This window comes from Tubulanus polymorphus, chromosome 1 (genome assembly GCF_964204645.1).
Source record: "Tubulanus polymorphus chromosome 1, tnTubPoly1.2, whole genome shotgun sequence".
NCBI lineage: Eukaryota > Metazoa > Nemertea > Palaeonemertea > Tubulaniformes > Tubulanidae > Tubulanus > Tubulanus polymorphus.
Genome location: NC_134025.1, coordinates 2,197,156 through 2,311,588, shown reverse-complemented (window position 1 = coordinate 2,311,588; position 114,433 = coordinate 2,197,156). Strand labels below are relative to the sequence as shown.

At 37.4% G+C, this 114,433-nt stretch overlaps 11 protein-coding genes and 1 long non-coding RNA gene across 15 annotated transcripts; 6 read left to right on the top strand and 6 right to left on the bottom strand.

Moving 5' to 3' along the window:
* The first annotated feature begins 32,139 nt into the window (after positions 1-32,139).
* Positions 32,140-33,837, top strand: LOC141900978 (uncharacterized). Its single transcript, XR_012618800.1, has 3 exons — positions 32,140-32,464; positions 32,543-32,651; positions 33,002-33,837. It is a non-coding gene; the product is annotated as an uncharacterized LOC141900978 (long non-coding RNA).
* A 3,025-nt stretch (positions 33,838-36,862) lies between these two features.
* On the top strand, positions 36,863-39,174 carry LOC141900901 (CDK-activating kinase assembly factor MAT1-like). 2 transcript variants are annotated; one of them, XM_074787969.1, is made up of 9 exons: positions 36,863-36,929; positions 37,072-37,189; positions 37,269-37,421; positions 37,489-37,562; positions 37,648-37,751; positions 37,830-37,967; positions 38,345-38,455; positions 38,536-38,660; positions 38,746-39,174. In XM_074787969.1, exons 2-9 carry the CDS (start codon positions 37,101-37,103, stop codon positions 38,954-38,956), a joined length of 1,005 nt encoding a protein of 334 aa, XP_074644070.1. In that variant the 5' UTR covers positions 36,863-36,929; positions 37,072-37,100; the 3' UTR covers positions 38,957-39,174. The 2 variants fall into 2 exon arrangements, with proteins under 2 accessions (XP_074644070.1, XP_074644079.1); XM_074787978.1 differs by having other exon boundaries at positions 36,872-36,929; positions 37,093-37,189.
* Positions 39,175-39,339: 165 nt separating this feature from the next.
* On the bottom strand, positions 39,340-42,063 carry LOC141900846 (tRNA (guanine(37)-N(1))-methyltransferase-like). The gene is made up of 4 exons (XM_074787897.1): positions 41,302-42,063; positions 40,733-40,921; positions 39,771-40,373; positions 39,340-39,433 (listed from the first exon to the last, which is right to left on the bottom strand). Exons 1-4 carry the CDS (start codon positions 42,041-42,043, stop codon positions 39,375-39,377), a joined length of 1,593 nt encoding a protein of 530 aa, XP_074643998.1. The 5' UTR covers positions 42,044-42,063; the 3' UTR covers positions 39,340-39,374.
* An 8,166-nt stretch (positions 42,064-50,229) lies between these two features.
* Positions 50,230-51,547, bottom strand: LOC141900970 (EF-hand calcium-binding domain-containing protein 11-like). The gene is made up of 6 exons (XM_074788011.1): positions 51,397-51,547; positions 51,188-51,283; positions 51,050-51,107; positions 50,873-50,974; positions 50,700-50,790; positions 50,230-50,560 (listed from the first exon to the last, which is right to left on the bottom strand). The coding sequence occupies exons 1-6, from the start codon at positions 51,487-51,489 to the stop codon at positions 50,488-50,490; spliced, it is 513 nt and encodes a 170-aa protein (XP_074644112.1). The 5' UTR covers positions 51,490-51,547; the 3' UTR covers positions 50,230-50,487.
* A 142-nt stretch (positions 51,548-51,689) lies between these two features.
* Positions 51,690-64,288, top strand: LOC141900809 (F-box only protein 11-like). Its single transcript, XM_074787860.1, has 18 exons — positions 51,690-51,863; positions 54,464-54,625; positions 55,057-55,201; positions 55,733-55,862; positions 56,115-56,183; positions 56,277-56,412; positions 56,492-56,598; positions 56,775-56,886; positions 57,178-57,422; positions 57,813-58,030; positions 58,363-58,448; positions 58,545-58,639; positions 58,959-59,167; positions 59,374-59,594; positions 60,173-60,391; positions 60,478-60,589; positions 61,070-61,168; positions 61,456-64,288. Exons 1-18 carry the CDS (start codon positions 51,767-51,769, stop codon positions 61,583-61,585), a joined length of 2,592 nt encoding a protein of 863 aa, XP_074643961.1. The 5' UTR covers positions 51,690-51,766; the 3' UTR covers positions 61,586-64,288.
* LOC141900911 (uncharacterized) lies at positions 64,086-66,377 on the bottom strand. The gene is made up of 6 exons (XM_074787982.1): positions 66,030-66,377; positions 65,623-65,779; positions 65,258-65,431; positions 65,045-65,163; positions 64,847-64,967; positions 64,086-64,756 (listed from the first exon to the last, which is right to left on the bottom strand). Exons 1-6 carry the CDS (start codon positions 66,278-66,280, stop codon positions 64,664-64,666), a joined length of 915 nt encoding a protein of 304 aa, XP_074644083.1. The 5' UTR covers positions 66,281-66,377; the 3' UTR covers positions 64,086-64,663.
* A 1,294-nt stretch (positions 66,378-67,671) lies between these two features.
* On the top strand, positions 67,672-76,128 carry LOC141915350 (lysosome-associated membrane glycoprotein 5-like). The gene is made up of 7 exons (XM_074806843.1): positions 67,672-67,778; positions 72,629-72,700; positions 73,277-73,404; positions 73,485-73,652; positions 75,207-75,315; positions 75,407-75,604; positions 75,795-76,128. The coding sequence occupies exons 1-7, from the start codon at positions 67,730-67,732 to the stop codon at positions 75,941-75,943; spliced, it is 873 nt and encodes a 290-aa protein (XP_074662944.1). The 5' UTR covers positions 67,672-67,729; the 3' UTR covers positions 75,944-76,128.
* A 3,688-nt stretch (positions 76,129-79,816) lies between these two features.
* LOC141900816 (serine/threonine-protein kinase PAK mbt-like) lies at positions 79,817-86,778 on the bottom strand. Its single transcript, XM_074787869.1, has 10 exons — positions 86,632-86,778; positions 85,839-86,057; positions 84,854-85,651; positions 83,434-83,577; positions 82,439-82,627; positions 81,688-81,821; positions 80,881-81,007; positions 80,553-80,678; positions 80,340-80,474; positions 79,817-80,045 (listed from the first exon to the last, which is right to left on the bottom strand). The coding sequence occupies exons 2-10, from the start codon at positions 86,052-86,054 to the stop codon at positions 79,884-79,886; spliced, it is 2,031 nt and encodes a 676-aa protein (XP_074643970.1). The 5' UTR covers positions 86,055-86,057; positions 86,632-86,778; the 3' UTR covers positions 79,817-79,883.
* A 233-nt stretch (positions 86,779-87,011) lies between these two features.
* LOC141900827 (protein O-linked-mannose beta-1,4-N-acetylglucosaminyltransferase 2-like) lies at positions 87,012-89,448 on the bottom strand. The gene is made up of 2 exons (XM_074787879.1): positions 89,318-89,448; positions 87,012-89,013 (listed from the first exon to the last, which is right to left on the bottom strand). Exon 2 carries the CDS (start codon positions 88,984-88,986, stop codon positions 87,037-87,039), a length of 1,950 nt encoding a protein of 649 aa, XP_074643980.1. The 5' UTR covers positions 88,987-89,013; positions 89,318-89,448; the 3' UTR covers positions 87,012-87,036.
* Positions 89,449-89,532: 84 nt separating this feature from the next.
* LOC141900928 (macro domain-containing protein RSc0334-like) lies at positions 89,533-92,108 on the top strand. Of its 2 annotated transcripts, none has more exons than XM_074787984.1 (10): positions 89,533-89,592; positions 90,142-90,424; positions 90,502-90,625; positions 90,716-90,840; positions 90,929-91,024; positions 91,286-91,306; positions 91,406-91,509; positions 91,587-91,617; positions 91,747-91,820; positions 91,901-92,108. In XM_074787984.1, exons 2-10 carry the CDS (start codon positions 90,319-90,321, stop codon positions 91,994-91,996), a joined length of 777 nt encoding a protein of 258 aa, XP_074644085.1. In that variant the 5' UTR covers positions 89,533-89,592; positions 90,142-90,318; the 3' UTR covers positions 91,997-92,108. The 2 variants fall into 2 exon arrangements, with proteins under 2 accessions (XP_074644085.1, XP_074644084.1); XM_074787983.1 differs by having other exon boundaries at positions 90,502-90,621; positions 90,703-90,840; positions 91,901-92,099.
* Positions 92,109-97,723: 5,615 nt separating this feature from the next.
* On the top strand, positions 97,724-104,920 carry LOC141915348 (homeobox protein SIX6-like). Its single transcript, XM_074806842.1, has 2 exons — positions 97,724-98,439; positions 104,659-104,920. The coding sequence occupies exons 1-2, from the start codon at positions 97,724-97,726 to the stop codon at positions 104,918-104,920; spliced, it is 978 nt and encodes a 325-aa protein (XP_074662943.1).
* A 3,574-nt stretch (positions 104,921-108,494) lies between these two features.
* On the bottom strand, positions 108,495-113,108 carry LOC141900887 (zinc finger protein-like 1 homolog). 2 transcript variants are annotated; one of them, XM_074787955.1, is made up of 7 exons: positions 112,962-113,108; positions 112,501-112,618; positions 111,508-111,704; positions 111,133-111,412; positions 109,647-109,767; positions 109,359-109,425; positions 109,122-109,257 (listed from the first exon to the last, which is right to left on the bottom strand). In XM_074787955.1, the coding sequence occupies exons 1-6, from the start codon at positions 113,061-113,063 to the stop codon at positions 109,371-109,373; spliced, it is 873 nt and encodes a 290-aa protein (XP_074644056.1). In that variant the 5' UTR covers positions 113,064-113,108; the 3' UTR covers positions 109,122-109,257; positions 109,359-109,370. The 2 variants fall into 2 exon arrangements, with proteins under 2 accessions (XP_074644048.1, XP_074644056.1); XM_074787947.1 differs by lacking the exon at positions 109,359-109,425 and having other exon boundaries at positions 108,495-109,257.
* Between the last annotated feature and the right edge of the window lie 1,325 nt (positions 113,109-114,433).

Genomic DNA, 114,433 nt, shown 5'->3' with positions numbered 1-114,433 from the left:
AATCTCACAACGTTTTTGCAATAGAATCGATACTGCTTGTTGGGTTACACGCCTTCAGCAGGATATCTGCAATATCAAACAAAAATATCGCTTTCGAAAAACTACCATCATTATTCTCTTCTTCCATATAAATAAAACCCCAATAAAACAATTTCACTGGTACAGCTAGAGCTATGGAGTTGTCGCTGTTCTAAATCTGGATATTTTATTGCGGCTGAACGCGTTGAGAGAACTACAAATAAAATTATCCGCACATCGACGATTATCTTCGAATATTTAATGATAGCTGTAATAACTGAATGACGCGTTTACTGGGGATGGATTTCTGTTTTATATGAAGACACATTAAATCGATGTTAACCACTGGGTTATTACGTCTAAATGCTGTATAAATCTGTGCGGTGACAAAAATACGCCGCAATCACAGAAGTAAAGATTTTTTTTTCAGACCGCGTTCAGTTCGTCGTCTCGAGTTACGTTATCCATCATGTGATAAGGTTGTTGGATGAAACATTACTAAAAAACGACTACGTAACTAAATATTTTGATGGCTAATTTTTGTCGTGAAACATGAAATGCACAGCAGCAAAGCAAAGTACATATCGTGACCATCGAGAAGCCGGTATATTCAACCTTTGTTTGTCATGAAACTGAATTCAAATCGGAATATTTGAGACGATTTCAAAAGTTTAACGAAGTCAAAAATACGGTATAGCGTTTCATCGAAGTGATTAGAAAAAGTTTCAGCTGCTGTTCCTGATGAAAAGATCATGGATACTCGATAGTTTTTTGTTTTTTTTTTACGAGCGAAATAAGTTAATTGGGGGAAATATATCATAGTGAAGTAGAAAACCTGGTAAACACTCAAAAACCAGAACATGCAAGCAAATTAACTGTCCTAAATATAATGATAAAACCTAGTAATTAGTAATAACTGTACATGGACGAATATGATTTTCTCGCATGCAACTCCCACAATTATAAAGTTGCAAACAATTAATATCATTTTGTGTTTTTGTGCAGTTGATCGCATAATTACACCTTATTAGGAGTCGTCTGCAATGAGCTACAAACAGGCAAAAAAGTGATTCTTTTGTTAGAACAAGCGGCGAATCTCGGTCGTACACAATACCTAATTAAACACAATACAATAACTGAATGCAACTACACTTTCCAAATGACATATAGGATTCGGTTTTTATGAGGGTTTTTAGTTTTTTGTCTGTGACTATCAATCATCGGAATAATTGGAACAAACAACACAAAAGCTTCTTTTAAGGTCAACCATTGATATAAAAAATATCGAATTAATGTCCACACTTATTTAAAACTATATCTCAATTGTTCGTGTATTTCATTCGAGAATTTCTCATCGACGTCTTTTTTTTTTGTTCGAAACTTATTCGCGAAGTTCGCACGAATCGTACTTACACCTGACGTCATTGTGATTTCGTGGCGGATCGAAAACTCGAGGACGTGACTATTAATAACATTTTACAATTAAAACAGTTACCGCTGAAAGATGCAGTAGTAATGAATACCGAAAAAAAAACCAGAGTATGAATCGAGGATGAGGTTGTGATGACTGTGTGTGTTGTGTATGGGCAAACATTCTCCAGTAACTCATTCGACTGTAAAACTAGACCTGTATAAATGCATCATTAAATGATTTTGCATGATCTCATTTTGTTAAAGGTATAAGACTCGGTACGTGATGGCCGCGCGCTTTATTGCCCCCCGTATAAAGATGCGAGTGTTGTAGAGCTCTTTTTTTATGTAAACGTCAACCGTGTATTATTTTACGACAATAAAGTGCGGATGAAGTCGTTAATGCTTTGTGCCGCGAGGATAGCTCGAGTTGATTCGGCGGCGAAAACGAATTTCGATAATGAGAACCGAGACCAAGTCAAGTGCAGCTTATTCAATCGCAATTATCTTTTTCTGGCTGCAATTCCAATTTATCCTTCCAATTAAACACTATCTTGATATTATTCCTGACTGCGTTCTCAACTCGTCGAATACTGTTTGATTCTACACTTAGTCACGATCGTCGAGTTCAGGTATGAATGGATTGGGGCACTTTGCAATTTCTTGTGAAATAATTACAAATAAAGAAGACAAAAGTAGCGTAGGTTTGAACACAGACGTTTTTCTGGTTGTAATTGTTCCTTAGAGCGAATTTCCCATCCAGAAAGTGTCTGAGAGCGAACTATTTATCAGTGCAAGAAAACTTTTTGATCTACTTGTCACGGTCGCATATAGCTTTGCATTTCTGATCTACATTCTTAATACATTTCTTTAGTGTTCAGCGAATATCAAGAAAATTATGATATCGATCTAATGATGAGATGCTGTGGTGTGTATGTGGTGTGGTGAGCGTATGTGTCATGTTTTACGTGGGATAATCACCGATGATTCAGTCATAAATGTAATGGAATCTGAGTGGAAATACGAATGCAGAAAAACGACACGAAAACATATAATTATCGGAACAATTAACTGGTTGGGAAAGGCATTGTTTCTGTAGACAAAATGATAGAATTTACTGTCATCACAAATTAAATGATCAGTTTACTGTGATTTGGCCGTAAGCGATCATTCCGTCGTCGTTTCATCTTCGATATACCCAACTCTACTGGCGATGATGTGGGTTATGAAGAGCAACGCCTCGGTTGAACAATATGGGTCGCAGAATGCACCTTCCTGATAGAATACACCGGGCTATTGATCGATGTTATGAGATATAGCGACTCAGAACTCTTGAATATCAGGGCCCAGTTTCACAGTCGTGAATTGGAATGGACTCTCTAAAACGAAGAAATCGTTTATAGAGTGCATGATAGAGCTTGTGCATTTAATAAGAATGAGTCAATGAGTCAATGATTAACTGACAACTGTAGAACTGGGTCTACAACTGTGGAACTGGGTTCTGATACACTGGAACAGGGTCTACAACTGTGGATCTGGGTCTAGAACTGTGGAACAGGGTTCTGATATTGTGGAACTGGGTCTAGAACTGTGGAACTGGGTCTAGAACTGTGGAACAGGGTTCTGATATTGTGTAACTGGGTCTAGAACTGTGGAACAGGGATCTTATACTGTGGAACTGGGTCTAGAACTGTGAAACAGGGATCTGATACTGTGGAACTGGTCCAGAACTGTGGAACAGGGTTCTGATACTGTGGAACTGGTCCAGAACTGTGGAGCAGGGATCTGATACTGTGGAACTGGTCCAGAACTGTGGAACAGGGTTCTGATACTGTGGAACTGGGTCTAGAACTGTTGGAACAGGGTTCTGATACTGTGGAACTGGGTCTAGAACTGTTGGAACAGGGTTCTGATACTGTGGAACTAGGTCTAGAACTGTGGAACAGGGTTCTGATACTGTGGAACTGGTCCAGAACTGTGGAACTGGGTTCTGAAACTGTGGAACTAGTCCAGAACTGTGGAACTGGGTTCTGATACTGTGGAACTGGGTCTAGAACTGTGAAACAGGGATCTGATACTGTGGAACTGGTCCAGAACTGTGGAACAGGGTTCTGATACTGTGGAACTGGGTCTAGAACCGTGGAACTGGGTTCTGATACTGTGGAACTGGGTTCTGATACTGTCGAACTGGGTCCAGTCGGGGAGGCAGACACTGTACTGACATGAGTTTATCGGCACTCCGCTTATAGCATTCGCAAATACGAAAATCTTTATCGATATCTAGTGCTTCAAAAATGAGTCAAAGACAAAGAATAAACGCTTACGGCTAGTGCCAGGGAGGGGTGTGGACGCGTAGCGAGCAATTGAGTAAAATTTGCGAATGCTCGTCAGCAACGACGAAAAGGTGTTCCGATGACAAAAGCCACCTGTGTGTCACGCGTCATAAGACAGGGATTAAACTCGACGACTTTACGAGCACCAGAAATATCGTTTATCATAGATAACGAAATGGCAAATAACCACCCGTGTCTCATTGTTAAGTATTTCATTAGAAAGAATTGTAAAATAATTGCATTCGAACATATGTAGCCGGTCAAAGCTATTTATTGAATCGTGGGCGCAGTTTTAGTTCGCGTCTCAAATTTCTGAAACTTTTGTTATTTTTATGGAACGTCCATGAATGAACTAAGGTGAAACAACTCAATAGAAATAATTCATAGTTAAACAACGAATAATCTGTTGACCAATACGGGGCTTGTTATAGTCATTGACAAGGGTGGATCTAGGGAAATTGGAACACAGGGGTCCAGTAGAAGAGAAGGCAGCCTCCTCGAAGACCACAAGTGGGGTTCCCCTCGGTGGTAGAGATATATGAAAAAATACATTCGAAAATATGCAATATTTGCAGGTACTAATGATGCGTTGGCAAAGGACAATCTCAGCGGCGTTTGGACCCCGAATAATGTGTCCATGATCCTAGCCTGTCATTGGTTTTTCGTTGTATTACGGATACGTGATGGTATCCACAGAGAGTGTTAAAAAAGTACGAATTCCATACGCGAAAAAAACTGCAAAATACAATTACTGTGTAACTAGCAGTACTAGTTAATTATGTGAGTAATTATACATATCAGCCGTTGATTTCACGTGATTATTCATCTCTGTAATTACACGTGGTTATTATTCTCGCAGTTAATTACCTATTGTGCAACAGTGATTTATACAAATAACTTCGAAAGCAACAAAAGAATGACTTGACGACAACTATTCAGTATAGAGGCCACAACAAGGCATGATTACTACAGCGAAATGTTCACAAACATATATAGCGACGTTAATATACTATTACAGGACAGCTCTTGATGGTTTTTTGTTGGTTAATTGCAATATACGTACTTATATATCTAGTACAAGTAAAAATGTCTAGACCAATTTGACGTACGTGACGATGAAACTTACTCCTTTTACATATGAAAATTCTATTTTCAAAATGAAGAGAACTTTGTTACCACAAATGTTATCTTCTTACGTAGATAAATAAGGTAACCGAAAATCCATAAAAGTGATTACGATATCAATTTCATTTTCTAGTGAATATAAAACAGTTTATTAACACGAAGGTTTTCGGGATCTTCTCCTCTTCACATATTATCCTCTTTTTAAACTTAAGACAAATAATACACGACGCTTTTTTCGTGCGTGTTTGAGAATGGTTTTTTTATCCGGTACTAGAGGCTTTTTGTGTTATCTGATGGAGAAATAATCAGTCGGTAAGACAATACAGTCGAGGACAGGATATTTTATTATCAACCAGTTTTGATTTCCGTCAGTTTATTTTACATCCGACCACTCTGTTGTTGCCAATTTGCTTCCAGCTTCCGCTAATTACGGTTCGAATTGCGGAGATGGCAAGAATCTGGATTTAATTATGTTTTAAAGATCACCTGATACGACGAGTGGCTTTAGGGGAGAAAAGAGAAACCCGTGTATCCGTGACGCCGAAACGACTTGGCCAACTGAATCAAACATGAAATTAGCAACTGAAACGACCGCAAAATATAGCGACAAGTCGCATTACATTCAGCACATCTAATGTATTAAAAGTTAACCAACTTTTAAGTTTATTAACGTCTTGAAAAATGACACATATATTGCTTACTTTTGTCGACAATGAACGATATAATATGAATGATATGATCTTATAAGGATAATTGAAGTGATTTTGAATCGGAGTGTATCCACAATTGCATTGAATTGACCGGCAACCAGTCTAGCCTCAGCATTGATGACTTGTAGTGCACATTAAGTTAGCGATGTATAGAAATATTTAGTATCAGTTTTACACCTATACGATTATAAATTGGTTTACGCGTGAATATTTGAATATTAGTTATATTTATTTATGAAACAGTGTATCGTCAGACAGAATCTCATTAATTCAGCCCGTCTCTATACTAACAATAACCTCCACATCTTACATCCTGTGTCAAAAACTGAATGCGGGTTATGAATTTAAAACAATCGTAATTTAGCTGATAAACAGTGTTACGGCATCGGGTCGATTTTCGTCGCTATTATGCCGTTCTCGGAAATCATCTTTTATACTTTTTGTCGCTTACACCCGTTTGTCTATTCGCATCACGATTAAAATCAAATGATTTGTCCGTAAAACGAGATACATCTAGAATTGATAGGTGCCGTTGACAATGAAACGTTTTTGATGACATTAATCATCCGTAGTTTTATGACATGAGCCGACGAGTTCGAATTGACAGACGCCATTTTTCATTTTTTGACATTTTCGGCCACTGTACACCGTTAAAGCACACGTTACACATGTTGCTATTCTCCCGGAACGGACAGCGTTATTTCGAAGAAGACGTGGACGACTTTTCAAACAACACCGCCATTATGATGCGAACCTTTGTAACTGTTGTGAATAATATTTTTTCTTCTTCAAGATCAAAGGATGTTTCGAAAATTCAATTAATTGTTTCCAGCGTCGATATAGAATACGAAGATAAGCTCCATAAAGCGATATATAAAGCTTCGATGCATCAATGGTTTCTATTATGGATAAATCCCTTAAATCCTTTCTCGTATTATCCACGATAAATCCGCCGAGATAATTAATCAAAATTGCGCCGCGAGAGGATTTTATCATTATTTACAAAATAATTTCCGACCATTGAGTTGTATTTATTAAATGAAGGATCGATATTATAATGAATAAAGACGGTTTGCTGATCCGAGTTGACTCCTGTAATAAATCAAATACGCAGAATACGGGGTTTAACCGCCACAATCAGTATCAGACACGATAAAGTCTGCGAACGCACATGTGAAAATAGACGGATTAACAAAAGAATGCGGTTTCTAGCTATTTTTTCATAGAGATGCAGGTTTTATAACAATAACTCTTCCCATAAGCAACAAGTAATAAAACACTGTAATAAAAAAAATGATACTACACACAAGAAAATATTAGACAGCACAATGAGAACCTGTCCAATAAACCACTCGGGAGGTAAATTAATTTAGTTTTGAAAGCGTTGATCGAACTTAAAAAAACCTTTCCGTATTTGTGTATGGATTAAGCAACGGAATCAAATTTCCAGCCGCGCTTTGTTTCTTTCCATCATTTGGTGAAATTCAGGAAATTTTACGACGAGTAATTTTTTTCACCATTGTTCGATGAAATCGATGGTCGCCGAGAGATTTCGCGTATACAATGAAACTTGTCTGATTGATCGCTCGCTTGGTTTATCTCATCATCAACAGGTTTCTAATGCGTGTTTGCTTTCCTTTTTGTCATTATTTCTATAAGGCTTTTAGTATAGGTTCAGTAATAGACTAGCTAGTAATAGACTGAGTCCTATCCTATCGCCGAAAACGTCATATACTGAAATTGAGATGCACATTTTTCAGTGATTTCACTTTCTAGAAAAGTTTTCGAAGTTTTACTCTTTGGATAATCAATCTTATTTTTACTTCAAAGGGCGAGGGCGAAATTTTGCGATGGCAGAAAAATTAGCAGAGCAACATCACGACCGCGTCCAGTCACGTGTAAGCGACGCATGCGCTATTCGATAATTGCACGAGCACGTAACAGCCGTCTGTAAGCGGGTCACGTGACGGGGAAGTTTCTGTTTGCAGGTGTGGACAGAAGAAAAGAAACAGCGAGCTTTTTACAAACAACGTCATATTCACTTAAGGCAAAACATGTGACCATGTCATGAAAAATTCATTCGTCTTTGATTACTGATGATGTACGGCGATCGCGAACCCAAATTATTCAATTTCTCTTAGAAAAAGTAGGACGAATCATCTATCAGAAGCCCATGAAACGCCCAGGCGCATTGCCTTGATGTCGATATTTCGCATTTTCGGAAGAAAAATAACGCCGATAATGATGGGGGTTGTTAAACCGTCGAAAACAGAAACACAAAAAGGAAAAATCTCAGATCCTGGTGCTAGCTTTCAACATTCATTTTTCATTTGATATCATTGAAATGAAAAAAGAAGAAGTTTTGCAACACACATGATATTCAAACTGTATTATCCTTATTTATCCATTACACAAACATGTTTGAAATAAACGAGACAATGAAACAATCTCTCAATACCGAGGGATTCTACTGCGTACGTACGTACATCATTTCCGGTTGAGCTATTTAACACACAAAAAGATGCACGTCCGAACGACACAAAATAATTACGATGCCCTTAAGCTGATATTACCATGTAGGAAATTACAAGTAACTTATAGCTACAGTTGACAATCATCATCTTGTCAAATATGATCGTTAAGATCTTTAATCTAACGACGAATTGATTTCCGAATATCCTACGTCTCGTAAAATATTACAACTGATGGATGTTATTTAACAAAAGTTAAAATTAAGTTAAAAAGCGACATCCAGTTAAAATTTAAAATTTCACTTAAGTTAAAATTTCACTAAAACATATCATCCTCAAGATTCGATCTCGGACTCCGGGTCTCGGAAGCGATCGTATAACCAGTTCGGCCACGGGTAAAGGCATTTAATCTGACTTAAAAACTCATAGTTATGACAATTTATGGTGACGTCATACTGGCGGAACTAAAGCTTATTCAGTCGATCTATTACGGACGATGCCCTAGCATTATAACCAAGTGGCCATGGATTCATAGTTCAAAATGTAGCCCACTTCCCGATTTTTAGTTGCCAAGTACGAATAACGAAATCGGATTCTTGCAACCAGTGTCTCCTATTCCATACCATTGACCAGTGCTGTATCATTCGCTTCACGGATCACGGGTTTCCGGTGAATTCCCAGATCCAGTAGATATTTCTTTTTCTAAAGGGTATAAAGCATCATTCCTGGAAACGCATTACTTCATATAGTTAAGACTTAGTCACATTGTTCACACGTTGCCCATTTCCGAGTTTGGGATACGAATTTTCAAAATTTCTTTTTTCTACGTCTAACGACAGAGAATCCGATTATAGCTGCCAGTAAGGAGAGTTAATGCCCGGTAATCCGTTACTTGAAGTGGCCCTCGTAACGGTTTAATGAGGCCAGCTTCGCCATGTTTTTCTAGCACCCTTGTCTCTAAAATAATGGTTGCTGAGGTTGACGTTGACCGAAATGGAAAATTTGCGAGGCTTGAGACAAGCTCATTTATATCTGCAGGGGAGCGACGTCCAGTTTTAAATGATAGAAGGTCCGTATTAAACTGCACATCAATTAGGTGGGACGCTACCTCAGGTGGATATTCATCAGCTGTGTTGGAAAAGGGAAATTTTATGTTTTATGTTTTAATAGGCGACAAAGGAGAGTGTGCTCCGCAGCCGATGGGGTTGGAATAAGTAATAAATTAGCTGCGACACATACGTGAAGTTAAATTCCGCATGACTTGTTTCACTCAATCGGTCATAGCTACCGGCCACAAGAAAGTCTTTACCGAATGCTTCAGTTTTTTTTTCTTCATTCCCACCCATCCAATTTCTAATGAGGCGTGAAATGAAATCTTAGCGAAAATTATGGCTTTCTCGGGGATTGTTACTAGTTGCCGGGTAAATCACAGGCCGGTTGATATACGGGATCGGATTTGAAAGAAATCGTCTCAATATTAATTAAGCTTTCACACTTAGACGTATAACTGCGATTCTTTTTAGCATTAATTTGGTGTCAATTTCAATCAGATTTGATCGTTAGATTTCCCCCAAGATACGTAGCCATGGACTTAGTGCGCGTCTCCCTAATCACATTTTCCAAGGCCGAAATTTGTTGAAGAATATTCTATTACCAATTATGAAATTACGAATGATATTTGCTTCAGCAATTCACGCGAATTTCGCATCAAAGCATTTCACCCGGAAAATCACAATTTAAGCTTTTTAATGCATATGTTTGAATCAACAATGTTCCATCAATGTAGCGTTTTTATCCGACCCGTTATATCAATGCACCAACTAAACAAAATCGATGTACGGATTTGAATTAGTATTCATTATTGTAACAAAAAAAATTGTTCTTTTTAACGTTTCTGTCCCAATAGAGACAAAGAAAACCCACGATTCATAAGCTTGACGCACTGAGTGTTAATAATATGTCTTTAGGAGATACGCGCAGTTTGTATGAAAAACATTTGTCTTGCGTAAACTGACGATGATAACGGAACACTCGTCTCATTGAAATTCGAGAGGCAAATATTATATTTCGCGCGAGGGTGTTACATGTTTCAGTAATGACACCGGATGACCGCCACACGATTTAACAACTAGATTCCGCCTAATTCCCGTCTCATTAAGATTGCTTTAAATAACGATTCCATATTATCTATTGTTTTCGAACTAAGCACGGCAATATTTAGCCAATGCGGAGATTGTATTGTTCCTATTGTTTTGCAATATTTTAATGAACGTAAGAAGCTAGGTTGCCCGACTGTAACACGAGTTGCCGGCAACGTTTCAAACCGGTCACGAACAATGTTTGTCGAGTTTGGTTCGGTAGAGACGTGAGCCCGACTACCAATTTGACACGCGCTCACAGCGGGTTACTATACGTAAAGGGCTTCGTCGTACCGTTTTCTGTTACTGGTTGCGCGGAGTTATCCTTACTTCATCAGGCTCTGATTTTATAATATCAGAGGTCCCGGTTAAAAACACGTAAAAGTTGAGAGAAACTGCTAAAAACATGAGAAGACTCTTCGACAATCCAAGTCGATTCATCTTAATCGACTGTAAGCCACGTTCATACGACCGTTCTAAGATTAGATGAATTTAGAACGGACCAAGCGTTCGCACTAGTGAAAAGTCTGTTCTAAAGTGGGACGACTGCTTCATCGCCACGTTCTTGCATTTCCTTTCGTGTATTTCATTTTTCGAAGATTTCCTCGTTTTTTCAGCTTAGTAATTTTCAGGCTGCACAGCATTTCAATTAATCAAAGACATTGTATTCACGTTGTAATTATGATTATCTTCAAAAGACCACTAACACGTGTGAGAGACATTGACAGTCTACAGTTTAGGCGATGGATATTGTTCACTTTGTAAAAAAACACCGTCTTTAATCGCATGTCTTTAACAGTCGATTACAATATGATCTACAGTTACATCACAGTATGCGGCCGCTTTTGATGGTAGTTTAATTCAGTTCAAACACAATCGAAACTTTATTACAGTAACATCAGTTCCGACCAATTTTTGAGTCAAATTTCATCATTGGATCTTAACCTCGCGGCTACATCAAATATCTTATATATAGAAGGTCACTCAATATCGCAATCAGCAGAATAGATATTTTCCGTATATTTTTCGCTTATGAAAAAATACTTTAAAAGTAGGAATCACTTGAAATCACCATCTGTGATGCAGTAATAAATCGTAAAAATCCCACAGATTGTTTCTGAACTAAAAAATTTATTAAAAAATAGAAATATACATTCTGATGAACCTTTTGGTTTTTTAGTCAATTTGCGAATGTGGGATTCGTTTTTTCTTTTCAACTTTCAACTTAGTTTTAATCTCATAGATTCTATTGACAATACGAGATCGAATCTCTGAAATAGCGGACAACAAGCGGCTAATTCTTTTATCAATGTCATCATCTATCATTTTGTTCTATCAGTGACGAGAAATCGAATATGTCTTGTATTTCTTGACGTGAAAATCACCGTAACAAAAGCGACGCGAATAACATGAAATAGCGCGTGGACAGTTAGACGAGGTCACGAGTCTTAAATAATTCACACTTCCGCTCGCGATTACTAACAAGCTCCCAAATGAGAACATCATTTCCTTCTACACAGCGGACACCGGACTTTACCGAATCTAAGACGGAAAAACGGAAAGGCACCTGCGCTTGGAACATCGAACCACCCGTTGACCATAAAATCTAACAATAGAATAGACGACACACAAGGAATATGAGATTTTTATGAATGAATAGAAAATTGGTGAATGTGATAAAATCGAATAAATCGAATTAGAAAAACTGAAAAACTCATATCATTTTATACGCGAATCATTTAAATCGATATTGGAGTCATTTCCGTTTCCGAAATTAATAGTTATCATCACACTATCGATACAAGACGCGTCGAGAGGTGTTCACACGATAAAACTGGCCCAGATCAGACTACAGTCAAATTTGGCCCGCGCTTAACTAGAAAGCGCGTTCACACGTAAATCACTCACTCTTTACTAAAATACTATTAAAATGCTGCTATAGCAAACGAGTTGAGTCATTTCCAGAACCAGTTATCCCAAGAATAATACGGCCGTGCTAAATATTCGGGCCTGGCCCGCGTTTTCGATAGGACCAAATATTTGGCCAGTGCCAAACAGATACAGACCCATTCGGCTCAACCAAAAACGCCGGGCCCAAATTTTAGCACGGGTCAAATTATTTGGCCCGGGTTGAAAACCCTCGTGTGGTCGCTGGTAAACTAATTCGATGTATAGATTGAGGATGGACGGTCATTCTTCCAGGATTCGCTCGCGGGTAAAAACTTCTCGAAGATAAAGACGTGTCCCGGTTGCGCTTGTCGGGCGTTGATTAGTGGTGAAATTAGCTAACGAGTGGACTTTCAGCATCGCGTCAAGTCTTTTGTCCGGTGTCTAATGCCGATATGCAGTCACCAGAGGCTACGTCGTCGAATTCGAGGGGATCCCAGCAGCTAAAAAACAATACCGACCATTCAGTGAAGTGTGTTGATCGGGTACTGATGAGCTGCTTCACGGTGACCTATTGGTCGCTTAATCACCGTTTCGTCTAGATTGTTTTTGGCCGCACGACGCACGCGCCGCGGGATCTTCAATAAACCGGAGAACTGCTGCTGCTGCTGCTGGTCGAAACTCGTAAAGTGCTCGATGTATTTTTGGTTCGAGAAAACAATGGGAAATACGTATATTTTATGTATATAGCCTACATTAGCACCTGATGATGATAAGTCAAGGCTTTAATGTTGATTATCAGACTGATCTCCAATTAAACTCTGCATTCTTTATACCGACAGACATCAGAGGCCAAACCCGCGTCTTGTATTGTCTGATTCAGTCGCATTTAAATCAAAAAGAATCATTTTGAGTTCTGATAGCCGGCTATTGTTTGCGTATATTATTGAGTTTATCAGATGCGGACGACGACACAAAAAGAAAAAGAAATGAGAATACGAGACGGTAACTCGATACGCGCAGTCGCAAAGTTTCCTTTCATCCGATCTATTTCAAAACATGTATCTTAAAGATCGCGTAAAGTTGCGTGACAACAAAGTTATCATCAAAGCATTTCATTCGACAAAAAAACATCGATTTAGAATCATATGGGTAAGTCTCTAGTTTTATTAACGGATAATATTCAGTTCGGGTTACTTCGAATTGATTGATTCCGTGCTTTCGACAATGATACACGTGAAAACGTTGCTTTTAGAAAAAAGGAGGTTGAAGTTTGGTGCAGTTACGATGATATATTTGGTCCTTACGCAACCCTATTAGTTCCAGTTTCTGTTTATTGTTCCATTTAAGTTATATATACATGTACATTACACAATGCAAAAAGTACAGTAAATCGGAATGGTTTTTACAAAGTTAGACTAATAATAGAATAAATGCTCGGTAGCAAAAAAAGTCGATGAAAACGATTGATTTAATAACAGCACGTCTCATTCGAATTCGAAGTATGATGTAAGATTTACGCATCGCCAGATTGTGCAAGATTTTACCTTTCGAACAGAAACAATTCTCTAGATTATCATTATCGGAATGTCACCAGGTGTCTATAGGTGAGGTGTCTAGGTATGTATTTGCTTCTAAAAGAAGGTTGCACTAAAAGAAAATAAATATCTATAATTGCGTTGTAATCATTAAAGTAGGTTTTATTTTCAGTATAATTGATGATAGATATAACTTGATTTCGACTTTGTCCAATAACAATAAAGAGATACGTAAAAATAGTTGAACGACATATTCAGTAGACAGAGTCCATTATCACGCCTTAAAACAAATCAGAACATGTCTATATACTTAAAACAGCCGGCAGCGATGGCGCGATTTTTATGAAGACAAAAGTGAATGTTATTTCGACTCGATTTAGAAACACAAAACTATATTTATCAACAATAAACACCACATCAGATAAATAAACAAAAAGCGGTTTTTAGAAAATAGCACCACCAACAATCGATAGGAATCTGGAAATAGTCTGTTTGGTTATGTTTTCATCTTCATCGCATCTAAAGAATAAAATATTGCAGATGAAAAACAGCCCACGTTTAATACGTACATACATCTATACTGCATTGATTTTTTACGAGAGTAAAATGCAACTTACAAAAAAGTACATAGTAAATCATAGTTTCCATTGACAAGTGAATGATATCAATAAACTTACAAAAATCCACAATAAGATGAAAAAACTAGGTAAGAATCTGCCGTTTCGACTGAAATCTATGAACCATTTGCAAAATCTGATTTTGGAAATGGCTTATAGACTCGAGTCAAAACGTCAGATTATCCCCTAGTTGTTTCATCTTATTGTGGGGTTTTCGCTGTATAGAGTTAATTACGTTCTTATAAGCACTAAGGGATTTTTTTTGTAGACCTATAGTATGGCTGAGCGTGTGTGTGTGTGTTAGCGTACTGTTACAAAGTAAATTGTCGTTAATCAAAGCCCGTTGATAACGAAGCTACTACGAGATTCGTGCATCATTAACAGTAAAAAATGACACACTGTGACCAACAAGATTCGCTTTCATTTGTATTTTGCACCTACCCAATGGCCGAGAAAGATAAAATTAGCGGAAGGAAAATTAGCTAAATCAAGTAAATCGAGTCTAATAGTGTACTTTGTGTTTGTTAGATGTACGCAAACAGCTTGTCATTATCAGGGTTCTAAGGTATTCCACAAGAAAATATTTTCTGTAATTCGCAATCATGTTTGCCTTCAAAGGACGCACACACGCCTGCGGCTATTTCGATCCGATGTTGTCGTCCTCTTACTGGCGATGGCGGCGATGTCGAGAAAAAAGCGACACATCTGGAAAAATTCAACAGAAATCTGGCAGTACCTGTCTTGTACCTCAAAAAAGTTTCCTGGATTAAAGAAATTGAAAGTTTTACTTTTTCTGTCCTACACATGATTGTGGAAATAATTTCATTTCGCGTTTATTGCAAAATCGGAAATAATCTAGCGTGGAATAAAAGATAACAGCTAACAATCAGTAGCACTCGATTTCGACTGTTCATTTTAATGTCGTCTCAACTTTTCAATTTGAACGTTAACCTTTTCCATAACGACTGTCAAATACCCAAAATTATAGCCCTAATCAGTGCCACCATATATTTCTCTTGTCGCCAATTATATCGGTTTCATTAGATAAATAGAATCGGTGTTTGAAAATTTCCTGCCCGTTTCAAGTGTAATTTGCTAACATTTCCGTTGCGAACATCCGGGAACCTGCGACATCGATTCGTATTTATGGCTCCCGTGTGGAAATCGTCTGCGACAAAAGAGCCTCGTTTTAATGCAAACTCATTGTTATAAACTGAGAAATTCAGTAATAAAACTTGATTTATAGCCGTTATAAACAATACATGTACGTTCATCTCTGTAACTGGAACTTGTAGCACGATTTGTAACTTAGAAATAACCGTCCATTATAATTTGAATATGACCGGTTCGTTTCTTCCTCACACGTTCTGAACGTGACATATACGGGTTCTGTAACCTTTTCGATTTTCAGATGATATTATTGTTCTCGAACCCCATAAAAGATAAGATTAGATTGAAATGGACATCCCACCCTACGGCATCATTTATATCTATTCATATCGGTGCTTTCCTGTTTTTTCACAAGCTTTACACAAACGTTCACTATTTGAATAATCAACTATAATCCTACGAAATGTTTAGATTTTATGAATATTTGACGAGGCTATTGCGATAAAATCGGTCGTTAAATTCATATCATTCGGCGACAATTTGAAAAATATTGAGACAGAATTTGTGCAGTGTTTCGTACAGCTGTTTTTGTGATTACTACTAAAACCGTCCTCAACTATTACAGTAAACATCATTTATTATTGCGTTATTAATACCGAATTTCAGATGGCGCTATATCAGAAAACTAATAACATCATCAACGGACTTAATTACAAGTTCAAAGCTGTCATATTAGCGCTAAATTGATGACATTTTTAATTCCTGTCTCATTGTACCTCGCTAACAAATTTTCTCCGTCTTAAGACTTATTTGCCTAATGATTACTGTAACTGTAATATAATTGATTAATGAGCCAGGTGCCGATCTGTGGCAACTGCGAAAATTGGTGCTCAGAAAACGATAAAAAATATCCATTTGTTCGAATGTATCGAACTCCATAAACCAACGCTTTAACAACATCCCCGGCTGAAAGATAGGTCTATCGCTTGCCGATTCAGGCTGGATGGATGAAACGAAAATCCCAAACTAACTATGCTGTGAACAAAAAATCCCGACCGAAATTTCAAAATCAAACTGTTTCGTTCCCGGAAGGGGTGGCGTGTTAGTATGGGATACTGAATAAGCATCCAATCAAATCAGATCAATCAGTCAATCAAATAGATAAAAGGGAAAATCAGCCCTATTTCAAAATGAAAAATTCAGTGGTCTATGCATACATGTTTAAGGAAGACTTGTTGGTGTAAGATGTGTCGATAAGCACGCGAAAAATCGAACATACTACATTAACTTTATCATATGGATGAACGGTCGATAATCATAGTGTAATTTCTCCTGAATACCCATCACTACACCACCCCCGAATATTGATAATTCGTAAAACAACAAATATTAATGATTCATCATATTTTCTAAGTATCAGTTAAGTTGTTTCATTTATCTATAATTATTCTGGGTAGCTTGACACGTAACCGACAATTTCGCACAACATTCTCTATTGAATTAGAAACTATTAATTAGTAAGTGAGTTGGAGGGACACACCTAGCAGACGAGCGAGCGATCAAGGTATATCTAGAAGTTTCGTTGGCAGAATGGTCGCTCAGATAGCGAAGTGTTTTAATCGCGACTAAAGAAACGACTGTGAAACTTATGACAGTAAATGCCGACCAAAACGCGGTCAATGATGTCAAGTTAGATGGCAGCAGTAACTCATATTGAAGCGACAAATGATTTGTATTCAGATGGCGGTGCCGAGGTAGTTGTCAACTAAGTTGGATGACGTCAGTCGATGAAAAGCTGAGTATTGAGTCTGTTTAAAGCAGTTACTCATTTAGATGCTGTTACTGCTAATATACTGGGATAGATATTCACAGATCAGACTGACGTGAATAGCCGCTTCCACCCTTCGTTATTTAGAGCGTTCTTAAATGAGTTCGTTTCAATTTAGAACGGACCAGGTGTTCACACAAGCGAGAAGCCGTTCTAAATTCGTCCGTTCCGTTTCTGTACGTGTGAAGCTGCTAAGCCCGTTCTTATTTGACCGGGAGCTTGAACTAATCGGTCTGATTACTCTAGCCCAAACCTGAAATGGACCAAATTAATGCTGTCGTTCCCCTACATCTTTAAATCATCTGTTACCACTGGTCCGGCTAGACGCACTACTAGTCAATTTACTACTAAGAGATGCTGAGATACCTCAGAATCAAGAGCTATTTGGTTTTGGTTCCGCACTAAACTTTTGGCTTTCCCAACCCTCTGTTATCACTGGTCGAACTAGACGCAATACTGGGACTGGCAATTAAAAAGCGAAATTTCTATTCACACACGGAGAAATGATTTATTCTGAAATTGAATAGTTGAATGTAATGGCAACTTTTGTTGTTCGTAATTATCGTAAATATTCGTTTGCAAAATTCTTTTCACAAAACGACAGACGCAAAAAAATTCAAAATAGCGAAAGGCAACAATCTTCTGAGTCAACCGTAGATATAGAAAAATAGAATATAGATTTTCTTTCTTAACATTTTATTTGTTGACGCTACGAGCAATAACCTGTACCAGATCACTATGAGTAAAAATATACGTAACATTAGTTGATGACATCTAACGCATTGGTGACGTCACTTATCATCGGTTCGATACCGATTGGTTATTTATAGAACGTTTATACCAAATTTAACACATATAACAAAAAGTTCCACACGATGGCTTTAGTAAGCATTTTTTTAATCGATATAGCCCTTCTTGACATCGTATGGGTAGATCACATATCCATAAAAAAGAATCCAGTTCGTGGAATGTATGTACTCAAGCGTTAATGTGTCACATCTTCGGGCGTCATTTCTCGGTCACATGGACAAAAATAAGGGTAAACATAGTCTGTACTTGTATATGGCAATGGACAGCCATTAGGGAAGCCGTTTGATAAATCTGTTTATTGTGTATTTCCTATTGATGCAAGAAGGCAAATGATGAATGTGAGGATTACTATTAGATGAACGTATAGATTAGAAATGTCGGAAGATTAACGAAGAAAAGAAAACCGAAGTCTAGCCTCATAGTCGCTATAGCTCGGAGATAAACAAAAACATGTCGTCCCAGCCTTTGAAAATGATCTAATTCCCCACAGCTTTAGGTTGTGAATAAGAAAATATCAACATTTTCGACCTTAGTAGTCTAACTCCTAGACATCAACATGATGAGTTTGGAGACTATCTCCACTCGAACTGTCTCTACACGAGGATGATAGTCGATAACGTCTGATGACGCCACTCCTGCTCGAGATGCGCGTAGGAAAATCTAGTAGGCCTATCGTTCAGCGCACCGAACTCAGACAAACATGAACGAATACTTCATCTGAGCACCCAAACAGTTCAACGAATACTGTTTCACCTCGAAAAACAACTAAGGAGCTTAATTTCATATCAACCATGCCAACCGACACCTTCGTTCGATATTCAGTTCTTTTCTGTACAGTTGACAATCAGGTGAACGAATCCGAAATGATGCCCCAAGCAAGCAACGTGTTGACAATATCGAGATTAAAATATCAGACGTTTGATCCCCGTATTTAAACCACCTCGAACTTTAACTGCGACCAAAGGCATTTGGAATACATTTGAAAATGTTACTCATCACATGATGGTACATGAACTTTTGGTAGTGTCTGCAACACTGTAATATCTTCCCACCAAAAGAGCATTTCGAAACGAAGTCCTGTTTTTGTTTTCAAAATGTTTCGGAACAAAGTATCATATGTTTTAATGAAAGTCCAGCATTATTGCAATGTGAGTAGGTGTTCGTCATTTCTACATGATATAACAAGAAATATTTTGCGATGGTTTTTAATCGCTCTAGACCAAACAGTTCTGTGTATCAGAGTTGTTTGTTCGGTAAAGACACGAGCGCTGTCTCGAGTATCAATCAAAACTTATTCATCCGAAACGATACAGGTTTAGATTGAATTCTGCTGAAATATTGCCATCTTAGAAATTTTGATAATCTGCCCGAGAAAATTTGCCGCAATTAAAAAGAAGTTTCTGAATGAACGGCAACGCGGAAGGCTTATCGTAATTGTAGTTATCCTGGAATTTTCCAAAAATATGAAATCCTCGGTTTGATGGTAAATATAAATTTCTCGTATTTCTGCATTGATTCTTTTCCTCACAGTAACTATTTTAGAACGAAGGTAGGCGGTTCTCGGGAAACGATTGTCAGTCGGGCTCTGATTGGCTGCCGTTGTGTCGTCTGTTGGATTTATTCTACGATGGCTGTTGCTTTAAACGTCAATACATGTTCGTAACTTCATTCGTTCGTATCGTACGGAAACACCCGACGTAAAACTACGTGTATAGAGAGGAGTACTTCTGATTGAAGATGGTTAGAATAATGAAATCGCCTCAGTCGTCAGTCAGTGAAAACATTGTTCATCAGATGCACGGATTTAACGATACAGCGAACGAACATCAACAACAATTTGCAGAACTTGAAACTACAAGAACTGTCGTTCAGATCAATGACATTGCAATAAATACTAGCGGAGCAGTACCGATATTAGATTCGAATAAGGAAAATTCATTTTTGTGCGCTCGATCGGGGAGCATGGATTCGGCAGTGATCACCGACGATGAATCGCGAGATTCGGCGATCAACGTTGTTCGTGAAAGTAGCGCTGCTCCGTCAGCGGCGGAGAAACCCAGCCAACAACAGCAGCAGCAGCAGCCGCCGCAGCAGAAAGACCAGAAACCACCGTTCAGTTATAACGCGATGATAATGATGGCGATTCGTACTTCACCGGAAAAGAAACTCACGTTGAACGGAATTTACGAATACATAGTGAAAAACTTTCCGTACTATCGGGATAAGAAACAAGGTTGGCAAAATTCCATCCGTCATAATCTGAGCTTGAATAAATGTTTCGTGAAGGTTCCTCGACGTTACGATGATCCGGGTAAAGGTAACTATTGGATGCTTGACCGATGCGCTGAAGATGTTTTTATCGGCGGAGCTACCGGTAAATTGCGACGTAAATCTAGCATCGCGAGGAAATTTAGGCAGCCTATAATTGACTCTGGATTCGATACGACCTATCATCAGCACCAACAGGCAACTTTCAACTCAGCACCTATGACCAATTCAACGTATTCTGTATTCACTCAGCCTTATCAACCTCAAGTTCCGTACACAAATGGAACCGTTTTTCCAGCCTATCCTTGCGTGCCAAGATCGGATTTTTCAGTCGATCGATTAGTCGGTACTATCGATGGTACGCCTCCGCCATCACCATCAGACGCTACATCGGTATGGTCAATGTACTCGGACACTACGACTCCTTATTACTATCCGTACGAATGCAACACAGTCATGAACACAAATGCCATGAACTTTTATTCGAACCAGATGATGCATAAGGTACAGACGCCGTACGAAACAGCAGGACTGCCCATGTACAGCTCGGACGAAGCGTTCCAACCGATCATGTGAAAAAGACTATTTAAAACCAAAAACACTATCTCGTGTACCGGTGCTTTACAATCGAAGACTTTGTGTCCATTTATTTGCGAAAGCACAAAACAATAGAGTATAGATAGCTATAGGTAATATTACAGTTGAAATTGTTGTTTTGTTTTGTGAATATATTTTGATGTTAAATACTCGAGTGATATGTATATATTGTGATTGATCATTGTTAAATGATGTTTAATGAATATTTCACCGGTGCTTTTATTTCTTTCAATATAAATATAATTGAAAAATGTTTTCTTAATTATTATGAATTTTCAAAAGTTGTATTTCTATAAACATTGAATATACGTAAATGAATATTGTTAAATTGATGATGTATTTTGCATATTGAAAATCATGTCGTTCTTTCAGATTATTTTCATATTAAATTGTTTGCCTGTACATTTTACTATGTTTGCCTATTGATTTCTTTTGCTGGAGGTTATTTTTTTTTTATCAAAGGGTTTCGTTTCACGACGTCTATCTCTTTCGCTGTCTGTGTGTGTGTGTGTGTCATCGATTATCAACTGACGCACGAACATAATCTGCATCTGCATTTACTGCTGCATCTACTGCTGCATCTACTGCACCTATCGCTCGATGGAGATATTGAATATTTCGAGGTGGTGCATCGTCATTCCTTGCGTCATTTTCATGAGGGTGAATTTATCTATACGCCGTAATCGTCCATTTTAGGATCTGAAAAGTCGGAACAGTGTGAGGGAACCACATGGAGAAACTTAATCATCAGCTTCCCAATTTTGCGGATCACTTCTCCCCATTATCTAGATTGCAATATAACGAATCTGTATAAACACACAAAACAATTGATAACACAATGTACAAATAGATTCACTTACTCATCTAGTTAATGGTTTACAGGTTAAACATGTTGTCGTGTTTGACCGAATCAAGGATTTCACAATGATGATTATCTGTTGATTTTTTTTCACGGGAAGTAAGGATGATCAAAAAGGGCAATTAAGAGACAATAAACTGGAATACTCTTCTTCGAGATGATTTCACGGTCGATCTAAGACGCAAGTTTGTTACCTAGGTGATGAGCTATATTTTCCCGGCAGGAGCTTCTTTGATAAAAGCGTCATATTTTGCCTTGGGAAGATTCATGTTGCTCCCTCCGTCTTCATACCTGCTTAGATTTTCTCGCAACAAAACCCGACGAACGCCGGATTATGACGTAGATTCCGCATCAATCGCGCCCGGCTTACACGAACGACGTGGATTTCAAAATTTCCAAGTACGCTAAAAATACTTTGCGATATTCATTCGTCGCTGAATTTAGGCATGACATTTCCTGATGGTAAAAATTTAACTTACATTTGAGTCATCGTTCTAAATCTTCGTTTAGAAACTGATAATAACCTACAATAAGCATCGTTTAACGGAAAAAACGAATGTATATGATGACGAAATTAGTGAATCAGATGATACTAATAGACAACATGAAATCCACTAATAGACAACTTATTATCTAAAAGTACAGTGAATGCCATCACACCATATTTCAAAAATAAGTTACACCATACGAAATCATTTCACGATTTTCGCACTATCGCTGTCTAGACCGTTCATTGATTCTAAAACGAGGACTTCCTTTTAGCATCTATGGTCCATTCTAATTTGGCCCTGAACGGACCAAGCCGTATGTTCGCGATCATTTCAGATCTGTTACAGCTAGTCCAGCAAGACACAACGATGTGATTAACAGGCAATAAAGGCAAAGTTTCTATCCACTTAGACGAATGATCTAAAATTTAGTACAAACCTGGTCGGTCTATATTCGTCCGTTTTAAAATAGAACGAACTGGCTTTTCGCTAGTGTGAACGTTTGGTCCATTCTAAATTGGAACGGGCTGAATTTAGGACGTTCTTAATAACGAAGTGTGAACGCGGTTATACATACACTAATGAAGTACCGGGTTCCATTTGGAGTTTAACGCGTTGCAAGAAAGATTCAAGATTCGATTTTTAACTAGAAAGAATGCATTTCACAGACTAGACGATTAAGCAAGTATGAACCGTCTACTGCCAAAATCCAATCTTGCGTAATTATTCAATGCACCATATTACCATTATACAAAAACGGTTCGTTACTTTGAACTGATTTTTTGATGAACATGAAAATAGGATCAGAGCTGCGAAGGCATTTTCAACTCATAAACTAATCATACGTAAGTAACGGGAAAAGATTTTCTACCTAACCCCATACCCCATCAAAACCACTTTGAAATTCAAGGAACCACCGGCGCTCAAGTCGAGCGTGCTAACAACTACACCCCTTGTTTCGCTCCCGGCCGGTGTGGTGGGTCTGTAAGGGACACTCAATCGAAAAAATCAAACAAAATTTACCAGCCAAATAAATAACGGGGACAATCCATATGATAAGATCACAAAATCTAGTCTCAAGTGCTGGAAAGTCGACATGTTAGGTGATGTGGTAACTAGTCGTCGATGGTGGTGACCAAAATGTGAATTTATAGTCTTTATTTCGTCTCCCGTTTTCTCTTTACTGCCAGAACGAATTATGTTTTAGACAAAGTTTCCCGTTTATCATTATTTCGCATATTAGGTATCAATCAAGTGCATCATCTTTTCATTTAACGACATGTTAAGATCACACATGATAGATAAACAGGAATGAGACAGCTATTTAGACTAGAACATAATCATCAACCGAAAACTCCGTTCGTGCCCTGGAGAAATATTACTGAATTCGACAATATCATAGTAAAATACACCGAACTAGTAATTAAGCTGCTTCCACGAAATTTGTGAAGGATGAGAAAGCACCTGACTGATTGTCTCCTCACATAACAACGAACATTTGGTATTTTCCAGGAGTTGCGGTGCAATATGCCCATGTTTGTAGATGAACGTTGATATTTCCAGAAAATCTATCACTTTTGTCCATTTTAGTTAATGGGGTGTTAACTTACAATGCGATTCCTGCAATTCTATTTCGAGAAAAACTAGGAAATACCTGGCCTTAGAAATCCCACATTCCGTTACTAAAAATAGGTCTAGAACATGATGTCATTATGTGGTATCCTGGTGACGATGGGCGTTGTATATCTGTTTCCCAGGCAACGGTTTATGATGGTGATGATGCACAAAGTTGAGTGCGTTTTTCATCTTCAGTATTGATTTCTTTTATGAAATCCAATACAGCTCGCAGGAGCTTCTGTTGTAAAGGTTACAAAGTGCCTGTATGACAATCAAAAAGCTACGACATGTGATGTCATCATTGACGTCATCAAATCCAGACCACCTTCTGAGAAATGTTTAAATAGCATAGAAAAGTAAATATATTCATAGGATTAAGCTTAGTATTTTTTTAAAAAGAAGTCGGAAATAGTACGAATGACACATTTCTCCGAAATTTCTGACCCACCTTGTATTGTATCAATTTCATTTATTTTATTTTCAATGATGATGTTATTGTGGTGACTCATTGAAGAATTTCTGTATCCTGTATTTTCCCTGGCTCGAGATAAGAAATGAATGAATCTTAACGCAGTTGGCGACGAATTTCACGTTCTTTTTACGTTATCCCCATTTTTCTAACACAACAGAAACATAGCCTACAACACCCGTATATCTCATTGGCAACACGCAAGCGAATTCAGATATTTAGAAAAACCCATGTTTGAAAACTGATTCATTCTTGATGTTCGAAGATCATTAGGATTTTGTGTATTAATGGAAATCACTTTCTTTCTTTCTTTTTCAAGAATATTTGTCGGGAAGTATGTGTCACTTGCCATTGTTATATCTATTAACTTTTTGTTTTGTTTTTTCACTTCCTTCATATTAAATTGTATAAATCTAGTGATGATACGGCAATGAAGCAGTATATTTTAGAGGTGGGATTTATTACAAAAACATATTGTACTCTCTTCACCCAGAAGTAAATGGGTACCTGGTCTGATATATGACTCTTGAGCGCCTAGCAGCTGCTCGGATGTTACTTCTCTCCAGGCAGAAATGACAGACAAATGGTTAGAGTTATAGGCTGGGGGTAATAAAATCAATTTAATGGAAAGCGCCGTTGATCATTATATCACAGTAAAAAGGCTGCTATAGAATTTAAATTACTACTTGATACTAATATTACTATTACTATCATAGTTTTTCACTTTTTTGTGAACGTTGTTATGAACATTCTGAGAATTTACGTTCACGAGTTCGGAATTTACTACGACGTTTAAGAAACACACATTTCCCGGAACAGAAAATCAAGATCAAAGTAGATATTTCGGATGAAGGAAGATCTATCACCAGCAAAAGCGGCTTTATTTAAATCGAACATGATCTAAGAATTCTTCTACAGAGGAGTGACGGGAAATGTGTCTTTGATAAAACTGTGAAATCAAGCAAAGAAATCGCTGATCCAAGGCTCGGTTCTCAAATTAACAGATACAAACTCAAAATCAAAACATCTAAAAATCGAGAAATTATTCAACAGTTTTACCTAGACGTAGAGCAGTTAGTTTCTAGTGGTGCAGTTTATTCAATTTCGTATTGTATGCAGATGATGATGTAACAAGTCACGAAAGTAATTTGCAAGATGTGATTACGGGGCCAGTGCAGCGGGCTGTTCATGAACATCAAGGCGCTGGGTCCCGTTTGTCATCTGTCAGAGTTTTCATAGTTCTCGATGATGATAGTTTTTCGGGTAGGCCTGCCTAATGTAGCAGGTTTAACTGACTGGAGTTCACTCGTTCCCGCAATTCACCACAGTTCATATATTGATTCCGCGGACGTCAAAGATAGCTGTCGTTCGATCGAATTGACCCTAGACATTTAAATGATATTTTATAAACACACGATCAGTTGAAATAGGGCATCAAATAAAAATTCCCAATCGATCGAGTTTATTTTCGTGTATATCTATAACTATTAATAACTACTGTCTATTTTTATTCAACAGAAATAGGATTTCATTGGTTTAAATCGTATTTACGTTACTAAATATAACCCGATGACAAACGAAAAGGTTCCTATTTTCGATCTGTGACATTTGTCAGTTATATGCACTTTATTTACATAGGTTTTGGAAGCTGTTTCTATTTATAAACATTTTCTATTTGTAATTCATGTTTGGGAGATTGATTTTCGATGCACCTGGGAAGTATTGCGACGATTTTTGGGTAGTATTTACACCTGAAACTGGCGTACACCCGTCAGGCACATAACACTTACACTCGTGTGACATTGAATAAACGTCTATAAATAGTACATTTAAAAAGTATGTTACTATTTATACAGTACATTTTTATGAGAACATTTTGCTGACTAATGCTGGTATCGCGCCAGGCGCGTACCGGTGTGGGTGTCATGCCGCAGGTGAACTTGGCTGCTGAATTTCGGTGATTGAAATATTGGACGAAGGATAAGGCTTGGTAGGATAAAATTTGACCAAGGTCCAGGACCAGTTACCTGTTCGTAGTTTAATTTTACAATCGGATAATTTCACCGCGGCACCAGCAACGCGTCCTGTCCTTTTCCGTCAGCTCCAACTAAATTAAAAATGCCTCATATATCTCCCCTCAATTGAATCGAGGAGTTTTTTTTAATGAAAATCTGTCTATTGACGGGATTCTGTGATAACAGTATGAATGATGAATAATCGTGAATGCATGATATTAGTGGGTTTTCCCCCAATGACTCAAATAGACCGCTTTCCTCGTGCATGTGAGGTAGTTATCTCGGGGTGCATGAATTGTCCGTGACTAATAAACTAATTTCATTAGTAAATGTTTACGCGGTTTCTATGATAGGAAGACCTGTGTTGGTGTGAATCTGAACTGGAAGTGCTATCGGTCGGTATAATTTATAAATCATTCTAGAATTTAAGGACAAAAAAAACAGGCGGATGCTTATAAATTCGGAAGTAGCTGTTGGGAATCAAGTAATTTATTTCATGGCCTTATTAAAGTTCCTCCACTATATTGTTCAGCTGACTACTGGCGCGTATTCACCCCGGCGGTGGAACCTCATAATGTAAATCCATTCAACAATAAAGACACAATTGCGGGTTTTCAGAGTTGTTGATATCATTCTGACACGCGCTATTGAATACGTCACCGACTGACCACGGTGTGCACAAGCATAGACCATTCACCTCAGCTTACTCACACTGTGAACATGCTACCGTGGATTCTCCTCCTGGCGATTTTCGCTGCGCTCCCGCTCCTGCTCCTGTTCCTGCTTCCTGAGGAACGACGTCTTTATGTTTTATGTGTTACTGTTTGTCTCTGTGCTGTCCTGTACTGTTCCGTGTTAATTAATCCGTTCTATTTTTCAGCAATTAACCCGTTTTATTTTTCAGGGCCGATTTCTCTGTCGAATTTCAACGTTTGCTGGAACAAAACTAATGTCCGAAAGCGTCAGCTCTCCTTCGCCGGTCACGTGTCGAGGATGTCAGACAAAGAGTCGGTCAGGAAATTCTGCCCTCTATTCGCCCTCATACGGAACATGAAAACCAGGATGACGAGGCCTCACTGCCCCCACCTATCTACAAAGTGTGCTGAGTGATGTCAATGACGGGCATATCTGCGGCATTGCACGGGATACAAATGGAGCGGTTATACTGGATTGTCACGCTACTAGCATTCATTGTGTCCTTGTGACCGCCCGGATGAGGGATGATTCTACTGTCACGCTCTTTGTTTCTGGTATTCTGAGTCGGCTGAGGGATGATTCTGCTGTCACGCTCTTTGATTTCTAGTTTGAGTGCTAGTTTTCATTGTGTCCTTGTGATAACCCCGGTCAGTGGATGAAGTCTCTCGTCGGCTTGTGAGTGCTAGTTTCATTGTGTCCTTGTGACAACCTCGGTCAGTGGATGAAGTCTCTTGTCACGCTTTTGGGTGCTAGTTGAGATCCTGAATCTCAACCCGGTCAAGCTGGTTGTACTGCGCTATTTGTGTTTCGTGCAATTTTACAGGTGTGTCAGTTACTGACGTCGCCCAGTACATCCTGCAGTTAGATGGGGAATGTGAGGCGTCGTCATCCTGGTTTTCGCGTTCTGTGTGAGGGCGTGTAGGGGGCAGTATATTCCTGGCTGGCTCTTTGTCTGGTGTTTTGGGCATGTGACCGGCAACGGAGAGCTGTAAAGCTTTCGAACATTAGTTTTGTTCCGTACCAGGTTTTCATCGCTCTTCTCTTTTTTTTCATTTCATGACTCCCAAGATGAAGAAGAAGATGCTGAAGGCGACTACAGAAGATGGCGAAAAAAGAACACTGAACTCAGCAATATTGAAAGTTAAGTTGATACACATGTAAATTACGATGTATGATACAGAAAGGATTGTGTAACTACAGAATATCGTTCTTTTACTCATTTCAGGTTAATCCAGAAAGGCCCATTTAAAATCTGCCCACCAGAAGTGCCCACAAAAGACTCCACGTTGAATGAACCAAACACCGAAAGTCCTGCCGCAACCGAACCTGGCAGTCTCATCCTGCATGGCAAAAGGAATGCATACATACATAAAGCTAAGTTGATTTTTCATATCTGGGGTAGAATGCATAGGCACTGGTGAGGATACAGACGCTGGTCAAGCTCACCATCTCCGCACTACTTTATTGAAGCTCTATGGCCGGTATATTGTTAAAAGTAAATTGAAATATAGCAAGGGCAATGATTGCTTGAATATTTACAAGGCGAAACGATTGAGTGAGGTCCCTTGAATATTCTTTGGTCTGATAATTAAAATGTAGATTGGTCAGTTATTGATTAAAAGATTTTTTAAGTATGTACAATTAAGGTAAATTCAATATCTTATGAAATTTTCTGAATGTACCGTAGATATTTCAGGCCTCATATGACTATTGTTTAACTGACAATCAAGATATAGATAAGACAATTTACTAATTAACCAATCGCTTAGATATTAGCAATCATTCAATATCTTATAATGTTTGACGAGAAACTCTTCTGGTGTAGATATTTTAGGGCCCCGTATACATTTAGGCTGGCTTTACTTGTAAAGATATATATCAATCAAATTTATCGTCAGTTAATAGTTTTTTTTACAAATAGTATATTGATACATTTATAATCATTCAGGCACTTTACAGTATATATTATATGCTGCTTTACCCATTGCGTTAATGAATTTCTGGGGGAAAGATGTATAAAATAGTGTCTAGGGCTCTATCAAGATCTGGTGTAATATATATACATGGGGAAATCTATGGACTGCGGGTTTTTCAGAAACCTTGATTAGGTCTCACCACTTTGATAAATCTAGAATCAAGCAAAGCTTTAATTGGTTCAAAACATTCCACAGAGCCATACTTGTGCCTTGTTTTGCGCTATGATTATTATTTAACTGAAAATTATCATGTATGTATAGCTAGGACAAATTGCTCATTAACCAATGGCTTAGATATCCACAATTAAGTTGAATTTAATATTTCATGTAAGATCAAAAACTATTTATATGTAATACAGGTCCATAATATAAATGTTGTTAAACTGAAAATTTAAATATAGCTGATATATGTATGAGCCCATCTGAATCAGTCTCATCGACTGATCAGTATTTACATCTCCAACTGCTGTGCTTACGGCGACTGGTCTTGGTCTTCAATATTGCCAAAATTTACCAAAACTTAACTGATTCATCTAAAAGCCATACTGTGTGTCAAGTTACGCATAATAGATATTGCTTAACTGACAATAAGAATCAAAGGTGAATAACTCATTAATGTATTACTATAAGATATCTATGATTAAGGTAAATTCAATATGTTATTTGAAATAGTTTTTAATTCAGGTCCATGTACATTTAAAGCACATTTATTTATCTGTATCTAAGTATTGTGTCTTCATACAGCTGTATTAGTTTTGATACATATTGCCAAAATCATTTCACGCTGATTTACTTCCGATCGAAGGGAGATAAAACAAATCTGTAAGTGCACAAATACATTCCTGAATTTGGAAGGGAGAATATTTCAATTTCACTGTGTATGTCAGATTGAGAGCCTTATTCTGACAGGATATCCTAAACTTAGGTCTTATTCCTCTTGCTAATAGCTCTCTTTTACTAACCCCCCTCCTTCAAACTATTTTCTAGCATCATGACTCGCACCGCACCAGGGAGGTCCAGTCATAACAAGGTCTTTCGGTCCTTATACACAGTGTACTATATAAGGGAAATAAAGATTAAATAGCCATTCGGCTAAGGGAATTTCTAATTTACCACTAAAAATATGCTTTTTTATCTTTAATTTCTGATGAATTCAAATAGTGACGAATTCACCACATCTGAAATTCTACTCACTTAGATTTTCAGGCTCCATATAAATATTGTTCAACTGACAATTAAAATATAGCTAGTATGATTACTAATTGATGGTTCGCTTAGATACCTAGAATATAATTAAAATTAATTCAATGTAATGAATATAACTGAAACTTATTCAAAATTGCACAGTGGATGAGACGACTGTATCGCGCAATGTCATCTGCGTCTAACTGGGCCACATGTGTGTGTGGGATCTGTTGAATCAGTTAGGTTTTGGGGGATTCTGGGTTAGTTAAGCTAGGTATCAAAAGCTCTGATGCAAAATTAGCAGTTCAAATAGTGATTAATTCAAATTCGTACCGGATCTGAGATTCTTCTCGTGTAGAAATTTTTAGCCCCATATAAAAAAATATTGTCCGAGACAATTTCAATTATAGCTAGGACATTATCAATTAACTTATAGATTAGGTATCTAATTCAGCATCTTCATATAAGGTAAAAGTGCTCAAATCTAAACCATAGGGGTTGATAAGTATAATTCAATATTGGTTGATATATAAAGAATACTGGGTATGTTTTAACTCTGTCTCTTGTGCGTGGGATTTATTGAATCTTTAAGGCTTTGCAGAATTCTGGATTTGTCGAGTTGTGGGAATGATTCGAGGTTTCTTAAATCTGTAGAACCATGTTACTTATAGGATCAGTGTGCTCAATGCTGGCAGCGCACTCACTCTTCAGTTAGTTATATTATCATAATTACAAAATCATTGTATATATTAGGAGCAATATTTAGAATTAATGAAATGGATTAGAATACCATTCACTGGGTACAGATGTCGCCATCTGTGGGTAGAAAACATCTCTTAAGTGTATTAACTGACGATGAAGTAAATTTGATAATACGAACATGGTTTAGCTGACAATCGAAATATATATAGGCCAATATTACTAGCAGGTTTGCACTGTATGATGGGCCTGGGTTTCAATAAAAGACACATCAAGAATTTCAAGAAGATAGAAGAGAAAACAGTTCAAAAACGATTTGATAAGATTGATTATGCATTACTAAATTTGTTGTAACTCTGGTATTCCTAGAGATGACTATAGATGCTTTAGTTGAATTGTTGTTAAACTATAATAATCAACCATTGCTTAGATATTTAGAATATAGATGAATTACTATATGAGTTGAATTTCATGAATATCATTTAAGACTATTATTAAAATCTACGTATCGATCCACGTTGCTGATCTTATATATGAATTGACATGATAATTATGATCAGTGATATTCCAAAGGATTTTCTGCTCAAAAGGTTCTGCTCTTTTCTTCAGCTTGCCGTTTCAGACTGATTGGAAGATAGTTTGAATGAACCAGAATCGAATTTCCCAATTATGTACTTCGATTTCAGACATACTCGAGAAAAACTACAATAAACTTTAAAAAATTAGACAAATTTAAACGGTGAAAATGACAAAAAAATTAAAGTTAGACAAAATTCTCCCACCTTGTAAACTTTCGGACTAGTTACATGAAAAAAAGACCAAATATTGTAAAATATAGTTATTTCCAAAGTCTCGATGTATTAAATTAGGCAGAAAAAAAATAGATAAAATTATTCAACCTTGTAAACTTTCGGACTAGTTACATGAAAAAAAGACCAAATATTGTAAAATATAGTTATTTCCTGAATCTCGATGTATTAAATTAGGCAGAAAAAAATAGATAAAATTATTCAACCTTGTAAACTTTCGGACTAGTTACATGAAAACAAAACCAAATATTGTAATATATAGTTATTTCCAAAATCTCGATGTATTAAATTAGGCAGAAAAAAGTAAACCCCAATCAGTCACTTAATATGTGCTTCGACTATTTAAACGGTGAAAACGACCAAAAAAATTGAAGTTAGACAAAATTATTAAACATTGTAAACTTTCGGACTAGTTACATTAAAAAAAGACCAAATATTGTAAAATTATCTTCAACAATATAGTTATTTCCAAAATCAGAATTAGGCAGAATAAAAGATTGTTTGAATGAACCAGAACCGAATTACCAATTATGTTCTTGGACTTAAAAAAAAAAGATCTGTAAAAACGACCGCCGATCACGCAACTATATCTGTACTTCGATTTCCGATTTTGAAAAAAACCGCCGTATCGCTCCCGCCAGGTGTGGTTTGTAAGGGACACCAACTCGAAAAGTCAAACGAGAGCTTGAGGTCAACAACTCATCAAAAATCTGCCAATTAGAGAAAACAGTGCACAGAAATCAACCGACTTAGGAGATCCTCGTCGATGATGAAACCAGCAATCATAAAAGGTAACTTGATATACATGGAGTTATTACGATGATTTCTAAATGTTGTGATTACAGGATATATTTATTTACTCATTGCAGCTAAGTTTCAACTATAAGAAAGAGACCAGCTTAAAATCAACTACTCATCTGAAATCTACGGATTTGAACAACCCACAGAAGAATCAAACTCATTAGATGGAAATTACCGGTATATAGAAATTTCAGGCCTCATATGAATATCATTTGATAAGTGATTATCATCGAAATCTATTTACCTGTCCACATGGATGATCTTAGAACTTTTATCTTTACTAGTCTTGCACCTTGGAGTAATAAATTTTTCAAATGATTACTCCAAGCTTAAACATTAATGAACTAGTCCTACTACTGCAATTATTTATTGGGGTTTAAATCGGCAATTGACGTCAATGAACCTAATTCTGGTTTTGGAAATAACTATATTAACTAAGTGAAAAACACGGTGGCTTGTAATTTGAAATGACATGTAAGTTATGATAAATCTCTCTAAAATGTTTTGCTTTCTTCACTTTGTTTCAGTCAAACTACATCCCGGAAATAATGGCCTGAAGAAGACACAAGTAGACAAATACCCATTGACCCATTTGCTGATGAAAACTGTAGAAACCCAGATGAGAAGTTCAGGAGCCAGCGACGGATTAATCACTCAACAATGGAATCTTCTACAATCGGTGGTTGATTTCTATAAAACATTTTATCAGGAGCAGCAGAGATGATAGTGTATCTTATAAACACTGATTCGCGCAGCAAAGACAATGGATTATCTTATAAAATCTGATTCAGGATAAACACCGAAGCAGCAAAGACAATGGTTTATCTCATGAACACTGAGATCAAGCAGCGGCAAAGACCTCTGTAGTAAAGTATTGATTTTTTTACTAATATCACCCTTTTTCAGACCAGTCTGATAGGTAACATAGTTTAAAAAATTTACCTGATTGCGTGGAATGGAGTATGAAAATAGTTGTTGAGTCGAATATTGAAAATAGTTAGATAATTAGTGAGATAATTAGGTTCCTTTGGCCTGAGAAAGGAACTCTACGTTAGAATATTTCAATATAGAGAAATCTATTTTATAATGAGTTTGTAAAAAGATGTGTCATGTGTTTTGCAATGTGACAGAAATATCCTTCTTAGGGTCTAATAAAAGCTGAGCTCCATTAATTCACGATATTGGTCTTTGATCTTAGGTTGATAGATAAGTCGAGTTGGTTAGTCACTAGGAGTAAATGGTCGCGTCGAGCGCCTAGTTTTGAGTCGTAGGTCTGTTGAGTTAACGCCTAAACTGAGATATAGTTTCAACATGATGTTGTAAGTTTTATTGTGCTTACCATAGTTAAACAGAGTCAACACAGTGGCTTTGCCCTGTAGATATCACATGGTTAGGAAACATAGAACATTACGTTCTATGTACAAATAATAAGTATTTGCAGAATTGTAGATGTACTAATCTGACGGCATTGATATTTTCGAAGGCCCGTGTAACCAATTTGAGAAATGAATCATATATGTCGATTTTCACATGGAGTTTTAACTTTGAGCCTCCATCAATCTGTTCGATGCTACGTATTTGAAAGCAAAAGCTTTATCTAAAAGGAGACCATTATTTACATTTGATAGGTAAAGCTAAAGTTATAGCTAGGACTAATTTTGAACGTTTTAACATTGTTTATAGCTGTTTGAACTTCTTTTATTGTAATGGTTTTATCGAACAACCTTCCCTAAGTATAGCGAAAACCAGATATCTTTTCTGTTGTTGTTTTTAGCATTCTATCAACTCAGTTATTGTAATAAACAAAACAAATAACTATAAACCTGAAATATCTGCACGAGAAGCACCTCAAAAAATTATTGAATCTAACTTAATTGTAGATATCTAAGCAATAAGTTATTACATGTAGTAATTGACCTAGCTGTGTTAAAATTGACAGTTGAACAATATTTATATACTCGATTTATCTTGCTGAATGCATAGAAGAGAATGCCTCCAAAATACTTTGCATTAAATGTAACATTTGAGAAAATAACCAATTTGATCATGTCTGAAAATCTCTTAAAGACAAGGCAAAGGTGGCAAAACTGTAGTTATCTTTTAAAATAATGTTATTGAAAATTAAATCAAAGACTGTTAAAAATCAAAAACGAAATGTTTATGTCAATTGTTCTTCAAACGCTGAATTAAGGTCGTATCGATTCTAGTTGAGCTTTTTCTTGATAATTAAATGTCATTTGAAAAGTTGACACGGTAGATTCATACTTCATGAAATATAACAAAGTGTCGGTTATATTGACCTCATGAATTGTCAAATTCATAATCTTAGACTTTCAGACTAGTCCAATTTTCTGTGTTTTATGGATAAAAGTTTATAATTCTTTGTGTATTTTTGTTATTTTCCTATTGATGCAAATTGTATAAAATCAGTAGTAGTGGAGATGTATTGTATATTAAAACTTCGAAATACTTTACATGTTACTTTTGTGGTTTAGAGTTATTACAATTTCATTCATAGTAATAGAAATAAAATTACTATTAAAATTTGAGAAAATAAGCTAAAAGTTAATAATATGATATGTGAAAATAAAATGTAGAAATGTAAATCAGATTGATTACTTAATCCTACGCTTTCCAGAGTATTTGGCCAGGTTTATCTCTGGTTTTAGTGCGGGGAGCCATGGACTCGAGAGTCCATGGTTGTAGGCCATAGACGTTTCTGTTTTAGAGTCTATGGTTGGACCATGGATGTATAAACTCTAGTTTATAGTTTATACATCCATGGTTGGACTGTTTTTGAAATACAGTCCACGTGTTTGAGGAGCTTACGTTATAATTCCTCGAGCACAAACCTGGCATTTTGTATGATTGTTGTACACTGTATGAGAATAAATATGATTGAAATTCTTTATCTGTTTAGCTACTCTGTCTGAACTTTGTTAGTTCACCAGTCAGTGGTTTTTTGTTATTTTGCAATCCACCTCTTGTTTCAAACCAATATTTCCACCAACATTGTGCGGAGACGAGGATGTCCGGAAAACATGATAATCGAATATTGGCAATACAGCTTACCTTCAACCCGGACACACTAACACTTGTTGACTGGTTAGAAGCGAGTGTTGAGCTGCCGAAAAGTAATTACGAAATTAGCAATCTTTTTGATTGTCACTAAAGCCATCAGGGGCGGATCCAGACCGTATTGCCCAATACATTGTTCGTACGGTCTAAAATTTAAGTGCCCTTCGGCAATATTTTGTGACGGCATATATATTTCACCACCCGCTAATTTGATATTTCCACTGATGATCGGTTTGATTTTTATATACAGAAGCAGAGTCCTGAATAGTTAACTTTGCCTTTAAAAGTGGCACCCAGTATCCTTCTTTTGGTGTTAACATTACATGATTAATTACATGAGATTTGTGTTTCTCTTGTAAAAATCATTGTTTTTATTTTCTTCATGCTTTCGGTAAATGTAGCCGATGACCTCCTGATCGTCTCTAAGGTTCGAACCCAGTAATTACTGATACTGGTTCAGAGTGGTCCTGATGCTGAATAGAGGATGCACAGGGGTGTCCCGGGTTCGAATCCAATAATTACTGATGCTGATTCAGAGTGGTTCTGATGCTGAATAGAGGATGTACGGGGGTGTCCCGGGTTCAAACCCAGTAATTACTGATACTGATTCAGAGTGGTTCTGATGCTGAATAGATGATGTACAGGGGTATCCCGGGTCCAAACCCATCAATTGCTGTGATTCAGAGTGGTCGTGATGGATAAAGGATGAACAGGGGTGTCCCAGGTTCGAACACAGTAATAAATGATACTGGTTCAGAGTGGTCCTAATGCTGAATAGAGGATGTACAGGGGTGTCCTGGGTTCAAACCCAGTAATTACTGATACTGATTCAGAGTTGTCCTGATGTTGAATAAAGGATGTACAGGGGTGTCCAGACCGTACAGTGCTGCCGCTATGCTCATCGTTAGCGGGATTTTCATACACTAACTAAAGTCAACTCTGGCAATCGACGTGCTGTCCAGTTATACTCCGTGACCTTAGCTTGCCAGAGTTGACTAACGTTAGTGTATAAAAATCCCGCTAACGATGAGCGTAGAGACAGCACCGTACGGTAAAATGTTGATATCTTAACAAAAGTAATTACTGATAACTGATTCAGGACACTCAGTGATTCCGTAGTGGGCGAGAAACATGTGTGGAACATAAAAATTTACATCAAACATCATCCTGATCGTCTCTTGTGACATGGACGGTGTCCAGCATTTCCAATTATCTATTGGGACAAATTCGTATTCGTATTTCGTGTCGCAGCCCGAAATCTGACCGCCGAAAAATAAACCGTTCGCTGCTGCCACCTACATTCAACATGGCTGCGCCCATGGATTTTCTGCGACTCGAGAAACTTTGAAGTATTTTCTGAAGTTTAATTGCCCAAAGGTGAGTGGTCGCAAGAAAAGTAAATGTTGATAGATCCGTCAAAAAGCCCTTTTTCATCAGTTCATTTTCATATGCTGGGTGTCCAATTTTAACAGGCTTGTGGCCTGAAGTTTTAATATCTATCCTTCTTACACGATGACAGATTCTACCTCTACTAGACGAGACGTCAACATGGAAGATCAATCTTGTCCTCGCTGCAAAACAACCAAATATCGCAATCCTAATTTGAAATTGATGGTGAACGTATGCGGACATTCTTTGTAAGTAAACTACGTTTCACTCAATTACTAGATACAAAAATGAACCAGAGATAATAGTTTTACGTTTTATTATTATAAGGTGTGAGAATTGTGTGGAACTATTATTTGTAAGAGGTTCCGGGGCGTGTCCTCAGTGTAATGTTCCACTCAGGAGGACAAATTTTAGACTTCAACTGTTTGAAGATGCCTACGTTGAAAAAGAAGTCGATATCAGAAAGAGAATATTGAAAGAGTAAGTATTTGATAGCGCGCAATCTTGTGGAAAGTTTTCGCTTTAATAGAGTTTGATTTCATTTCAGTTATAACAAGAAGGAAGAAGATTTCAACAGTTTACGTGAATATAACGATTATTTAGAGGAAATTGAAACAATCGGTAATAAAAGATTTCCGATTGATTTTGATATTCTTGGTGAACATTTCCATATCTTATTTCATAATTATTAGCGGTGAATTTTCAGTTTTCAATTTGGCGAATGGAATCGACATTGATGAAACTAAACAAAGAATAGAACAATACAAGAAAGAAAACCGAGATTTTATCAAGAAAAACAAAGTGAAGATAGTGAGTATTTCCCCGGCGAGTGAAGTATGTCGCTGTGAAGAGTTGAACATATTTTGATATTGTGTTTGTATTCTGTAGAGTAAAGATGAAGAATATCTCGATTCATTGATCGAACAAGAAAAATTGACGAGTCAAAATCGAAGGTTACAAATACTGGAAGAGGAACGATTATTGAAAAATAAGAAAATGAAAAAAGAAGCATTGATTGATGAATTGGTAATTGACCTTATGCACTTAAATATGATATTATAAGAATTTTATTTTATAAACAATTAATTTGTTGAATTCTGCTTTAGTTTGATATTATGAGCAATATAAATGCCCAGTCAAACCTGCTTAATACAGAGCAGTGTTATCCGGATTTTGATGTTTTTTTGGGGATTTTTTCTTATGGTCCACCTATACATGAATGAATGCACGTACAGTATGATGTCTACTTTGGATTTCTCAAAAACTGGATTAATTTAATCAGTCCCAGATGATCAAAATAAAGCGGGTTTTGACAGTAATAATGCTGTTTTACACACTATTGATGTAAATACGAATCTTTTTGAAATCTTTATAGAATCTGCTAGAAATTTGTTCTTTTGTAGATGTTCTCAGATTTGCCGGCTGAGAGTATTTTAGCGACGCATAAAGCAGCAGCTATCGACAGTAAAGATTCCATACCTGTTCATACTGAATTCAGTACCGGGATCAAAGTGGTACGCTTTTAAATTCTCTCACATTTACACCGAGTCATAACTATGTTGCTCAACTGAAATATTGTATCATCTATTTACAGGGTCAAAGTAATATTTTCAAACCGATTCCAAAACCGGGAGTGATTCCTCTATATTCTTACGAACCGCAATTACTGGAAAACTGTGGACCCGTTCTTCCATCACTGGACGATATGGACGACAAGGGGTCGGTTTCTTTCAGTTTCTTATTCAATTCTTCTCAACATTGAAAATCACTTGTCTTTACTATCGTTAATGACTTTCAATTGTAGATATTCGACTGCGATGAGCGCGAAAGAAGAAACTATTCAAATATACAAAGCAGGCGGATTCCAAATGAAATCGGCTTGTCATCGCGCTTTACAAGAAGCTCTTTGTGGTTTATTTTTTAACTGTGATCTATCGAATCCATCACCAGCTCCGAGTGGTTGCAGTAGTTCTGGTAATAACAGTGAATTTGCTGATAATATGGACATATCTTGATGTGGGATTTCATTTAGAATGTTATGCAGTAGACTGCTCCTCCTTGTCTCAGATCTGACGGGACCGATAAATTCTCTTATCTCTAACAAATGTAATATATTGTCCTGAACGCGCGATAATCAAAGGCAACTCCACGGGAGTTTAGTGTACTACAAATTGTAAATCCCAGTTGTCAATGCACCAGTTGTCTGCTGTTGGAGGACATGTTGTGATAAAATGTTGCATTTATATATAAACTTTAATCTATTGAATAAAGTCTTATTTGATTAAATTATGCGTAATTACTGATTGTGGATCTTTGGAATCTGTTATGTAAAATCAAGAGCTGCGATTTTCATAACGAAGACACGAGCAAGAATAAAATGGAATACGTAAAACTTTATTCAGATGTAATATCCCTACACACGTAATATCAAATTTAGAAATCGGACACCTTTGCTTTCTTCATAACGGGCTCATCCTCTGAGGTATAATTGGCTAAAAAGAAATAATGAAGAAATTGTCTTACAGTTGTCTCAATCCTAAAATCTGTTTTTAATGAACAAAACCCAAAATTGATGATTTAACAGACAACTGTCAGAATAAATTGTTAAATTATTAACAATAACTGTGGGTTTTGTTCAGTCTACCAGTCAGTCTTGTATTTCTCGCCAGAGACAGGTGGCACAAGGAACCTCGCAAGAAGAAACTGCACCAAACTGAGAATATCTTAAGTATCGGGAAATTTTTTTTCTATGGTTGGGAAATATTAGGGAATTTTTGTTTCTATGATCTGTAATAACAGTAAAATAGATTTGTGGGTTCATTTTCTTACCAGCAGTATTTGTTTGATTCAATCCGAGTAAAACTTCCACAGGCATCTTAAAGCTACAACACATCATATCTTTACTCGGTGCCACATTGCGGACAAAACGAACAGTCGTATCGGAATCTGGCAGTCGGCGCATTAACACTGTTTCAATACGAGTTTTAATATCATCTTCAGCATTGTCGGCTTTTGTAAATCCGTAACAATGCACTTGAATATGTATCTTATTCGCGCACAGTGCATTATCGGCGAACAATCCAACAAACGCGTCTAAAAACTCGATCGCCAGTGCTGGCAAATTCATTAGAAAACAGAACCTAGAGTTCGAATGCAGTTCATCGGATTCTGAATATTTAACTATACTCGTTTTAGCGACACTTCGTATGAATTCTCTTCCATCCTGATTATAGACGTGAATCGGCACTTTGATCTTATTCTTCTTTTCAACGTTATGTTTGAGCCATTTAAACGATTCCGGATTCAGATCATTCGCGTAAACTTCGCAGAGTTTTTTAGCGGCCGGAATCGCGAATGGACCGACACCGGCGAATACATCGTAGACTACGTCACTCGCTGATAACTGATCTATAACTCTCTGATGTTCGGTTCCTATGAATATACATAAAATCAATATCAAATTGATTCTTATGAAAGTTATGAAGGTCTTATGGAAGTCTCATAACACCTGCTTGGTACAGTCAATCCTTTATATACTGCCCACATCAGTGATTTAAGACTTGGCCATATTGTACCCACCTTCTGTAAGACCTCCTAAACTTCAAGCGATCGACAATTTCATGCCAAAAATGGCACGATTCTGTCATATAAATACATAGTGAGTAACCTGTCTGTGGTTTAGTTTCACAATCGGATATTTTCACAAACCACTCATCCGATTATAAAAAGCTTACCACCAACGATTAGGTAACTAACTAATAAATACAAAACCCTTATTATTTCGTTCTTACCCAGTCTTGGATTCCAGTAAACTTTAGAAAAGTCAAATTCATAATGGCAACCGTTTTCCTTTGTACTGGCGAACATATTATCATCACCAGCCAGTAATTCCATTTGAAAGTTCCTATACGTGTTATCAATGGTTTTTGTTTTATTCACCACAGTTTTGATACTGTGCAATTTGTCCAGTATAATTTCACCTGAAAAACAGAAAGACATTCATTTCATGATTTTTGAGTGATATCAGTAAGGACTCCGAGCTGTGCACAAGTTATCTCACCAAGTCGTGTGCAGAACAGTAGGACAACTCAATGAAAATTGAGTTCATTTTAAATTCATTTTCATTAATATCTTAAGCCCCCATCATCAAAATTATCTAAATCATGTCTTTTATTAACTCTAATCACTGATTCACTGGTGATCTAAAGGATTCACGATTCATGTAATGACTTATCTGAGAATTTTGAGATTTCAGTTGAATCTGAAATTGTTGCAATGCACTGTCGCCACCTAGTGAATACTCACTTAACACAGTCCTCATTTACAGACACTGTAATCACTTTTTAAAACATTTTCTTACCGATTATGTTCTTGAATTCGAGATGAGCATCTTTCAGATTTAAATGAGCAATATGTCCTATTGTACTGAATCCTGCAACGCTTTCCGCATCAGATGTTAAAATAGCTTTCAGAATTTCAGCGATTGTCCAGTTGTCGTAGGTCAGATTGATTTTAAAGGTATCGAATGAGCTGCCAGTTACGCCTGATTTCTCCAGCGTATTTTTCATTTCGTCGCTGAAACTATCAAAATGTGAATGCTTTCCAGGATCGAGGAGAATGATCTTATGAGTTTTACGATCCTGGTTTTCCCCGCTGATCTCCACGACAGGTTTCACTCGAACAATTTTCAATACAGATTTTTTCATATATTTAACCACAGCGCCGACATTATTGACTGGAACTTTCAGAGCGGGAACAACAATAGTCTGATCGAAAGCGGATCTATCCAAAATCTTCATTCCGCGCACATTTTCTGGTGGTTTTAGTTCCATGATAGTTTTCAAGACAAAATTACTCAAATGAGGGGTAAGAGATATCTTTTTTAAAGTACTGATGGATATAGATATCCTGCCATCTTCAAATCTTGATACCGGTATCAATTTTTTGGAGACAGATGAATTTTGTGATGTGGTTTTGACTGTATAAAATGTTGGGCAGTCGCTCTGAACTAAAACATCAGCATGATGGACTTTATTTCTATATGTGTCTAAAATTGCTTGTCGAAAACGTCTGTAAATATGTGCAAATCTTAGTTTGAGCATCTCACATTACAAAGACTCCTCTCGAGTCATATCAAACTGCAGAGTGCGCACGGGGCCGTGCGCAGGAGGCCGCGCGCAGGGGGCCGCTTTAATAAAGTGAAAACCACACGATATTATTTACGAAACGGCAATACATATACATAGTAGTATGCGATATGAAACTACTCCTACTTCTACCAATAAATCAAATGCATAACCACCATCAACCAGTTTATGATTTTACCATCGAGATGCGCATAAAATGGTACACTAAGAACAGTATACAGAGTATATATTATTTATCAAAATACTCCGCCGAATCTACGAATTTTTATCTATCTGCTGCTGCTGCTGGAGAGGCGCGCAGGGGGCCGCGTGAATTTTTATCTATCTGCTGCTGCTGCTGCTGCTGCTGCTGCTGCTGCTGCTGCTGCTGCTGCTGCTGCTGCTGCTACATGGAGCATAAAATATAAAACTGCGTTATTGACTCCAAGGGTTTTTCAAAAAGCTTGTTTCTAATAGATTACTTTGCATTTCTGTTAAACCTACTTGATACGGTACATAATTTACTTTTTGATCTACTGTTTCATTGTTAAGTTGTTGATTAATTGCCCCGCTATATTTCTATTTGATTCTTAACTATTGTATTACGCCCTAGTTTGCTCTCATCATTAAGATTTGTTAAGTTTGTAACTGTCTTCATGCTGTATATTAGTGTGCATCACATCTTAATCACAGCTTAATTAATCTCTTTGTTTTATACTGTGTAACAGTGTATTAACCCTAGTTTGTACCCCTAATTCCATGTGACGTTAGTTTCTTAGATAAAGAATTGCGAAGTTTCAGTACGATGATGGAAAATGACATGGTTTAATAGTTTTACTAAGTTTTACTTGTCTTCTGCTGGATAGGTGCGCAGGGGGCCGCGGTTTAATAGTTTTACTAAGTTTTACTTGTCTTCTGCTGGATAGGTGCGCAGGGGGCCGCGGTTTAATAGTTTTACTAAGTTTTACTTGTCTTCTGCTGGATAGGTGCGCAGGGGGCCGCGGTTTAATAGTTTTACTAAGTTTTACTTGTCTTCTGCTGGATAGGTGCGCAGGGGGCCGCGGTTTAATAGTTTTACTAAGTTTTACTTGTCTACTGCTGGATATGTGCGCAAGGGGCCGCGGTTTAATAGTTTTACTAAGTTTTACTTGTCTTCTGCTGGATAGGTGCGCAGGGGGCCGCGGTTTAATAGTTTTACTAAGTTTTACTTGTCTACTGCTGGATATGTGCGCAAGGGGCCGCGGTTTAATAGTTTTACTAAGTTTTACTTGTCTACTGCTGGATATGTGCGCAAGGGGCCGCGGTTTAATAGTTTTACTAAATTTTACTTGTCTTCTGCTGGATATGTGCGCAAGGGGCCGCGGTTTAATAGTTTTACTAAGTTTTACTTGTCTTCTGCTGGATAAGTGCGCAGGGGGCCGCGTTTTAAAAGTTTTAATAGTTTTACTTGTCTTCTGCTGGATAGGTGCGCAGGGGGCCGCGGTTTAATAGTGTAAATAGTTTTACTTGTCTTCTGCTGGATGGGTGCGCAGGGGGCCGCGTTTTAAAAGTTTTAATAGTTTTACTTGTCTTCTGCTGGATAGGTGCGCAGGGGGCCGCGGTTTAATAGTGTAAATAGTTTTACTTGTCTTCTGCTGGATGGGTGCGCAGGGGGCCGCGTTTTAAAAGTTTTAATAGTTTTACTTGTCTTCTGCTGGATAGGTGCGCAGGGGGCCGCGGTTTAATAGTTTTAATAGTTTTACTTGTCTTCTGCTGGATGGGTGCGCAGGGGGCCGCGTTTTAAAAGTTTTAATAGTTTTACTTGTCTTCTGCTGGATAGGTGCGCAGGGGGCCGCGTTTTAAAAGTTTTAATAGTTTTACTTGTCTTCTGCTGGATTGGTGCGCAGGGGGCCGCGGTTTAATAGTTTTACCATAGTTTTACTTGTCTACTGCTGGATATGTGCGCAGGGGGCCGCGTTTTAAAAGTTTTAATAGTTTTACTTGTCTTCTGCTGGATAGGTGCGCAGGGGGCCGCGTTTTAAAAGTTTTAATAGTTTTACTTGTCTTCTGCTGGATAGGTGCGCAGGGGGCCGCGTTTTAATAGTGTAAATAGTTTTACTTGTCTGCTGCTGGATAAGTGCGCAGGGGGCCGCGTTTTAATAGTGTAAATAGTTTTACTTGTCTTCTGCTGGATTGGTGCGCAGGGGGCCGCGTTTTAAAAGTTTTAATAGTTTTACTTGTCTTCTGCTGGATAGGTGCGCAGGGGGCCGCGTTTTAAAAGTTTTAATAGTTTTACTTGTCTTCTGCTGGATAGGTGCGCAGGGGGCCGCGTTTTAAAAGTTTTAATAGTTTTACTTGTCTTCTGCTGGATTGGTGCGCAGGGGGCCGCGTTTTAAAAGTTTTAATAGTTTTACTTGTCTTCTGCTGGATAGGTGCGCAGGGGGCCGCGGTTTAATAGTTTTAATAGTTTTACTTGTCTTCTGCTGGATGGGTGCGCAGGGGGCCGCGTTTTAAAAGTTTTAATAGTTTTACTTGTCTTCTGCTGGATAGGTGCGCAGGGGGCCGCGTTTTAAAAGTTTTAATAGTTTTACTTGTCTTCTGCTGGATGGGTGCGCAGGGGGCCGCGTTTTAAAAGTTTTAATAGTTTTACTTGTCTTCTGCTGGATAGGTGCGCAGGGGGCCGCGTTTTAAAAGTTTTAATAGTTTTACTTGTCTTCTGCTGGATAGGTGCGCAGGGGGCCGCGGTTTAATAGTTTTAATAGTTTTACTTGTCTTCTGCTGGATGGGTGCGCAGGGGGCCGCGTTTTAAAAGTTTTAATAGTTTTACTTGTCTTCTGCTGGATAGGTGCGCAGGGGGCCGCGTTTTAAAAGTTTTAATAGTTTTACTTGTCTTCTGCTGGATTGGTGCGCAGGGGGCCGCGGTTTAATAGTTTTACCATAGTTTTACTTGTCTTCTGCTGGATAGGTGCGCAGGGGGCCGCGTTTTAAAAGTTTTAATAGTTTTACTTGTCTTCTGCTGGATAGGTGCGCAGGGGGCCGCGTTTTAATAGTGTAAATAGTTTTACTTGTCTGCTGCTGGATAAGTGCGCAGGGGGCCGCGTTTTAATAGTGTAAATAGTTTTACTTGTCTTCTGCTGGATTGGTGCGCAGGGGGCCGCGTTTTAAAAGTTTTAATAGTTTTACTTGTCTTCTGCTGGATTGGTGCGCAGGGGGCCGCGTTTTAAAAGTTTTAATAGTTTTACTTTTTTTTTTTTTTTTTTTTTTTTTTTTTTTATTTATATCTTACTTTATTATCTAATGGAAAGCTCCATTACATCTACATCGCACCCACTGGAGTCATGTGGGGGACTGAATAATTGTTACATGATTGTAGCGAGAATATGCAGTTTAAAAAGAAAAAAAATCACCTCTAGCTCCGTGTATTAGGTGTAAGAACACCTTACGACCGAGAGGGAAAGTTCTTAAATAACTGTTATCTCTTTTCATTTTAGGTTGTTCTACTCTTTCCAAATAGGATATAAAAAATTTTCGTTCTTTTTTAACATTTTTTTCCTTTTTTTCAGTATTTTTTATCTTTTTTTTATATTGCTTTTGTTTTTTTTCTTAAAATTTTGAAAAATTATATACAGTTATCGGTACAGAATCCTATTTACATACTAGACATCGTTATCAAATAGTCTATCATTCTTCAATATATACACATTTACAGAATTAACAAGTCTATATACATATATATATATATATATACATACATATACACATATATATATATATATATACATACATATATATACATATATATATATATATATATATATATATACATATACACATATATATATATACATATATATACATATATATATATATCAATAATACATTATTCATGTCGGAAAATACACAAACATACTATACATAGTATTTAATAATATACGTAGTACATAGTATACAAAGCTTACAGTATATCATAAATTGTATCGAGTAGTATTTCATTTATTACCAATTCCATTTCAGTTATTTTAATTAGGGATTCATTTTGGGTCCACAAATGTATGTTCTTTTTGTGTGCAATCTCTTGTTTTAATCTATTTACAATATAATTCCTAGCATAGTTTTTTAGATCTATTTGCTGTTCCCCGTCACATGATTTACGGTGATTTTTGTACAGTGTCCATTTTAGAACTGTTATTACATAATTACATATATGTCTATTTTTTGAATTTCTAATTATCTGTCTAGGCAAGCCGAAATATATTACTCGTTTATCTAAGTTAGTTGGCTGTTCCGCTATTTGGTCAATTATAGTTTGGAATCGAGAAAAAAGTTCAATTGCTGCCGGGCATTCAATTATTACATGTCTATTTGTGGCCGCTCGACCGCATACCTTACAGGTTGGATCATTTGAAACTTGCCATGTTACTAGTTTGTTTGCTGTTGCTAACGAATCATGTAGGAAACGCCATTGCATATCGCTCAATTTTTTGTCTATAATCGGGTGATAGCTATCTTCCCAAATTTGGGCCCAGTCGATATCGTTTGCATTGAGGAAATCTTCGATTTTCCTTCGTCCTATCGGGACAATGTGCCCGAATTTCTTATGTATAATGAAACTATATAACTCCCTCATTGTTAAACTAATGAAAAGTCTTTGTTTATTGTGGAATTTTACCGTAAAAGCTGATTTTTTAGTGTCGGCTAAGCTTTCGTCACCAAGGATGACGCGCCATTCTCTGGGAATCGCCTCGTATATCCTTTTATGTTTTCTAGCGTTTTCGAGAATTGGTGTAAAATTTTCTAGTTCCAAGTAATTTCCGTATTCATCGAATAAATTTTTGACATTTGTTAGTCCTATTTCTGAATACTCTGGGTAGTTTAAAGTTTTGCCGTTAAAAGTTATTGAAGGGTTATTGAATAATAAATTGTTTTTTATATCGTGCTTTGATAATTGTGGTTCGGTAAGAGTTATCACATATTTCCATGCAGATAGTAGGTTTTTATAATACAAGTTATTAGTTACTTTATTTACGAAATTTACGTTGATCAAGGAATGTAATGACCAGCCAGGTCCGAGTATTTTTTCGAGATAGAAATTGAGCAAAGGTCTCCATTTCGTTTCTTTCCTTATTTCAGATAGAATTGTTCGCACTCTCTGGGCTATTATCCTACAGTTTATATTGTTAATTGCTAGGCCACCCTGTCGTAAAGGTTTATAAATAACCTCTGCCCTAACATGGTGTTTTCCATATGACCAAAGAAAATTATTAATTTGGTTCTGAATCCTTTCCATGTAGGTATTAGGTATTGGATATATCTCTGATATATACCATAATATAGGAAGAATAAATGAATTTATGACTACGCGTTTTCCTTTGTAGGATAGTTTTGTCTGACGCCATTGATTTAATATGTTCGATACTGTGCTGACTTTTCGTTCCCAGTTCAACTTAGCTATGTCATCATGTCCAAAATACATGCCGTATATTTTTATATGTTTGTTCGACCATTTAAGATTGTAAGGTGTATCAGTTCTATTTTTGGAGGCGCCTATCCATAAACATTCCGTTTTTTGGCGGTTCACTTTAGCACCGGAAGCTTTTCCGAAATCAGATAAAACATTGAATAATTCCTCAATTGATTTGGTGCTGGTTAAAGTTAAGGTATTGTCATCAGCAAACTGTTTCGTTTTACAAATGCTGCCATCAGGCAACTTAATTCCTTTAATCTCATCGTTACGCCTGATTTTTATTGATAAAGTTTCAGCGATGATGACGTATAGCAACGCGCTCATCGGGCATCCCTGTCTAACTCCCCGTTCGAGGGAAAAAGGGACTGTTAAAAATCCATTACTTTTTATCAACGATTTAGGGTCAACATAACACATTTTAATGTACTTGATCATATTTTTACTTGTCTTCTGCTGGATAGGTGCGCAGGGGGCCGCGTTTTAAAAGTTTTAATAGTTTTACTTGTCTTCTGCTGGATAGGTGCGCAGGGGGCCGCGTTTTAATAGTGTAAATAGTTTTACTTGTCTGCTGCTGGATAAGTGCGCAGGGGGCCGCGTTTTAATAGTGTAAATAGTTTTACTTGTCTTCTGCTAGATAGGTGCGCAGGGGGCCGCTATATTTCTATTTGATTCTGAACTAATAGTTTTACTAAGTTTTACTTCTTCTACTGGATAGGTGCGCAGGGGGCCGCGTTTTAATAGTGTAAATAGTTTTACTTGTCTTCTGCTGGATAGGTGCGCAGGGGGCCGCGTTTTAAAAGTTTTAATAGTTTTACTTGTCTTCTGCTAGATAGGTGCGCAGGGGGCCGCGTTTTAATAGTGTAAATAGTTTTACTTGTCTTCTGCTAGATATGCGCGCAGGGGGCCGCGTTTTAGTAGTGTAAATAGTTTTACTTGTCTTCTGCTAGATAGGTGCGCAGGGGGCCGCGTTTTAATAGTGTAAATAGTTTTACTTGTCTTCTGCTAGATATGCGCGCAGGGGGCCGCGTTTTAATAGCGTAAATAGTTATACTTGTCTTCTGCTAGATAGGTGCGCAGGGTTAGGGTTAAATTTAATTTCCTGATGATTCATTTCAGCTTATCCAGTTATTATTCGAATGACGTTTTACACAAGGAAGCTCTCGTCTACATCGTTAGCATTTACAATGGACTACCTTATGAAAACAGTGACGCAATATGCCGACGGACTGAAGCAAAGTCGTTAGTTGACGTATATAATCTATTTCGAAAATATTACGGTACAGATTAAGAATATTGAAATCGGAAATCAAGCGATCTATAATATCCATATGTATAAATATTTTATTAAGTCAGAGAAATGTATGTATTATCATTATCATGTTATCGCCAATTATCGAAAGTATTATGATACAAATTAAAGATATCGAGATTAGAAATCAAGCGATCTATAATATCCATGTGTATAAATATTTTATTAAGTCTGTGATCTATAAAATCAAGCGATCTATAAAATCCAGTACAACAAGATACGTAAGCTTCAATTTACATGTATTACCAATTATCCAGCCGCCTCTGATACTTATGATGTTTAAGTGTCAATCGAATATGTATGTCAAATAAATAAATGAACAGTGAAACTCGCATTTTCTCAGCTTTCATCTTATTTTTGACGACTATTTTTTGCTGTTGAAAAACGACGACATGGTGAATGGGAAATTCAGGAGTTTAAAAAACCGAGTTATGTACGTAGAGGACGGCCCCCGGCGCGATTGACCTTAATTTTCATAGTAACAATATCAATCCTATATCTACGATTTTGAATTACATGATTAAGCATATATAAAAGTTCTAGCTCAAAAATCAAAATTAAATCAGCTTAATTGTTTTTCTATTTAAAAAAGCGAGTTAAAATAAATTTCTGCATTATTGCTAAAAAATCATCGTTTCGTCTAGCATCACATACCAGTTCTCACTTTACAATACCCGGCCCCCTGCGCACCCATTGAGCGCAGGGGGCCGCAGCGGCCCCCTGCGCACTCTGCAGACAGACCCCACTCAACGACTCAATAAATCGGCATGATGTAAATAATATACCAGAGCACCACCTGGAAGCTGGGTGGTGGCAACAACCTCACGTGCCAGTGCAGGTGTCAGCTCTACAGTAGACTGGTTGCCGTTCTCTATCGCTTTTGAGACTTCGCTGTTGGGCAGTCCTCAAAAAAATTGATTTCTAATGCAAATCTCTATATTCATCTCACTCATCAAGATATTTTCTTCTGTCAGTTTTGACCACATCTAGTTTGACTTATGCAGGGGCAGATCGAGGGGTTGAAGAGGGTCCGAGTCCGGCTCTTGGCCCAGTTGCCATTTTTCATCGAAAAAAAGAAGTTAAAACGTGAATAGTAAAATCCCACAACAAATGATAAAATGTCTAAAAAGTTTATTAGAAATATTTCGGTAGGTTACTACTACCCTTCATCAGTCTAAAACGACTTTGCCAAATAGATACACAGTCATGTCGACACACGTAACTCGGATGATATTCACACACATCTCTCATACAGCTCAATGAAGTGCTACAGTCAGTATACCATTTTTTTCAAGTTAAGGATCATATTATCAGCCTGGAGGATCATATTATTCCCTAGTTAGTTAGCTAATCGTTGGTGGTAAGCTTTTTATAATCAGATGGGCTGATACCCTGTGGTTTGTGAAATATCCGATCGTGAAACGAAACCACAGACAGGTTACTGACTAATTAGTCCCGAGACACTAACCATCTTGAACGTGAACATTTCTAGTAGCCAAGATCAAAGTTTCACTGATTGACCCCTGTTTTATTGGGCAAGAGAAAGGAAACAAACTAGGCTGATATATATATAACATAATGTTTATTACCGAGACAGACCAGCTATCAGGAAAACACAGATTATTATTGAGATAGGAACCCGCTATCAGGAATAAACCATAAATATTTTCAGCTATCATACTTCATCATGTATTCAAAATCTTTAAAACTGATTCTTCCATCACCATCGCGATCTACTTCCCTGTAATAAGAAAATGAAAATGAGATCCCAGAATCAATTAGAAGACATTTCTTTATTTCTTACTAATGAATTACGGTAAGAATGAATTTTCCCTTTGATGCAGGGTTTGAAGCTGAGATAACAAGTTATTGATACAAACCTAAATGCAGTTTCCAGTGTATGTAAAGATAAGTGTGGAGCAATAAAACTAGACGCCTTCTTAAAATCATCCATGGTTAGAAATCCTCGACCTATAAGAAAAAACACATTATCAATGATATTTTGAGGTTGGTCTGGTGGTACTCAGAAGTTTAAGTGAACTACTGTACTTACATTGATAATCAAACGCTAAGAAAGTTTGTCGAATTTCATCATCTGAATCGATTGCTTTTAATTTAATACTCATCACATCGATGAAGTGTTCAAGTGGCATCCCTAAAATAACAACAAACCAACAGTTAAACTGTCAACCTTTTCAACATTAGAATGCAGAGAAGTCGAAATCTTTACCGATTTGTTGTTGACCGTATCTCTTCTGGGTACCATTTATCAATTCATTTAACTCATACTGTTAGGGAAATAAAAACAGTTTTATTACGCTTACTTGTTCTTCTAGTCACTACGTCAGACTAGCTATAAATGTCCTACCTTAGAAGGTTTATAACCAAATAGAATAATGATGGCAACTTTCAAGTCTTCAGGATGGAGCAAACTAGTGTTTTTATGACACAGTTCGTGGAATACCTACAAAAACAATCATCAAATTGAGTAAAGCAGTAAGTAACTAAGACTATAAGCGGTTTATGCCCAGACTACCTGTCCCCAACATGTATCTTTATCGTCTAATTGAAACTTACACGAGAAAGTTTAGATAATTGTGAATGATCTTGAGTTTTAATCGATTCATTGCGCCTTTGTTCGATACAGTTTGACATTTCGAATGATGACATTCAACCGAAAAGAAGCAGTGTTAAGAAAAAATTTGCACAATTTATCATTGTTTACGATTCACGACGCCATTTTGGAATTCCGTACGGATTCCCCGACGGGATTCCACAGGATTCCCCGATTTCCGGTGTTCTGATTGGCTCGGCGGAAATTAGTTCAGCGTTGATTGGTCGAATGAGAACGAGTCTGAGTAGGAAGGCAATATGGCTGTTTTCTGATGGAATTATCATATTAAATTCAACACTAAACCCCCAAATATTTACGTTTACAGCTGCAAATATGTCGAGTCCGTCGGGTAGAACTACTCGACTGAGTATGCGTAAAACAAGAAAGAGACCCAGGCGACGATCTATTTCACCGTTACGAGCTGCTACAGGTAAGAATTTATGGCCATTGTCATTGTGTTTGGCGAGTGAAGGCCTACCGTCATTTCAACGACGAAACAATAATAAGATCTTTCTGACACATTTTGATGTTTTATCGCGTTCACGAAGCATCGAGCACTATATTTTCGATGATTTGACTTGTTACGATATCTTGCACACCATGTATGCATGACAAGAATAATGCCTGAGTGTTTTATCAGGTGGTTATATGCCAGTGGTAGGCCTCGCTAGGTGAAAGATTCTAGAGGAACTGAGGAGTTAGCCCAGGACTAGAAGGGATAGGCAAGGTGCTCTGTTCTGTTGTTGGCAGTTTCTCAATCATCTCCCGTTTATCTGAATGTTTCCTATCCGTGCCACGAGTTCCAGAACAAGATCACCTTAACAATCCGCTCCAGTGGGTGAATATCATCTCAGTTGGAAAATGTAGGAATCATGCGATTCAGTGTAGCAGCTGTAGTTCTGACTTTGTTTAAGCCATTTATTATGGAAGACTCGGTGAAATGAAAAAATCAAAGTGCGTTCGATTTAGTTCCAACATGTCATGGTCATCGATAAACCACTTAAATTTGTGCGACATCACTTTCTCGGCTATTCTAAATTAGAATGAGTATTAGTGCATTTGATTATTTTAAGATACTTGAGAAAGAAAAATTGGTTTCATTAGCTGTAATTTATTTCTTGACTTGATCTTATTCGAGCGTCTAAATCAATTCATCATTAGGCTATGTCATACTAATGCTGAACTTTGAATGCCTAACTGTCTTCCAATTCCATAAGGTATCAATAAAGGTACTGATTAGTGAATGAATGTTGGTGGTAGGAGAGTTAAGGGGCTCCATTAGTGACGTTAGAATGAAATCAAACATCTGAAAAAGTATAAGCCTAAGCCTTCGGGAGATGTATTTTGAGGTAGGCCTATTCTATCGATAGATGAGAAGTTTGAGTTTCGTATTTCAGTAGTTTCGTATTACTGACATGTTTAATTCTCCTAATTAATTTTTTTCAATGAATATTCATAGCATTAGGCAACATACGTCAGAAGTTTAGAGGTGCTCCGATCGTTCTCCGGCGTTTAACATTGTGGCATTTGAAGAAGCAAAGCTTTTTGTTTCCGCAAAAATATTTAGAATTAAGCTTGATTTCAGCGCTATCTGCTGTTATTCCATATCAAATCACTACTTTACGAAGCAATAACTGTTGTAAACATTGACATCAACTTAATCTTAGGTTGAGAGGCAGTAGATATTCTAGTGGCTGTTTTTCTTGGGTGTATGTAAAAGTAAAAGAGGTGTCCGCGCCATTTCACAGAAAGGCCTATTTCTCGGAGAATGCTGATCTATAAAAAAAACGTGTTGGAATTCAGAACGTCGTCTCATCATCTTACTGAATATTGTTAATATCTCTATAGTAACTGTGTCGGTATCCGTTAACACAATTTCTGACATTCATTTTAAATGTCAACGGAAAGGTTGAAATTCGTCTTAAAAACGAACGCAATTTTCCAATGACTTGCGATTCTCGGAAAAATGATTATTGATAAAAAATTTATAGGCCAATCTCGTATTGATGCGTGACAATTATTAGAGCTCGATTCAACGTTAGAAAAAATATTCACGGCTACGTTACCATGGAAACGTAGTTTCTCATTTGTATACAGCGAACGCGGTACTAGGAAACGGCCTGTTTTCTCTCTCCATCTCTCTCCTCGTATATTTATTTACCGCACAGACATTTCAAACAATAATCACTCTTTGAGGCGTTTTGGACAGTAATAGAACCACTCAAATTAAGACTTGCCGCTTGTACATGCGAAATATCAAAAATACATCTCTTCATGTATTTTTGGAAATATTGATTATTATGTACTCAGAATCCGTCAATTTTTAGAACGATAACAGATACATATTTAGACCCGGTCATAAAGGTCACATAATTCTGATTATTTTTTTGAAAGACAGGATATTTATTGTTTTATCGTCTTTTTGTTGGTACACGGAACCGAATTTCTGGTCAAGGATCGCGGAGATATCGGGGAATTTCTGATTCCCGAAACAACCTCGTTTATCTATGTCAGCGATGAAAACATTCAATGTATATGCGGAAAGTTGTGGCACCAACGACAATTGATTGATAAATATTGTAACAACTGTGAATGTTGAGAGTTTGTGGCTGTTTGACATTATCTGTTAATCCGATACTGGTGAAATATCGATCTGTTTGTCATAAAAATCAACCTTACAAACACAAATACACCTTCTCAATTATTAGCGCAAACCTATCTGACACTTTTTATATCCAGGGTTTTATGCTCCCACGCACAACACTGTTCTGTGAAATACTGAGACACTATTTTATGGAATCCTAATGGATCAATTGACCTTTTTCCTCTCTAGGAATGAGATTTATCTGAAACTCCTTGAGAAAGCTCCTGAATGCCGAATCCCGATTCTTACCACGCGTCCGTGATCTCTTGTATTTTATGTCACATTTGCAATTTCTCTGAAATATCGAGACACTATCGAATCATTTGACCTTTTCCCTCTGAGGGGTTTCACGCAAACTCACGAGTTCATAATGTTACGTTTTTCAGCTGCAGCAGCGCCATCTATAAGTTGTATAGAAGGTGAACGGAAGAAAACGCATTCATATCAGTTACGACGTAAAACGACTCAACAAAGCATACAGTCAGCCGGTGCCAGTAATAATCCACCTAAACGAGCGAAAAGATTAAAAACAGCTGATGATTTAAAAGGTAAAAAATGTTATATTCAAATATTAGGGGCTGAAGTTGACTTTCTGTTTAGATTTTTCGAATAACCCTTTACATTTGACGTACATGTTTTATCACAGCGAACTATTGCCAGTGTCCTAGAATGGACCGAACTAGATCTGTGCATTAACACATGCTTTTGAGTCGAGTGTTATCGACAACACCGTGATCGCGGGGCAAATAAATCCGAGTTTTTATTCACATAGAGATGAAATGTCCCTTATAAAATATGAAACAGACCTGGATAAGTCATTTCGGTCTGTCGAAGTTCTTTATTGGAACGGATCAATTTAGAACAAACATTTCGCTAGAATGAATGCGTATAAATTTGAGCGTACTAGATTTTTAACATTGTAAACAACAGTGTCTAGTGCGAATGTGGCTCATGATTAAACGATGTAATATAATTTCAGGAGCAGCAGGAGCGCATTACTTACAACATGAATTACCCGATGAAGTATTACTCAGTATATTTTCGTATTTACTCGAGTATGATTTGTGTAATGTTGCGCAAGTCTGCAAGCGTTTTAATACAATCAGTAACGATACTGAACTATGGTAAGCGTTTTCAGGTCATCGGAGTAAAATTCAACGCTTACTTTCATCAGGGTCCCTACAACTCCTTGAATCCTTGAAAACTCATTGATTTTTGAATATATTTTTCAAGGTCCTTGAAAATCCTTTAATTTTGAGAAATATCCATAAACTCCTTGAAACTCCTTAGATTCTGGGAAAGTCCTATTAACAATTTTCATAAGGTCCTTTTCAGAAGACAGTGTATTTATTCTATTATTCTTCATTGTGTGACTTGTGAGTGAAAGTTGTTTCACTTTGAGGTTTAAAACATTTAAACATGTAAAACCAAAACGGCACACACAACAACTGAACAAAATTTGAGAAAAACATGGATTTTGTTTTTGAATTTTCGACTTTTTTTCCTTATATATGGCCGCGAAAACCTCCTTGAATTTTGAAAATTACTCCTTGAAAATTCCTTGAAAAGTCCTTGAATTCTGGATACCAGGAATTGTAGGAACCTTGTTCATTGACGGTTTTTCTGTACAATCGCCTTTTGTTTTATTCTTTTAGGAAAAACCTTTATCAGAGTGTTTACGAGTATGACCTGCCGTTTTTCAATCCTAGTCCAAAAGTTTTCGAATTTGTACAGCCTCATGAGTCGGAACATACTAATCCTTGGAAAGAGAGCTTTAAACAACTGGTTAGTCATCACTGCTACTTACTATTTGACATTCTATTAAAGACTTCAACTACTCCCAAAACATCAAAATACTCTCAAAATCAAGAATAATTTCAATGAAGCAACTATTTTTGATGTCAAATTACTTGATTTTTTGAAAACTTCTGCAATTAGAAATATCAGGTAGTTTGGTAGCATAAGTCATTTCAGTGAAATATAAATATCTGCGCCTTTGAATTGTATGAATATGTAAAGATGTTGTTTTAATTGCAGTATCATGGTTTACATGTGCGTCCGGGCTACTTTCGAGAATATGAAGGAAATATTGGCAGAAATTTACTGGTGAGGAAAGAACTGATATCGAATTCTAGTTTGATATAGATAATCAGTAAACCTGAGGAAACGGTGTGAAAAATGAATGTTTGTTTATTGCAGTGCTTCGATACGATTGAACAAGCGTATAATTATGCAGATTCCGAAGAAATGGATAATGCTTTAATATTCATTCATTCCAATGTCTACCAAGGAGAATTCCTAGTCATTGACAATAATGTCAGTCTGATTGGCGCTGGTATGTACCGGTATTCACTGATACTCAATGCAGGATCTTGATTTGAATCTTCGATTACGTGGCTTGTTTTTTTTTACAGCTCCCGGGAATGTGACCGATCATGTAATTATAGAGCGTTTCAGTGAATCTACGATTATGTTTATACAAGGTGCTCGTGAATCATATTTAGGATATGTTACTCTAAAGGTATTTCATTCCCATTCAACCATAATATTATTATTATTAAATCCCACAAAATAGAGTCTGAAATGTTTCCTTGGGCTTGTACTTTATTTTGAGGGATTTTATTCGATCCATTGACGAGAATTTCGTGTTGAAAACTTCTTGATGTATATTTTAAAACTTCTCGATTTGTTTTGTAGTTCTCGCCGGATGTGACGTCGTCAGTTCCCCACCATAAGCATTACGCACTAGAAGTGCAAGAACATTGTTCACCCATCATTGATAATTGCGTCATTCGTAGCTCATCTGTCGGTAAGTTAAACACCGTGAAAACCTTCCAACTCGGGGTATCGCCACTCGAGTCCGACGACAAATTTTGTCCTTTCCCCAAAAGATATGACTCGAGCGGTGGTTACTGGTGGTTAAAATAAATGTAGAATTCTCTCAGAGTCAAGACTTTTAGGATTTAAGATTTAAGGCCAATCTAAGGCCATCTTGGCTCTTTAGCAAATCTTACAACGTAAGACCAGTCATACGATTGACACTGTTCAAACAGGCCCTGGATATGGAACTAAAACCAATTGCTTATTTGTTATTTAACAGTTGGTGCTGCTGTGTGTGTATCTGGTCCAAGTGCTGAACCAAATATAAAAAACTGTGACATTAGTGACTGCGAAAATGTCGGATTATATATAACAGACTTTGCGCAAGGCACGTACGAGGATAACGAGATCAGTCGTAACGCGTTGGCCGGAGTCTGGGTTAAAAATCACGCTAATCCTATAATGCGTAGGAATCATATACATCATGGACGAGATGTAGGAATATTTACGTTCGATAACGGTCTCGTAAGTATTTCATCTATCATTTCACACAAACTACAATTCCTTGAGAACTCCTTCTAAATAGAAAATCCTTTTTTGAGAAATAGGCAATTAGAAATTTTTGTCTAGTTTGTAGTTCTACAGTAAACTACCCCTAAATTGATAGTTTGGACGGTTGGGACCTGGATTTTTTTATCCAATTAGGCAGTTCCCGAATTAAAAACAGTTTAGATGTGTTAAGGACAAAAATTTGCTTACAAAACTATGGAATTAATGGTTTGCTGAGATAAACAGTATCGATTTAGGAGGATTGGGATTGATGCAGATGCTTCATCGAAATTCAAAATTCTGTCGGAATGACTGATCTGTAAGGACTCTGTTATTGCATGTATTTAGTGTATAATCGATTTTCAGGGATATTTCGAGGAAAACGACATTCACAATAACCGAATCGCTGGATTTGAAGTGAAAGCCGGAGCGAATCCGACTGTCGTACGTTGCGAGGTGCATCACGGTCAAACCGGTGGTATATACGTACATGAAAACGGCCGAGGTCAATTCATCGAAAATAGAATCCATTCGAATAATTTCGCCGGTGTTTGGGTCACCGCGAATAGCGATCCTACTATCAGGTTTGTTGTTTTACTTTCCTCAGTTATACATACCGGTAGTAAAACAGTACGATGAACATGTTTGGTTCTGGGCTGTGGAGAGGGTTTGAACTATTGGTATTATGCCACCTTTTGGTCACTCAAGTCGTCATTAATTAGCCAAATTTTCATTAAATCAAATGTTCATTTGGCACCAGAAAAAAGGTTCATTGTAGAGAGGTTTTCTTACTTGAAATAAGCTAGAAAACCTTTGTTCGATTGCAAGTTTTCATTATCGGTTGGAGGTTTTTCTATGATATTAGTTTTGCTGGGAAAACCCTTGTGCTTAATAGAATTTTATGAACATTTTTCAGAAAAAATGAGATATACAACGGTCATCAGGGCGGTGTTTATATATTCGGTGAAGGGCGCGGTTTGATAGAAGGCAATAATATCTACGGTAAGATATATCACGAGATCATATGTTATAGATTCTACTGAATCTATATGAAAGCATTTCTTTGAATTTATTTTTGAATTCTTTGTTTCTTTTTAGGAAATGCATTAGCTGGAATACAAATCAGAACAAACAGTAATCCAATAGTACGACATAATAAGATACATCATGGTCAACATGGAGGCATTTATGTGGTAAGATTGAATTCACATGATACGTATCGAATTACTGTAGGGAGCTGCAGTGGCAGCGTGGTTTAAGTCTCCATTCATTGGTCTCTTGTCAATCGAGGGTTCACAGTTCAGAAAACGAGTTTCATGGTCAGCGTCTCTTCTCTGACCTTGCTTCCTTCAATCGGAAACTTCAAACATGCTTATAATGCTCCCGAGTGACGCTCAGTGGGTTGGGTTAAAAAGAAACCCGTTTAGAATATCGACGAAAAAAACTGAATCGTCGCATTTTTTCTGGTCATTGTGAACGCAAATTTCTCATATTTGATTTTTATCGTGACAGCACGAGAAAGGTCAAGGATTAATAGAAGAGAATGAGGTTTATTCGAATACGTTAGCCGGAGTATGGATTACTACTGGTAGTACTCCTGTATTGAGACGTAATCGTATTCACAGTGGTAAACAAGTCGGAGTTTATTTCTACGATAACGGACACGGAACCTTAGAAGATAATGATATATTCAACCATTTATATTCCGGCGTTCAAATAAGGTACAATCGATTTTACGAATCTTGCTACGTTTTCTTCTATAGAAAGAGATTTATTTTATATTGAATTCGCCATTCTTAAAAAAATATATGTATGACTTCATTCGACAAAAAAATTATAATGTTAAAGGTTTGCTCAGGTACAAAGTACATTAATAGCAACACCATAATAATAATTGAATTCACCATAATTCGTTTGATTTATCTAGAACTGGAAGCAATCCTAATATACGGAAAAACAAGATCTGGGGCGGACAGAACGGCGGTATTCTAGTTTATAACGGAGGACTCGGTTTGATCGAATATAACGAGATATTCGATAACGCTATGGCCGGAGTTTGGATTAAAACCGACAGTAATCCGGTTTTACGTCAGAATAAAATTCACGACGGTCGCGATGGAGGAATCTGTATCTTCAACGGAGGCAAAGGTATCATATTTCAATACAACTCACGACGGTTCATACTAACTACGACTCCTTGAGTAAAAAAAATAACACTCGATTCAAGAAATATTTTCAAGTTCCTCTCTCCGTTGTAATATGTATATTCAGAAATATGCTTCTAAGATAAATGAAAAAGTCCCACAATAGAATTTTAATGCGATTTTAAACATTATTTACAATGAAACGACAACGTTTCAGCTGTTGTCTAATAGTTATCATCAGAACCGAGTATATTAACTCATATTACGTGTAGCAGAAATTGAAATAAGCAAAACTAGTAATGAAACAACAAGAAAGTTATAACAATAAAAATCTACACAGTTTAGAATGATAAGACATCAGGTGACTAAGTAGTAATGCCTCTTAGATTCATCAGTGATGGCGATTGTAACATTTTCTCATGAAATCTTATCAGAATATACTCAATATAATCGATTGTAAATTTCGAGAGTCTTTCCTTGAATATTTCTCCTGGGAATAGTCCTCGAAATTCGGAAGAGATCGATTAGTATGATGAATCCTGCCGATTGTTTTGATTCTACGCATGTTATTTATATTTTCAGGAATCCTTGAGGAGAATGACATATTTCGTAATGCTCAAGCTGGTATATTAATCAGCACTCAAAGTCACCCGGTTCTCAAACGTAATCGTATTTTCGACGGCCTCGCGGCTGGTGTCGAAATAACCAATAACGCGTCGGCAACCTTGGAAGGAAATAAAATCTTCAATAATAAATTCGGCGGTCTGTGTTTAGCCAGTGGTGTTAATCCTATATTAAAAGGTAAGGTTATGTTCATTATATTTATAGATAATTGGCGAATGGATCAATTTACGACTTATTTTTGCTCAATGAATGATTAATTTCAGGTGACAATAAGATCTATGGTAATCACAATATGGTAGAAAAGGCCGTTAGTAGTGGACAGTGTTTGTATAAAATATCCAGTTATACCAGCTTTCCTATGCATGACTTCTACAGGTAAGTTCCTTAGCCAAATACATAAAGTTCTCAGGGTAAATCTAAGGGCCCACTATTTGATCCCCCTAAACTTTTTTGAATACCCCACAAAATGTCCGCGTAAAACTTCCCGATTGACTCGGGAATGAATGAGGGCTTTATATTCGACTGCTGCAAGCGAGGATCCACCAGGTGTCGCTAGCGTACATTCGGACAATGAGTCCCGGATTTCTTCTCAAATTCAAATTAAATCTATCCATAATTTCTGAGATTTTATGAAGGATGAATGATAATCGTGCTATGTACGAAACCTGAAGACTAATCAGAGTTTATCAACAGATATGATGTGTCTTAATTTCTTATGTGGAAGGCTAAAAATTTCAAGTTGATTGAAAAGCTGTCATATTGATAGGCATGCCATCTATCGGGATAGCTGGTGCAGCACGATAGGGTCTCCTCATTGTTCACAATAAATTCATTGATTAATTCTATTTACTGTAGATGTCGAACGTGTAACACAACTGATCGTAACGCTATCTGTGTAAACTGTATTAAAACCTGCCACTCCGGACATGAGGTCGAATTCATCAGACACGACAGGTAAATAAATCCGTCCGTGATCTAATAAAATAAAACGTCATAATCCCACGATTTTAAGTTTATAAAAAGATAGAAATAATTCTCATGGTTTCTATCACCTTTCGTCTGCCTGAAAATGAAGAAGTGTGGTAGTGACCACCCGCGACATTTCTGTGTTCTAATAAACTTTCATCAATTTACTTTACTTTACTTTAATCAATTGTGGGTTTTTTTATGTACAGCTCCTATAGAACTCTGCATTCATAGTTATCTAAGTATTTTAGTTAATATTCGTATTCGTATTTTAGATTCTTCTGCGATTGCGGCGCGGGAACTTTGTCGAACCAGTGCCAATTACAGGGTGAACCGACCCAGGATACAGATACTTTATATGATTCTGCTGCACCGATGGAGTCTCATACATTGATGGTGAATTGATAAACGCTGGTTTATACCGAGTAACTGAACTAGAACTATGCGTGCAATTGTGTGGAAATGGGTCGAAATGTGCAACCCATAAGTCTCAAGTTAAGAATGTTTGGATGATTGTAGCTCGACCTGTGTTTCTCATACAGGGATATAGTTATAGATTTGTTAAGTGCCTATGATGAAGATCATTGTTGTGCGAGGTAAATGTGCTCAATTCTACAGTAGCACCCGCTCGCTCGCTCGTGCGCTAGTGCATTTTGCTGACGTCTTAACAACTGAAAAATTGATATGATATTTCCATCAATCCTGTAGAAATTCCTGCCAGTCTCTGTTTGGGGGAGAGAGTTTGACGATTGGAATCTTACAGTCACTCGTTGGTCAGTGCGGGTAAATTCTAATGTAGTTCCGCAAACAATAAGGCAGGTTTTGATTGAACGTATTCTGGTTAATTACAAATCCTCTACCGGTCGCTTCTAACAGGTTTACAGATTATGCTATGGGTAGAGGATATTCAGGTCGAAATGCACGCGACAGAGAATCCCAGAATCAGATCAAACGAAACCTGCCTAAATATTGACTGAAGTTCCTGACGTTGCGCGTGTACTGTCATCTTCCTCACATCATATACATCTAGATTGCAAAACCAAACTGTAATAAATGAGTTTATAAACTGCCACAAAAGTTAAAAAAGAAATGTCTCGTTGAGAGCTGTGTATATAATACAAACATGTAAATTAATGATAAGTCAGTACGGTGTAAGACAAGTGCTGCTACCCAGTGGTAGCGGAAGGAACCAATAAACTAGTCAAATTTTAAGTTGAATTTTAATTACGGACGATAAAGGTTCAGATCGTAACGAATCCTGAGTGTTAAAGTCTTCATCATTTCATCAGTTATAGTAAACGCGGTAGTGATTACCGGTATTCTCAATTTTAAACGCCACGATCAAGTTCCTCAGTTGTGAGTTAAGTGCATTTTCAGTGAGTTGACTCGTTAGTCAAATCTCACTACTGCAAGGAACTGGGTCCCGATTCTTTCCAAAAATGTTGTAAATAAGAAGCTGAAATATAAATATCAGTACTGCTGAGTGATTGGAATACAGCGTGCTCCGACTATTCGTGATTTCGTACAGATTTTGTCTTCAGATTCTTTTTTATCGTAAAAAAATCCTCCTGAAATGAAATGTATTGTGTCAATTCCAGCAGAATCTCACTTCCGGATCATTATTACTTCCGGTTCGAGCTCTAGATACTTAAAAAATACCTTCACCAGTTTAAAATGTGTCGTTTAAAAGAAGAGCCACATTTCAATGCTATATCACGGTTTGTAGTCAGTTTTGACAAAGTCTAAAAAGTGCTTCTTTCGGAAAAATCTAGGATAGGCAATGATTAGCGCTTACTTATCGGCTAAAATCCTGAGAGTGCCGAAAAGTACCTTTGGGATACAATGTCATTGCAGCAAATTTTATTACACACTTTTGTGTCTTTCCCGATACAACTTATTCAAAGTATTAAGTGATTATTTTGTTCGAAATGAATTTTTGAATCTGATTACAAATACATTGGCTCAATCATTGATTTTGAAAAATGCCGGGAACTCGCTTATAGATTTTGTCGGGAAAAAGTGCTGACTGCTACAAACCCTGAAATGTTCTTTTATCAAATTCTTCTCTTGAAGAAATTAATTGTCTTTTTGTGTCAAATTAGGATTTTATGCAATGAAATTCATTATTTCTACAGAAATAGGAAAAACTAGTGATGAATTCTGAATTATTCGCTAAATTACGTGTGTATAAAAATATATATAAATTATTTATAAGTGTGTGCGTTTGTGTCCAAACTTTTAAGGATGCTTTTGTATATTTTGAAAGTAAGTTGTGAAGGATGTCAGCTTGTATTCAACAGTTATTTATAGTTTGTGAATAGTAAATTTAGGCTGAAATATTTAGAAAAACTGATTTTGAAAAAAAAGATTATTTTGCACAATAATTTTGATGTAATTTATTTTCATTTTAGTAGTTTTTCTGATCATTCTATGAATGAATTCGTCATCATTGGGATATTTTAGATTATTCTTCGTAAAATTCTAAAACGATTTTTGTCGTAATTCATGGAGTTTGATTTTTCCAATCAGTGGTTAAAATTTGTTATATGATAAAACGAAATAATTGGAATTGTCAGAAATTTATTTATCAAGTAATTCTTGAAATATTTTATTAGGATTCAATTTTTGTTTGTTTTTACAAAGGGAAAAAACATAGTGTTTTGTAAGGACGTTGCATTTCATCGAAAGGTCTCAAAAATGAAATATATAACCATGGGGTCAGAGATGGGGAAAGTGGTGCTTTATCGGAAATGTCATTGATTATCAGGAAATCAGGATGAACTACATTGAAATTTTCCTGAGTTAAATTTGTTTTCCTAGTTTTATTAGGAATATCATTTTCATTTTTTTTTCAAAATAAAAAAATCTCAAAATTCCATTCGAGCTAATTTCTCATTTAGCTGATGTCCGATTGAACTTGAAGTGCAGAGATTTACAATATATGTTGTAACTAGTAAATATATAAATATATAATGTATACATAAAACCGTATTTATAAAGGGTCTAGTAATAATGACGATTTTTAACTGAGTCCCCTCTAATCGCCAGTAAACCTGTCAATCTGGCACAATATATTTTACAATGTGTACATTATTAAAGAACAATAAAAAGACCTAAGATAACGAATTCTGTCGTGTTATTTTGTTTTTGTTGGAATTTATTGCACTTATATGAAGAAGACAAGTTGATGATTAGATCAGTTTTGCGGGCGAAACTATTTTTCTGGAGGATGGAGGATGGAGCCGTCAATCGCTCGAATAAATAATGCAGTAGCGATGATCGCGCCGACCTCAGCGCAGCGACTGATTGTAATCAGGGGCCAGTTGCACAGTCATGACTTAAGTAGAAAAGTGGTCTTAAATCTTAAGTTGTTCGACTGGTTATAGAACCAAGTTGGTCTTATAGACTGGTGTTAAGTCTAAGCCATGACTACGCAACCGGCCCCTGGGTGACCTGATTCCTGCTATATGTTCGGTCGCGTCGTCAATGGTTATGATTATAATATTGTTCTGTGTCTGCGTGTATCTTGAAGGCTTTTCGGTACATCTCGGCAGCTTCCATCACTTCACCATCGGCCTTCGAGGAATAAAAAAAAAAAAACAGTTTCGATAACGTCAGTTCAGATACCGACCATCGAAGACAAACCATTCGAGAACTCTACTTTACCTCGAGTTGTTCCGCCATTGAAATGAGTTTCATCGCTTTTTCGTACGCTTCATCGACCACTTCCTCGCCTTGTTCTTTTTGGAACATGATATCCGTTCTTAAAATGTATTTTTCACCGCTCCTTGTTAGGTAGAAAATAAAGTTCACGAAAATCTAGCATTTTTCGATATATTAATCTCAACTTCAGAATCTACTTGCTTTAATTGTTCCCCTTCATGTAGTCTATGGTGATTGAATACAGTAGCCATTCCTGTTTCTGGTTTAATACGGATGAGAACATTTCGCTCATTGCCGCAATATTTCCCGCTTAAACAATTCTGAAATGAATCATTCATCTCTGTATGTTCATCAAAATGACGATGAAAGGCGTCGCAAAATATCCAGATTTTTATAAAACGTTTCTGTAGTTACCTTGTGTAGATCTTGTACTTCGGAGTTCATGAAGTTTGTGGATCCACCTTCGAAATCGCTGTTCAGATAAAGCATCAGGGTCATCAGAGATCTTCGTCTGGTGTTCTCAACAAATACGCCGTCGAAATGTGGTGCAAAATGGCCACCTGTATCATAACTACACACGCGAAATTGCTAGAATAAACAGTGAGAATTTTAAACATCACTTTAAAAACTATGAATTCAAAAGCAGATCGGATAGTGATACAAAAAATGATTCATTTTCTTGTATAGGATAATTAATCAATCGCTACGATTTACGATAATCATGACCGATCAAGACATTATACACGTAATCACGTGATCAAAGTGATCAAAGGGTCTACCTCATTTAAACCAACCGGTGTCCATTTTCCTCGCATTATTTTTAGCGGACCGAACACGTGTTGAAGCGCCGGATCACCGTTTATTTCGATATCTTTCACCTCGTGCTTTATTCTATCCCACAATAACTTAGCGAGACCCGGTGATCGGAACATTACTCTAGAAATAGATCAAATACCACACGAGATATAAAAAGACAACGAAACGATTTTCAAGTTGTTTTTGTAGGTTTTCCACAATGGGGTCATAGATCTAATATCAAGGTTGACGTGCAAAAAGCTGTTGTAAGTAATCCAGTGATTAAGTATTGGGATACCAAGATCCAAATGACGTTAAGCAAGATGAACAACATTCAAACAAATAGATGGTTTTATTATCCAGTTTTTTAAACGAATAACTCAATACTGACCTCAAACTACTCCTGTGTTCATCCTTCATTCCTGGTATCTTATCAAACCCTATAAGTTTTCCTTTTTCGATGAAATGATCACATTCTGCGTTTGACAAAACGCTATCGAGTAAAAATCCTTCATCCCCGAAATCGAGTATATTTCTCCTGGATACGTCAACCACTGCTGGTGGTAAATCATCTATTTCCAACAAAGGAATCTCTTGTTTTGAGGAGGCTTGCATTTCTGGTTGAATCGGCGACGTATCCATGTTTTCCTGAAATTGAGGTCCTCGGCTCAACGCCAGAACACGGTTAAGTTATGTCGGGTCGCGAGTTCTATTTATACAACTATAATACAACTATAATTTTACACTCAATGGTGCAATAGTTTTAGTGACGTCATATCAAATATAGAAAAACCCGGAAATGAAAGGCCATGACGCATAGACAACAAAGTAGAATATTCAAATGAATGTCATTCGGATGTTGTGCACCTTTTTCATTTCAAGTCATCCTTTACACGTAATAAGCATTTATAAATACTTAATTAAGTTTCTAAAGGCTTATATAGTTCCAAGTTAAATGACTTTGTGTGTCTGTGTCCGTCCGTGACGTACGTTACCCACTCAGTGAACTCTTATTCCATTTTCTTTAATCTGTTCTAACCATAAATCTAAATCAGGACGCTGATTTCTTAGTCGTGGTTAAAGATGATGGAATCGAGGGCGTGAAACGTGCGCAAGTAAGGAGTCTAAAATGCGTGTGTTCTACAGTCGTTTCTTCGCCATCGAGTAGCGCATGTGGCAAGCGAGTACATCCACCGAGACTCGAATTACGAATTCTCAAAAACGCTCGTGATGATCGCCGTGATTAACAGTTAACACTCATTCAGCTGGATTTTCCTTTTAAACTAATTTACGGTTAACGCAGCTATGAAGTGCGGGGACCCAGTAAACAAATGATACTCTTTTTCTCACATTGTACCCAGCATGTTATCATTATAAGACTACTTACCATAGATATAGTGTATGGGCCTGAAATGATTTTTTCATATAGAATTTTCATAAAATTAACGGATAAACGGGAGATATAAATTATACCTAGAGTAGATATTAGAAATATGAGAATGTTAGATGAATAAGTGATTTGTTCGCTTTTAGATACAAATGAATTAAAGCAGCTCTCAGAAAGTAAATGACACAAATTCAATATATTTCCATCGAAATGATATAAATAAAACAAAGTGAAGCGTCAGTTTAATATTTGAGTTTTTTTTAGTTCAGAGCTGTCGCCGCATTTGCTATACGCGTTCGTCGCTTGTCTTTGAAAATATTCGAAATGAAATTCTGTATTGTCCTAAACTGCGTGTGATAGATTCATTTATACGGATATATGAATATTCTATGATTTAAAAAAGGTTATCATTACTGAGGTTGATTATTGATATCGATACTACTACCATTTAATACACGTACGTACGTTCATGTTCAGCTCACGTAAAACAAAATACGTCACACATTTTCCGGAGTCGTTGTGATTAAGTTTTGTTGAGAGCTGAAAGGAAAATCAATTCCTCAAACTGTATTTCTCCCTTATCGACATATCTAAGTACCGTATGTAGATTTAATGAGAACATCACGTGGTTTCATGTGCGTTGAGAACTGTAACGTCAATTGGCGGCATAGCGTCAGGCTGATGGTAGCTACAGAGACGCTACGATGGAGGCTTCCGTTCGCTCTATCCTTGTTTCCTTTATCATTTTCCTGGGTAAGTTAAGTTTTTTATTTCAATTGTATATATCAAAACATTAACGATTTCATTTTGCAAAAATTCATCTCCGTTCTCAATTTGTTGCCATGATATTTGTATATGCAGCAGTAGTGTTTTTGAGGGAAAAGAGATATTACGTTCAAATGATTTGGAATGAGATTCTTGTTTCAACCAGACGAAGTTACTCAATTTTGATAAAAGTTTGTTTTTGAAAGAGAGCTTGAGTATATTCTTTTTTTCCAGGAATATCTTCAGTCTAAATTGGCGTTAGAATAATGTAACAAAAACTAGATTATTGAGCTCACATTGATAGAAATGAGAAATGCCTAACTTTTAACAAATTGAAACTGATTTAGAAAATGCAAAACATGCGGAAATTGATGAAATCATGAATTACGAAAGGTTCATGTTTAAATCAAGGTCACAATAGTCCAGTAACCGATAACTGGGACTAACGGAAGTGATGCCATCAGTGTCAGTGGTGCACATATTGACAAGTTGATAATTTTCGATATGCTGAAAGTGCTGAAAGCATATGCTGAAAGATTTATGTTAAAGATAAAAGGAATTTTGTAGAAATTACATTCACAAACTATTCATCGAATATCCGTATAAACGAAACTACTATAAAATTTATATATCGGTTAGCAGATCGCTCGATATCCAGTCCGATAGTCTATCCCATATTTCAATTATTCATTCAGCTTTCAATTCCTCGATATATATTGAAAAGGTGCCGAATAGCTCGATTGAAACGGCATATATCATTCGCATTTTGTGACAATAGAGCAGTAACGACGATATAAAGTAATGTTCTCTGTTAGGGATTGGTCTTTTTCCAATGAAAATCGACATCTCATTAATAAATGGAAGCTTGTTCGCCATCTAATGACCCGAATAGACAAATAATGTCAGTTACGAAATTGATTGTTTGATCGACCCTGCAGATTCTGCATATATATTCCGTGATGATCCTATAAACCATGGTCAACTAATAAAGGTCTATAATTTGTTTCTAAGCTTTGATTAACGATCAATCTGATTAATGATGTATGTCGTGGATTATTCGATCAGCTTCGCCATCATTACCGGTCTGTAAGATCGATTGTATCGCCATTCTGAAAAAAATATCAAATTAGTTTCGAGCTCAACTTAGCTGAGACCATAGGGCTGGTTGCATAAGTCGCATAAGACCAACTTAGTTCTATAGCTAATCTAACAATTTAAGACCAGTCTTAAGATTTAAGAACACTTTTGGACTCAAGCCACGACTGTGCAACTGGGTCAAGGTTTTCAATTTTGTTTTCGATCGTTTTGGGGCATTTTTGCGATGAGTCATATCCAAGTAGGTTCCCAGTCTCGCTTACTGTTTTCAGTGCGCAGGCAACACGTCCCGTCATTAGGTTTGAATTGATCAAACCAATATAGGATTGTCTTTGCAAACAAGATCCGAACGACGCGAAGCAAGATAAACAAAACAATGGATTTGATTTCAATTTCAAGCTCAAATACGACTGGATTTTATATATATTGTTATGCGTGCCTTTTCTTATATATTTGGAGGTCTCAAAATCGCAAATATTTCGCCTACAGAAAATCTGTTATCATTTCGCAGTTGTTGATTTGTTTAGAGATTTGGAACTAGTTGGATGAACGCGGCGTGAATTATATGAGCATAAGAGATGAAACAGTACAATGAATTATGTCTCATTGATACAGCTGTCTGATTCTCATGAAGCATAACTACTTCACCAAAACTGAACAGTCTTTGGCAAGCAAGTCGATACAACAACAACACATCGTACTCTGTATATTCCTTTTGATTTCATGACTACAAAAACTACATTCGAAGTGGATCTGTAGCTCGACCATTACTGGAACCTGTTCGTTAGATTGAAGCCGATAAATATAAAATGTAATCATTTGCTGACCCTTGATTCAACCTCCTCTTGACGATTATTGACGATGAGTCTAATTGATTGGGATAATACGACTTGTCCCATCCCAAATCGCGAACGGTCATCGCACGACAAAGATTGCTATACCATTCGTTCGCACGTTGGAAAACTTCTTGTCAATTCTGAAATATTTAAAGGCCGAGAGATGAGCATACAATAGAATAAATCGAAGAACCGTTGAAGATAGGTGCAAGCGTTGTTAAGATAGTCGACTACATGCCGCAAGCAAAATATAGCATCGATTTACAATCTCGCTATCCGTGTCTGTTCTGAGGATACTTCAAAGTCTTCTCTATTACATGAATATATATATGTAATATATATATGTATATGTGACAATATTTAGAATGATTGTTCATACATACGCATTAATTCAAGTGTATACACCGAATCATATTCCACCGTCACCACCCCCAAAATATGCGGGACGCCTAAAACTTGAAACTAAATGGAACAAGAACGGGTATATAAAAATGAATTATCATCGCGAAGAACCTGAGAATATTGCAAAGGGTTCTCCCAAAGAACTCTGGATAGAATGGTTTTTCAAAGAGCCTTTCACGGGATTTCTTCAAGAACCCTACAAATAAGTTCTTTCACTAACCTTTAAGATTTTTTCCTGGGAGACAAGCTGAAGAACCCTCGAAGGATATACAGTAGAACCCTTCGTATCAATAGAGAATCTCAGGCAATATTTGAGAGAATGATTTGAAGTCTTTCAAAGTCTTTGAAAGCGGTGATAACTAGAAAATACGTGCGACATATTCAGGGTAATTCTATGAATCAAATCGGTTCATCACATCTGACAATATTCAGACAGAAATTAGATCATCAGTTTTTCACGGCCAGTTTTTCACAAGCTGTTCGTCAATCTCTCACTCAACGCTAAACTATTTTACCTCAGTTTATAATCTCCATGGAAACCGGATGTAAGTCGTTTCAGATTTCTTGCACCGTTAATGGACAATCTTTCCGAATTGATTTTTACAGATGACACTTATATAAATTCTTTTGATGCGGGGATATTCACAAATTGTATCATATTTTACAGTATCTACTATCCAGTGTAAGGGGTTAGCTCTGCGGGAGAAGTTCCATCTAATATTGTAAATTGATTTACAAATTATCCCATCGGGTACAGTTATATATAAACGCCATTTCTGTCCGCTCGCCATGTCATAAATGGCCTGTGTTCATTAATTATTCGGTTCTAGATGGGAATTCTATGGTATAAATATGATGAATTGAGCTGCGCGTCACTGAAATATTACAATATCGAGTCATTTTGTATACAATTTGTCTGATTAATTCACAAATCGAATCATCGTGTAACAAATGCAATTCAGCGAGACCAAGTCAAAAGCTTTCCTAAGCCTGGGTTTTTACTAAACCATACTTTCAATGTTTAATACCTGTAGCTATCAAATAAGTTTAGAAGGTCATAAGAAAAACGAACTCATTTTATCAATCGTTTCGCTTGATGGGTAGAGAAGTATTCTATCCGAAACGTTAGAAACAACCCGTTTGGTCTTATGATTGTGGGGTTCCATCGAGCGAGTAAAGACTCCTAATTAGCAAGCTTTAGATACTGATTCTAAACGATTATAAAATGACAGTGCTGTTGTATCAGTTTCGAAGCGGTGGTTAGTGATTAACAGCAGGTTGTCGGTTTATTCGAGCGAATGAAACTCGGGTGAATATCTCGCTCGCGTGTTCGTTATTTATTTGATGGATTGATCGTATTTCCGATGAGATCAACTCGAACTAATACGCGACAAATAAGAGCTTAATTTGCTTTCTATCATCAACTGTGCGCGGCGTGCTGCGATCGCAACCGGGAAGTGTGAACTCAAGAGTTAATGAGTTATATGTGAGCGCTGAGAGATCAATGGTTTATACGGATAATCGATGCAGGTTTACGGATCCCTGGAATTAGATTTGTTTTTCTAGTCATTCGTTTCGCGAACTGCGTCAATCATCGATACAAATATCCTACCCGAAAATAGATTATCATTCTCGGCTCATACGGAATATTGGGCCACGGAATCAAATTTTAATTCAATAAATCGAACGTTCGAGTATTAAAAGTTTAGCCATCGAATGAGAATTCACGTGATCATGCGTGAATAAAACCTACTCTACGGAAGCGATAAGGGGCCTCGAGATGTCGCGTTCCAACTCGACAAGTCGCCATATTTATGTCGACATATCGCGTTATATCGCGTCAAGTCGACACGAATATGTCGATATATCGTGACGTTTTGACGACATATTTCGTTTTCTCGACCACTTTCCTCGCGACAAGTCGACATATTCATGACGACTTGAAACTCAGTCGTCATATCACTGGCGTCCTCGTCTTACATTTAGACGTGTCTTCAAATGACGGCTTTTCCCGTGGAAAATGGGCAAAAAAGCGAAATTTGTCGTGAAAACGTCACGATATGACGACATATTCATGTCGACTTGACGCGATATATCGCGATATATCGACATAAATATGGCGACTTGTCGAGTTGGAACGCGACATCTCGAGGCCCCTTATCGCTTCCGTACTACTCTCCAGTCCTATATTCAAAATACTTAAAACAGTGGAACCTCCTGAAAATCTGTTCGTTATATCATATCATATCATATACATTGTATTCTATTTGGGACAAGGTTGTATATAGGCTAGTTTTACAACCTATATCTAAATATTTCTGATATATCCAAATATTTTGACATATCCAAATGATTCCGATATATGCAAACATTTTTGATTTCTACTTGTTGGTTAGAAAGAAATAGTTGGGAACCTGTTGCCGCTGGTAATCACATTACAAACACTTAATAACAATAATAACCGTTTACAGAATATAATCATAATATTATCAATTATATATCTAGGTAAAGTTACCGAATTGGACGGTATTAAACCTGGTGTAAATGCTACTAACACAACGGAACCAATAAAACCGGGTAAAATTTGTAAAAACCTCTCCTGTTTCTGTTATCATCCTGCTTTTCGTTTCTGTGCTTGCTAATGTTATGTTGTTTTTGCATCTGATCGCTTTTATTCTGCGATTCGTTCAATGTCTGCTTTATTTCTCGCTCGTTCGATGTTGTCTCTGCGGTTATTTATCGGATTATGTGTGAATTTCAGCTGAACACAAAATAACAAAACGATCGAAAATTATACAGGCGAATTATCGACATTTTCATCACTATTCTCTGGCGTAAAAATCTATATGAATATATATGTGTGTGAGGGAGGACGATGAAGTGAATCGCCAGATAAACAGATATTTACAGTTTGAAATATCGCACACGTAGAAACGGATGAGTTGTGCTTAGATCGATCGGTGTTCGGCTGATGTGAGGCGCGTCAGCTGCGAAACGGATTTACTTCCTATCCTCTTCCTTATCTTACAAGTTCCCTGTCTATCCCCCAGTCTCTACGGCAGTTATTCGAGAAGATTCTCTCAAATTGACCGCCTTCTCTTCTAACCGCTGAAATACTGATTAATAATAATATGTATACATCTTTTTCTGCAGCTCAAATAACGACAATATCTCCGGTTGGTGTACCCGTATTCGCTCTTACACAGGGCGGTCGAGTTTGTCTGAGAGCGACAATGAAAGCCAGTTTCGATATCAAATATCAAGCTAAAGAAAACGATAAGGTAAAAATAAAACTCCGAAAGTTCGTCCTGAAAATGCTACTTTAGTTGCTAATTTACGGTTTCATTAAATTGCACGATAGGTCGTGACGAAACTCACAACTCTGACTCTGCCGAACTATGCCACAGCGGTTGGATCGTGCGCCAGTACAGTTCGCAATCTTACCAGACCATTCTTACAAATTACATGGCGTCAAAAGAATACCGATTTCGCCTTACGAATAGATTTCAAATTAGAGCAAGAAAAAACGGTAAGTTAGTTTAGATCATGACACGACTCTCGCGCGCTGATTCTCCAAGGACGACATCAAAAGCCCAACAACACGACGCAAGGAATCACGGAAACTGGAGATCAAACTTTTTGTTTGGTTTCTGCGTTTCTCGTTTGCTTGAGATAATGAATGCGCGGAGAGTATAGTTTTACCCCCCCCCCCCCACATACGTGAACCTAATATGATACATGAAATTGAATCGTCAACCACCGACGTAATATCACTGGGCTGATATGGTATATTGTGGGGTAAAACCTATACGTGATCTCGTTGACGTAATGGTATATATATATATATATATATATATACTCTCGAAGATTCGGTGACAAATTCTTGTATATAACAAGCGAACGTTTTGCTTCTGGCCATGTATACTGACTTAATTGAATTCTACTTATACACACACTGAGCATATTGCTCTGTCTCCTTCGACTGCAATCTAATGTCGGATTGATGATAATAATCTTGATGTTGACTGAGATGAAATTGTCCTCCCGATCGACAGCCACTCTCTCATCTACTACACGATCGATAGAGTTCCATGGATTCGTTTTATTTCAAAAATCGCTTTCTTTTTATCAGGAAATAACCCAAAAAAATTTAAAAGCCATGGTTTGGGTTAGTAATGGTTTTTATACGATACGTTTTTCACAATACAAAGTAGATATATCTATATATACCACTTCTATAGGTACTGGTCAATATGTGTAGACTGTTAAAAGCTCTGAAAAGGACAAGTTCACGTTCAAAAGTTAAAAAACTGAGGCGTCAGCTAGTAAGATGTCCCTTACCAGAATTAGAATTTGTTTCCCTGTTCTATCAATCAAATTCCCTTAGTCAGTGAGCAATTTAGGTTTAGTTATGTTTGCAAAGAATTCACCCGGAATGATCAGCCTTGTCTTTAGAGGACTGTAGGTTCATATAGAGGACTGTAGGTTTATATAGAGGACTGTAGGTTCATATAGAGGACTGTAGGTTCATATAGAGGACTGTAGGTTTATATAGAGGACTGTAGGTTTATATAGAGGACTGTAGGTTTATATAGAGGACTGTAGGTTTATATAGAGGACTGTAGGTTTATATAGAGGACTGTAGGTTTATATAGAGGACTGTAGGTTTATATAGAGGACTGTAGGTTTATATAGAGGACTGTAGGTTTATATAGAGGACTGTAGGTTCATATAGAGGACTGTAGGTTTATATAGAGGACTGTAGGTTTATATAGAGGACTGTAGGTTTATATAGAGGACTGTAGGTTCATATAGAGGACTGTAGGTTCACCATATACCTAGTTCATGCCTAGTTACTGAAATCTAAAAATATCTTGCCGGAAAACGTGAACGAGAAGTACGATAGGAATTATTACACTAGAATGAAATAGCGCTCAATTATCATGAATCGATGTAAAATGTGGAACATTCCAAAAACTACACACGTCTTAATGCATATTGGAGTACCCATGTTGCGCTGATGTCGATTAGTGATACGTGATACATGACATACGATGAATTTGTTAATTTCTATATTCAACAGCAAAGTCTCGTGTCACGAGCGAGAGACTCTTGGTATATTGGATCGGCGTCTAGGATACAGTTTACATACAGCACTAATGATGAATCAATTTTCCCAAACGCTGTGACAAGTACGTGTATCTGTGTGTATCTGTGTGTATCTGTGTGCGCGCGTTGCGTAAATTCATCTTGATAATTCTAATCAACTTTCTATTTTTTTAGAAAAGACCTACAACGCTACGACCCCACCGAAAACGTTGATATTCCAGAGTTCTTTAAACACATCGTATTTCTGCAACCACACTCAAAGTTATTCGCTATTCACGAATGAAGTTGGTGATAACCAAACTCTCATTACTAAGCTTTCATCCGTACAATTACAAGCCTTCAATTTACCAGTGACTGGACAGTTCAGTCGACGTAAGTCAATATAATTATTACGAAAAACCCCTCACATATCCGGCCTTATCTTAGAATCGATATATACTAAGTATATATGAGCATGAACGTATAAACTAGACGTCCATGGCACGATCAATAGAAAAGAGCGTAAAAAAGAACAGCATCGACGAAATTATCTTTTATCTTCTTTGTATATTTTATGTTATAGCCGAGATATGTGAAGCGGATAAATCAGAACCTGATCAGAATACTGTTCCAGTGATAATAGGTGGCGTGTTAGCAGGCGTAATTCTACTTACGATCATCGGATATTGCATCACTAAACGAAAGAAAAGAGGCTACGCTAATGTAGACTAGCTTTTTCCAATAAAACGATCGAGAAAATTCAGATTTCTTTTTAGTTCAAACAACGCATTACAAGCCGTTCGTCGATTTAGCAGTTGCCGATGTTATCCCGTCGTCATTGTTCATTTGTACATAAATCATTCGTTTACGATTCAAATCTTTATCAATGCATCGTCATTCTAACAATTAACGTCATTTGCTGCCTAATCACGTGTATGAGTACTATATGTCTACATATCAATGTTTTTGTATTTAATGTAAATCGATTTATTCAAAAATTCAGTTCAATATAACATTGTTGATAATGAACTCTTCTGTATTCTATTGTATAATTGTTTATAAATATGTTGATATTAATTATTGTGAATAAAAAGTATATATACATGCTGCGCAACTTGCATTTGTCTTACATCCGTCTCTTCATAAATATCTCGTTTTACACCGTACATGTACGTCGATCGGATCTTGATTACCACAAGAGACCATAGCCCTCGTATTTGGGTCGATTGTTCAGCTTTGGTTTCCCCAAGACTAAAGCCCTATTGGATTGTTCCCTCGGACGTCAATGATGCCGCTCACTGTACGCAGTCTGTAGGATTCGAACCCACTTGTCACTCTGCACTTGCCATGGATCCGGGTCGCTCCCGAACTAGACTGGTTGCCTGTCCCTTTCAATGTGGGATTGATATAGACCGGTAACCAATCTACTCCCGAAATCAGCGAACGGCTCTTAAGTGAGTTCGAATCCCATGCCGGGTGAAGATGGTTGCCTGTCAATTATGCACCGACAACCAGTCTAAGTGAAATCCCTCTGGTCTCGATGTCGTTCAAGTTCGAATCCCTGCCGAGGTATCAAGCGGACGATAGAACTAAATACACACCACAACGATTTATACTGGCATTTAATCTTTATTTGAATCTACCTGGAAATTTAATATTACAACTGTTGACAAATTGACAAAATATCAAAGTTAATCGTATAAAAAATTTCTTCAACGTTGTGAAAATCATTTAGTATTTTTTATGGATGTAGTTTAAATAATAATTGGTATAAAAGTTTATCTCAAGGACGAGTGTAATAAAGATTTTATATATATACATATATAACATATTCGTGCATATATTTCATTATCAAAAATACAATAAGAGACATGTATTATTGACGACACGTAAATCAATTAAACCAGTTCAATATGTAGTTTACGATAGAACTATAGTCCCTAAAAAGATTCCATGCTTTAGAAATTCATTCACATTCATCCGAGTAGAAATATCTTTTAGGGTGAAATTTATCAAATTGTTTTAGTTTTATAATACAGATATTATTACAAAAGTTCATCGGTAAATATAGTTCCATGCACCATAATATAACACCAAAGGAACCTACTCTGGCAGGCGGTTAAAATCAATGACCAGCGATTTTAATTGCTATAGATGTAACATTCTCATTATAATATATGGTATTTACAAATGTTCGCTAAACGATAAACAAAAAATAACTAATTTCAACTGGGGGAGAACCGAGGATCCAAGAATTGAATTTTTGTACGAAAGCAACCCCTGGCGATCCGGCTATTCATATTTTATATATTTTTAATTTTTCCCGATATATAAAATTCGATAAAGCTACGAAACAGAAAGATGATGATTATACGGAAGAAAGAATCGGTCGAAAACTAAAACTAAACCTACATAAATAAATGATGGATGGATTGCGATTTAGAGAATTTCTGTTCAATTTCATCGAGCGTTTAATTATTTCAGATATTGCCACGTTTTAAATAATGTTTTCATGGAATTAAAAACGAAGCCATGATAAACGATACAGCTAATTATACCATAATAACCTTAATAATAATAATAATAATAATAAGAATAATAAAAATAATAATAATAATAATAATAATAATAATCATCATCATTATAATAATCATCATCATAATAATACTGCAACAAAAATTAAATTTCAACTTAAACTTATGAATTTGCCTGATTATTAACTCTTTTTGCCCTTTCTATCGAAACTGGAACTAGAGGTTTACATTGGTTAAGTACAATGCCTATACTAATATACATGTGTAACTAGAACTCAAATAAATCAAAAATTCATAATAAAGACCAAGGGCTGTCTCATAAAGCACGTATGCAAAATGATGCCATTTTTCAACCCCGTGTATAAAACATGTAATCTTTAACATCATACCCATGACAAGAAATGGTCAACCTTTCCTCCTAATAATTGATGTATTTTACGAATGGCCCCAAAATCTTTATTTGTATGAATTTCTGCTGATATGTATAAAACAAAAGAAGCTCGTCGTCGAAGAGAACAGTATCATTTCATCAGTGACAAATTCATGGTTTTCTAGAAACAAAAACAAACAAATTGTACCCATTATGATTCGCGTAAACAGGCCTAGTTTATAACAGCGGTATAAAATATCTGTAAATACGTGTTCTGTGTTCAATATACAGGATGGAATTCTTCTAATATTGGATGGATCTCTAGAAGTTATGATTAATGAATGAATGAATGAATGAATGACCAATAAATGTTGAAATAACTGTATTTTATAAATGCATTCAGTCTTCATACGATACAGATGTATTACTGTTTAGTACAGTCTACTGATGATGATGTGACGCGATTAACTAGAATGATATGTATTATCAATAACAGACACTAAAACATCAACTACATTTGAATCAATGACAGAAAATAATCAACGAAAAAATACACAACTATTCAGCATTATACACTCAATCTGCAGACCAGAACCACCAACCTTCACATATTCATTATTGTACTGTGTGGTGTGGACGATCGGTTTTTGAATCTAATGTTTGGTGTTTGTAGTTGATTTTCAATTATTCATGGCCGAGTCCTGAACACATTGGAAGTCAGGATGATCGTACCAGTGAAATTGGAATGTCTGAAGGGTAGCAGGGTCCAGGCTGCAGATTCGATATCTGTATTTAGATAATAGGAACAGAATGATAGAATACGAGGCCGTACGTACGTAGCAAAATATACCAGTATCGTAAAAAAAGTCTAGAATTTTTTTTACAGTTATAAAAAATTCATTTTTGAGTCGCGCAGTATTTTACAGTTTAGTGTCTTCACTAAGCGAATACACGATGATATGCTATTCCTAATAATACCTCACTATGTTTAAAGTGCCAAATTACACTGGACAACTTTTTGTTTTAAAAATATATTTACACATCTTTTGATTCCATTTTTGCTCGTATGGGATTTATTCAATAAAGCAGTTATCGATACGGAACTAATGGGAAACAAATTCTAAAATACTCTCTTTCATAAAATTTCTATCATCGCCGCAATTTTGTTAATTGCCGTTCCACGAAGGTGTTTTGCATTCTATTCAAAACCCAAATTCATAATTTCGTCAATAACATGAAAACTCTGTTTTAACTGTGACTTCATCATAAGTTGATCGACAAACACCGAATAGATGTTCAAAATCAACTTGTATTCAATAAAACATAGAAGCATAACCGGCATCCAGTTACCACAGTTTCATCGTTACATTTGACCTCAGGTTGCAATATGAGTGAAGAAATCTTAACCATGAAACTGGGTCCATTTCAATTCAATTCATTAAAGATTTGACCATATAACTGCTTATAACACCTACTACTGTAAACCCTGCTCGATCTGGTTCATTTGGGACCTATCAAATTCATCCGATTTATGAGAAATCCAAAACAGACTTCACATTTTACATAGCACACTCTTATTGATAGGTAGACCATTAATGTGATCGATGTCACAATCTGGACATAACTATTCATAATCAATTAATAATCAATTTCATCCCTCAAAATGTTCAGGAATCAGCTTAAATGTCATCTTTTTTAAGAAACATTTTTCCCATTTTTCACATCAACGCGACACCTGACCGATGGGTTTACTGTATTCAATGATGAGCTAACATGAACTATTGCGATACGAACGCATCAAGGGAACCAGACAGTTGTTAGGACCGGCTTGACGAAGGAACGGATGTTGTAACAGTTCGAATGCCGTGGCTCTCTGCGACGGATCACGAATCAACATTTTCTCGATAAAACCTTGAAGACGAGGTGAAATCTACAACGAAAATATTTCACATGACGTACTCTTTAAAATGAAAGCAAAATTCTAAATTCACTACTAGTCACTCGGTCTCCCGCGTGAAAATGAACTAGAATCCATTTGATTTTCATGACATCCTGATTAGATATCTTTAGGAGTAACTGAGCTCTTAAAAGAGTAGTCACTACCCTACTCTCAAATGGTAATGGTAATCAGGTCGGCACAACGGTTTAGCTGTTCGTCAAGCGCCGGGATCCTTTGAAATAACTAATACATAACAAACCTATTTTCACTTTAAATGATGCTTACTTTATGAGTATTCTTGATTTTTGGGGGTGGCATATCTCGAATTCTACGCATCGCTTGTAGCGGTGGTTCATTAAAGAACGGTGGTTCAGTATCGACCATTTCAATCACCATTATTCCTAAAGACCAGATATCAACCTGAAAAATACAAACAACAACATTTTAATATAAATTACAAATATCAGGAAAATATGAATAATATATGGAATTATTTACTTCAGTTCCGTACGGCCGTCTAGATATGACTTCAGGAGCCATCCAATACGGCGTTCCAACCAGAGATTTACGTCGAGGTAATTCTTGTGAAACTTGTGCGCAAAAACCGAAATCGGATAATTTCACCTGGAAATTAAAACGACGCATCAAAATACTTTATCACATCATAATATATATCAATAATCAAACTGGCCATCGATGGTTACTTCATTCAAGAGCTCATTACTTTATGAAGTTTTTTTCGTAGCTTTTATCAAAAGGCGAAAAAGACAAAGCTATTCATGGTAAGAAATAAGAATGATAGCAATTTAATCGGCTATTGACCTACCTTTCCATCTTGTGCCAGCAGTATAGAATCAGATTTAATATCACGATGTATAACACCGTTGGAATGCAAGAATGCTAGAGCTTTTAGTACAGATTTACAAACTGTAGCTATCTGTTGTTCGTCCATCCTGAAATATACGATATAACGATTGCCTCCTATAACAAACGCTGGAACCGAAGTTTCCAAGTTTTCAAGAAAGAGAACCTTTCTACAGTACAAATTCATAAGTTGTGATGTTTTTTCTGTGATAGTATTCATTATCAACCAGTTCATGTAGATCATTCATGGTCAATTACGAGGTAAATGTATTAAATAGATATTTGCATAGTACAAATTGACTTGAGTTAATGGAAAATTGGGAAATTAACGCCAACAGTTAAAATCTCTCCCTAGCAAACGTTTATCTACCCAGTCGTTTATTGTAGAGAGGTTTTACTGTATTAAGAATCATTGGTATTGATGATGACAGAGGCAGATCCAAGGGTTTAGGAGGACTGTACCCACAAAACTGTTAATTTACCCTGAAATCTTATGGGAAAATGAAACATATTAAACTGATAGCCTACTTAATTCATAACCTTCTCTGTATTTCCAAAAATGAGTTAATGTTTTCTGATGAGTTTGTTTTGGGGCGCCCTTTCAATTAATATATGATATGTCCGTACCCGTATTTTGGCATATTTCCCTGTTCAATCAGTGCCTAGATGCGGCCGGACCCTGGATGATATTAATGAATCTGACGCGGAGAAATAACGTGCTCTTTGGCTTCTCATTATCAGTGATATTATACAATAGAGTAGAACATACCGTGTGTTAGTAACAATATCAGTGAGAGCGCCACCTTCTAAAAACTCCATCACGACCCACAACTCATCCCCGACCAGGAAACTATCGTACATATCTACTATGTTCGGATGATGATAGTCTTTCATTATTACGACCTGCAAAATTTACAAAACATTAACTTCTAACCTTACTCGGACATATACACCGAAATAAAATCATTTCTTGATTTCCTTTCTTGTTTTTCTGATCCTTAACATGAACATTGCTTAACTCTGACAGATTTTGCCGCATCTACAATATCCGAGTTAAGTGAGGCTTACGAATTTAAGTTTAATAATTTCTTTATAATAATTAATAATAATAATAATTAGTGCTTATATAGCGCCTTTCCAAAGAATGCTCAAAGCGCTGTCACTCAATAATTACCCAGCTTCTGTTACCAATCCAGTACATTCTTAAACTAATTTTACTAACTTTACTAATTTAACAACACAAGGCATGAAAGTGAATCAGACAGGATTTGTAGCAGTCGCACCGAGGCAAATCAGCACTTTTCAGGACGTTTTAAGTCAAAACCTGCTCTTTTTCCAATGATTAATCTATGAAATTAGTGAGTGATGAGATTGTGTCCAAAATGTACTTTCCAGCGCTTTCAGGATTTAAACTGAAAAGTGACTAATCAGAGCCTATCATATATCAGTCCAAAAGTAAGCACTTTTCACACTTAGTTGAACTCGCTACAAAAACCCTTGAAGGGGAATCTCAAGTTCACCTCATTAAACAATAGTTCTCTTCTTTGTTGCTTTCTGAGGTCCATTTTTTTGACGGCGACTTGATGTCCCGTTCCACGTTTCGTAGCCAAGCAGACGATGCCCGTCGAACCTTCGCCAATTTTTACGAAACTATCTAATTCGTGTCGAGGATCTCCAGGAGTGACAACCATCGACAGAGCAGTTCGAAACTGTAAAATAACCCGGTCAAAATATAGAATTCAACCCGGACCACCCGACATAGAAAAACAACATTCCAGGCAAACTAGAGATTTTTCGCATAACTCTGTTTTTAGATTACAAAACCACAAATATCTAGACCTCTAAAACATAATAATATTTATTCAGAAATTATATTATTATTTTGAACATTTTGCGGGGGAATATTTTTATAGTATTCAAGCAGGCATGCTCGGGTTAGTTCTAATCAAAAACCATGCGTATACATGTATATATATATATAATTGTACTTATAGGACTCAGTGCTTAGAAAGCCATTGTTTATTCAGGTCTCATTGTAACCATTATTAATCCGTACTTCAATACTACGTTTATAGCGACAGACATCGGTATTCTAAGGTCAACGAAACATGATCTGCATCTTATAAATAATTAGTCTACAGCTATCCTCCATTTTCTAGACGCTTCGAACGTGTTATGAAGAGAAATTTTATTTCGTATATTTTATGGGATGAAATTCGTTTGATTTCAGACCGTCACCCAGTAATGAATTAGTATCGAATGAGTTTTATTTGTACTCGTTTTAAATCTACCGCATACTACTTCAGTTTTACTTTCTCAGTAAAAATGGCAAATTGCCAGCGATTAAATATCAAAAGAGTTTCTCAAGCTGTGGTGCTGTATGGTGACCTAGAGAATAGAATATATCGGGCGCTAGGCTATTCTTCGAATGGTCGCCTTTTCAATTAATTTCCTGATTATTCAAGATCAATTAAATTACAATTTTGTGTGTAGTTTGATTTCACTCAATAAATACCTGTTCATGAGATAATCGTTGTTGTTCTGGAGTTGGAGTGGTTTTCGGTATATTTCCTCCTCCGGCTGGAGTGCTAGTCGGTGTTTGTACGGGGGGAGGGGTCTGGGCTGGTGACGAAGGACCGTTTAGTTTTAGGTCCGAACCCTTCAGAAAAAAGAAACATGCACAAAGCTAATAGTAATACTAATCAATAAATCAAAACATTCATTCTACTAACGAAGCTGCATTTTACACAATCACTCGTTAATCTATTCTCATTCACCTCGGACCAATTCAAAATGGACCAAATCAGTTTCACACATGTTTTTAAATCAGCTGTCATCGTTGGTCCAGCTAGATGCAATACCGGGATTCCAAAGCAGTAAAAACTGTTCATTCACTCGTGGAGAAATGGTCCAATTAAAAATTCAAAAGCGGTCTAGTTTAAACGGAACAGACTAATTTACGAATGCTGTAAATAACGTAGTGTGAATGCGGCGGTTTATAAATGATGCCGAACAGACGAAATTCTTATCAAATAATTCTTGTTATTCGACGCGGAAAAAAACGAGAAGAATCTGAAGAATTGTTGCGTATGAGTCACGTACAACGAGTCTTCACCTGTTTCCCTCGCAGTAAAGTGATAATCATTTTTATCAATTCACCGACGTCAGGATAAAACACGAGGCTCAACAGATCGTACACTACCAGTTCTAACATTAACTACATCGCTGCCAAAGTTCCAATACATTTTCATTGATTCCTAGTATAAGGTTTGGTGACCGAGAAGTTTAAACCATCGGTCACTGAACTCTCAATAAGATAGATAAATCTAATCGAACTAATCTGAGGTTCATAGGTTTGAATCCAGGCAGTAGCTGAATTACTCTTAGTCAAAGGTTTTAAATTGATAACAGTTTATTCTAGAGTTTAATAATTTTTGTGAAACTGGGTCTCGCTAATCGGGGTAAAGCAAACCTCAAACCCGCCAATACGTCTCCGAGTGGCGCTCGGGAGTTCAGAGGGATGAAAAATAAATCGGTTTTTAGTATTTCGTTAGACATACAAAACATGAAATCGGGCAACATTCGATAAATAAATCAGGCTTCAGACGGTAGTTCATGCAGTGAACAGGAATCAGCGAGCAGAATCATGAATCACATGCACAAGAGCGTTACTACTATACAATGTTGAATCATTCCGACTGGAAAATCATCAGCAGAAAAAAGCAGTTCAGGTTGTGTCTGATACGGAAATAAACTACATGTTTATATTCAACTGTTATTTGATGATATCAACGCGCTCAGTCTGTGTATCATGTATCTATTTCCTATGACACAAATAAGCGGCAATTAAGGAAGCAAACAATCAGAACGAACACCTCAATTACTGATTACAGTAATTACTTCCGATGATTATGATTACTATAATGATTACTTACACGTTCATATTGCTGCGAACCTAGATTATTTTTCTGAAGTGGATATTGACGACTGATAGAATCGGTATTAGCACCATTCGGCGGAGGCTCGTCTCTACTGCGTGATTTACTGGGTGATTGTTGTCTGTACGGTGAAGGTGGAGCCTGTTGTTGTTGTTGTCTTTGTTGACGTTCGATAGTTCCGTATCCGCGATCGTTAGGCGGATACTGAGGCGGATACTGCCCGCTACCCGGACGCGCGGATGGATCGCCGGGATAGTCGTCGGGATATCCCCCGCGTCTGCCGTATTTCTGCGCCGGGGATTCCCTATATCCGGGCGGAACGGCGTGCGGATTACGACCGAGCGATTGATACGGATCGGCGTTGTATCCGTCCGGGTAATCGCGGTAATCACCGCGATCGTGTAGTCTATTATTACCGGTATAACCTCCGTACTGATCGGGATGTCCGGGCGGGGGATGTCCGTACTGATCGGGATGTCCGGGTTGGGGATATCCGTACTGATCGGGATGTCCGTAATTGGAAGGCGGACGATCGTTCCTGTAAACCGCTCTCGGATCACCGTCATAAGCCGGAGGACTTTCATCTTCGTGTAAAGTTGGAGGCATGTTCTCAGCGATCTCTTTACGCCTGTAACTCGGAGGACTGTGTCCTCTTAATGAATTTGATCTAGCCACTGATATTCCTTTATAAGGCTGCTGCTGCTGGTGCTGGTGCTGCGGGTACTGCTGGTGCGGGGGGTAATGTTGATCATAGCCTCCATTTATATCAGATGTAGATGACCCTCGTACGACGGTCTATAATAAAATAAAACATAACATTTAAAACAAATTCAAAAGTACATAGTAATAACAAGACCAGGGATAAGATGCTGAATGTGAGATCTTAAAATTCTAGTGGAAGAATCATACTGCATAATGAGTATAAATGTTGTAATTGCAGAATTTGATTAATGAGTGATTAATACAAAATTTGCAGACATACCTTGAGAGGTTTCAATTCTACAGGAGTGATAGCCGAAGGGTCGACGATCGGTTGAGGTCTTTCATCATCGGAAACAGGATTCGATTTAATAACGCTCGCCCATTGAGGAGGTACACCTACGTATTTACCCTCTCTTGCATCGTATCCAATGTGTACCCGATGTTGATAGTTCGACGGCACTGATATTTCCGGTCTCTGCTTCTTCTTTTTAAACATTTTCTGATGAAATGGAAAAAGAAATTAATCTTGAATCTCATTTCAAGCCAGTTTTTTTTTTTACGTTTTAATAGCAGTACTTTGAATTTGGTTATATTTCCTATTCAATATCGAAGCAAAAAATATGAGTGTTAATTTTCTGGCAGGAAATCAGGACAGATTGAGATATGGCATGCGCGCTTTTAGAACATATTTTTGATTTCCATGTGAAATAACCATATATTTGGTTTAGAAATATTTTGTAAATACCAGCAAAAGTGTAACACAAACACGTACAATCAATGGGGTATGTGGATGAATGGTGATAACTATCCGGGCATTCCCACCCATTCCCAAGTCAAAAGAATCATGAATTTCCAAATTCCCTACTTTTCTACGAAATTAGAAAATTGGTTTATATTTCTACAATTAGAGAGAACATATCGATTATAACAGACAGAGGGTGGGGTAGATTTGATAAATTATGATTCACTAATAATGAACCCACATACACCGCGTCAAACACACTCCCGTCACTCGACCCGGGAACCGTGTCGTAAATCAATCAATCAGTTAAAACGAATCCAATAAAACCAACCTGAACCACTTTATTCCAAAATATTCTACAAATCTCCCAGTTATTATTCCTCTATTCGGGGTCGGTGAACACTCGATAGAACGATAGGAATCCTTAAATAGGTGACAGCAACGGAGAAAATAACAAACTGTGAACGTAGTCGGCCATTTCTTCGCATCCGGGAATGTTGACTGACAGCTCGTTTAGGTTCGAATCCCGCATTTTGACGCCCCTGATATATCGGGTTCGAATCCCGAATTAAACGTCTCTAAATAACCGTCCGACACATTAAGCGACAAATCCCGCGTTTCTCATATTATCATTTCTCGGTGATTCGAATCCCAGCAAATCCCAAAAATTAAAAAGAATAAAATTTTACGGGTGAATAATTTATCTTTATTTGTAAAAATAATAAATACGTACAATTCACGTGGAACATTGCTTGTGCTCATTGAATGGCCCGACTTTAGAATCTATAAGACAACGAATCCATAAATTATACGTTGTATTTCTAATCACTGGGAGTTTGACGTCAGTTTTTGTGGTAAACCAAGCCTTATATTCATCTCGACTATCAACCTGTAACCATACTTCATATTTCACTTCAAAATACTGCAAATATTTCAAATTCATCGGAGGAGACCAGAATAAATCTAAATAAATAACACTTTCTTCCGTATTCAAACGACACCGAATCTGTGTAACGGGCGCCGGGAACAATTCATCATGAATTACTTCGTGTTTCTGATCGTTTGTCAATTCGCGTAAAATGTTTAAAACTTCGGCAATGTTTACGTGCGTATCCTGATATATCCGATACAACCAAGCCGGATCATTACAGCACAGATGACTCGGAACGAAATCTCGTGTCATTATTTGCTCGCGAACGGATTCCGATAAATGTTGTAATCCGCCGAGGTGTTTCTCGTTGTCGGGATACGCGACCGTCGATTCCACGCGCGTATTTCTCAACGCCGCGTATTTTAAATCGACGCCCGGCAACTCGCATAGAGTTTTATACGGTGTATAATTTGACGGTTCGATCGCGTACGGAAATAACTCGAGAACGAACGAACCGCGCGGTAAAAACATAGCGGTGACAAGAAGAGAACCGTGAACTGCTATAACTCCACGAGCGCGACTGACTAACTGAATTATTTCGTTCACCGTATGAGTCGTTAAACTCGCGCTGATCACTTTAACGTTGAACTCCCGAGCTACGGCGACTACGAGATCATTCTCATTAATAATCAATCGATTCTCTTTCCTCGACAGCAACACGACGTAATTCTTGAACGAAAGTTTCGTCGGTCGGTCGGTCGTCGCCGCTGCCGCTAGATTCGTTCGTAAAAATCGACCGAAGCGCCGCAGGTCGCGACCGGTCAAAGCCGTATCCGCGATCGGTCTCTGCGGTTTATAAAGTCCGAAATCGTACCACGTTAAACTCGAGCGAAGTCCGACGTGAAGTTCGCTGAAGCAGATATGTCTCTTTCGATCGAACATGTCGGTTCTCGAGATCGGCGCGTGAATCGTAATAGCGTTATACAGAGACATGTATTCATTCGCCGTTGTTTTATCGTAGAAAATCACCTGAATATTCAATAAATTCTTAGCGAATTTCGTATTTTTCTGATCTAATTTTTGCGAATATGTATAAAATAACGGCACGAGTTCGTCGTGTAAAACGTGCATTAAATTCCCGCCGTTAAAACGACCGATTAAATGCGACGTCGTTTTTACAAATTCGAAATCGTTTTCGCGTATTTCGGAAAGCGCTATAACCGGCAGATCGATATAGTTGAAGTAGAGGGCGTTGTGATCTTTAATCGTCGAACTATCGAGTAACGTCGGGTCGAATCTATCGGCCGGAACTCCGTGAACGACGCTAGACGTAGAATGATAGAATATGAAACTATCGCTGGTCGGTGAGTAACAGAGATTGTGAAATTCGCAGTTTCTATTCGTGTGATCAGAACCGTAACACCAAACCGACGAACCGTCGGTTCTTAATTCTTCAAATTCCTTCCTCTCATTCAACGTCGCCGGTTTTTCTGTGGGCAGAATTTTTTCTAACGAATCGAATGAACTTTTGTAGGAAACCTCGGCTGATTTCAGCGAAACGCTAGTTTTAGATATAGATATATATTGTTGTCCAGTCGACTGCTGCTGCTGCTGGAGACTATCATCAGCTTTATTAACGGTACCCGATGGTTGAATACTGTGAATTGCCGATGAACTGGTAGCGGTCGATGTTTGTTGATGATCCGTATTTTTCACAGCGTTGTCATCGGTTCCGACGTGACTGAAGAATAATTTTAGAATGAACGCAGTCAGTACAGCCAGTACTAGTTGTATTACACAACCGTGTCTTATCATTATTATTATCCTGTTCAGCAGCGCCTTCTGTAAAGTAAGAATATTTCATATTCAGATAGAATTAACTCAAATTTAATGATGAATTCCATTCTTTATCTACCAGTTTTTTTTCTACAAATATAACCAGTTTGCTGTGTAATGTAGCAATCAGCCTGAACTAATCCATGGTGAAGATGTTCTGAACTTCTTCAGATCTAACTTTTAGGACTTGAGTCTTCTTGGCCTTGGCCTGGGGACTTTTTTGCTTAATGCTTTTTGAAGTGATCATGTTTGCACTATTGATTAATTTGAATCAAAGTAATTACAAGTACAAAATACATTAAAACTCAACTCAAAAAATCATTTTAAGGTTCTCGGTGTTGAACAATCTCATAGGGAGCTGCAGAAAGTGCTCGTTTATTGGTAAAACTATCGGTTAACCATCAGTTTTCGGCAAAAATTCGATTTTGATGGGCGCCGCCATCTTGGATTCATCAAATGTCTTCATCACCCAGAAATGCGACAGGTGGCGCTGAGTACGTGGAGCCAGTATATCCATTTCCGTTCCCTGATTTTTTGCACAAAAAGCCAAAATATTTTTTTATGAATTCATAAAAGTAGTTACGGGTAAGCTTGATATGGATCCTCGCTTGAGCATGTTGTGTTAAACTTTTAGACGCGTCGCTTGCCAGGCTGAGGGTTTGATTGCCTCGCACATCTGAACTGAAGCTCATACTTACACACAAACCCTGCTGCACGCAAATCCCTCATTCTTTGGTCTCTTGCAATTGCCCAAGATTTCTTGGGTGGACAGATTGCCGTGAAGAAGAGGCCACCATTCAAGGCAACCAGTCTATGTATAACTAGCCTATCAGATGCGTTATTTTTCATCCACACATTTGCTACGCATTTAATTGACTCGATACATGGACTGGTTGACATTTAGCGGTAACCAGTCTACCCAAGAAACCTTGGGCAATTTAATAGACCGATGAAGGGTTTGCGGTCAGGGTTTGTATTGGCATGAGCTCCAGCGAGCGGTAATCAAACCCTGGCAAGCGAGGATGGGTGATCACCATGACTTGGACGTAATGTTTTCATCTCTAAGTAAAAACTCTGGTTGGAATGGTGGGATTTGCATATGAAATCTATTTGATATTTTACTTCTATTTTCAGTTGCTTCGTCCTGAACCACATTTAACTTCTATAAATGATCGCCGCAGCACGAAGTATACGCATTATTTCATCGATTCCAAGAAGTTTTTCGCCGTATTTTGAGAAAGCTACAATCAGTCAGCTGCCGTTAATACTCGGTAGAAACTTAATACAAAATACAATAACAACAGAAACAGGATGGATAAATTCCTGACTCGCAACGTGAACAGTGGATCTTCAGATGATGAAGAACAACCATCAAAACGACGTTTAACCCGGGGAACTATGGGCGAACAGGAAAAAGGTTAATTTCAGCGGATGTTTTGCCGATTTGAGATTATTCTAGTAAACACTAATTAAGTTTTCTTTTCTGATTTTTAGAAAGATACATGAAAATGACGAGGAAAGAAAAGAGACAGTTGTATAAGTGCAAGTCAGATTTCGTTACTCTAGAGGATGTTATAACGTGGGAAGAACAAGCGCGGCAAGACGAGATTGAACGTACGTTTCTCATGCTACATCAGCTATTCCAAAGTATCGATAAAACCTGTATGAATTACACATTTTTTCATTGTTTTACAGTTGATGAATCCAGCGAACAGTTTTCGATTGACGATGAAATCATTTCGAAGGTTTCGTTGTGGAAAGGAGATATTACCACTCTAGAGATTGATGCTATCGTTAATGCGGCGAATAAGAGTTTACTCGGAGGAGGGGGAGGTCAATAAACTATATTTATTATAACTAGAAACGTCTATTTGAAGATTAATGCGGTTAACTGTATTTTCATACTATGTTTGTTTGGTAGTTGATGGAGCGATACATCGAGCTGCTGGGCCGTATTTAAAACATGAATGCGCTGCGCTACAAGGATGCGATACCGGTGATGCCAAAATAACATTAGGTAATATCGAAAATTCATCGATCTGCGTCTGGATTGGAATAACCGGATTCGTATTGTACTGGTGAATCTATCATCGATTAAACTTGCGTAACAAATACTGTAAAAGCCTGATGAACAGAGCAATGATATAATGGACAATGATAAACAATAATGAAAGGTTTAATGATAATGATGAATGATAAGAGATTATGATAACGATAAATACTGATTGATGATAATAAATAAATGGTGGTAATACAAAATGTTCTTTTTCATCCACAGGTTACAATTTGCCCGCTAAACGTAAGTAATGATTTGGACTCTACGATAATTGCCCCCATTTTCTAGATTGCTGAATTTGTATTTTAACAATAATCAGATTAATATATCGCGTTACTGTAGATGTTATCCATACTGTTGGACCCATGGGTGAAAATCCTGCAAGACTTGAAAGTTGCTATAAGAAATGTCTCGATTTAATGAAGGAGAATAATTTGAGATCAATCGTAAGTTGTTTTAATCAATGCGATTCTTTAGATTAATTGTGAGTTTCCTGGTTTTATTTTGCTGTCTTTTGTTGCAGGCATTTCCATGTATCTCAACTGGTATATATGGTGAGTATTATTCCCTGTTCTATGGGTGGAAGATCCTCTACAGAATATCGTAAAACAATTCAAAATCTATATTTGTTTCAAATTGTTTTCAATATGGAAATGTTCACATGTTAGATGATAATTTTACAGGTTACCCGAATAAAAATGCAGCCAAAGTAGCTCTTCATACTGTACGTTACTGGTTGGATGAGAATAAAAATGATGTGAGTTTTACTGAAACTTTGGCGAATCTAAACACAGATAATCGAATACAAGGTGGATTTTTCGCTGATTTATTTTGTAGGTTGATCGGATAATCTTCTGTCTGTTTCTACCTGTTGATGTGAATTACTATACGAGATATTCACCGTTTTATTTCCCTTTACCCAGAAACGACTAAGAGATCGATAGATTGCCCGATAGATGGCGGACGTGATGCGCATTTTGTAAATAAGTTGTATCATACTGTGAATATTTAATGAAATATGATTAATATATTGTAAATGCTTATTCGTTATGAGTCAATAAAGATTGAAATTCTTTTCAAGTTTTGCCTAATTTTCGATTGTTTGAATCTGAATCGAATGAAGGATATTGTGAGAATCGGTGATATATCGAGGATCGAATACGACCAAGCCCATCATTAATAATTCCAGACGTCACAGTAAATTATTTGTTGATCGCGCCGTGACTTATAATTGTCAGGAAGACGCTGCCATCATATATGATACGGCGTAGCTATAATAACACGGGAGGTGTCGAGGGTAATTTGATCTATTCTCCCGTTACAATTCGAACATATATAATTACCCACTTTCTTGGTAGTTTGTGCCGTTTCATCTTACAGTAAGCGCGTCATTAACAAGACCAGTAACCAGACCCGAACTTACCCATCTATTCAGAGAAACTTCTCCAATTACGGTTTTAAACGTTTGTTATTAAAATATCAGCATTCATAGTGCTTTACTATAGACGTCTAGAGGTCTGAGGATCCTAATCTCAAATAAAAGAAAGTGCTTTTTTGTATACGTTTTGTATAAGTTAAACCTTGAAACGAATATTAACGGCAGTTTTAGTTCATCGTATTAGAATTCAAAATCGAATTGATGTTTCAGTGTATCTATTGGCTGGACACTGCAGGATAAGTTCACATGTTTTACTAACCGGTAACCACGATAACAGTTTTTACATAGGTTCTAGTTTGCAAACAGAATGAAATCAAGAAATTAGAAATTGAGGGTGGTTTCCATGAAGAGGGGGTCTTTAAAAAGACCATCGCAACCAAAACCTCAAACGTTGTTACCGGTACTTCAAACACATGGTCGAGCGAACTTGTTAGTTCCAGTTGAGATTATCGTGCTCTAGTGGAAGACTACGTTTGGGAGTAGGGTTTCATGTGTTCAATGTGGTGCCGGACCAGTAGGCTGGTTGTCAAATATTCACTTTCCAATTCCAATTCAGTGGATCATAACTGTACCAAAAGCTGGTAAGAAAAAAACAGGCTATTTAGTGGTATGAACAGCTGGGCTTCAAATGCGGGCTTCGAAATATATTATAATGTAGCATTAGATTTAGAGAAATGGACAGTTTGTTAATTAATTACTACACTCTGTTTCGTAACACACACACCATTAATTTCCTACATCTACATCCGGTTTGTCTGCAGTCATTGAACACTGATTGTTCGTGTAGGAAATTAAAGACGTTTTACATTGACGTGTTATTCGCGCGTACGACAGACGGCCACCACGCTACCGGACAACGGACGTTTGGCCTATTATGAGAAATTGGAGAACAATGACAGCCACAAAAATGATCACGAGTTTCGCGTGGAGAGAACAAAACGAGACGTGAGTTTAATGAGGCTTGGGCGTGTGGCCTCTTGGACATGGTTATTGTCAATAGATTATTATCAAACCATCGTCCAGTAGATTCCATATGACCTTGATCGGTGTCTTCATAATGACTGTGATGGGCTCGGATACCTCTGCCCCGGGGAGACGACGGCCGGGTAGACACCTCTTATTGCCTACAGTCCGTCTGATGTTTGAATAAGTACATTATAAAACAATCGATTTAGAAAGAAGTGCGATCGGTTACTTTTCATTTAGATTATGACGTATGTAAACTTTTTTGTCAATTACAACTTTTATGACAAAATCAAAACATGGTATCATAACTAATTGGAGACAGACAGATAGACAGTTAGGGTTCTCTAATATCATAGGTTGAAATCAGATGAGCAGAAAAATGATTACGTAAATGATATGGAGGGACTTAAAACGACAAAAAGGAAAAGGAAGTAAGTTACCACTTGAAGAGACCAGCGGTATCAATATAGTTCAAATATATACATCTATTACTCATCACAATTGTACAAACTGGTTTAATGGGACACGTAATCTTAAAAAGATTTTCCCGGACCGGTCTATACTAAAGACGGCGGAATAAGAATAGGATGGAAAAACAACATGCTAAGTTATACAAAAAGGTCCATTTTCCGATAGTTACGATTCGATGGCCACGAAGCGGAACTTTCTTCGTTTTAGTATTTCAATAAAAAGGCAGCATCCTAATTTCTTATAGCGATAAATTATTATACATAAAATCATAAAGTATGTCTATTTACCAAATGATATAAAGCGGATCAGATAAAACTGTTCTTTTTTTCTCGATGGAGATTAATCTTGTCATGTTTTAAACGCCTTTTATATGGAAATTATTCGCTTTGCTTCGTTAATGGTAAGATAATGTTACCTACGTACAAAGGAAGGGAGCAGAAGTTTCGTCTGTTATTGAAAACCTTGTGTCTTAGCTCCGAACCCTTTTCGCGAGCTCGTTGAAATATAAACCCCGTTATTGAAAACACAATTTAAACCCATAATCGCTTGTGCGCATATTATTATCTAACCGATCCTTCGGATAATATTTCATGTCAGAAATTATATCTGTAACATGAAGTTTTCCTGACGAAAAAAATCGGCTTTTGCTTCAGCGTTCGGAAATTCTAGCCGATGAATCGTCCTCAGGTGACTTTATAACGCGGAACCAGCAGAAGCAAAACCGGTAAAAGGAGAGGAAGCAGCGGTAATACCACGAGTGACAGACAGAGCCAGCAGCCAACAGCCAGCCAGCAGCCAGCTCGCCAGCGGCTGTAGCACATACAAAAAACAATAGACACCAGACAACCTTTTGGTTTCTAATAAAAGAATTAATAATCTGTCATTAATTAGGGTCTTTGAGATTCTATTCTTATTTAAAAATTGTGTCGATATGTTTGTCTTTGATCACACCAGGGAAGTGTGATCTCATCACACTTCCCTGATCACACAGAATTTACGGTAGACTGCGCTGCCTCATATGTTGCGGGACCAATGAATTCTCTCCGCGCCGCAAATCCCGGGGTGTCGGAGCAGGGATGGGTCATTATTACGACGAATCGGAGTCAGAAAACTTGTTATATATTGTCAGGGCTACGCGATAATCTGAGACAGTCGACTCCGATGTAAACACAGTGTATGTAATGCATAATCTTTTTAATCGAGTAATTTAGTAAAATTCAATTGATGAATACCAATGATGGAAAAACGAAGTACTTCCACGTGGCTCGGCGTCCTCAGTTTGAAAATTATTTAAACCTAGCGCGCGTGTGTGTACAAAAAAATGTGTTTTATTTACAAGGACGCAATCTTTATTATCATCAAAATGATTAAAAATTATCTATATTGCAATCAGTACTAGATGTACAAATGTGGCTACGCTATTCATCTATTTAGAATCCCACCGTTAAATTTCTTTGTTAAATACATGAAACGGGCAAATGATATCCCGTTCTCTGACGGACAATCTGTTTTATTATTGAAACCCTCATGAGAGGCGGGATATCCGCGGTAAAATTGGGGACCAGGTGCTTTTGTGACTTTAAAGACACATGTGACTGTTGCGCGAACTTACAACTAAACACGCAGCACGTGCCGTATATTAGCTACCTACTGAGCTGGCGCATGGCTCGGAAAGAACAATTCAATGCGCGTTCACAAATGAATCCCCATGCGAATATACCTGACGAGATGTAAGCTTTGTATCCAACCTAATCAGCCAGAACAGATCCAAAGGATTATAGAAACAAATAGCCGCGTTAATAGATAACATCCGAGTGCATGGCGATCGATACTCAGATTATGTTGATGGTCCCCTGATCATTCTTTTGATTAAACTAATCGACCCCTTATATCCGGACACTGTTAAACTACTGACAACTAATCTCAAATCTCATCTGCAGACAAACCGCTAACGGAAGCTATTGAACCACAGTTTCATTTAATTTAACGAGTCTCAACGCCTTCAAACAGCGTAACTACAGCAACTCAGTCTCAGTAAAGATAGGCCTAATATAAATCTGAATTCGACACCTTTGAAATTTACAAATAACGAATCTTCTTGGCAACACTGTAATAATTGCTACCGTAATGGGAAAAGAATGGACCGGACTCTTTACCAACAGCCTTCATTTCTGCGTTCCACACCTTAAAGAAGGTGCTCATTAAGAAAGAGCTGTAATTTTATGATCAAATTACTGGATGCACAAGGAACGGTCTGGTAGCGATTTGTAAACCCGAGCCCGCTTGTAATCGGAAGCCTATTATTTGTACGTTTTGAACAGGTCATTACGAGTAATGCCGGAAAAGAACGGACACCCTTCGCGAACACGCGGGGAAGTGTGGCTAGGCGATAATACTAGCAATTAAAATGGCATTGAAATTGTCAAAAGTTCGACATGAAATATCTCAGTTTTTTTTTTCAAAGAAGAAACACGATCGCCTTAATATATTTCTGATTTCATAGTTAAGTTGTTCTCAATGGTTTTGTCAGTTTATCGCGCGTGCGTGCGTTTACCATTGTTAAATGCATTTCCGAAGCCCCACAGGAAGAAGTGTTTGAAACACATTGTAGGAATCATTTTTAATGAATCAAAAAGCATGTTTGCCCTTGGATCAATAACAATTTGTTAAATGCGGAAGGATATATCATCGGAAATGATGATAAATGAACGAGAAATCCACGTGGCTCACGACACTTTTCACGGAGAATATCCACTGTATATCCGTGAATGATAGTCTCAATGTGTTCAAGTGTCATACATTCACATCAGCTATACATCATACTGTCATGATTTTGACATTACTGGACGAGCGCGAAAATTGAAAGAGCAAACAGAAATTGAAATGATAGAGAATAAAGAAAAGAGTTTCCTGCTAATCGGGTGCCCCCTAAGACCAATTTTACCGACTCGAGTCCATCATTGAAGTTAGCTAGCTGGGGAAGAGGTGATGTATATATCAGCTCACTCTGAAAGGAAAGTCTTAAAACAATACACGATGGTCATCGACATCCCTGCGCGCGAAACTGCCTGATATATCGTTTTCAAGTGAGTTTCCAATGTGGTAGAACTAAACGTCCAATCTTTCCATTCGTTTACATCGAACTAATCCTGCGTATAATCTAAACTAAATCTCAGTTTATTGTGGACAAGCCGCTTTTGTGAGAACTGTAAAGATTGAATTAATTGCGGATCTTGTGAATCATAGATGTTCAATATTTTGCGTGAACTGGCGAGTTCGTCAATTGTGAATTCCATTCTCAATAACGAATAGAGGGATACATATTTACAGTAAAGAAAAGAGGAGTTTTACTTTACTGGTTTTGTCTATAGAATCATCAAAGGTTTCATCTAATGTATCTAGTTATTATTATAATACATTAGTTTGATTGATATGAGGCGCGTTTGTAGATCAATGTGTTGTTAATGAATTCAATTATAACTTTTATGTGACGTATCGTCGGAAGGCGTATGTCGTGAGTATCCGTTTAAAATCAAATCTATATCACACACACTCATGCGGCTTTTATGTATTGTGAAAAAAATCGCTGCGCATTTTACCGCGATTTTGTCGACGAGCGTCGTGAATGACGAGTGTGACTCGTGTGAGCGTATTGTGTCGACCGACCAATCACGACGCTTGCGAGCTCGAGTAGGTAGGAACTTCATCGGTAATATAAGCGGTTAGTAATCACAGCCGGATATCACATTAGAAATCATCCACAATTTGTGAAAATCGAGAAGATCATGTCTTGTGATAACGCTATGGTTTCACCGCCGGCCAATACACCACCTCTCAGTGTCGTTGATAACTCTAGTCCATCTAGTCCTCCGGACAATCATGGCAACGATGAAAATCAAAATACGACAAAAACTTCGGATAATAATATTTCGGACTTGTTATCTGGGAAGAATTTAACTTTTTCACCCGAACAAGTAGCGTGCGTGTGCGAAGCATTGCAACAAAGTTCGAATATAGATCGGCTAGCTCGTTTTCTTTGGTCTCTACCTCCGAGTGAACTTTTGCGAGGATCCGAAGCCGTGCTTAAAGCAAGAGCGACTGTCGCTTTTCACAGGGGTGCATTCCGGGAACTATACGCTATCATGGAAAGTCACAATTTCGACCCGAGTAACCACCCGATGTTGCAGCAAATGTGGTATAAGGCGCATTACATGGAAGCGCAAAAGATTCGCGGTCGGCCACTGGGCGCCGTCGATAAGTATCGCCTTAGACGTAAATATCCACTTCCTCGAACGATCTGGGACGGTGAAGAAACTGTGTATTGTTTCAAAGAAAAATCGCGACAAGCACTCAAAGACATGTATAAACAAAATCGATATCCGACCCCGGACGAAAAACGTAATTTAGCCAAGAAAACAGGACTGACGTTAACTCAAGTTAGTAATTGGTTCAAAAATAGACGCCAAAGAGACCGTACCCCACATCAACCTCACTGTAGATCGTAAGTGAAAATTCTACACTTGTTATATAAATGATAATAATGAGACTTTATTTCAGGGACCGGGATCTCTATAGAGTGAATTATAACAAATTGACTTTACATAAACGCTGGTTACACAAAATTTAGTATTATACACCTATAAAGATATATTATTGATCAAATTCTGTTAAGGAAATTCTGTTTTAAATGAATAGCTTGGACTGAATGAAATTTGTATGGTTAAGTAGTGGGATATCTTTAACCGTTCTATTTTACAATTCTATGCGAAATTCTGTACTTCTATTTTCCGTTATTATTTGTTTATATTTTGAAATCAGTCAGATTTTCTTCCGGGCTCAATATATAAACTTATATGTGTATATACGTAATAGAAATCACGATTCTCAATATGATGTATATTTATCAATCACGTATAATATAGCACTTCATCCATTTCATATGTAACACCTGAAGGAATAGTATTTGCGAATTGAATTTATTAAGAGCTTTATACTGTATGCAAAGCAAGCCCGAGGACGGTTTGCTGAATATTTTCCGACATAGATACCGTTCGTATACGTAGCATTGTTCTAGATATTGGATTTTAATTTAAAATTCTACGCGCGTATAAGTGCAGAACTAAACTTTAACTTCTGCTTTTGTCATCAAAAATATTCGACGCCTTATATAAAAACGTCGAACCATCTGAAAACATGTGTCTGAATCAATTTCAATCATTTTAACCAATAAGCATTCTCCACCCACATCACCACGGATCGATAGCTAAACGTGTTTCTACTTAAAGGAATTTACCTTTTTAAAGTCAAATTGTGAACTTTACTAAATGGGATATTTTAATAGCAATTCAAACATCGATATACTCGTCTAGTATAAGCTATCGTTTCCGATCATTTTAATTTAGGAATTATTTAAAACTAGTCAAATACAATAGATTCACTTATAATATAACGTTAAAGCTGCGCTATTCATCATTAAGGTCAATTCGCGACATTTAATGATACCATCGTCTTCTGATTAGTTCCATATTCACGATATCATAAAAGCCGATGAATGATTACAAATTAAAATGACCACATTCAATAATTCTCTAAAATCCCAGCATGATGGCGTTTAATATATTTGCATCAATCTGTGGATATATGGTTCTATTCAGACTAGAGGACACAATGTAAAATATCGTAGGTTCACTCAAAAGAAAAGTGTAGGTTTTTAGATAATCCCCATGAACCAGTAATGGATGAAATGTAATTCAACCCGAGAGTCAAGATAAGTTCATTTCAATGGATAGAGAGAGAGTCAGTAGATCCTATGAGACCGCGTAGGTGCAATTTAACATTTACATTCAAGACCAGTATGAGACCATCTTAGTTCTAGCGCCAATCTAACAACTTGAGACCACAAGATTTAAGACGTGTTTTCAACTTAAATCTCTACTATGGAATTGGCCCCTGGTTTTATAACCTACAGTAACCTACAGTAGTTAAACACGCAAATGCGACATTTTGCTATACATTTTGTATACTGTAATCAGTGTGAGACTTAAAAAAATAAAGTGTCATATAGAAAATCAGAGCTTTGTGCGCGCTAACGTGAGATCAATTTAGAACAATAGTTTGGATGTAACATACACCCAATCTGTCGATATTTGTCATCTGGGCTTGATCGATTTCTGAAATTTTCTACCGTTTTTTCGTTCTACTTGATCATCTGTTGGACCCTTGAAAAGCCGACAAGTTTGACAAGCCATCCTCTCGACTGGCTCGTTGTATATGCAACCGTCCGTCGTGGTCACACGACTCCGAAACTATTCTATCCACATTTCTTTTTGAATTCACCGATAAAATCAGACAAGAAACCACGAATTAGAGATTTTTACTCTATCTATCGCCCGATTAAACTAACGAACCGTATCGGATTCTGACGCCCGGAGATATGAACATAATGATAGAAATTGATAGAAAAAATGTATGTAACTTTTTGTCAGAAATTCATGAATCATTTTAAACCGAGTTAACAAACACCTGCCTATTGTGAATAAAGCAAAGGTATATACCGGTGTGAATCGATACGTCGGTTGAAAATAACCCGTGTTAAACATTACGTATTGTTTTACCGACTATGCCCTACGGTTCAAGTGAACGCAAAATATACTTTGAATCCATCGAAAGTCTGTCATTATTGACAATATATCAGCCGTAATTGTCATTGCGAAAACATAAAGGGACACACCTAGACTCTCGCTTCGTCAATTACATTTTCAATATATATTGTTAGCCATTTTCAGAAATGATTAGTTATGATATTTAATTGATGATGTGCTGCTAGTCGCCGTTACATATTACAGTGTGAAAGATGTCATAAAAGTAATTGTAAATCAAAATGAAATCATATTAGTGAAACTAAACGTTTTAACCCCTAACTCATTTTCTGAATTATTACCAAAAGCACAGAACTTTTCAACACAGCAACCAGCTTAAACTGGACTCTCACCTCCTGTACAAATTGCTTTCATTAGCGTTACGCTCATTGTGTCACGCATTATAAACTTATTCTTGGTAATATGATGTACAATATAATTCAACAGGGACCCAATTGACCATTGCTTTGCTCATTTTTCTAAATCTGTAAAATTGCTTTTAACGTAGTTTATACGTTTGTGTGTATATAAATTCACATGAATATTTTTTCTAATTTTTTTTTTGTAAGAAAGTAGCTACACATTAAATTCTGATATATGGAGCGTATCGAGTTTCAATTTTGTATTTCCGGAGGCTTAAAATACACCCAAGCAATTTGGCAGAGGTAATAACAGAGCCTTAAGCCGTTTTGAGTCTATATGACGATGTATGGCTTTGATTCGTGCGTTTTATACCAGTGAAGCAATTCGTTCCAAGCTGTCAACTCATCATTGGTCTCGTCTATAACGTCACGAGCGCAGGTTTCGATTTGTGATCCGCGATCAAATATCAAATACTTTGATAAATCAAAACCATCAATCTATATAGTCTTGTATATTTAACATTTGTATATGTTCGATAGTTTAAGCTGTAGATTCTGTGAGATGCTGAGCGCGTGAATTAAACGAATTTGAACCCAATGAGAATTACGTGTTCATAGATCCTAATTATTAGATTTCAAACGATAAGTCGTGTCGTTTATTGAAACGGGCTGGCGGAGTGGACATCCAAAGAAAAAAGGTGCACAAACCATGGACTCAAAAACGTAGAGTCCATGCACAAACAAATTACTTCACCATTGATAGAACACTCTGAGTCGGCGTTGTGATGTTAGAAAATCCCACTTGCAATCCGGAAGTAAGACGTGCCCGAAAATATCTCCATCTGTTGAATGATTTATTTTCAACGTTTCGACATAATCCTTATGGTCATCTTCGGTAATACTTCAGTTGCAACAAAATTATCAAAACATGAACTGTTCGGACTCGTTTTTCTGCCCGGTTGCGGGATTTTCTGTATAGGAGACTATCTTTTATTTTCTGTTCCCCAACTGATAACCTGCTAATCTGCTAACCGCAAATCGAATCTATCTGAAAACGACGTGTCTTTTCGCTGATTTAAACGCGATGCACTAAAAACAAAAAAGGTTTCCAATATAAATGACGCATATTATATTTCAGGTTATCCGATACTGCACTGAGTGTATGCTCATCTTCCATGTGAAATCACCTGTTTAAATGTGGCCAAATAATCGCCTCATTAAAAAAAAAACCATCGGGTTTGATAAACTAATATTTGTTGTATTGAAACTATTCCAAAGTGATCTCAAGTTGGGACTTTTTTCAGGCGGGACCATCGTCCATTAACCAACATGAAATACATTTCCTTCAGATTGTTGATTGAGGATTCATTACATAACAATAGAACAATAACCAAATATTAACATTGTTCTTATCCGAATAAAAGAATATTTAGTACAGTGTCCATTTTCAGGGAAAATTTCAACACAAATAGTTGGTTTAATTTCTTCAATATTTTCAATGAGGACACTAATTAAAACTTAGCTGTTCTAAGCTCAACGGTTTCATGGAAAGGTACCCTCTACCCAGGACATGTTGTATTTTTTGGGTTCTTAAGGCACGTCCACGCAAGCCAGATGTATTTGAAGTCGTCAACGCGTATCTAACACATCGGGTAAAATAAACATTCCGATTTAAAAGATGTGTGCATTCATTTTCATTTTATCATTACGAATTTTTTATTCAGTGAATGCCACACGCGGCCCGCTCAGCAGTAGATTATCTCTGAAATATTCATGTTCGCAAACTTCCCTTACTCACCACAAGATGCTGAATTTATTGTCGGTATTTTTTACATTTAGCGTTATATTGTTTGGTCGTCTTTGTCTCCGTCATACCGACGTCTTGCTGGGTAAGCAGGTACGCCTTATGCACGCGGATTAAATTACAACTTATCCGTCTCGAATTCATCCTGTCTCAGAGGATCTAGCGCCGGTCGGTGTCCCCGGCGAGTAATCGCTATGAATTTCACTAATAACTTTCTGTACACAAACACGCCGAAGCTTTCAATGGATAAATCTCGGTAAGTCTTAGGCTAATCACAAAAGGAAAATCGCTTCATTTGCGGCGTCCACGGTATCCTCGGCAGACGAGTCTCTTTGACTGTGCGCTTGATAAAAACGTTTTTAATTATTAATGTAAACGGGGTACTTAAGCAGTTAATAAAGCGGTATTGAGATGATTTGACGACAGCATGTATAACTGTTCACTGAACTAGAAGATTAATGTCTCGCGGATTATTCCATCCCAACAAGTCGAATTATTTACACTGACACATATAATCAGATAGTAAAACAGAATAATCGGATAGGATGTGGTGGACATCTTCGTACACAAATCGTTAGTTGCGCGTACAGGTCCATTTCTCTGTGAAAATTATCCATTTCCAAATTCAAGCCCTAAACGATAGTATTTATTTTGAATGAAACATTAATAACAGACTTCACATTTTGACAGTTGATCAAGGTTTCTTCACTATGCGATTTGATTTATGCATTTAATTAGCCATTTTGAAGTCATGTAATTTACGAAGTGGTACTTGTTAATTAGCGAAGCCTCTAAGTACAATCACATTGCACAATCGATGTCCGGGTTGGGCGTTGTCGGACCATCGCGTCGGGATGTAGTGCCCAAGGGTAGGGGACCCTAAATAGTGAACAAAGGCACGTTCACTCTGGAGGTTGTGTCAATTACCTACGTGTAATAATACCCTAAGGGGTATTCTATTCTGCTCGCTTCTTACACGATGAGGTTTCATTTTGACCCATTACGCAAATAAAGTTTCCAGTAAACGAATTATTCACCTGACTCAATTACTGCAATTATCATTGTATAGCGATCTGATATCGCTGTCGTTGCGCACAGGCAAAAATATGTTATATACATTGAAAATATGATTTATATGACAGAGATATTAATGAGATTCTATGGATCCTTCTGAGAAATTATCAAGATATATATATATATATATATATATATATATATATATATATATATATATATATATATATATATATATATATATATATATATATATATATATATATATATATATATATATATATATATATATATATATATATATATATATATATATATATATATATATATATATATATATATATATATATATATATATATATATATATACATATACGTATATCAGTAAGCAGCTCGAGGCAAGATGATAAAGTGTAGAACTTATCGCCTTCAGCTAACAAACAACACCCACCGTTTGGAAATCATTTTATCAGCCAATAAATATACAAGTTACTGTAATTATCTTCTAATTTTAGGAGATATCCGAACAAAGCCATCGCGTTAAGATGAAATAACACGTAGCCCTAAGATAAAATATATTGTATTGACGAAATCAAACAGCCAATTGTTTTACTTCGGGCGCTATTGACACGTTTGTAACTCTTTTCGAAAATACCGATCGAAATTCGTGGAGAAATTAAAAAGGCCCAGGGTGTTCTGACGCTGCTATGGATCTTTTCAATTTCCTGAGTATGTTACGAGTATGTCAAGGGAATAAATGGCATTTATTCCGGGAGGACTTTTCATCTTATGTACGTATGTACATATACATATAATGTACATATATACCGTACGCCCTAGACGCAGATATAGCTAATATTTCTGCATTCATGAGTTTATTAAAGATTTCATCCTTCTTTCAGAGAAATGGCGATGCAAGGAGAAGAGAACCACGGCGTCCACCACCCAGCCGCTCACCATCATCACCATCATCACCACCATCACCAGGCTAATCTACATCTCCACCAACAGGCTGCATTACAAAGAGACTTACTACAAGCGAAAATGCTTGAGGACAACAGAAATAATATGGCACTTGCTTTACAAGTAAAAAACGAACCACTTCCGGCTCACGCGCATTATATGTGTTCGACGATTGACCATACTCTGGCTCACGGTATATAGCAAAGATTGGATATCATAGAGTATTTGATAGTTGCCATATTGGTGCTCAATGAATATATATATATATATATATATATATATATATATATATATATATATATATATATATATATATATATATATATATATATATATATATATATATATATATATATATATATATATATATATATATATATATATATATTTGTACATATATCTTATCGAATATATATGCCTAGCATTTTATATCACTTCATCAAAATTGTATAGGTGTATATTGTATAATAGTTACATCAGTCATCGCAAGTTTTCAGTTTCATGGTTGTGTTTATGCTGATTTATTATTGATATGTAATTACGCACAATAATACAGTATGTGTACGAATTTAAATCGTTTATCCGCTATAAACGTATTGTATCTTTTCATCCAGCTACGTATATATCAAAATGAGGTTTCAAATTTGTTGCTTAGATTTCGAAAAAAGAAACAACGGTGTTCTCATAGCGCCACGTGCTCGACTACTACCTTGAAATCAGTTGTTCAAATGCCGGACTTATTCGATACAACTGAATAAATCGTAATAGTTTATTACCTATTAATTGAAAACCCCAATCACCTTGTAATGTAATGTATTTAATGATGAGGTATACCTTTGAGTAATCATTTGACCAACACTGGTTCCCTTGGTGTATATACATTTTAGAATTCCTCATTGGAGACGCAAATTTATGTATACGGTCGTTTATTATGTTATTTTTCTGTAAGATTTTATTTAATTTAATTTCTTGATAAAATAAAAAAAATTGATAAAACTGTGAAAATAAGGCGACAATTCATTTCACTGCCTTCCGAATGATAATCAGTGACAAAAACATTTGAAAGCGTGTTAATTTGATCTGATAACATGATACCGGTCGTATATTATTAGAGCGTAAAATATTTTCGGACGTTTCAACGATTCAAGGTTTTTTAAAAGGCGTAATGTAGATTTATTTTCATTTTTAAAAGCACTTGATCAACCGGGCGATTATTCAATGCGCGCGATGATATCTAGCAAGTCTACACCGCAGTGAATTTGTAGCATTACCAAAAAGCGACGACGTAAAGTTCATGTTTATTGACTGATGTGAAAAACCCCTGAGAATGTCATACGCTTATGAACGGGGGCAGGAAACGACGTTTTGTATGAATCTCTGTATACACCGAGCTTCATACGGCAATCCTCGGGTCCCCGGTGACTTCTTTCAACGTCGGTGTCACATTTCTAATATGTTGTGCTGCCAGCATCTTCAATACTTTCCTGTGGCTGAGAGCGCGTGAGTTGCCTATTCGTCGTTAATGAATTATTGTGAAGCAGATCATCTTTCAAGCACTCTACCTGGATTACGAACTATGAATGTCTATTCGTATCAGCTCGTTGCATAAGCCCATGCGTTGCTTCAGTGGAATAACTTTCTTTTTTTCTTCTCTGGTTCATTTGCAAAACGAGCTTTGCCGCATAATATTAAGTATATACATGTATACGCTTGAAGAAATGTAATATTCGGAGATATTTAAAACGTATTCGACACATCTGTCTCTTCTATCAAACACTGTTTACTCTTCCGCGGAAGTGGTTTGCGCGTTTGATAAAATCTTTGATAGACCTACGGGCGCAGAGTAAATTTTTGAAAAATCGACAGTTCAATTAACAAATCATTTCCAGAAAATCCCCTTTCTTCAGAAAAATCATATCGAGCAAATATTCAGCAAAAGGTAGTGAAATACTGTATTTATTCTAAGGATTATGTTAATGCGATTTTCTGTGTCTTCGCCAGAGGCAGCAACCAAGAGGCCCACCGAACCCGCAGATGGTGCAACACTTGAATACAGTCCGAAATGTCATACACCGAAACAATGTCGAAAATGTTAAGTGAATGAATCAAAGAAAAAAAAAATCAGAGTATTATTTTCAACTTTTCAGTAGGGCCCCTCCTTAAAGCGAAACGCACACGATGCATGGAAACATGTTTCTGTCTCCTCTTTCCGTGTTTCCCTGCGTCGTATGCGATGCGCTTCTGATAAAAATGAAACTTGGGCTTGAGATATGGTATCTAAATCATCATTAGGGGAATTCAATGACGATGTTTAATATGTTCATACGAAAGTTGTTGTTTACTATAACAATGCTGCCACTTATAAAAAAAAGAATCCAAGCAACCTCACGCAGACGATGTATTTTTCAGTTGCCAGGGAAACTGAGAAATTTCAACCGAGTTTTGAAACTGTTGTCAACTTACTGTTACAATGAATGTGAGAAACGTAGGAAATTCCTTATTCTCTATTGTCCCTTTGGAAAAATAAATGTCGAAAATGATGGGAAAGCACGAATGGAATGGCAGAAAGATGGAACAAGCTTAAGAACGTTTTTAGTAGTTTGACGAAGAAGGAAGCATACATTTTCTCTTCGTTAACATTATGGTTTATAGGATTCGCTGCCGTAATAAACGATTTTGTGAACTATACAATAACGGAAATTACTGTTTTAACGACTCAAAACGTTTCTATTGCCATTTTGGTAAGTCAATTTATGTAGCTTCAAAACTGATAAATCTATAGGAGGTAGGCCCCTATCCAGCTTTTTAGTTTTAAATCATTCAACATATGCCTACACGTTTCACTAGCGTATTGGGGTTCTCTGTTCACCCAGTCCTGTAGTGTGGCTGTCTCTACAGTGATCTCCGTCGCTCTACGATCCTAGTGTACCCACCCACCCAGACACGTTCTGTGGTACATCAGACACTAAAGGTTCTTGGTGAAGGTTCTCCGATGCTGTTGTTGTTAGGCCTATGTATCATGTCCTTTGCGCTCATGGTAGTCTTTATTTTCAGATGATACATGCCATGGGATTTTATCAAGCCTTATTAGGCTACGTGTATACAACACTCATTGGAATCCGAGGGAAAATGCCCGAAATTGCAAAATTTCTAATAGGTAGGTCCAATTGTCGGGACTCAACAAATGGCTGGTTCATGGGTTTCCTTTTTTTGTATGTAAAATCTACGAGGAAATTAAGAAGGGATCTTTTCTTTTCCAGGTGGTCACATTATGTTGATGATACTACGGATTATTGTAGAACTTCTATTCGTCAACTATCGTCCTGAGCATTACAGAAACTTTACGGACTCGGGGAAGTCATAATCGTTACTGGAGATGGCGTGCATCTTTATCACGTCTAATCGGGCATTGACGTAAATAAAGTGCAGTTCTAACTCTAACGTGTACATAAATAGATAGATGTAAATAATATATTTCAATTTTCATCTGCTGCGTGTACGTTTTCTCGTCATTCTGCTTAAAACTCATCGCAACCAGACGAGTCTGTACCTCAGATCTGTGGTTCCCAGTAATGATTGGATAAATCGAAGGAATAGGCCCATCTGAAATAGGTCTACCTGGAACTGGATCCAGAATCGCAATATTTCAGTCCTCTATGCTTAACGTAACCATCGAGAGAAGAACCCGAGATGATTTATCTCATCAGTCAGTAGAGAAAATGAGAAAATAACGAAACAAAATTCCACACTAAGTATTGAAATAAATATGATTTAATCGTATTGGACAGGGCATTGCATCAAATTTACATCATATATATTACTCTAATATACATAGTACACGAATTGTTATAATACAAAATTTCATCAAGATACACATTTCGTATTGCGCTAACATAGATTACTGTCAATGGCCATTAAAGGGTGTTACCACCCTATAGCAAATGATAGGTACAACAAAGAATTCAACCCAACTTTTACCGGAAAAAAGTAACGTGCGTACGCAAGGTCACAGGGACTTGTCGAAATAAAAGAATTACAACAGTAGGTACCCACCGTCAAAACAAGAAATTTTTTTCTTATTTATAGTTGGTACCAAGCATATTGTTGTAAATCTTTGATTTCGGATCTCAGCTTCGTACGTCAAGCCCCTGCGAGCTAAATAATCGCGCATTGAAATACGATCGATAGAAGTTCACACAATTATTGAGACTGAATAAAATACACCATACCGCATGCACATTTCTAGCTGAAGAATATAGACTTACAATATACAACTCGTCATCCAGTCCGTCGAATATAGTCGCGTTCCTTCAAAAGTCCCTCTCGGAAATTCATGACGACGCAACTAGGTTTTACCGATCCTGATATTAGGGTTAGCCATCGGATCTAGAAACGGATCGCGGTCGGCTTGCTCGCGGCCGAATTTCGTAAACAACACGACTACGGTGATAAAACCGATCAATCCGATTGTCAAAACTACGATAAACTTCTTAAACGTCGAAGTCGGATTTCGTCGCAATTTATTTCCTTGACGAGATCTGTAAAACGCAAACAGTACATACGTTATACTTTTGCAGAAAAAAAAAACGGCGACAGGTCGGCCATCTTGTTTTCGATCAATTCTAGGGTAGATACATACAAAAACCAAAAATCAAGCCTGATACATCAAATCACGATGAAAACTTCCCAAAGAAACAAGATTCTGTCTACAGATGAAAATGGAATGCAATGAGAGCCCACTGGGCCTACGACCCAAATGGGTTAAAACTTATCACACGAAATTTCTCAAATTCCATAGCATAAAACTTAAAATTTCACATAAATTTTCCAGTATTTTTGCAACAAGTACAAATCCTGATTTTACATATTCATTTTCTAGTCACCGATATCCATTTGATTTTGACTATAAATACAGGCGAATACTTACTTAAACCATTGGGCGAACCAGTGAAACGCAGGTCGTCTTTTATATTTATCTACGTCGTGGTCATAATTTGAATTCCTTAACACATCATCACCAGTCGTATCGAACAGTTTTCTACTCGGATCTATTTACATATGAAAAAGAAAAGAAAATCATTGAATTTATCTAACGCGATGCTGCAAGCCATGTGAACATCGGGCAGGTTTAGTTCATTTTCGATCAACTCAGAACTGACTGGATTTTACGGCACCCGAAACCAATAGAGATATAACATTGAATTTTCGTCTTTTTTGACACCCTCAACCCGCTAAGCGCCACGCATGGCATTATAAGCGGGTTCGATGTTTCTTTTTCCCAATGGGGGAGAGACCAGAGAAGAACCTTCGACCGAGAAACTCTGTCGCCACCAGGGTTTGAACCCATAAACCCTGGATTGACGAGATCAGTGACTGGCGGCTTAAACCACTCGCCCACTGTGCCTCTGGGGCTGGTTGCATAGTCATGGCTTGGACTTAAGACCAGTCTAAGACCAACTTAGTTCCATAGCCAATCTAACAACTTAAGACCAGTCTTAAGATTTAAGACCACTTTTGGACTTTGCACGACCGTGCAACCGGCCCCTGATTTTCTACTCAGTGGTTCAATTTACTTGGAGGTTATTTCATTTAATAAAGAGGACTCTACGTTTGACTGCAGCATAGATTCAGCTTGTGGCAAGGATCCACCAGGTGTCACTAAAAATCTATACTAGTACACATTTTGATGAGTCCCGATTCAATTAAAATCCATCCATAATTTCTCGCATTATATATGAACCCTTAAGATTATCCAGAATTTATCGAGAGAAGTGATTGATCCAATTTCTGATCTGGGAGGCTAAGAAGTTATTTGAGAATGAACAAAGTTTCTACAGTTGTCTTATTGATACACGCGCCATCTAGTGGAAAAGCTGGTGCTGCACGCAGGTTCGTTGATTTACTTAAATCATCGATTTGATGGAATTAATTGAAATACAGAACACAAATTTACAGCTAAGGATAAGAGATCAAGTACGACACCCAGGGGATCCCATCCTCCCCCGGCAGGGATTCGAACCTGATGGCATCGAGACCCGACACGGTATGAAACCCTGCCACACTAGACCCAGTGCGCAGATACATGCGCAGCTTAGATGATGTCATTATTAGCCAATCAGATATCCCGTTTTATTTTTGCCTGGGTTTTCACATTTATAGCTCTTCCGTGAAATTTACCTCAGCGATTATACAACGAGCAATCTGATTGGTGCCGCAAGTTTTCGTGCGGCAAAGCTGTGCATGTACCTGCGCGCCTGGTCTATTGTGGCAGGAGTTCGTGCCGTGGCTGAGTGTAGCGATGCCATCAGGTTCGAATCCCTGCCGAGGGAGGCCGAGGGGATCCTCATTCACCACAAATAGTAGTGCTGTTGTTAAACGTTGCCCATAGTAGCCCCAGGAATCGATATACTCACTTGAATACAGTTCAGAATGGCCGATATGACTCGTTACTGAACTACCGACATCTTCTATATTTACAGCGACACTTTGTTTTTGACAATCTGTGTTATTGGATGGAGATGTGACATAATCACTGTGTTTAAACTCATTAGACAGGTTCGGTGTATAATCATCCGTCACAGCTTGAAAACCACGTGAATCGTCGACATAGTGATCACTGCTGAGCAGGGCTTTGTCATTGGTAGATACACATTCTTCTTTCGAAGCATCAACTGCATTTTCTTGTTCGTCGATCTGCGAAGAAAAATTCAATCAATAATGAATCTAATTCTCTCGCATTTGAAATTTGACAAAAATATGGCGGCTAAATCGGACTAAAATGCTCTTACCAATAATGGTAAACCAAGTCCGGCTCTCGCCCAATTGACCTGCGACAAAAGCGTTCTAAGGGATTCAGCTACCGGAGATACCTGATTGACTGACGGAAACAGTCCAGATTTACAAACAGGACACTGGTATCCCGCAGGGGCCGTGTTCTTCGGTAATTTCTTTGCATAATTATTGATACAGTCCCAATGAAAGATGTCTGAAAAATGAAAGTATTCATATTCCCGCATTATACACATCACATTAATTTCTCTGTAACATTCATAAAGTACATGAGCCACTGCCCCACTCCCCCAGTGGGGTATGAGCCACTGCCCCACTCCCCCAGTGGGGTATGAGCCACTGCCCCACTCCCCCAGTGGGGTATGAGCCACTGCCCAACTCCCCCAGTGGGGTATGAGCCACTGCCCAACTCCCCCAGTGGGGTATGAACCACTGCCCCACTCCCCCAGTGGGGTATGAGCCACTGCCCCACTCCCCCAGTGGGGTATGAGCCACTGCCCCACTCCCCCAGTGGGGTATGAGCCACTGCCCAACTCCCCCAGTGGGGTATGAGCCACTGCCCAACTCCCCCAGTGGGGTATGAGCCACTGCCCAACTCCCCCAGTGTGGTATGAGCCACTGCCCCACTCCCCCAGTGTGGTATGAGCCACTGCCCCACTCCCCCAGTGTAGTATGAGCCACTGCCCAACTCCCCCAGTGGGGTATGAGCCACTGCCCAACTCCCCCAGTGGGGTATGAGCCACTGCCCAACTCCCCCAGTGGGGTATGAGCCACTGCCCAACTCCCCCAGTGTGACATGAGCCACTGCCCCACTCCCCCAGTGGGGTATGAGCCACTGCCCCACTCCCCCAGTGGGGTATGAGCCACTGCCCCACTCCCCCAGTGGGGTATGAGCCACTGCCCCACTCCCCCAGTGGGGTATGAGCCACTGCCCCACTCGCCCAGTGGGGTATGAGCCACCAACCCCTGGGGCTGTGTGGAATTATGCTTACCATAGCACAATAATCGTACACATGGCAGATGATCTTGTTGAAGATGATTATTACACAGTAAACAAACAGGATTATAATCACTGTCCTGAAGCCATCTTAAATATGACTGAACAATACACTGAAATGAGAACAAACAATTTTTCCATGTATTAACAGTGGAGTGGTTCGATATTAGTCACATACACTAAAGGTTCTCGGGTCGGTGAAATATTAGTTTTAGTATTCACCCATATTTATTCTTTGACATATCATGACGTATTTTGAAGTGATTGTTATTAGGATGGACGCCTCCGCTTCGATAGACTAACTACATGTCGACTACGAAATGTCAATGACAACACGACAATAATGACGTGTCTCATAATTATTATCCGCTGCACTGCGCTTTGCTTGTGTGGTGTGTGGACGTGGTATGGAGCAGTCCCTCCTTAACTCTAAACCTAACCCTCCGAATTACTCACCTGCGAATGATTGGCTACTAAACAATGTTCACACACATTCACGCGATGTTGGAAACAAAATAAATTAGTCACTTTCTTTTTGGGACACTTACAAAGGCCCATGATGACGGCGATCCGAAAGGAGAAACGGTTACAGCGGATACCGGTCGGCCATGTTTTTAATAATGATTAAAACACGGAAAAGGAATTGAGAATGGACCACATACAAACCCTAAAACGCGGAATGAACGAATTTTTACTCTTATCCTACTCCATTCATGATACTGTATATATGTTTATAGCCTATTCTCTGTTTACATTAATTATGTTAAAATTTCTTTCTAAACTGCTCCATTATACTGTGTTATTTTTGTTTTTCTATTCTCCATGTCCCTTGTTTGTCCTGTCCACTTTATTGAAAACTGTCAATCCAATGATGTACTGTTGAACATTAAGGATCAATAAAGATATTTTGAATTTGAATTTGAACTAAAATGGGCTTCGAAAAAATCGTGAACGAATGAATTATTGGCAGTAACACACGGTTAATAGGATCAACTCAAACCACGGCTGCGGCGCGACTGGGCCACATCGACCCGGGCGATTTTAATATTCTTCTCCTGTTTTCCGTTTACTGTCATCACCAACTTGTTGATGAATATTACAGTTTTCGGGTGCGCGCAGAGGAATACATATCAGGGTCGGAGAAACGCATACTAATAATATAATATAACATAATAATAACATAATATCAACAATGAAGCTGGTAAATCAAGGAATAAGAAAAGTACCCGGTCCTGGCTTCGCTACGAATTCAAAGATTAAAGACCAGATTCGAAAGATTTGAAATCTTTGAAACACACGATCTCCGGCGTTCTTATAGAAACCATCGGACGAAATTCATGTCCCAGAAAATTCAACCATTTCACGAACTGTGCGCACAAAACGCCCTCATTCGTACATTTCAAATTTTGCCTTGTTTTTATTATGGCTAAACTGCAGTAGCGCGGTTGACCAATTGCCAATCCGAGTTTCTGCGCTGTTTTTGGTGTCTAATCGACCAGTAGATGGATTTTAAGGATGGATTTTTGATCGAGCAAACCTAGTTCAGATCATTTCGCACAAGCCGCATCTTTTCTGATTTTATCATTTGTAATATTTTTGAGCTAATCTTAACACTTACATGATCATCCAATCCAAGATCACGAGATCGTATTCAGAAAAATATCGTCAGCTTTTTTTAAATCGACCCCGCCAAATCATCTCTCCGTGTGATCGCTATTGTTTCTACTTAGACATGGCGGTTTATTGAGTTGAATGGGACGAATAGATCGTAAGCTTAGTTTTTTTTAAAATTTGTCAGGTTGCTGACTGAATCATCCTCGCTTGCCAGAGGTCCGGTATCGCTCCCCGAACTCGTCTATCAGCTCCCCGGGTCTTCGGTTTTCGTGCTTAGTCGACTAGTGGTCGGAACCAATAACCGACGCATTTAA

Coding starts and splice junctions, on each gene's coding strand:
- LOC141900970 (XM_074788011.1), bottom strand. CDS start 51,489: ATGTCATCATTCGAAATGTCAAACTGTATCGAACAAAGGCGCAATGAA. Junction 51,108..51,187: donor TTGGTTATAAACCTTCTAAG/GTAGGACATTTA, acceptor TTTCCCTAACAG/TATGAGTTAAATGAATTGAT. Junction 50,975..51,049: donor ATACGGTCAACAACAAATCG/GTAAAGATTTCG, acceptor TTGTTATTTTAG/GGATGCCACTTGAACACTTC.
- LOC141915350 (XM_074806843.1), top strand. CDS start 67,730: ATGGAGGCTTCCGTTCGCTCTATCCTTGTTTCCTTTATCATTTTCCTG. Junction 75,316..75,406: donor TTTCCCAAACGCTGTGACAA/GTACGTGTATCT, acceptor CTATTTTTTTAG/AAAAGACCTACAACGCTACG. Junction 75,605..75,794: donor GACTGGACAGTTCAGTCGAC/GTAAGTCAATAT, acceptor TTTATGTTATAG/CCGAGATATGTGAAGCGGAT.
- LOC141900928 (XM_074787983.1), top strand. CDS start 90,319: ATGGATAAATTCCTGACTCGCAACGTGAACAGTGGATCTTCAGATGAT. Junction 91,618..91,746: donor TATCTCAACTGGTATATATG/GTGAGTATTATT, acceptor ATAATTTTACAG/GTTACCCGAATAAAAATGCA. Junction 91,821..91,900: donor TGGATGAGAATAAAAATGAT/GTGAGTTTTACT, acceptor TTTATTTTGTAG/GTTGATCGGATAATCTTCTG.
- LOC141900911 (XM_074787982.1), bottom strand. CDS start 66,280: ATGGATACGTCGCCGATTCAACCAGAAATGCAAGCCTCCTCAAAACAA. Junction 65,432..65,622: donor CACCGGTTGGTTTAAATGAG/GTAGACCCTTTG, acceptor TGTTTATTCTAG/CAATTTCGCGTGTGTAGTTA. Junction 64,757..64,846: donor CAATGGCGGAACAACTCGAG/GTAAAGTAGAGT, acceptor TATTCCTCGAAG/GCCGATGGTGAAGTGATGGA.
- LOC141900846 (XM_074787897.1), bottom strand. CDS start 42,043: ATGCTCAAACTAAGATTTGCACATATTTACAGACGTTTTCGACAAGCA. Junction 40,374..40,732: donor TTACTGGAATCCAAGACTGG/GTAAGAACGAAA, acceptor GTATATTCATAG/GAACCGAACATCAGAGAGTT. Junction 39,434..39,770: donor GAATCAAACAAATACTGCTG/GTAAGAAAATGA, acceptor ATTTCTTTTTAG/CCAATTATACCTCAGAGGAT.
- LOC141900816 (XM_074787869.1), bottom strand. CDS start 86,054: ATGTTTAAAAAGAAGAAGCAGAGACCGGAAATATCAGTGCCGTCGAAC. Junction 82,628..83,433: donor AACGATTATCTCATGAACAG/GTATTTATTGAG, acceptor GTTATTTTACAG/TTTCGAACTGCTCTGTCGAT. Junction 81,008..81,687: donor GATATTGTTACTAACACACG/GTATGTTCTACT, acceptor CGTATATTTCAG/GATGGACGAACAACAGATAG.
- LOC141900887 (XM_074787947.1), bottom strand. CDS start 113,063: ATGGGCCTTTGTAAGTGTCCCAAAAAGAAAGTGACTAATTTATTTTGT. Junction 111,413..111,507: donor GACTTGGTTTACCATTATTG/GTAAGAGCATTT, acceptor TTTTCTTCGCAG/ATCGACGAACAAGAAAATGC. Junction 109,768..111,132: donor CCATTCTGAACTGTATTCAA/GTGAGTATATCG, acceptor ATATGTAAATAG/ATCCGAGTAGAAAACTGTTC.
- LOC141915348 (XM_074806842.1), top strand. CDS start 97,724: ATGTCTTGTGATAACGCTATGGTTTCACCGCCGGCCAATACACCACCT. Junction 98,440..104,658: donor CATCAACCTCACTGTAGATC/GTAAGTGAAAAT, acceptor TCCTTCTTTCAG/AGAAATGGCGATGCAAGGAG.
- LOC141900809 (XM_074787860.1), top strand. CDS start 51,767: ATGTCGAGTCCGTCGGGTAGAACTACTCGACTGAGTATGCGTAAAACA. Junction 58,640..58,958: donor AACATGGAGGCATTTATGTG/GTAAGATTGAAT, acceptor TTATCGTGACAG/CACGAGAAAGGTCAAGGATT. Junction 60,392..60,477: donor TGTTAATCCTATATTAAAAG/GTAAGGTTATGT, acceptor GATTAATTTCAG/GTGACAATAAGATCTATGGT.
- LOC141900827 (XM_074787879.1), bottom strand. CDS start 88,986: ATGATAAGACACGGTTGTGTAATACAACTAGTACTGGCTGTACTGACT.
- LOC141900901 (XM_074787969.1), top strand. CDS start 37,101: ATGGAAGATCAATCTTGTCCTCGCTGCAAAACAACCAAATATCGCAAT. Junction 37,752..37,829: donor AGAAAAACAAAGTGAAGATA/GTGAGTATTTCC, acceptor TGTATTCTGTAG/AGTAAAGATGAAGAATATCT. Junction 38,661..38,745: donor GACGATATGGACGACAAGGG/GTCGGTTTCTTT, acceptor TTTCAATTGTAG/ATATTCGACTGCGATGAGCG.